Source organism: Pelodiscus sinensis, chromosome 22 (assembly GCF_052426305.1).
Source record: "Pelodiscus sinensis isolate ZL-2025 chromosome 22, ASM5242630v1, whole genome shotgun sequence".
NCBI classification, from domain to species: domain Eukaryota; kingdom Metazoa; phylum Chordata; order Testudines; family Trionychidae; genus Pelodiscus; species Pelodiscus sinensis.
The window spans coordinates 14,117,234-14,243,508 of record NC_143073.1 but is presented as its reverse complement, the minus strand read 5'-3'; the positions used below and the strand labels follow the sequence as shown (position 1 = coordinate 14,243,508).

General features: G+C 49.4%; 3 protein-coding genes and 3 non-coding genes across 13 annotated transcripts; 3 read left to right on the top strand and 3 right to left on the bottom strand.

Moving 5' to 3' along the window:
* The first annotated feature begins 5,146 nt into the window (after positions 1-5,146).
* On the top strand, positions 5,147-22,627 carry LOC102454250 (uncharacterized). The gene is made up of 12 exons (XM_089772477.1): positions 5,147-5,310; positions 5,978-6,064; positions 8,919-9,140; positions 9,710-9,732; positions 10,468-10,583; positions 10,881-10,913; positions 11,565-11,591; positions 14,026-14,114; positions 15,124-15,171; positions 15,524-15,650; positions 18,152-18,265; positions 19,863-22,627. Exons 1-12 carry the CDS (start codon positions 5,248-5,250, stop codon positions 20,612-20,614), a joined length of 1,701 nt encoding a protein of 566 aa, XP_089628603.1. The 5' UTR covers positions 5,147-5,247; the 3' UTR covers positions 20,615-22,627.
* A 13,871-nt stretch (positions 22,628-36,498) lies between these two features.
* Positions 36,499-47,917, bottom strand: LOC102455175 (uncharacterized). 2 transcript variants are annotated; one of them, XM_089772487.1, is made up of 5 exons: positions 47,783-47,917; positions 47,115-47,210; positions 46,107-46,233; positions 41,092-41,235; positions 36,499-40,807 (listed from the first exon to the last, which is right to left on the bottom strand). In XM_089772487.1, the coding sequence occupies exons 2-5, from the start codon at positions 47,136-47,138 to the stop codon at positions 39,759-39,761; spliced, it is 1,344 nt and encodes a 447-aa protein (XP_089628613.1). In that variant the 5' UTR covers positions 47,139-47,210; positions 47,783-47,917; the 3' UTR covers positions 36,499-39,758. The 2 variants fall into 2 exon arrangements, with proteins under 2 accessions (XP_089628613.1, XP_089628614.1); XM_089772488.1 differs by having other exon boundaries at positions 41,122-41,235.
* Positions 47,918-53,133: 5,216 nt separating this feature from the next.
* Positions 53,134-88,616, bottom strand: LOC102455421 (uncharacterized). Of its 7 annotated transcripts, none has more exons than XR_012897424.2 (17): positions 88,494-88,616; positions 86,673-86,759; positions 85,651-85,872; positions 84,989-85,011; positions 83,597-83,718; positions 83,291-83,323; positions 78,409-78,491; positions 77,432-77,558; positions 72,792-72,899; positions 70,815-70,919; positions 68,181-68,876; positions 65,674-66,291; positions 63,974-64,585; positions 57,724-58,092; positions 54,570-56,852; positions 54,266-54,382; positions 53,135-53,668 (listed from the first exon to the last, which is right to left on the bottom strand). XR_012897424.2 is itself a non-coding variant. In XM_075907132.2 (15 exons), exons 1-15 carry the CDS (start codon positions 88,554-88,556, stop codon positions 56,833-56,835), a joined length of 3,288 nt encoding a protein of 1,095 aa, XP_075763247.2. In that variant the 5' UTR covers positions 88,557-88,616; the 3' UTR covers positions 53,134-56,832. The 7 variants fall into 7 exon arrangements, 1 of the variants encoding a protein (XP_075763247.2); XR_012897426.2 differs by having other exon boundaries at positions 54,317-54,382; XR_012897422.2 differs by having other exon boundaries at positions 53,134-53,668; positions 54,266-56,852.
* Positions 88,617-97,245: 8,629 nt separating this feature from the next.
* TRNAM-CAU (transfer RNA methionine (anticodon CAU)) lies at positions 97,246-97,317 on the top strand. Its single transcript has one exon. It is a non-coding gene; the product is annotated as a tRNA-Met (tRNA).
* A 13,703-nt stretch (positions 97,318-111,020) lies between these two features.
* TRNAM-CAU (transfer RNA methionine (anticodon CAU)) lies at positions 111,021-111,093 on the bottom strand. The gene has a single exon. It is a non-coding gene; the product is annotated as a tRNA-Met (tRNA).
* A 12,260-nt stretch (positions 111,094-123,353) lies between these two features.
* TRNAI-UAU (transfer RNA isoleucine (anticodon UAU)) lies at positions 123,354-123,425 on the top strand. Its single transcript has one exon. It is a non-coding gene; the product is annotated as a tRNA-Ile (tRNA).
* The last annotated feature ends 2,850 nt before the right edge of the window (positions 123,426-126,275 follow it).

The following is a 126,275-nucleotide window of genomic DNA, read 5'->3' as shown; positions in this document are numbered from 1 at the left end:
TTGCCAGGAGTGAAGGTGGGTAGGAAGAAATGTTCCCTGTAAGCTGGGAGCTCCTAACTGCCCACCCTGGTTCACTTCCTCAACTCCTCCTCACTCGCCTGCCCTTCCTCCCAAAGGTAAAAAAGGGGCTTTCTGGGCACAGTTACTGGACAGCACTCCCCGTCCCTCTTCAGGGTTACCTTCTTGCTCCTGCTCCTTCCTCCTCTCGTCTTCTCCCCACCTCATCAGGAGGGCTCATCTTATAGTCCTTTCCCTCCTGCTCACGCCCTTCCATTTCCCCAGCTGCCCTCGTCCCACCCCCTTCCCATTGGGCCATTGCTAGGTGCAGCAGTGTAGACGCCAGCAACAGTCTCGCCCTTTAGGAGGTGCATGCGCCAGCGTCCTCCAGACTCCTCTCCCCTCCCTTTCCTGGCCCCTGGCTGGTAGGTGCTCCTGCGCATCCTGCCGGGGCACCAGCCTCGGTAAGAGCCTTTCGGGAGCTTATGGCGGTTTCCCCTGCCTCCATCTCGGGAGGGTGCCCGATGCTCGGTCCTCCTCCCCCGTACTCTGGGGACTTTTGTCTAGTGCGGTGTTGCTTCACACTGTCACAGACACAAAAAGCATGAAAGCACTGCCTGATGGCAAATCCCTGCTCCTGACGCTAATGACCCCTTGCCTACCTGCACCCAGATCTCTAAGTAGCAGGCCAATTCTAGGAAAAATCCTATAACTATGGTTTTCCAAAATACTGAACATGGCTAATTGAATTATAAGGTCCCTCTAAGGCAGGGATTGAGAAACAATTGCCTGTAGACTGTGATGCTTTGGACTCCCTCCTTTCCCCTGTAACAAGGCAACTCATCACTGGTGCTCTAGTCATGTAGTGGAGTGTCTCCAAGGCTTCTTGCCCCCTCTTCTACACATCGCTGGAGCACCAGCCCATTTTGTCCTGCTGCAGGAGGCAGGGGACCCTGACTGGCCTGGGCTGCATCCTGCGCTGTGTGCTCTGTGGCATAAAGTTCATCTGCATAGCCCGCAGTGGACCCAGTATCAGTTGCAGCGCCCACATTGATGAGCCAGTGTGCACTTATAGGGCACTCCTAGCGCTCACCAGCTTGCAGCTCCTGAACCCTGCTCCAGGGCAGGCAGATGTGCAGAGGGCTCTTCAGTATAAAGCTGCACAGTTTGCAAAGCATGTAGGTGTCTAACCAGTAGGCTTTTTTACAGTTACATGCTTACAGTTTAACCACCGCTTACATCTCTAATATATATTCTTTGGCATAATTCTGGGAAGTGTCCCAGGTAATCAGACCCCTGTCCCATCCTGCACAGACCCTGCACACCAACACCATCTTAGACCCTGAACCTCCACCCCCTTCCCACTCATCTGTAAACCTGTCTGCCTTCCTTAGCTCCCCAAGTTCAGCCACCATCTTCTCCAAAGCCCATGGAAGGAGCTCCTTGCACCTGCACGAAGGCCAGGCAATAAGACAGTTGGTGCAATGAATAGCACAGCCTCCATTCTTGTTGATGGGCTTAGCCACACATTCTCTTTTTTTTCATTCATAGGGCTGTTACAGGAACACTGGACTACCACTCTGAAACATACAAATTATTCACAAGCTTTGGGTGTGGGTGTGCCTGTCTCATGGTCGAGTGAAAAAGGTGCCACATTCCTCCTCTCTGAGTAGTTTCTGTTGTTTGTTGTGAAGAAACTAACTTTGGAATCCTTCATTGAATATGTAGTCATTGGAAATTTTCACCAATGCACAGTTGGGATACTGTGTATGGGAACTTGTAATGCCAGGTCTTTAGTGCTCAATCAGACGCCTGTCTGCTAAACACAAGGTGTGATGGATTTCTTTATTGTAAGTAGTGAAAAAGCATTGTGAATATGGACTCCTTTAGAATCATCAATTAACACCTTTCCATTCTAAAAGATCTTTCACAGTCTGGACTTGTCCTCTGTGTATCCATATCTTTTTTTATAAAGCCAGCTCATTAATTTCCCAAGACATTTTTTACAAATCATGAACAGTCCCTGGTTTCAGATCTCAGTCACCTGCCCCTGTTTATTGTTTCGTAAAATCTTCTTTGAAAAATCTGTAGGTGCAGGTGAACTGGAGGCCTGGCTGGGGATGGGCCACCGTATGTTTGAGGCATGGGGGTCCAAGTTCAGCCTCCTACAATGACTGTGTGGCATTATAGCATCCCCACCATCTGTGGATAAAACTGCTGTGTTTTGAAAAAGGACATCATTCACTAAGAATACCAAGTTCATGTATTCCATGGCTAAGTTATCCAAAATTCAAAACTTGTGCGTATCATATCTGTGGTGGGGAAAAAAAAAGTTGGTTCACTATCTGTGCAGAAGGAAAAATGCTTGTTTTGGAAAACATCTTGAAACTACCACCAAAAAAAATGTTTGTTTTTAGAGATCAGTTTATACTAATAAAGCTTTTCAAATGAGATCAATACTTCTGTTTGTTTGTATCCATGTCACAGCCCCCGACTCAGTGTGTGTTAGCCCAGGGGTGGCCAACCTGCGGCTCGCGAGCCGCATGCGGCTCTTCAAAGAAAGAATTGCAGCTCCTGCACCCACACCTGCAGCTTGCAGCTCGCCGACCCTCCCCTTTTTCAAAAGAACCCATACGCCTCATTTTTTCAGGAATACGGGTTCTTTGAAAAAAGTGGGTTTTTTAAAAAAAAACATGGTCTAGACTGCGGTTTCACTTTAGAAAACCCCTTTTTCAAAACACTGATGGGATGCAAATATGCAAATGAAGCGTAGGATATTTAAATCACCACTTCATTTGCACTTTCAGTCAGGCATTCCTCTTTCGGAAGCGGAATGTAGTTTAGACATAGTGTTAGAGGACAATTTATGACCATGTATATTGGGGTGGACATCTCTGAGTATCATATATATAGTAGCCCAGTGTCTGTGAGTCTGTAACGCTGACGTACATGGTCATGCCCCCTGGCCGTGTATGTCAGCGCCCCAACCCGCTTCCCCTCCCTTCGTGGCTTGCTCCCCCGCTGCGGCCCAGCTGAGTGGCGCAGCGCTCAGCCGAGCCACCAAGGAGAGAGGGGAAGTGGGGCGGGGCGCTGACATACATTGCCAGGGGGCGGGGCTGTGTATGTCACTGCCCCCCTTTCCCTCCTGCTGTGGCGCTCTGCTGAGTGCTGCGTGCTCAGCTGGGTGCCACGGCGGGAGGGGAAGAAGAGGTGGGGCGGTGACATACACTCCCTGCCCCCTTCTCCTCCCCTGTGGCGGCCCCCTTCATTGCACCAATTAGACAATCCACGGCCAAAAGGAGCAAGCCCCTGTTTCCTGGACAGAGGCCATTAAATTACCCACCAGGTAAGGGCGTTTTTTTATCCGCTTGCACAATCTAGTGTTCAGTTATCTAAAACACAATAATATAATAAAATCCACTTGCACGATCTAGTGTTCAGTTATCTAAAACACAATAACAATAAAATCCCACCACTTTACATGGATTCATTAATCATGATGATGGTACTGAGTATGTAAGGTATACATCTTCATGTAAATGCGGCTGTAACCCTATGACCCCGAAACCACCGACAAATAATTGCTACAAGTATCACATATAGTGCAGAAAAAGCTGTCTTTTTCATTTTAAAGTGTTTTAATGGCTGTTAATATAATGAAACATAAATGTATGGGTAATATGTCTTTGTGTATTTCAGATTATTTAAAAGACCTTGACTAGCAAAGGAACTCACTGTCACAAACATGAGCATGGCAGATAACAAAGGTAAGAAGAGGGTTTCCATATATGTTTTCTATGTATTACTCAATATATGCACTATTGTCTTTATGCCAGGTGTTGTGTTTTTCTTCCCAACTAGAATTCTTCTTATACTGTTTTCTATCCTCACTTACTAGGATTGTATAATTTTTAAATATAACAGGTGATGTCACTCATTCAAAAGATGTGTTTACCTTACATACACATGGTCTCTTATCTATTCTCAGTGAAAATTGAGGAAAAGATTGCCCGGGCTTTGGCCTACCTAAGGAGTAACACATATTGGCTGTGTCTAGACTGGCAAGATGATTTTGCGGAAAAACTTGCCAGCTGTCTACACTGGACGCTTGAATTTCCGCAAGAAAACTGATGATCTCATGTAAGATTGTCAGTGTTCTTGCGGAAATACTGTGCTGCTCCCGTTCGGGCAAAAGCCCTCTTGCGCAAATCATTTGCGCAAGAGGGCCAGTGTAAACAGCACAGTTCTGTTTTGCGCAAAAAAGCCCCGGATGGCTAAAATGGCGATCAGGGCTTTTTTTTGCGCAAAACCGCATCTAGATTGGCCACGGATGCTTTTCCACAAAAAAGTGCTTTTGCAGAAAAGCATACGTGCCAATCTAGACACTCTTTTCCGCAAAAAGTGCTTTTGCAGAAAAGCATACATGCCAATCTAAACACTCTTTTCCACAAATGCTTTTAACGGAAAAACTTTTCCGTTAAAAGCATTTGCGGAAAATCATGCCAGTCTAGACATAGCCCTCCTGTGAGCTGCACCACTGCCTAGTACTTAGTGAATCAACCTGTAGCAGAGCACCAGGAGCCGGGCAGAGAATCTCTTATTAAAGGTAGGATGAGCTAGTCAGTATTCAGATTTGTTGCACATACATACGCCTTCTGATGATTTCTAAACCTTGGAAATAGCTGCTCCATGTGGCTCCACACTGAGCATAAGAGGCAGGGGAGGGGGACGAGAAGGCTTCCTACACTGCCCCTACTCCCAGCAAAAATTCTTGGCTCCTATTGGCCGGAAACTGAGAGATTGGTCAATAGCAACTAAGAGATTTTGCTGGGAGGCGGGAACAGCAGGAGACGTCTCCCCCCTCCCTCCCCAGGCAGCTGAGAGCGGAGAACAGCTGGCTTTCTAAAACGTGAACTGATCCCTGCCTGAGGATTCCGGCGAGGGGGTTGCGCCCGGATCTGGTGGCTTGGCGGCCGGATCCGGTCCGCTGGCAGCCTTTTGCTCACCTCTGTTTTAAGGGCTGTCGGTGACTGCCTGGATTTCTCTGAGGGACAGTTTTACGCTGCTACATTAGCTTTCACTGCCCCCCCCCCAGCTTGTCCCGCAGTCTGCCCGGCTTTGGGGGGGGGGGTTGGATCCTCCGCCTGCCCCCCCCCCCCCGGCTTAGGAGGGGCAGGGCCAGGCCCGGGGAGGAGCCGCCTCTTCCTGCCCCCCCGCAGCCCGGCAGCCCTTTGTGCGCGCCGCGGAGCCATGGCTGGGACCGGGATCCCCGCGCGGGGGCGGCTCCAGCCCTGCAGCCCGCGACGCAGCGCGGTGGGTCCGGGGGCAGCGCGCGGCGGGCAGGGGTCGGGGGGCGCAGACACGCGTGGGGCGGAGACGCTCTTGCCGGGCCCAGCTGCTCCCTGCCCGGCTCCCCGCGGCTGGAGAGGGGCTGCCCGGCCCGGCTGCGGAGCTCGGAGCTCGGAGCCCAGGCTGGGGATGGGGCAGCTGGGGGCGAGTCAGAGCCTGGCTGCAGGGCGAGGGAGCGGGAATCGGACGGCTGGGGGTCAGAGGTGGGCTGGGAGCCTGGGGCTGCTGGGAGTTGTGGGGTGAGAGGTGGGAGGTGGGGATATTTGATATAGTGGGGTCCATGTTCATATCTGCTCTTGGGGCATAGGGGAGGTGGAGCTGGAGAAACTGAGGCGAGGGGCATGTCTGAGGCTTGCTGCTTGGGATGGGCAGAGCTAGATGTGGGTAGGTCGGTCGGGGGCTGCATCCCTATCATTCAGCCAGGAGGGTCCCATATTGCTTCTGGAAAACCTGGTCCCCCTTTCACCAGCTTCCCTTCCTCCTTCCTGGCTGAGGTTGAACATGATCTGGGATAAAAGTCTAAGCCCCAGGGATTTTTCAGGAGCGTCTACAGGGCAGGATGAGCCCTGAAAACCAGCAGCGGGGAGGCTGTTTGCAGCAGCTTGTAACCCCCACCCCCTGCTTCTTCCAGGAGCCCCCACGAGAGCATCTGGCCCCTCTGAGAAAAGAGAGAGAAGCAGCCAACGCTGAGGTGCAGCAGCAAAGCGAGGAGCTGCTGGTAGGTGCCTGAAGTCCCCTTTGGCCTCCTCCCGTCACTTAGGCTGAGGTCACCCTGCCAAGTGCCCTGGTAAATGCAGAGTCCAGTCTGCCTGCCTCAGCCAGGAAACTATCCCCACTGATGCCTAGAGAGAGGGCAGTGCCACCAGGTGGTCCTGTGGGCAGTATACAGCTCAACCCTGCCCCGATCCCTCCATTCTTCCTGGCTTAAATGCATGTCCTTTCATCAGAGTCCCTGTGCTCTGGTAAGTTACTTCCCCATCTGCTGGGAGGTACATTTTTGATCCACCAAAGGCTCTTAAGCAAAATAAGCTATTATGGCAGGGGTTCTCAAACTGTGGGTCCTGACCCTCCCGGGGGGTCATGAGTAACTTAGAATGGGGTCACGGTATCACAAAGTTTGAGAACCCCTGTATTATGGGATAAGAGGGAAGATCCTCCCGTGGATTATTAACTAGTTAAAAAGATGACAAACCAAAGGTAGTTGAAGCAAAATGCAGGACAATGTAGCACTTTAAAGACTAACAAGATGGTTTATTAGATGATGGGCCAGACCCACTTCCTCAGATCAAATAGTGGAAGAAAGTAGTCACAACCATATATACCAAAGGATACAATTTAAAAAAATGAACAAATATGAAAAGGACAAATCACATTGCAGACAAATCACAAACCAAAGGTAGGAATAAATGGTGGTGGTTCAAAATGAAGAGCAGTAAATAATGGTTTCTCCCAGGGGTCGGTACTCGTGTTGTGCTTAAAAGAAGCACCCAGGATCTTTTTCAGGGGGATAAGGCAACACGCCACATTTATTGAACATACATAGATCAATCAATATTTACCGCATGCATAGGATACATTACGCTCATGCACTCTCTCTCACACACAAGCACACTCCATCTTGTTGTTACCAAAAGTTGCTCCCCGTAACTGCACTGGCCAGGTGAGTTAGATGGCAGGGGTGGAGCCGGGCTTCTGCAGATCCAGATGGATGCTCCCATGCTGACAAGACAAAAATCCCTCTGCAAGATGCCTCCTATTTATCCCTCTCATGCAGCCAATTAGTCATCACCTTGCCTTTCTTAATGCTGCTTCAAAGAGAGTTCTTCCAAGGGCAGGCACTTGCTGCTTGACTCCCAAAGTGTCTGTATGTCCAGTCTTCTTAATGAGCTCACTTTACAGGTATTGTCTTGGATCTGGCTCCCAGATCTTCTCTACCCTGCAACTGCTGCTGGGGGTGCTCACCTTTCATTCTCCATTCACACCTCATTCATTTCAACAGGACAATCAAGGAAAGGGGAGAGCTAAAAAGACATTTTTTTCTCTTACAAGATCTATATATATAAAAAAGAAAGTTTCTTTTAATACACAGTTATAGGAGAAATGTTACAGAAATTGTATGAGAACACTTAACAAAGATATCTAAAAGGACAAAATCTTAATACAAAGTTATATGAGAATGATAATATTACAGGGGTTTATCCACACTGGGACCAGCATTGTTCTATACAAGATCTGGAAAAAGGGTAAACTGTTAGGTGGAAAAGTTGCAGATGATACAAAACTATTCCAAATAAATGCAAGTTGAAAGCAAACTGGGAAGAGTTACAAAGGGATCTCACAAAATTAGGTGACTGGGCAACAAAATAGCAGATGAAATTCACTGCTGATAAATGCAAAATCATGCACATTTGAACATGTAATCCCTGCTCTACACACAAAATGATGGGGGTCTAAATTAGCAGGTTCCCCTCAAGAAGATCTTTGGAGTCATTATGGACAGTTGTCTGAAAACATCCACTTAATGTACAATGGCAATCAAAAAAGCAAACAGAATATTCAGAATCGTTTGGAAAGGGATAGAGAAAAAGACAGAAAATACCATATTGCCTCTGCATAAAACTAAGGTATGCCTCTATCTTGAAAACCGTGTGCAGATGTAGTCGCCCATCTGGAAAAAATATAAAGGGATTTGAAAAAGATACACCAAAAGACAACAAAAATGATTAGGGGAATGGAACAGCTTCCATATGAGAGATTAAGAGGACGGGGACATTTCAGCTTGGAAAAGAGACGACTAAGGGGGCATATGATAAAGATCTATACAGTCATGACTGGTGTTGAGAAAGTAAATAAGGATGTGTTATTTACTCCTCATAGCACAAGTACTAGGGATCACCAAATGAAGTTAATACAGGTTGAACCTCTCTAGTCTGGAACTCTGTGGTCCGGCAACATCCATGGTTCGGCATGATTTAAATTAGCCGGATGCCCACTTATCATAGGTGTGGCCAAGTTTCTTGCTGTCCCATAAAGTGTGTTTACAGCCATCAGTTCTGTCCTATAAGAGTCCAGTAAGCAGTGGAAGCATTGGTAATGCTGCTAGACAATATTGACCTCCCGTGGTCCAGCAAATTCTCTGGTTTGGCACCATTCAGGTCCCAAGGGTGCCAGACTAGAGAGGTTCAACCTGAAGTCGGCAGGTTTAAACCAAATAAAAGGAAATATTTCTTTACAAAATGCCCAGTCATCTTGTGGAACTCCCTGCCAGAGGGTGTTGTGAAGGCCAAGACTATAACAGGGTTCAAAGAAGAGCTAGATAAATTCATGGAGAATAGGTCCATCGATGGCTATTAGCCAGGGAGGGTTTTCTTAATTCTGTTTGTCAGGAGCTGGGAATGACAGGGGGAGGGATCACTTGATGATTCCCTCCTCTGTTCATTCCCTCTGAGACACACCTGGCATTGGCCACTGTCAGAAGAGAGGATACTGAGTTTGGATAGAATTTTGGTCTGACCCAGTTCTCATGTTCCATGTTCCCCTGTTACTGATTCTCCCTCTCCCTGTGGTGGCAGAAACAGACGGAAGCTGAGCGGCAGAAGCTGGTCGGGGAGTGGAAGGCCCTGCGAAGGTTTCTGGAGGAGCAGGAGCAGCTGCTGCTGTCCCGACTGGAAGAGCTAGAGCGAGCCATTGTCCAGAGGCGGGATGAGGGTGTCTGCAGACTGACTGGGGCGATTTCCCTGTTCGGGGAGAGGGGAGGAGAGAAGGGGCGGCAGCTGCTGAGCCAGTCCCTGCAGGTCAGGCTGTTGTTGCAATGATCACACGTAGAGTTTCTATGGGGGGTTCTCATCCCTAGGCCCCACAGCATTTTGCAGAACAGGGCTGGGGGAATTATCCCTGCAGGATAATGTGGGACAAGGGGGGAGTGAGGCAGGGGGAGGGGCAGAGCCCTGTAGGAGGTCTGTAGATGTCTGGCTGCATTTGCACTTGGAGGGTGAAATCCCCTCCCACCCATGGAGAGGTCCTGAGCCAGGCCTAAGGCCCCGCTCACCCGGGTTTATGGGTTTGGTGGGACTTGTGGGTCTCTCAGTCCCAAGGGAAACTTGATTCTCACTGCAGAAAAACCTATTCTGCCTGTCAAGTGCCTGGGAAGAAGATTTGCACAGTTGCCACCTGCTAGCAGGGATTCCTGGGCTGCAGAGAGCAAAAGCCCCTGCTGGGGGAGATGGCAGCTGCTCTCAGAACAAGACCCCCAGTGTCGGAAATTCCCCAAGTACCAGAGGCTCCGGTGGGGATTCCCCTGTGGGGCAGGAGGTTCCCAGCCTGGGACAAGGCCTCTGACTGCCTCTTCTGTCTCCCTCTCTAGGGCGCTGGCAGCGCTGGGGGCAGGTAAGTCCTGGTCTCTTTTCACTCCCCCTCATGGTGTGTTAGGTCTGGTAACTGCCCTGAATGTGCAGCTGCCCCCTGCCCGAGCCTGGGATCTGTCTCCCCTAGCGGCTGCCTCAGCACGGGGCAGGGCCTGGCCCTGTCTGACAGCTAATGAGGTCCCACCAGGGCGGTCAGACACATGGGCCTTGGGCCGGACTCAGCCTGTCTGGTGTATTTATGTGGCAACGTCACGTATTCAGAACCTTCAATTTTTTAAAGTAAGTTTCTAGCCTTCCTGGTTACAGAGCAGCCTTCCCTGGTGGCCAGGGAGACTGTTGCTTCCAGAGCCTGCCCACGCTGTGGCTCAGAGAGGGGTAAACTCCCCAGTCTCTCTGTTTATCGTCATTGCAGCCAAAACTGTACAGTGGTCACGTGAGCAGGTGGCACAGGGAGGGGGGCAGGGGCAGGAGTGAAGCCCTGAAGGGGTGGGGATGGGGCAGTGCTGTAGGGAGGGAAGAGCAGAGGAGAGACACAAGGACAGTGAGGGGAGAGTGAAATGGGGAAAGGTGGGTGGGATAGGGAGGGAAACAAAAAGGTAAAAATAGCAGGAGCCCTAATCGTGGGGGAGGGGGAGAGGGGAGAGCGGCGCTTTCCCACTGAGCGAGACTGACTGTGACAATAAAGGACACAAGAAATAACAGGAACTCGTTGGCGAGGGGGTCCGGGCCTGTTTCTCATCCCTCCTCTTTTCCCCAGCAGGGAGGACGGGACGTTTCGGGAGCCGGAGCCGGAGTTTGTGGAGCTGGAGCAGAGACTCAGCGATTTCTCTCTGACAAGCGCCCGCCTGCAGGAGGTGCTGTTGGGATTCAGAGGTGAATGGGAGTCTTGGGGCGGCGTCTCTTCTGGCGAGAGCGACCCTGGCCCTGGGGTGGAGTCAGGGACTTTAGTGATGTCACTGACCCTCTGCTCCATCTCACCTCCCCTGCTCAGTGAGTCGCCCTACCACATGGGGAGCCCCCTGGGGCTGGGGCTGGCTGCAGCAGCTGTGCTATAGGCCTTGGGCTGCATCACATCTCATAGCTAATGGCCGTTACGTTAATACACTGGGGGAGCCTCCCCATGAATGCAAGGCCTGAATTCTCACCTCTCCCGTCCTCTCCTTCCCCTAGAGATGCTGCGCCTGGAGCTGGGGAGTGACACAGGTACGTGTCTGGCTCTGACGGGCCCTGGGGAGAGTTCAGACCAGTCACCATGTTAGCAACAGGGCATCACGGCCTCCAGCCCCCATGTGCACCTGGAAGCTGGGAACCAATGCAAAGCAGGGTGAGCTCCAGGACATCAGACAGGGATTCAGAATGAATCGGGATCTCATGGGTGTGATTCCCTTTGGGAAATAGGGGAACACCCTAAATGAGAAGTGAACATAAGAACAGCCATACCTTGTCAGACCAAATTCCCTCTAGCCCAGGATCCTGAGTGGTTTTTTTTTTCTTCATTGTGCTTTTTTAAAAAGTGTAGAAGTAATTTTTTGTTTGATTTTAAAAAAAAATTTATTAATAATATATGCACATTTTTGCTTACAGTTTTAGCACACTAACTCTTGCATTAGTTGATTTTTTGCCCTTTACATTAATAAAACAGTTATTAGCAGCTAATTTTTAAAACATAAATTAGATGTTTTTCTGTTTTTGCGTAACCTATTCTTTTTTAAGTAGGTATAGGTTTTTTAAAATATATTTTCCTCTTAATTTTTTTTATGCTTTAATTATGTCTTAAAAGAATTTAAATTTTTTTGGAATGATTTTGTACATTTAATAACTTCCTATTAATCTATTATAATTGTTAATTTATAGGAAACAGCTTTGGCAGATCTAAAGATGGTAGGATTATTTAAACACATTGCATTGGAGCGTAAAAGCATAGATACAGTGGCTTCTGGGGTAATGGGATAAGTTTCATTACTAGCATTGCTTTTGGGGGGGACTGTTTAGAAAATAGTAGAGCTATTAACTCGTGATTTACTCAAAAATTAGTTGCAATTGCAATTTTAACCACACTGTTGAATAATCGAACACCAATAGGAATTTATTAAACATTTTTGGACATTATTCTAATTTTTCAAATACAGGAAACCCTTATGTTACGACAGCCTGAGTTGCAACCCTCCCCTCCCACTTACAACCATTTTTGTAAGTGTGGAAGGGGCCGAAAACCCCCAATTTACCTCCTAGGCTCACATTTACAATGTCACACGGCGCCTGTCATAAATGCGGGTTCGAGTTATGATGCCCCTGACTTGCGATGCTTCCCCATGAACCAATCGCATCACAAGTCGGGGGCTGCATGTATGTGGATTTCAGTTGCAACACAGATTACAAAGTGTTCAGTGCTCACTTAATATTACTTTTGATTAGAAATATTTGCACTGTAAAAAAAAAGCAAACAAAATATGTCAGTTCACCTCATTCAAATAATGTAGTGTAATCTCTTTATCGTGAAAGTACAACTTTGAAATGTAGATTTTTTTTTCATTACATAACTGCACTCAAAAACAAAACAGTGTCAGACTTTAGAGCCTACAAGTCCTCTCAGTCCTACTTCTTGTTCAGGCAATCACTAAGGCTACATCTAGACTGCATTGCTTTTTGGCAACGCCAAGTCCAAGGAATGCGTCTGCTTTTTTGAAATTTTTTTCGAAAGAACAGATGCGCTCTTTCACCGTCCTTGTAAACCTCATTCTATGAGGAATGAGGGATGGCTTGAAAGAGCACTTTCTTTCACAATTTGGTACCGTGTAGACGCGCCAAATTTCGAAAGAGCCTCTTTTGAAAGTAAATTGAAAAAATATATGCAATTTAAGTACTGCAAATTGTGTATCTTTTTCCGATTTATCAGTGCAGTCTAGACGTTGCCTAAGAGAAACAAGATTGTTTACATTTACGGGAAATAATTCTGTCCGCTTCTCATTGACAGTGTCACCAAAAAATGACTACAGCATTTGTATTAGGTGAATTGAAGAATACTATTTTGGGGGGGGGGGGGGGTTTCACAGGCAATTATTTGTGGTAAAAAATAAAGCAAGCACTGTACACTTTGTATTTTGTGTTGTAATTGAAATCAATGTATTTGAATTTTTTTTTAAATATCCAAATATTTAAATAAATAGCATTTTGCTGTTGCTTAACAGTGTGATTAACCATGATTAATTTTAATTGCTTGACTGCCCTAGAAAATAGTGTAATTTACAAGCACTTACCTGTGCCTAGTATATGTGCCATTAATACCACTCTGCCTGTAGTGGAAATCCCTCACCTGTTACATGCTAGGATCTCACTCACTTTTTTCATTGTGTTGGTGGCTTATCGTCACTCTGTGTCCAACCCATGCACCCAGGTCTCCCTCCTCCCCTGAGGAGCCTCCAGGGTGAAGCAGAAATGTTGTAGGATGGGACCATATGTGCAAGACCTAGAATTTGGTACTTTGAACTTCTGGGGGGCCCTCCCAGTTATGTGTGATGTTCCAATCCTCTGCGGACTCCCAACTTTAGCATCGTTGCCAAATTTCATTTCATTTACTGCCCCAGCACTGGGCAGCGTCCTAGGGCTGCAGGGCAGCTTGAGAGGGCATATGACCCAGTCCCCTGTGCTCCTGGGGCTGGCCAAAGTGGCCATCCAGGAGGAGGACATCAGATGGGGACACGCTCTGCGACTATGGGACCTACCTATGGTCCTGTCTTGGCTCACATCTGCAGGCAGAGCTCCTCTAGGTGGTGTCCTCCAGCTCCATAGACATCTTTGAGGAGCAGTGGGTGTTTCCAAGTTTCTCTGCTTGGTGTCTCCCCCTTTGTAGTTGTGACCCTCGCGCCTCACCCTTTGGTGGTTAGTCTCCCGTAATTATTTGAACCCTGAGTCTAGTACCTTCTCCCGCAAGCTGGGAGAGAGGCTTGCCGCCTGCCTGCCTCCTGAATTTCAATAGGTGCACAAACTAGGTAGAGCAGCTGTGCCCAGACCAAAGTTAGCAGCCTTGCTCTTCATTCCTGCCCAGCTGGGCTGAATATTGAGCCTCCCTCTCTGATGCCAAGCCTTCACCATGGTCCCCCAAAGAATACAGCTGGGCAGCAGGTCAACCAATGGGGCTGCCTGCAACTCCATGGAATCGTAGGGTCCTCTAATCCAATTGTCCTGCTCATGGCAGGACTAAGTGTTATTTAGACCACCCCTGACAGGCATTGCTCTAACTTGATCTTAAACATCTAATTGTGATGTGAAATGCACTAAAGCCCTTTCTGAAATCTCCCCCTTCTCCTTTTGACAGGTGACAGAATAACACCCATCTTTGGTTCCAGACTGGCTGGTCCTCGCAGGAGACGAGAGAGAACGATGGCTGTGGTGGGTCCAGACCGGGTAGGGTTTCTGAGGGAGTGGCTAGTGGTTTCCTGATGGAGAGATGGGAAGAGATGGGGTTTGTTTGGGAGTTTGGTCAAGAGGCATCAGGATCTGCCCGGGTGGAAAAAGGGGAGGATGACAGAGTGTGACAAACCTTCTGGGGCTTGTTCAGCCTGGATTTTAGGAACAGACTTCTGGCAGCTTGGGGGTGGAAATCCCCCTATTAGTGAAACAGGAAACAAACCATTTGGCCAGAGCTGGTAAAATTTACCAGATTTTTAATGGTGGAGTCTACAGCCAGAGGCTACTGAGTGACACAAAGGGGGTATCCACCAGAGAGCCTTAGGAGAGCAAAGGAATAGCCTGACTGGTTCATCAGAGCAAAAGTTCATCTAGCCCAGTATCCTGTCTTCTGGCAGCGGCCAATGCCAGGTGCTTCAGAGGGAATCATCAGGTGATCCCTCCCTTGTCACCCATTCCCAACTTCTAACAAACAGAGGCTAGGGATAGCATTCCTACCCATCCTGGCTAATAGCCATTAGTGGACCTAACCTCCATGTATTTATCTAGCTCTTCTTTGAAACCTGCTTGGACTTCACAACATTCTCTGGCAGGGAGTTCCACAGATTGACTGTGTGTTATTTGTCTCTTTTAAACCCGATGCCTATTAATTTCATTTGGTGACCCTTAGTCTTATGTTATAGGAAGGAGTAAATAACTCTTCTTTCTTTATTTTTTCCACACCCGTCATGATTTTAAATACCTCTGTCATATCCCACCTTAGTCATCTTTTTTCCAAGCTGAACATTCCCAATCTTACTAATCTCTTCTCATATGGCAGTCGTGCCATATCCCTAATAATTTTTGTTGCCCTTTTTTTGTACTTTTCCCAATGCCAAGCTATTTTTTGAGATGAGACGACCACATTTGCACACGGTATTGGAAGTGTGAGCATACTATGAAACTCTGTCTTATTTCCTTAACAATTGCCAACATGCTGTTTACTTTTCTGACTGCTGCTGCATAGGGTGGATGTTTTCAGAGAACTGTCCACAGTGACTCCAAGATCTCTCTCGTGAGTGACAACAGCTAATTTAGTCCCCATTCTCTGACATCCATCCCCTGGCAGTGGGCAGGAGGTTGGGATTCCTGTCAAGGGGTCTGAAGCCTGCTAGAGACTTCATCTCTTGTATCGGCGTCTGGCAAGAAGGTGTGGGATGGTTGTGAAGACCCTGCCGCCTTCTGTCTGCTGGGAGGCACAAGATGTTCTTTCCTTGCTCTGAGGCCTCCTGGCTCTCTGAGTGGAGGGAGGGACCTGATGACTGTGAGCCTCCCAGAGCTTCCATGAGATTGGCTCCTCTCCTGCATGACCAGTGGGGCTGTGAGTGGGGCAGCAGGTGCTGAGTGTTGGGCTCTTGCTCTTTCAGGGACCGGTGACCTTCGAGGAGGTGGCTGTGTATTTCACCAGGGCAGAATGGGCTTTGCTGCACCCGGCTCAGAGAGCCCTCTACAGAGTCGTCATGCAGGAGAACTACGAGAACGTGACCTCGCTGAGTAAGGACTCCTGTCTCCGCGGTTATGAGATGGGGAAATGCAGAGTTAAGGTTCATGTCATCCCCACACAATTTAACCTTAACTCTGCCCTGTCTCAGCATCACCCCAACACGCCCATGACACACACAGTACCGCTCTGCCTGCCCTGCCACAGAACGCTCTGGGAACAGGGCACAGGAGCAGCTCAGCACAAAGTCTAAAAACTTGTCTGTGCTAAGACTGAACTGGGGTTTAGGTCCAGTGACGTCATGAGAAGCTGCCTGCCACTGGCTGGCACTCAACCTCCGCATAAAGTAGTTCAGACTAGCAAAGTGATCACAGCAGGGGAAGTTTAGATTGGACATCAGAAAAAATTTCTTGTCAGGGTGGTTAAACACTGGAATAAATTGCCCAGGGAGGTTGTAGAGTCTCCATCATTGGAGATTTTAAGGAGCAGGTTGGATAGACAGACACCTGCCAGGGATGGTCTAGATCTGGGGTCGGCAACCAATGGCTCACGAGCCAAATATGGCTCTTCTGAAGCACTCGTGCTATCGCCTCGCGGTCCCCTGCAAGACTGGAGCACCAGCGCCGGCTTCCTGTGAGGGAAGGTTGGGAAAGCCCAGAGGTAACCAGAAACTGAGTGCAGAAACGGCTGCGCGCTGCTGCTCCCCTCCCCCCGGCCGGGGGAACAGCAGCGTGCTGGCGCATTTCCTGGAGGCTTTCCCACGCTGCTCCAAAGCCTTCAGTGCCTGGGAGCGGTACGCAGCACGAAAACAAGTAAGTGCCACCCTGGATTCCCAGCCCCCTCACACACTCCTCTCACATCCCTAGCCTGCTCCTGAACCATCCTCCTCCCTGGCCAGACATCTTATCCCTAGACCACTCCTGCCCCCTACCACCCACCCAGATCCTGCACCCCCATCCCTATCCCACTTACTGGCAGCCCTGTCTCTCACACTGGAACCCCTCATTTTTGGTCCCATTCAAGAGCCTGGGGAGGGGGCCCACAAATTCCATCAGCCCTGGAACCCCACAAGAATAAAACTTGCCTGAGGCCTTGAACCTCAGTGCCCCCTGCCCCTCTCCCCGCCCAGGGGCTGGAGCACCAGGGGAGTGAGGTGTTTCAGTTGGGGGCCACATCAGTGAGGGTTGGGGAGTTTTTGGAGGTTTTTTTAAAATTGCTTCTCACTTGTGTGGGTCCCCAACTGATTTTTTTCTGTGGGTCAGTGGCCCCCACCCCTGCCATAAATAAAGACAATGTTGAAACCTTTTGTATTGGATATAATATTTTACTTCATATAAAACTGAAGCCTGGCCAGCAAGCCCCCTGTTGGGGCCCAGCCTCCATCTGGCTGCAACATTATGAACCCCCCACACCCCAACCCTGAGCCCATCATACACCTGAACCCCCTGCCCTGAGCTCCTCATATCCCACACACCCACATTCCCAGCAACATTCCTGCCCCCCCCACACCCCAACCTTGTGTGCTTAGTCCATCATACACCCAAACCCTCTGCCCTGAGCCCCTCATAAACCCCAGCCCAGACTCCTGCACCCTCACATCTCTAGCGCCCTGCCATAAGATTGACAGAAGACAGCCTGAATGCCTGCATGAAGCTGGATTTAACCAGTTATGATGTAAACTTCAAAGAAATGTGCAAAAAGACGCAGCAGCAGAAGTCCCATTAAATAAACTCTGCAATGTTTTATTTATGCTATTATTAATCATTATGTCAATTATCAATAATGTGACATACATTTTCAGTCATGCAAATGGGCATTCTTATATGGCTCTTTATTGACCACGTGTTCTGAAGTTTGTTTGGCTCTTTGATTTGAAAAGGTTGCTGACCCCTGGTCTAGACGGTGCTTGGTTCTGCTGTCTGGGCAGGTGACTGGACTTAATTGGCCTCTCAAGGTTCTTTCCAGTCCTACAATTCTATGATTCCCATTCCCCCAGTGATTTGCACAATAGTGGCTTTTCCATTGTTTTGGTTCCACACCAGTTACTTTACATTATTGGTAGGGGCTGGCTTTCCCTTGGCTGGTCCTGGTCCTGCAAACAGAAAGCAGAAGACGGGAAGTGCAGGCAACGTGAGGGTTATTGAGGTGAATCAAGCAAGCATACATGCATGGCAATAAGTGTTCCCTTGAAGCTGAGTGAACTACAAGTGGGTCTCCGCATTACATAGCGTTCTCCTACGACCTTGTCGAAGTCTCTGGATCTCTCTCTGTCATTGAGCTCCCCTCTGACTGGAGTCTTCCCGTTCTGGGACATGGAGTTGCCTTCTCTGTGTTTTCAAGAGCCTTTCACGAGGAATGTCTGGTTGTGTGGGTGTTCCCAGCAGAGATGTGGATAGTTAAATCCCTCCTACACACAATATTCCATACCTTGGAGCATCTGGGGAGCTGCGCTATAATGTGCAATTAAAATAGTAGGGGGTGGTTTTTTTTTGTTTTGGCTACAAATGTCCTGTTGAATTCCACCAATCTCCCTTCTTTTCCTTCCCTGGAGCAGGGTTTCCTATATTTACATCTGATGCGATCTCCCAGGCAAAACCAACGGAGGAGCCAGGGGTCCCAGTTCTCCAGGGCTTAGAGGAAAGAGAGTTGCTGATGGCCACCCATTCAGGTGAGGAATCATTAAATCCCCTCAAAAGCTGTCGGAGCCGTAAGGAAACAGGGATTCCCTGCAAAAATGGGGTGAGTTCTGCAAGCTGAGGATTGTCCCCGGCATGTGTCAGATGCTCAGGACAGGTATCACTCTTGACTTCCTATGTATCCTGACCAACACCTGGCACTAGCTCCCTCTCCAGCGTCCCTTCCCCTGAATCTTTGGATGGGATGGAGCAAGGTTTGATCCTCTTCTCTTTCACCTATGGGGAAGAGTTTGGGGGAATTCATGTCCCGATATTATTTCTGTCTCTCCAGTTTATTTTGGTTTGCTCTCCCCTTTTCCAACCCTGTTTCTGAGCCCTGGTCCACACAGAGTTGGGTCGACATGAGGGAGCTTACACCAATCTAATTCTGTAAGTGTCAACACTGAAATGTACCTGTCACCCACTATGCCAATTTAAATGTCTTAAATAATCCCAACTGTACATATAAAATGATGGTGTCTAAATTTGCTGTTGCCACTCAACAGAGAGATTTTGAGATTGTGGACAATTCTCTGAAAACATCCACTCAATGTGCAGCAGAAGTCAAAAAAGCAAACAGAATGTTGGGAATTGTTAGGATAATGATAGATTACAATACAGAAAATTGCCACTATATAGAACCACAACTTGAATACTGCGTGCAGCTGTGGTTGCTCCATCTGAAAAAAATATATATTGGAGTTGGAAAAGGTTCAGAAAATGGCATAAAAATGATAAGGGGTTTGGAACAGCTTCCATATGAGGAGAGATTAAAAGATGGATTTTTCAGCTTGGAAAAGAGATGACTAAGGTGGCGGGATATGATTGTCTATAAAATCATGCCTAGTGTGGAGAAGGTAAATGAGGATGTGTTATTTACTCCTTGTTATAGCACAAGAATTAGGGATCACCCCATGAAATGAATAGGTAGCAGGTTTAAAACAAACAAAAGGAGGTATTTCTTTGTACAACACATAGTCAACCTGTGAAACTCTTTGCCAAAGGATGTTGTGAAGACCAAGACTATTACAGGTTTCAAAAAAACAAAACAAAACAAAAAAAAACCCCCTAGATATATATTCATGGAGGGGTAGGTCCATCAATGGCTATTAGCCGTGATGGGCTGGAATGGAGTCCATAGCCACTTGTTTGCCAGAAGCTGAGAATGAGTGATGGAATGGATCAAATAATTCCCTGTTCTTTACATTCCCTCTGGGGCATCTGGCATTGGCCACTGTCTGAAGACAGAATACTGGGCTAGATGGACCTTTGGTCTGACCCAGTACGGCCATTCTTATGTTCGATTAAGTCCCCCTCTGTGAGAAATGTGTCACTTAATTTGATTTAATTAGGTTGATCCACTGCCAGCGTAGACCCTGCCTTGTTGTTGCCATTCAGAGGCTGTCCCACAATGCCCCACACAGGCAGTTAAATCAGTGCAATGCTTCCCATGAGGATGCGCACTGTCGGTACAAAGAACACAGATGTGCAAAAGCAATTTAATTGCAGCTGTGGCTGTGCACCATGGTCACTAGAGCCAATTTAATTGTATAGCATAGATTTGCCCTGAGGTTTCTCTCTCTATCCCAGCAGATGGTGGGATGCTGTGTGTGAATTTGGAGCTGAACCCTCAGCAGGAAGGTACTGAGCGAGTAGAACCACATGGGGGATTAGCGCGAGGCTCCAAAGGGAATGTGTCCAGGCATCGTGCACAGGGGGCAGCTTGTGAGAGTCTGCACAGGCCAGAGAGGGAGCATGAAAGCCAGCCAGGGGAGAATGTGGGTAAATCTATTGATTGTCAGGAAACTCACAACAGCCTCAAGGAAACCACATGCCAGCCAAATATCCCCATGGGACAAAGACCCTATAAATGTGCCGAGTGCGGGAAGACCTTCAGTTTGAGTTCGAACCTTATTAAACATCAGAGGATTCACACAGGTGAGCGCCCCTATGAATGCGGAGAGTGTGGGAAAACCTTCAGCCACAGCTCACACCTAACAAGACATCAGAGAATGCACACAGGTGAGAGACCCTACGAATGCTGTGAGTGTGGGAAAACCTTCAGGTACCGCTCAGACCTTATCACGCATCAGAGAATCCACACAGGGGAGAGACCTTACGAATGTTGCGAGTGTGGGAAAAACTTTAGTCAGAGCTCGAATCTGATTAAACATCAAAGGATCCACACAGGGGAGAGGCCCTATGAATGCTGTGAGTGCAGGAAAACCTTCACGCGGCGATCAAACCTGAACGCACATCAGAGAATCCACAAAGATGCAAGACGCTATGAATGCTTTGTGTGGGAAAACCTTCATGCTGAGCTCACACCATATTACACATGAGACAGACTGCTGTGGAGAGAAACACCTTAAAAACTTTTCAAAAGTTTGCAGGGTTTTGGATTGTCTTTTTTGCGTTAACGTTTTTGTTAATTCCCACTAATGATCTTTAACAATATTTGCAGAATGTTCATTACTGTGATCTCTCACCTCCTCAGATGAGCTGCCCAGTTTTGTGTTTTGCTTTTCACCCTTCCTTAGGGTGAACACTATGGTATTCTCTGTCAACTCCTATGAGTCATGAGAAAGTGCGTCCCTCTTACTGGGAATGTCCCTTAGCCAAAGTGGAGGAGTTAAGGATAAGCTTGATTAGCTACACTGAGGCACAGTCTACATGGACTTCCTCTCCACTAGGTTTTTCCATGGAGTTAGCTACCCAACGTTAGCTATCCTGGTGCAAAAAAACAGCTACTCTTACAGGTAAGACATGGCCCATGTATAGTGGGTGTGGTTAGCTATCTTGTTTCTTAATCTTTTATCACCTTTCATGGTCTAAAAAAAGCCTAGAACAGGGCTACTCAACTTTGGAAGCCCCAGGGGCCACAATGATACTCACAGCACATGCCGAAGGCTGCAACTTAAATGTGGTTGCATGTACATGCAAATATATATGCAAATAGCTTATTTCACACTGATGGGCATGAATACAAAGATTAAGCAAGACTATACAACACACAGGCCCCATTTGTCAGTTCTGCTGATGTTAATGAAATGCAATATTTTACCTGATTTCCACCAATATGACAGCACTGTTAATGAGCAATGACAGTCCAAGAATGTAACATCTAAAACTCATATCAACAGAAGGCCATTATATTGACTCGCTGTTGTAGAGTGTGTTCCTAGTGGAGGCCATGTTCAAAGGATCCCACCTGCAGGCCGCATGTTGAGCCCCGTGTAAACCCAAACTGCACTGCGGGCTGCAAACAAACAGGCTGTATGTTGAGTAGCCCTGGCCTAGAGCTTCATATGTATATTGTTCATACCATTGCACATCAATGGGTTACCTAGGCAGGTGGTGGAATCTCCTTCCCTAGAGGTGTTTAAGTCTCGGCTTGACAAAGCCTTGGCTGGGATGATTTGGTTGGGATTGGTCCTGCTTTGGGCAGGGGGCTGGACTCGATGACTCCTGAGGTCTCTTCCAGCCCTGGGATTCTGTGATTCTAAAGCAATGATTAGTCGCTACATTTCCCTTTAGGGTTGAATTCTACTTCCCAGTTGTTCTCATATTGCTCTAGGGTGTGTGAAGAGCAGGTGAGGGAATGAAGGAAGGGGGTGGTACAATTTTTCTCATTGATAAAATATACTTGAACCTCTTTAATCCAGCAACCCTGGGAATCAGGGTTTGCCAGATTAAGGGTTTTGCCGGGCCAGGGAAGAAGTGAGGGATGATGGGGACAGGGTGCTTACCTAGCATTCTTCATCCTCCACTGTTCCAAGGCACCGTCCCCCACCGCTGTTGTGGGTGGCAGGAAAAAGCCTCTGGCAGCGCATGTCATTGCATTGCCATTTCCCCAGCTGGGGGTAGGAGGAATAGTAGCATGCAGAGCCACTTACACCTCCACCTGCCAGGGTCCCTATTGTGAGTGTTCTCGAAATAGGAACATGCAGAGTATGGTGGTTATAGTGTATTTAACTATGATAGAAAGCAGGAACTGGGGCAGATAAAAGTGTTTGCTGCCGCTATGACAGCCAAAGAAGATGGGGTTAGTCAAAGGGATCCCCTCCATCCCCTGCAGTGTTAACCTGTGCATGACTAAGATAGAAAGTATCTTCTATCCCTCCATATCCTAGCGAGTCACATGATGCGATTGTCCTCCGTTTTCTGTAATGGTGCTTTGGTTTCTGTGATTCTAAATAAGACTCCTTGGGGATGCAGATGAAAGCATCACAGGCATGGAAGGGGAATTCAAAGGGACCCTAAACACAATGTGATAACTCTGGGTATGTCTACACTACCCCGCTAGTTCGAACTAGGAGGGTAATGTAGGCATACCGCACTTGCAAATGAAGCCCGGGATTTGAATTTCCCGGGCTTCATTTGCATAAGCGGGGAGCCGCCATTTTTTAAACCCCGCTGGTTCGAACCCCGTGCAGCGCGGCTACACGGGGCACGAACTAGGTAGTTCGAACTAGGAACTAGCCTAGTTCGAACTACCTAGTTCGTGCCCCGTGTAGCCGCGCTGCACGGGGTTCGAACCAGCGGGGTTTTAAAAATGGCGGCTCCCCGCTTATGCAAATGAAGCCCGGGAAATTCAAATCCCGGGCTTCATTTGCAAGTGCGGTATGCCTACATTACCCTCCTAGTTCGAACTAGGAGGGTAGTGTAGACATACCCTCTGAGTTTATATCTCCATTTTCATCAATTGGCAAAGGCTCTTCAGACGGGAAGGTTGCTGTATTTCCTCCTCACTATTCTGATGATTCAGAGACTTCAGTAAATAACAGAACTCAATACTAATGAGACTGCGTTGAGTGAAGGACATTTGAATGGCTCCGAGAATATGACAGGAGACTATGTGATTCTGGTTCTAAGTTATTAGATGTACCCTGCTCTGAAATGTCACTTGGTACGATAATGTGTTTCATCACCTCTCTTCTATTATGGGATTTTCTCTAATGAGTGAAGGCCCTTTAGTATAATAATTGGACATTTTAATTTTGTTTCAGTCCCCCATATTTATTGGGGACTTCAAGACAAATGATCATTTGCTAAAATAGGAAAAAAAATAAGACTGAGAAATTACTTTCTCCTCACCTCTCCCATTAGGATAGAGGAAGTTCAACCGCAGTTCTGTCAACAGGGGAGACTTTCCCAAGCTATTTTGCATGCTATCAAAGAAATCGTGCTTTTCAGTCTCCCATCTAAAATGGCAACCAGCAGTAAACTGTGCAGCAGCTGCCTGTGATCAGTGTCATTTGGTTCCTTTAGGTCAATATTATCTCAAATGACCCAGGCAGGGCCAGATTAAGACCGTTAGAGGCCCTACGCACTGAAATGATTATGGTGCCCCCCACATATAATTCAAAATAAAAACAATACTATACCATAAAATCTTTTTTTTTTTTTTTTTTTTTTTTTGGTGCCCCTGCTTTGCTGGTGCCCTAAGCACGTGCTTAGTCTGCCCATTGGGTAATCCAGCCCTGGATCCAGGCAATAAATGTCATAATATGTGACTTGCTCATGCATTTTTTCCCCTAAAGCATCTGTGACCCAGGTACTAAGGAGGTTATCCCTTGAAGATCTCACCTAGCTCACTAATCCTGTGCTTTGCAGAATGATGTCCCTCACTATGCCGATGTGGAGAAACAGATGTTGTGTTTTAGCAGTGCTCACCCTTTGTACGTGATGTGAACATGTAATAAAATCAATTAAGTGTTGAATGTGATGGATCTGCAGGAGAAACAACTGTTTCCAACTAAAGCAATGAGGAGTCCAGTGGCATCTTGAAGACTAAGCAGTTTATTAAGGCATGAGCTTTTGTGGGCTGACGCCCGCTTTGTCAAACACATGAAGCAGTAACTTCAGTCTGGCAGGGATATATACACACATGCAAAAAGGGGAGTGTTAGTATTAGGGGGAGGACTGGTGCTAATGAGGCCAATTCATTCAGAGTGGACATGGCAAGTTCCCACCAGTTTTTGAAAAGGAGTGAACACCGAAGGGGGAAAATTACTTTTTGACCGTGAGCCAGCTGCTCCCAGTCTCTGTTCAGACCTATTCTGACAGTGTCAAGTTTGCATATGAGTTTCAGCTCTGCAGTTTCACGCTGCCACCAGGTTTTGAAGATCAGTGGTACCCCTACTACTTGAATACTGTATGCAGATGTGGTCACCTTATCTCAAAAAAGATTTCCTAGCACTGACTGCTGCGGCTTTTTCTCCATGCCCTGCCCAGTGGCTCTGAACCTTTCTAGACCTCGGATTGGTCTTGCGTAGCCCCAAGTGTCACCTCTCTTAAAGCCCCCTCGCTTACAGAATCAGAAAGATACAGAAGGTCATGACCAATGTTCCCTCTCATCTATCCCGTCCATGTGTGGATTTTTCCCATACGTGTGTAGAATAAATTTTATGTGCACTGAGGAAGGTGCGGATGTACACCACAAGTAGAAACACAAAGCTAGCGGTGGGCACTCTGCTGGGCAGCATTGGACTCTGCTGAGCGGCTGCATGAACATCCAGCTTCCTGGGAGTGCTGGTCCCAGTGTGCTAGGACAGAAATGGCTGCTTTCTCACTGTGGCCCCATGATTATAAAAGAAATTGATTGGAAGCTAAATGTTGGGCTTACTGCTCAGAGCAAAACCTCCAGAGCAGTCTACTCAATTTGAGTTTGCACTGACTTTGCTAGCACTTACTATGTAGCCTGACAGTAGTGACTGGGGAGGGGGGACTTGGGTCACCACCAGCCATGTGACTCACCCCCCACCCTGGGGAAAGGCAGGACAACCCACCCCTGGCTCTCCCTGATCTCGCTCCACCTTGTCCCCCAATTGAGGCAGACCCTGGGAGTTGCGTTGCTCCTCTTCCTACTGGGGAGTATGGTCCCACCCCTGCTTGAATGAGGCATCAAGAGAGCAAAGCAAGCTGGGGCCACCTTGCTCTGCTTCCCCCCGCCACTGCAAGTGAATGCGCGGTGGTAGGGCTGGGCCACCTCTGTGGTGCCAGGCCTCCCCTCTCCACTTGTCCCCCTGCAGGCTTCTGGCTGGCCCCTCCCGCCTATGGCATTTGGGGGCTGTGATGCCTTGTGCAAGGCCACCAACTCAGTGTGCAGCCCCCGTTCACCAGGCAGAGGCCAGCAGCCCTCGCGGGCTGGAGGACGGAGCAGGGGGCAGCCAAGCAGTGGAAGACTGGAGAGAAGTGTCACTTTCCACTTAAAAGTGCCACTGGCTGGCTGCACAGTGACCTGCTCCTCCTCCAGTCTGCACCTCCCTCCTGGCCTTGCTCCCAGTTGCCAGCTGTCCCGGACCAGACATCTCTACAGTACATTTTTCTGAGGGATAGCGGTGTTAGTATGTAATAGAAAAAACTTCAAAAACAATTAATAGTCCTGCAGCACCTTGCAGACTAACAACCCACTTCTTCAGATGAATGGGCTACGTCTACATTGGCATCCCTTTCCGGAAAAGGGATGCTAATGTGACGAGTCGGAATTGCAAATCCGCGGGGGATTTAAATATCCCCCGCGGGATTTGCGTTTACATGGCTGCCGCTTTTTTCCGGCTCGGGGATAAGCCGGAGAAAAGCGCCAGTCTAGACGCGATTCTCCGGAAAATAAACCCTTTTCTGGAGGATTTCTTATTCCTACTTGCAAGTAGGAGTGGGGGAGTGCGCAAAGTCTCCTGTCGTCCATGCTCCTGGGATGGTAGAGAAACGTTGTGCAGCTCCCCTCCTCCTCCCAGGCCTGGGGGCAGGGGAGTGGCAGGGCCACCATGGGCTGGGTCCACCCACTTGGCAGGCCAGATCCAGCCCGTGGAGGCCCTTTTGCCCACCCCTGCATTAGGATGTGGAATGTAGCTGGTAATCCGCTTAAGGTCTTTGTTTAAACTTCTATCGTAGGTATCAAAGTTGTAAATGAAATTAAGCTCTGAAGCTTCCCTTTCAAGCTGGTTTTTGAAATTGGCTTGTAATAATATGGAAACTTGGAGGTCTATTGATGAGTGTCCTGACAAGTTAAAATGTTCCCCAACAGGTTCTGTGTATTACCTTTTTGAATATCTGATTTGTGTCCATTAATCCTTTGTCATCCAGCCTATATACCTTTCTATATACTTCACCTTTTCACTATATTTTAGCAGTAATGCAAGGGTCTGCAGGGATTTTACCCCATCAGAGGTTAGCTTTAGCAGTAGTGATGGATCCGAACACATGTAATGTCCAGACTGGGTTATAAAAGGAGGGTCAGTGTCTTGTGAGATCTAAAAGGGTCTAAATTGTAATGGCCCAGCCAAAATGACAACCTGATCGAGGAACCAGAAGGCACTGGTGCCTGACTGCAACTTCCCATTTTTCCCATGTCAGGAAATGTGTCCTAATGGGCATCAGGTGATCTTTTCATGCATATTCAAAAAGATGCCCCAATTTAACCATCCAATCAAATATGCGTACCCACAAAAATGTCAGGGTGCAGAAACCAGTTTTTGGCCTGAAGGGTTGGCTATTTCAAAATAACAGACGCTGTTAAGATACAGTTATTTCAAGAGAAAACCCTTCTCTTGAAATAACCCTTATTCCTCATACAATGAGGTTTACCAGTTATTTCGAGAGAAGGGTTTTCTCTCGGAATAACCGTGTCTTGACAGCGTCTGTTATTTCAAAATAGTGCTATTTCGAAATAGTGCCATAATGCAATTATGCAAATGAAGCACAGGATATTTAAATCCTGGCTTCATTTGCAATTTTGAATGTCTTCATTTGCATCCCTCTATCGAAAGAGGGTGCAAGTGTAGACATACCCGTAGATGGTATCATGAGCTTTCGTGGGCCCAATCCACTTCTTCAAATCTCTGGTCATCTGAAGAAGTGGGTTGTGCCCATGAAAGCTCATGATACCATCTACATGTTTTGTCAGTCTTTAAAGTGCTACCAGATCATTTTAAAGATTTTCCTGTTACAGACTAACTTGGCTACCCCTAAAGAACTTTCTGTTAGAGGATTGTCTACCTCAAACCCCTTTCCTTTCCTTGTTCTTTCTAAGGGTATGTCTACACTTGCACCCTCTTTCGAGAGAGGGATGCAAATGCAGCTGAGCGAAATTGCAGATGAAGTGTGGATTTGAATTTCCTGTGCTTCATTTGCATAATCGCGGACCGCCGCTATTTCGAAATACCCTATTTTGAAATAACAAACGCTGTGTAGACGTGGTTACTTTGAAAAAAAAAAAACCCTTCTTTAAAAATAAACGTTAAACCTAATTTTTTGAGGAATAAGGGTTATTTTAAAGAAGGGGTTCTACACAGCATTTGTTATTTCGAAATAGGGTATTTTGAAATAGCGGCGGTCCGCGATTATGCAAATGAAGCGTGGATAATTCAAACCCACACTTCATCTGCAATTTTGCTCAACTGCATTTGCATCCCTCTCTTGAAAGAGAATGCAAGTGTAGACATACCCTAAGTCTTCTGCTATTGTACTCTGCTACCATACTTTCACCTTTCACCAAGATCCTCGTCTCACCAACAGAGAGAGGCTGTTCCTCCACGCCCAGGTTCTACAGGGCTGTGTGTGTGAGTATGGTAATTGTAACTGTATACTTAGACTTAAGTGTATGCTTAGGCTTCATTTATGCTACCCTCCAGGGTGATTGACTCCATTTGTGATCTTGGCCGTGTGTTTTGTATTGTTTGCAATTTTAATACCAATCATAATAAAAATTGTTTTATTTTGGCACTGCCCTCAGTGTAAGTGCAACTGCTGAGGTTCTCCAGATCTGCTTCCAGAAATAGAGCCCCATCGCACGCCACCTCTGTGACTGGGATGGAGGACAAACCTAGAGCTTTATCTAGTCAGATTAGGCGAGCCGGATCCATATCAATCACTTGTTCTTAACCCTGGGTTATGGTGGGAAACAGGCTCATGAACCCTGATAATCTCAGGGATTTGTAGGCTAGGAAGGGACCTCAAGAGGTCACATAGTCCAGATCCCTGTACCCATGGCAGGGTTAAGTCTTAACTAGCCCAAGTGGATGGGAACTTATAGCCCACAGCTGGACCTAGCTCCCCAGCAGAAGCACTGGGCATTTTCTGATTTGCTCCCTGGAAGGAGCACCAGGTGGGTGGAGTGGGGCAAGACCCTGTTCCAGGGCCCTGTTCCCCAGCAGGAGGGGGTAACTGCAGGCAGCAGTGGGGAGGGGACCCCACAGAGCCGTACTCCCCCTCTGTCCAACCACCTGAAAGTTGGGCCCCCACCCAGTTTTCCTGCCTTTCTTTTTACTTGTGTGCGGCCTCCATGGATTTTTTTCTGTGGGTTAATGGCCCCTGATAGAAAAAAGGCCCCTGATCTAGCCCAGCCCTGGTAAGTGTTGGTCTAACTCTAACCTGTCCTGAAACATCTCCAATGATGGAGATTCCACAGCTTCCTTGGGCAATGTCAGGGTCATATGAGAAGAAAGATTGTCTCGTGGATGCCCCCAGGGGTAGTGTGTAATTGTCCCTGATTATTGGGTGGGGGTGCAAACAGATTCTGTCTTGCATTGTCAAAGGGCTCCCTGGGATACTGAACCCAGCCTTTGTGGCTGCTAGCTGTGCCTGGCAGAAAGGTTACACATTGACGGTATAACACTGATGCAGTTAACCTTTGGAACTCCTCGTCACAGAGTGAGTGTGAGTGTGAGTGTGACTTTGCTTTGCAAATAGGAGTACATGCATATCCTACCATTAGACATAATCACAGTTTCAGGTGTGAGAGCAGTACTTACAATTTAAATAAAACAATCAACAACAACAAATTCTTGTGACTGTAGAGTGGGAAGCAATAAAAGTAAATGTTTTTGCTTCAAAAGCAGATGACGAACTATCTGACGCACAGACTGGTGTGGCATGTCTGTGGATGCGTCAAATCGTGGACATGTAAAAATGCTTCCTGCCTTGGTTTGCTGTTCAAGGCTTATGAAGGCAGCTTGTGTGTGCTCACAGAACGTGTGGCTCTTGTTGAATGTAAAAGAGAGATCATCAATGTTATGAATGAATATGAAAGCAAAAATAAGCTAGTGGCATTCTGACCATACAGTGTACCCTGTAAGCTGAGTGCTTGGGAGGCCACACAGGAGAGACTCAAATGCTGCCCAGCTGAGTGCCCACAGCCGGCAGCATGTGTTTCTACAGGTGGTGCACATCCACACATGCGTTGGTGTACACAACAAAATGTATTCCACCCATGGATAGAAAAAAGAGGGACCATTACTGCATGGCACCTGACTCTCTTCTGGGTGGCTGCCCAAGGGCTCAGCTTACAGGGAATGCTGACTGGAAGGGGCTCTCAAGGACCAAGTCTTGAAACTAATTGTTATCAATGAACTGGAAGCCAATATAAAATCCCCCATATCTCAGCAGGGGTGATTGGTCTGGTCCCTTTTGGGGGTGGGTTTCCTGGGTGTTGCGTCCTTAAGCTACATCTACACAGCGGAGCTATTTTGGGATATTTTCGGTATCCTGAAATAGCTATTCTGAGTCATAAGAGAAAGCCCCTTATATCGAAATATAATGGGCTCGCTATTCCGACAGCCCTGTAAACCTCGTTGCATGAGGGATAAGGGACGTTTCAGAACAGCACCTTATTTTGAAATTAATTTTGAAATAACATTGAAATAAGCTGCGCAATTTGCATAATGCAAATAGTGTAGCTTATTTCACGCTAAGTGTGCTGAGCTGTGCTGCTCTGCAGGGGGCAGTAACTCCAACTCTGTGCCTTGGCTGAGGGGACAGTGTTCCCTCTAATTTTTTCTATCCATGTGCAGAATAAATGTTGTTATGTGCACCAAGGCACGTGCAGATGTGCGCCACGAGGAGAAACATGCTGCTGGCTGTGGGCGCTGAGCTAATCAGTTGGGTGGCACTTGACTCTCCTGGAAGGCTGCCCAAGTGTACAGCTTCCAGAGAACACTGCTCTGGGGGAGGCCAGAACTTCTGGCCCAGCAGGCCAAGGTGGTGGGGGCCAGGAAGGCAGGTGTCAGTGGCATGATCATCACACTGAGGAGCAACCCCCAAGGGATTTCTGTGATTCAGCCCATCAAACCCAGAATTAGGGGCCACCAGCTGCCAGCAAAAGGGAGTTTTTTCTGTGCCAGCTGGATGTGAAGCAGCCTGTCAGCCATTCAGACACCTTCCTCTGGGCTTCACTGACTGACAATAGCTGGGGTTGAATCCCCTCAATGTGTCCAGTCTTGACCATCGGATATTTAGAGACGTCCCAGAGCCTCTGTTCCCAGGTCATCCATGTTATCATGGCTCCGTTGCTACACATGACGCCTGAGAAGAGTTATCAAACAAAAGGGAATTTAAGAAGGGATGGAGATTGAAGCAAACAAATGGGAGTGATGGACACAAATGGTTCCAGAGAATACAAAAAATATCACAAAATGCGAGCTCCCCTCATGGCCTTTCCTAGCTAAACAGTCTCACCTCACACCCCAGTTGACTGCAGCAGTGGCTTGTGCCCATGAGCACAGGTCCTGTCCTTCATAAAGCACGGATGCTTCTCAGAGATCTCCTTAGTGACTGGTCCTAGAGTGTTTTTCGCTCCCTGTGAGATACTAAATCAGTCTCTTGTCTTTATTCACCGAAAGGGTGAACCCTTCTCTTCCACAGGGTCTATACTGTGTCTTTGATGGTTTCCCATTGGCTTTTCTGGGTTGATGGCAAGGTTGACAATTGAGCAACACATCACAGAATTGGCTTGCAAGGGAGGGGTGACAATCCCCTCCCACTTGAATGGGCCATCTACACACCACAACCTATGCTGGGGTGACTCACTTTCAATCCAAGACCGTACGGGCATAATTTTCCATATAGTTGTATTATTCCTTAGCTATTACTTGTCCTGAGATCCCCACGATCACGAGTATCAAAATTCCCAAGCATTCTGCAGTGGCCTTGCCTGCTATCCATCCTGGCTAAAGATCAGGAAAGCAATTCATTAGGTGTGGCGAGTGTGTCAGGTCAGACAGTTGATTGCGAAAACCAGCGATTCCCTTGCTAGTTGGCACCAGTGGGCTGCCATCACAGACGCACCGAGCGACACCGTCACACCCTCATATAACAGAAAGGCCAGGGCAGCTCCAGGTGTACAACAAATATATAAGGGTATGTCTACACTACAAAGTTAATTCGAATTAACAGACGTTTGTTCGAATTAACTTTGATAGGCGCTACACAGGCAAACCGCTAGTTCGAACTTAATTCAAACTAGCGGAGCGCTTAATTCTAACTAGGTAAACCTCATTCTACGAGGACTAATGCCTAGTTCGAATTAAGTGGTTCGAATTAAGGGCTGTGTAGCCACTTAATTCGAACTAGTGGGAGGCTAGCCCTCCCCAGCTTTCCCTGGTGGCCACTCTGGGCACCACCAGGGAAACTCTTCTGCCCCCCTCCCGGCCCCAGAGCCCTTAAAGGGGCACGGGCTGGCTACGGTGCCCGTGCCAGGTGCAAGCCTGCCAGCACCCAGCAGCAGACCCTGCACCTGGCATGGCACGAGCCAGCCACCCGCTGCCACCCAGCCCTCCGCCTCTTCCCGGGACCAGGCTGGCAGCTCCCAGGAGCCTGCCCGGGGTCGCAAGAGGTGGGCGCCCTCCTGGTCTAGTGTGGACATCATGGGCCTCATCCACGACCTCCACACTAGGCACAGGAAAGTGGCCGTCTAGGGCAGGATAGGTGCCAGCCTGGCCACCCAGGAGCAGGTTTGCCTGAAAATCAATGTGGTCCAGTGAGACCCCCAACTCTGATCCCTGAGATTAGAACGGCCATACTGGGTCAGACCAAAGGTCCATCTAGCCCAGTAGCCTGTCTGCCGACAGCGGCCAACACCAGCTACCCCGGAAGGGTTGGACCGAAGACAATGACCAAGCCATTTGTCTCGTGCCATCCATCTCTAGCCTTCCAAAACAGAGGCCAGGGACACAATTTCTATCCCCTGGCTAATACCACTCCATGGACCCAGCCTCCATGAATTTATCTAACTTCTCTTTAAACTCTGTTCTAGTTCTAGCCTTCACAGCCTCCTGCAGCAAGGAGTTCCACAGGTTGACTATTTGTGAAGAAGAACTTTCTGTTATTAGTTTGAAGCCTGCTACCCATTAATTTCATTTGGTGACCTCTAGTCCTTCTATTATGGGAACTAATGAAGAACTTTACTTTATGCACCCTCTCCACACCACTCGTGCTTTTATAGACCAATCATATCCCCCCTCAGTCTCCTCTTTTCTAAGCTGAAAAGTCCCAGTCTCTTTAGCCTCTCTTCATATGGGACCTGTTCCAAACCCCTGATCATTTTAGTTGCCCTCCCCTCTCCCACCCTCTCTCTTTCCCTCTCCCACCTCCTTTTCCCAGTCTCCCCGAGTTTTGTTCAATAAAGAGAGTTTCTATTTTTGAACACAAGCGTCCTTTATTTTGTACATGAGGAAGGGGGGCTAGGGAGGGGTAAGTGGAAGGAGGTGAGGGATATATGGGGTACGAGCCCCCGATGGGGAGGACTGGGGTGGCTCTGCAGGCTCCTCGGGGTGGAAGCTCTCCTGCAGCCCCCTGATTGACCCCTCCCCAGATGGCAGCCTGCGGCAAGTGCAGCCGGGCTGATGGCTGAGTTCTGTGATGTGCCAAGTGTGGGCATTCAGTGCACTCCAAGCCAGGACTGCTTTGTTGTCCCTCATCAAGTTAGACAAGCGAGTGGGGAACCCCTGAGAACTGTCTGTCCAGGGTGGGGGTCAGGACCCTTTAAGCACAGCCCTCGGCTAGCCGGAGACTGCAGCTCCACGCTCTAAGTCCTAATCTGATGCCCTGCCGGGACTGCTTCCGGCCAGCCTTAATCTCGGTTCAGGGTCCACTCAATGTGGACATACTAGTTCGAATTAGCAAAACACTAATTCGAACTAGTTTTTTTAGGTCTAGATGCACTAGTTCGAATTAGCTTAGTTCGAATTAACTAATTCGAATTAAGTTAGTTTGAATTAGTGCTGTAGTGTAGACGTACCCTAAAGGCCTAGTAAGATGCTAAAATGACAAACGGTCGGAACTCTCCATTTCTCTCAGTTTTGGATTCGTGGGTACTAAAGCTGTAGCTGCAGTTAACAAACCAAGCCATTGAATAGCTGGCCCAGGCCTCTCCCCTAATAGCTTGCTTACATGTTGGGTTATGGGCCAAAGTCCCTCTAAAGCAGCAGTTCCCAACCTTTGCCAGATGGGAATCCATTTTGACAATTCAGGAAGACTTGATGACCCAAGGCAATTCAAGAACCAGGGGCAGAGCCACCTGGGGAGACACATGGCGACCCTTTTGAAATGTAACGGTGACCCATAGGTTGGGAAACCCTGCTCTAAAGCCATGTCCCTACTTGAAACACTGGAAACTTTCTTCCTCCAATGTAGCACTGTCTACACTAGGGCTTAAGTCATCTAAGTGACTTCTCTCAGGGAGGGTGGGGAGGGGGGATTTTTCACCCCCATGAGAAATGTGACTTTGCTGTTACAGCTTTCCAGAGTAGACCAGCCCTTAGATCAAGGGTGGGCAAACGCCACTCAGTGGGCTGAATCTGGCCCACCTAGGGCTTTGATCCGGCCCGTGCGGCTGTTCCGGGAACGCACTGGGAACACACGAGCCCTTTAAATAGAAGCAGTTGAAAGGGCTCACAGGTTCCCGCAACATCCTGGCAGCGAGCCCAGGAGCAGCGAGCCCCTTAAATAGCAGGACTCGAAAGGGCTCGCAGCTCCCATCTCTGGCTAACGCGATGCCTGGGAGCCGCAGGGGAGGCACGAGCCCTTTCAGCTCCTGCTATTGAAAGGCTCCGCCCCGTCCGTTCGAGGCTCTGCCCGCGGCTCACGACCACTTCAGAAATGTTGGAAGTGGCCCCCGCTCAAAAGTTATTCCCCGCCGCTGGCCTTAGATGGCTTGTTGACCTGAAAGGCGATAGACATCAAGTTTTTTTTTTTGACACTGATGAGTGACAATTCCAGCTGACCTGCTTTATGGTGCTTCCCTTGAGCTCTCTGAGCAAACCTTGTGTGAAGTACAGCTGTGGTCCCATAGCTTGGCTTGAAGGCTACATGGCCGCACTCCCTCAGCTGGCCTTCTCAAAAGGGTCTCAGCAGCTGAACAATAACTGGCTGCAGAAGCTGTGACAGAAAACCTGCATCACACCTCCATCACCAGGCTTAAAAATAAATGGAGGCATCTCATGATGGACTTTCCCCCACTTCTCATTTGCAAGGGAATCTCAGTGACCCTTATGGTCCAGCTGGACAAAAGGTTGCACAACTTTATGCTTCTCAAGTAGTTTTCCTCAGAGCAGGGGAGTGGACAGATTTGTTGGGCACCTGGGCAAGCTTTGTGTATGGGGGAGGGGGACTGGTTCTGTGGTCCTGGAAGGGGCGGGGCTGAGGGCAGCTAACCCCCAGTGCTACCTGGAGCGCGCTGTGCTGTACCCTCCCCCCAGCAGCCCTGAGTGATGTCTGGAATGCACTCAGAGGCACTTTAGCAGTGATTTAAAGGGCCCAAGGATCTGACCATGGCTTGACTCACCAGGCCCCAGGACAACTGCCGCCTTTATTCCCCCATCTGCCCGTCAGTGAGCTTGCCTCTGAATAGAAGTTGATTTTGAAGCTAATCAAAATAAGTTCTATTTGAAACACAAATAATTAAAATCTACACTGGCTCAGTATTCTCCTAGGCTGTGTCTAGACTGGCAAGTTTTTTCGCAAAAGCAAGTGCTTTTGCGGAAAAAGTTGCCAGCTGTCTACACTGGCCGCTTGAATTTCTGCAAGAACACTGACGATCTCATGTAAGAAATCAGTGCTTCTTGTGGAAATACTATGCTGCTCCCGTTTGGGCAAAAGTCCTTTTGCGCAAAAGTTTTTGCACAAAAGGGCCAGTGTAGACAGCTGAGATTTGTTTTGCGCAAAAAAGCCCCGGTCGCGAAAATGGCGATCGGGGCTTTTTTGTGCAAAAGTGTGTCTAGATTGGCACAGACGCTTTTCCGCAAAAAGTGCTTTTGCAGAAAAGCGTTCGTGCCAATCTAGACGCTCTTTTCCGCAAATGCTTTTAACGGAAAACTTTTCTGTTAAAAGCATTTGTGGAATATAATGCCAGTCTAGACGTAGCCCTAGGGTACATCTAGACTGCGGCGATACTTCTGCATACTGGAAATATCCTGAAATAGCAACGCCACGTCTTTAAACGCACCCTCTATTTCCCAAAATAGTGGGTTCATTATTCCAGCGTCCCTGTAACCCTCGTTCCCGGAGGGATTTGTCAGAATAGTGCCTCATTTTGAAATTAAATGTTAAAATAAGCTCTTTTGATCCAGACTCGCAATAAGCTACGCAATTTGTGTAGCGCAGCCCTGCACAATATATGGCCCGCGGGACACACATGGCCCGCAGGGGCTCACTGTGTGGCCTGTGAACAGTTGTGATGGGGCGAGCCCGTCCCCTCACCCATGCCTGCAGATGCCGGTGGCTGCAGCGTCAGAAGCTGTGCTGCCCGGCATGCTCTGGCGCTGCTGCACATGCTCCGGCGGCCCCATGGGCATTTCAAAGGCCGGAGCTGTGCAGCCGGGAAGGGAGGCAGAGTGCGGCTTCGGGAGGCCGGTGGAGGATGCTGGAAGCCGGAGACAGCCAGGCCTCCAGCCGAATGGGGGAACAGAGGCACCCCATGGGGGACCAGCCGGCAAGAGGGCAGTTCAAAAGCCCAGTGGGGCATCCCTCCGGGGAGGAAGCCGCCAAACCGGCTGTAAACCCCGAGGATCAGGCGAAGCGCTCCTGGGAGGTCCCGAAGGACGGCCCCAGGGGAAGAGGGTGCTGGACCAGCTGTGAGACAGGCAGAGGCACCCCGGATTGGGTCAGATGGACCCCCCTTTACCCCAGAGGACCTTGCAGCTCCAGAGGGCAGGCGGCATGTCGGGGGAGAAGAGGAATAGACGCCGCAGGAGCTTTTAATAGTAGTACTAATATTATGAAAATATCCACTTAAAATATGACCCCCAAATACAACAAGCTTGTTGCCGAAAAGAGATGTAATATTTCTCATTAAGCTTGCAAGGTAATTAGGAAAAGTACAAACGTTTTCTTTCAACGGAACAGATGTTTTTCATTTTTCCATGATTCATAAATAAAAATTAAAATAATTATGTTTGATTTAATTGAAAAATTATTAATAAAGTATCCTCCCCCCCCAAACCTACCCTTGCGGCCCACAGCTGTTTTCTTTGGAGTAATATGACCCTCGCTTTTTCCGAGTTGTGCAGGCCTGGTAGCACAAATTGTGTAGCTTATTCTGACAGAAGGGTGCTGTCCATGATAGAGGTGTATGAAATCATGAGTGGCGTGGAGAGGGTGAATAAAGAAAAGTTATTTATTAGTTCCCATAATAGAAGAACTAGAGGACACCAAATGAAGTTAATGGGTAGCAGGTTTAAAACTAATAAAAGAAAGTTCTTCACACAGCGTGTAGTCAACCTGTGGAACTCCTTGCCAGAGGAGGCTGTGAAGGCTAGGACTATAATAGAGTTTAAAAAGAAGGTAGATAATTTCATGGAGGTTAGGTCCATAAAAGGCTATTAGCCAGAGGATAGAAATGGTGTTTCTGGCCTCTGTTTGTCAGAGGCTGGAGAAGGATGGCAGGAGACAAATCGCTTGATCATTGACTTCGGTCCACCCCCTTTGGGGCACCTGGTGCTGGCCACTGTCGGCAGACAGGCTACTCAGCTAGATAGACCTTTGGTCTGACCCAGTATGGCCATTCTTATGTCTAGATGCAGCTTTACACACTGTTTCTCACACTCATTCCCCTACACCCCAGTCTTTGGCGTGAAGTTTTACATCAATTCGGACAGCTTAGGGCAAAAAGGGTAAATTGCATCAAATAAGCTTTTCATGATTAGCCATTTTCCTACATCACTAACTCAAAGAGAAAAAAAAAATACACATTCCATTTTTCCAGTATCAGTCAGTTGATCACATCATGAAGTCTTTTATTGGTTAAAGAGTAACTGCATGGTGAATTTTTTTTTCATGGGTAACAATAATAGGATCAAAGATTATAGAATCTTTTTACAGATGTTAGTTTTCTTTTCATTCCCTTTTCCAGGTGAAGCATGCCTAGGAAAGGTGAGGAGGTGTGGCCTGTCAGTACACTTAACCCTTGCTGGCCAGTACAGTGCCCATCACAGACAGCATTTCCCAAATGTTGAGATTAGCTAGATCTCTTCCAAAATAACCTCCCAAAGGGACTAAATCAAATAACTGGGCATTTTGCTTTGTTCTAAGTCACTTGCTGTGGAATTCTCTCCTTGGCTCATCTGAGACAGTATCGACTCAAACAACAGAACTGCAGTTTGATCATGTGCACTTATTTCCGTTAGTCGCACCATTTGGAGTTTGCTGCTGTTCACGTTATCCAAGTGGAGATTTAAAACCACCACTTTGGTAATCTGTCCAATAGCTTGGCAAACTCTCTCCTGTTGATTGAGGTGCAGGGATGGGGGGGGGGGGGAGAGAAAACAAAATGACAGTAAAGAAATGATGGACATTTGGCTGAAATTTCCCAATAAATCTGAGCTATATTCTGTCAAACAAACCTAATATCCAGTTATATGACCAAATAGCCTTCATGAAAGAGAAGAATCACAGAGGTAGAAGACACTTTACATGCAAAATGAATGTAAAATTCCAGAGCTGGTTATAATTGGTGATTCATAATAAGGATGACTGATTCTCCCATTGCAGTCTCTGCTGATCTATTCAAACCTGCTTCACTAAGCGCTGTTTCATTAGTGTTATTTACAAAAATTTTAAAATATTCAGAACAGGAGAGGGGGGCCTGAGGAGAGACAACCAACCTTCCCTAAAATGGCTTTAAACTCTGAATGACTACACTGTGGTCGGGATCCATCTGAAATCCTCTTCCAAGTCTAGTAATAGAAATGTAGCCATGTTAGTCTGGTCTTGCTGAAACAAAAGACAGGACTATGAAGCACTTTAAAGACTTACAAGATGGTTTAGTAGGTGATGGATGAGCTTTCGTGGGCCAGACCCACTTCCTCAGATCAAATTGTGGAAGAAAAATGCCAATTTTCTTCCACAATTTGATCTGAGGAAGTGGGTCTGGCCCACGAAAGCTCATCCATCACCTAATAAACAATCATGTTAGTTTTTAAAGTGATGCATAGTCCTTTCTTTTCTTCTTCCAAGTCTGTAACCCTTTCATCTCCCACCCTAATGAGTCTGATTTAGGAACAAAGATATCTAAGCACCATTTCCAAGCATAGACAGCCAAGAACACTACCTCACTGAACACTCTGGGAAGTGAAGGACTATGAAGGAGGTAATTTCTGCATGTCTCAGACACAATGTAACAGTTCTGGGGTAAGAGGGAAAGAGAGAATTCCCCCATCTCCTTCCAGCATCACAGAACCTGAAACATAACAATGTTCTTGTTCTTCGTTATATTTAAACATATTTTAAATGAGAAAAATAAATAATCAACAAAATAACTGTTCAGTGCAATTCCAGGGCAACATGAAAACAAGTGGGAGCTAGACACTATGTCCTCTGAGAGGAACTTGATGACCAACATATATTTTGCAGTGGGAGCATCTGTATAAATGTGGATTTGTTTAGATAAGGAAATTTGATGATGGCTAGGTTGGGTCAGGAGCAGCGTTTCCTGTAAACTGTGCACTTTGTGACTGCTTAGGAGAGATTAAAATGTTACCCACATGATAAGCAGAATGTTCACAGCTAAGTTTTTTTCTACTGGTGGTGCACATTTGCACGTGCCTGAGTGCATGTAAAATTTATTCCTCACATGGATGGAAAAAAATTCACACATGGATGGAAAAGACTACAGGGAACATTGTTCAGGAAAATATATACTAGATCATCCCAGCCACTATACATGGCCCATGTCTTTGCTGCAAAAATAGTTGTCTCTTTACATCAAGAAAAATACACAAACTATTCAATGCCTTGAAAACCCCAGTGAGGAGGACTCTTGATGTAGCTAGCTGAAGACACCATTGTCTTCTCCATCTGGGGATGATGTACATTCCTGGTAGAAAGGACATGCACACCCATGTCTCACAGGACAATGCAATCGATCAAAAGGACCAAAGGATCCACCTAAAAAAAAAGGGTAAGTTTCAAAAGGCAAAAAGTGGGCAACTCGCATGGGGGAGCCAAGTGACTACAGTGTGTAAAAGACACAAACAGATAGCTTACAGGGAACGCTGGTAGCAGTGTGCTTTTGCAGCCACTCAGGAGAGAGTCAAATGCTGCCCAGCTGATTAGGAGAGCACCCACAACTAATTTTTTTGTTTCTACTAGTGGTGCACATTTGCACATGCCTCGATGCACATAAAAATTATTCTGCACATGGATGGAAAAGATCAGAGGGAACATTGGTCGCTACCTGGGAATTACCAGAAGAATTAAGATCTTCTGCCAGATCTACACAAGGTTTTTATGGAGTTTATCTCCTTTACGGATTCTCTGATGATAGATAAGCCCTGAGCTCTGAGTAAAGCTTTTCCCACACTCACAACATTCATAAGGTCTCTGTCCTGTGTGGATTCTGTGATGTGTAATGAGGGTTGAGCTCTGAGAGAAGGTTTTCCCGCACTCACAGCATTCATAGGGTTTCTCTCCCGTGTGGACTCTCTGATGAGAGATAAGGGAGGAGATGTCAGTGAAACTTTTCCCACAGGCACCACATTCATAGGGGCGCTCTCCTGTGTGGATTCTCTGATGTGTAGTAAGATTGGAGCTTCGAGTGAAGCTTTTCCCACACTCACTACATTCATAGGGTCGCTCTCCCGTGTGGATTCTCTGATGAGAGATCAGGGCTGATCTCTGAGCAAAGCTTTTCCCGCACTCACAGCATTCATAGGGCCTCTCTCCAGTGTGGATCCTCTGATGCGAGATCAGGGCTGAACTGTGATTGAAGCTTTTCCCGCACTCGCCGCATTTGTAGGGTCTCTCTCCAGTGTGGATCCTTTGATGCGTAGAAAGGTCTGAGCTCTGTGTGAAAGTTTTCCTGCACTCATAGCATTCGTAGGGTCTCTCCCCTCTGTGTATTCGCTGATGTCTAATAAGGGCTGAGGTATGATTGAAGCTTTTCCCACACTCGCAACACTTGTAGGGTCTGTCTTTTGTGTGGATTATCTCATGTCGAAGCAGGGCTGAGCGGTAACTGAAGTTTTTCCCACACTCACTGCATGTATTCTCTCTCTTTTCCCTGAGGACTTTCTCCTGGGACGAGGGCTCTTTGAGATCCTGATGAGTTTCCTGACAAGTAATGGATTTATCCACTTTCTCCCAGGGCTGGATTCCCTGCACTCTCTCTGGCCTGTGCTGATTCTCACAGGCTGCACCCTGCACACCATGTTTGGATACATTCCCTTGGGAGCCTTGCACTAATCCCCTGGATGGTTCCACTCGCTCAGCATCTTCCTGCTGAAGATTCAGCTCCTGGTTCTCACTCCCCATCTTAGCACCTGCTGGGATAGAGAGAGAAACCTCAGAATTAAGGCAGAAAGCAAATCCAAAGAAGTGCAGGAGAGACAGAAATTAAAAAGCAGGGACTGAACTCCTCCAAACTCATTCCCAGAGGGAAGAGGATTAATTGTGCCTCCATATCCCATCCAAACACACACTAGGAAGAGAGGGAGCTACTGCAAGATGTCAATTGCAGTCTGTAGGAAGCCACGCAGGGCTATCTTGAATTCAGAAAGCTCACAAAGGTCTTTCAGGAAATCCCAGCTGTCTACCCTAGGGCACTTACTGATTCTGAGTAAGTTTACTGTTTCTTCACCTATGCAAGGACTTCTCTGGATCTCTCTTTTCACTGAACCCTGGAGCTCTGGGACCCACGGCTCTTCCCCTCCTTCCAGCTGGGAGATCACATCAGGTTTGGAAACAGGAAACCCTGGCAAGGGGAAACAAAACAAGGGAGATCAGATGACACCTACGCCATCTGTCATAAAAACACCTCAGTCCATTTTAAATCAATAAAAAAAATCACAAGACCCAGCTCCCCAGGTGCTCCAAATTACAGTACACTCAGCTTATGAGATTTAATACCCACATCTCTGCTGGGAAACACACAGCTGGACACTCATTACCAAAGAGAGCCCTAAAACACAGAGATGGAACTGCATGTCCCAGAGAGTGAAGACTCTAGATAGGAGACCAAGTCTTCCTGGAACTGCCCAGTTGACAAAGAGGTTCAGAGATAATGCAAGTCTTGGGGAAGCTGGAAGCAACTAGCATTGGCCTGTGGCAGTTTAGTGGAGGGGATGCCATATGAGGAGAGATCAATAAAACTGGGACTTTTCAGCTTAGAAAATAGGAGACACAGGAGGATAGGGAAATATGACAGAGGTCTAATGTGGAGAAGGTGAATAAGAAAGTTATTTACTTCTTCCATAACACAAGAACTAGGAGATACTACATGAAATTAATAGATAGCAAATTTAAAACAAACAAAAGGAAGTATTTCTTCACACAATGCACAATCAACCTGTGGAACTCCTTGCCAGAGGATGTTGTGAAGTCCAAGACTGTAACAGGGTTCAGAAAAAAAAAAAAAGCTAGATGAATTCATGGAGGATAGGTCCATCAAAGGTTATTAGCCAAGATGGCATGTTGAGTAGCCCTGGTCTAGACAAAGCGTTCTAGCTATGTGGATAGATAGGCAATACCAGATGCTAGGAAAGTTACACAAAAAGAAAATGCAAAGTGTAGGCACAGCATAGATAGGAGGCTCTAGGGCAGAAACTTACAACTTGCAGGCTGGATATGGCCCATGGACTGCCTTGATCCACCCCATGATGCTCAGGATTTCTCCCCACCCTGCAGTAGCACAGTGAGCCAGTACTGAGAAAAGAGCCATACTCCTCATGAGCCCAATCAAGGCAAGCCACAGGCCAGATTCAGCTTGCAGGCTGGGAGAAAGCAGTGATAGCTCCCATGGGCTGGGAAACCCAGCCAATGCAAGTGGTAGGAGCGGTGTCTGTCAGTGCAGGGCCACGTGGAGCCACCTGCACCCCTCACAATTTTTTTGAGGCACATAAAACATTTATTCCACATATGGATGGAAAAAATTCACACACAGATGGAAAAGATTCAAGGAAACATTGCACCCAACCCCATACTCCTGCAGCTGGCAAGAGCCCCAGGGAATGGTTCTGCATGGATGGTGCAAACTGCCACAGGTAGTCAGCTCAATACAGCAGTTTTGAGGGCTAACTCATCAGTGGTTTGAGCAGTGGCCTGTTAAACCCAGGATTGTAAATTCAATCCTTGAGGGAGCCATATGGGGCAAATCTGTCAGGGATGGTACTTGGCCTTGCTGTGAAGGCAGGGGACTGGACTCAAGGTCCCCTCCAGCTCTAAGAGATTGGTATATCTCCAATATTTACTTAAATTAATGGGATGAAGTTCTGTGACCTTTGTTATACAGGACCTCAGAGTCAATGATCTGTGAAGCCAGGGAATGGGTTACTTAGGTGCTAAGGCAATGCAGGGCCCAGGACAACTCCACCCCCCTCCTGCCACAGCTACACTCTGCCTCTTCCTCCACCCCATCCCTTCTTCCAAGCCCCTGCCCTCTCCTCTCCCAAGCGATGCCAGGAGCTGGCAACATGGGGCAGAACAAAGTCCCATGTTGCCCAGACCCTGTTGCGTCTGAAAACTGTCCAATGGAGGGATGAATCTCCCTCTTTATAGGTTTTTTGGGGGGGATAATAAAAGAAAAATATACACGCTTCATTTAAATGATTGTATTTTTCAAGAATACAGAGTTATTTTTACAAAGTTAGTTTTTATTTCAGATTTCTTTAAAAAAGGGATTGTTAAAATTTGCCCATTTAATATATATATATATTTTTTTACAAGGGAACTCTGTCAAGTGTATTTTTTTCATCCTTATAAACTTTTATCATTCGCTATGTTTTAACAAAAAAGGGCTACAGTCAATTTGGTTTCCAATAACATTATCTTCTAGATTTCAAACCTTAAGCATTGATTTAGCTGTGCCAAACAGCCCTATTCCAAATTTATCTGTTTTATGTGTTCTGTAAGATTTATTAAGAAGCAATCCTGTTCCCGGTTCATCTGTGTGTTTCTGTCTCATCCAGGTGCAGTTTCTTTCAACAATCACTCAGTTATGTGAATTGGACTTATTTTGAGGATTCTGTCTTATTTCTGTTTGTTGTAATGAGAAGCAATCCCATTTTCCTGGCACATCCCATTTTCCTGGCACAACCAAACCCTGACCTAGCTTTAAATTAAGATCGGAGGAAGCTGCGGATCGACTTTTGGTGGTCCTAGCTCTTACTGTTTAGGATGAATTCTTGAACAGACAACCTTACTCTCTACAATATACAGTAGATCGGGGTGGACAACAGGTTAGAGACAAAGAGCCAAATTAGCAGTGGATAAAGTTCAAAGAGCCACGTATTATATATTTATTTTTATATATCTATCTATAGAAAGATAGATATAGTACGCAAAATGTAGTGATAAAAAAACAACATTACAGGACATTTTGGACAAAAACCAATAAAAAAGTCTCTAGTCACTTAAAAAATTCATGGTGAGTCCATAGATCTTCAGAGAATTTGATAAAGAACAAACATCAAATTAAAAAAACCCAAAAACTTTAAAAATACAGTAATATTCGCACACTTTAAAATAAAAAAAAAAAAAGCATCCCCACCATGTATTTTGAATTTAACACTACTGCCCTATTATGTCCTGTGAGTTTTTTTAAATTAAACTGAACTGAGAAGTAAATTAGCACAATTTGAAATGCCTGTTTCACTCCAGCTTGTTGATGTCTGGTATGGTTTCCTAATTTTTTTTTAAACTTATGAAGATTATGGCTTTTTGTTGGTTCTAAAAGTTCAGGTCTGTCCCAGACTGCAAATATAAGAGGTTCAAAAACAATAAGGGAGAGACTCATATCTCAGAATAATTGGTTCAGCCTGGCAAACAATAGCCTTTGAATTTTCTTTAAAGAAACACAGTTAAACCAGGTACATGCAGATTCTTTTCTTTTTTTGCCCTGGAATTTAAATATGACAGCTAACTTATTCTTCATCCATGAGGACTTTGAGTTTAGGGGATTTCAGCCCCCTTGCCCCCCAAGCCAGGCATTCCCAGCCTCCTGCTCTAACCCAATTCCCTCCCCCACCCCAGAGCCAGCCTCCCCCAACCTAATACTTGGTTCCTGGAGCTGCAGCTGCAGCTGCTGCCATGTGCTTCTCCCTCCAAGTGCTGGGGTGCCATGAGCAGAGTGGCTGGCTGCGGGCAGCCCTGCAATGGTCAGAGCAGGGGGTCTCCACATGCTGTCTTTGCCTGTAGCCACCAGTCCTGCAGCTCCCATTGATCAATGATGGAGAACTGTGGCCCATGGGGGCTTTGGGGCTGGTTCATATGGATGGGGGACAGCATAGGGAGCTGCTGCTTTTGGGGGTGGTTGTGGGGTGGGTCAGGGGAGGAGATGGGCTTGCCTTGGCTCTGCTGCTCCATCCCTGGGGTGGTTGTCTGGTGGCTCCTAGGGTGGGTGGAGGACTTGAACCCATGATGCTGTCCTCCCCAGGTAAATCCCCTATCCCTAGGCCACTCAAGAACCTACCCCATGGCCCTACCTTCAGCAGGTCCACTTATCCTGCCTTCCTAATACAGCAGCCAGCTTCATCCCTGGGACAGCCAGTGTTGGCTGTCCGGCTACTCCCAGGGTGGGACTCAAGCCCCCCCACCCTGCACTCCCCAGGCAAATGCCATATCCCATGGCCACTCAAGAACCCACCTCACCTCCCTACCTTCAGCGGGTCCCTTAGCCTGTGTTGGCTGTCTGGTCACTCCCAGGATGTGTGCGGGGAGGGGGACAGACAGACTTGAACCCAGGTAAATGCCCTATCCCCTAAGCCACTCCAGAACCTAGCCCACCTCCCTACCTTCAGTGGGTCCCTTATCCTGCCTTCCTAATATGTCAACTGACTCCATCTCTGGGGTAGCCTGTGTTGGCTGTCCAGCCACTCCCAGGATGGGCGGGGGGGGGCTTGCATCCCCAACTCTGTGCTCCCCACATCCCCTAGCCCACTCCAGAACCTACCCAACCTCCCTACCTTCAGGGGGTCCCCTCCCATACTCCAAACCTGTTGGTCCAAGACCAGAGTCTTCACCCCAACCCCCTACCCCAGCCTGGTGAAAGTGAATGAGATTCGGGGAGGAAGGGGGATGCAGTGAGTAGAGCGAGGTCTTGGAGAAGGGGTAGAGCAGCGGCGGGGCTTCAGAGAAGTGGGGGAAGGAAGCCAGGCAAGGATATTTGGGTTTGAGGTAGGTCATCTTACATTGCACTTCAATTGAAAAAGCGATCTTGTGATGAAAAAGGTTGGAGACCACTGGGCTTAAGGGGTAACAGAAATCAATGGCTCAGAAGAAAAACTCAGGTTGAAGGCAAAAGGGTGGTAACAAGGTTCAGACAGTTTGTGTGCTGGAGGATCAGTACTGGAGCAAAGGTTGGAGTAGACAGCTTCTCTTTGCTATGGCAGAGATAAACCCACTCATTATCTTAGCACAGAGAAAGTTGTTAGACTTTGTACCATGCCGCTCCCGAACCCTGTTCCCAGAGCGTTCTGTAGTGGGGTGGGCAGAGCGCTAGCGTGTGTGTCACAGGCACGTTGGGGTGATGCTGAGACAGGGCAGAGTTAAGGTTACATTGTGTGGTGATGACTTGAACCTTAACTCTGCATTTTCCCTTCTGAGAACCACAGGGACAGGACTCCTTACCCAGCGAGATCACATTCTCATAGTTCTCCTGCATGACGGCTCTGTAGAGGGCTCTCTGAGCTGGGTCCAGCAGAGCCCACTCAGCCCTCGTGAAATACATAGCCACGTCCTCAAATGTCACCGGCCCCTGAAAGAGCAAGAGCCCAACACTCAGCACCTGCTGCCCCACTCACAGCCCCCAACCAGTCATGTGGGAGAAGAGCCAATAACATGGAAGCTCTGGGTGGCTCATAGTCACCAGCGTCCCACCCCCACCCTGCTCAGAGCATCCAGGAAACACTGGGCATGGGGAGTGAAAGGGACAAAGAGATCCCCCTGGCCTGTCCCAGCAGATCCATCCCAGCCCTACAAGCCAGAGACTGATATAGGAGATGGATCCTCCAGTAGGGTCCCGGCACGGAGCCGTGGTAGGAAACCCAACACCCCTCTCATCGTCAGCAGCTGCATGTTGGTGGCTGGGGCATCTACCCTACACGCCCCTGGTGAGTGTCCCCTTGACATGTCACCCCAGCTTTTGGGGAGGATTGAGCACTGGGCTGTGGTCAGTTTTCCCTGCCTTGCTCGGAGGGCTTGTTTCTTTATTTCCCGCTTCACGCATTAGGGCGTTTTCTCCCCCACTACCCAGAGATTTGTTCTGAGGATCTAAGCTCGGGATGTGAACGGGTAACCGGTTACACAGTAATTGTCACCCTTACCAGGTGATGCTTACTGGTAACCAGTTAACCGGCACCTGTGCGGTGCCCGCAAGTGGGGGCTGGAGCAGCCTCCTGTATGCATGATCCTGCTTAATCAGTCAACTGGTTAAACATTTACTCAATTAAGTTATGAAATGGGATTTTACATCCCTAATCTAGGCCCAAGTTAACGAGCCCCTACAACTTTGTGACCCTTCCCTTTCCTCACTCAGTTTCCTAACACCCCAGGACTGGCCACCTCTTCAGTGTTTTCTGCCCCTCTCCCTGCAGCTGGAAAGCCTCCCGTCCCCAGCAACTCCCTGACTGTCCCTACCTGTAGTGGCTCCGTGGCAGCCATGTCCCTGCCCTGTCCCGTGGGAGGACGGGCTGAGTCGGAGCGAAGCGCGGACGTCCGGCGTCGGTCTGCAGCCTGGCAGGGAGAGAGGGGCGATGGGGCAGGTGTCAGAGCAGGTTTGAGTTGATTTCACACCAGGGTCCCCTGGCCAGGTTCCTTCCCCACAGACAGGGAGGGCCAGGGCAGCCAGGCTGGGAACATGCCCCATCCCCTGTCACAGCGCAGACCTGGCCCCTCCTGCCCAGACAGCTCCAAGCCCCCCTGGGAACCGAGTGTGAATCCAACCCGGGCAAAGAGCAGACCCAGAGAACCGGGGGGGGGGGGGGATGTCCCCAGGCCAGCGCCCTTCTGCGGGGGGGGGAACAGAGTCCGGGGCTGCCCCCCGCGGCTTCTCACCTGGCTCACAGGACAGTGGCACCGGGCTGGGACCCCCACGTCTCCTAACGCCTCTTCCCTCGTGTCTGGCCCGGCCGAGAAGCGGGGCGTCCCCCTCCCCCACCGCTTGGGGCTTCCCGGGGGCGAGACGCGCTTTCCCCGGACAAGCCGGTGGCCGAAGGACCCTTCTGGCCCGAACCTCCCCGCGGGGCCGAGACGGGGGAGGCGGCGCAGAGTCACTTTCCTGCCCCGCCCCAGGGCCCCTCACTCACCGGCCGCCTCCGGCTCCAGCGGAGTCCGGGCCGGTTTCTGGCCGGGGACAGGCCCGGGCGGGCGGGCAGGGAAGGGTCAGTCCCCACCCGGACCCCGCTGGGGGGGGGGCAGCAGCGGCCTCTGGCCGGTCCCAGCCTCGGAGCTGCCGCTCTCGGCTCTTTGTTCTCCCCCCGCCGGCTCCTGCCGCCTCCTCCCAGCGCCGCCCGCCCCCAGCGCCAGCCCCTTCCTGTGCCCTGCAAACCCCGCCCGGGCTGCAGCGCCTGGAACCGGCTCCTGGGGGGGGGGGAGCAGGGAATTGACTACAAGAGACCCCTCCCCCCGCGCCTGCTGCCCTCCCCCCCGACAGCCCTGGCTCTGGCTCACAGGACAAGGGGCCCGATCCGGCTTCGGGCGAGCACGCGCCGCCTGGGAACGGGCCGGGGGTCAAGTCTCCCACAGCCAGAGGGGGAAGGGCTAGACCCGGAGAGAGACGCTGGAAAGGCACCGCTGGGAACTCCCGGCCGAGACAGGCTCCAGCTGGACTTCGATCTGCAGCGCCGAGCATCAGCTGGGCCACACAGGTCAGACCAAAGGTCCATCTAGCCCCGTGACCTGTCTGCCCATTGGCACTGACCATTTGTGTTCCGAAAAGAGATATTGACGGAGTTGCTTCTAACACATCTACTGTTAAACAGTCGCTCTAAAAAACCATCCTTGTTTATACATTTATTCAATAAAATATGTTTGAGCTTAATTTAAAAGTGGCAGAAAAAGGTAGATTCATTTTGAAGAAAAGGGTTTTATAAACAGACCCCTGTCCTTTCACAGCCTGCACCACTCCTTGTTTCTCCTAACCTCCCCACCACGTGCACCCCACAGCAGTCATCCCCCTTCCCCACCCATTTCCAGAAAGCCTGTAGGGGGGAAGCTCATTTTCCCATGCCATGCCATGCCCCTGGCTCCTCCAAGGGCAGTCGGAGCCGAGCTGGGACCGGCGCTCCCTTTGGCTGCTCCCCTACAAGAGAGGCCCAAAGGGGATGTTTAGATGGCATGCTTTCTATGGTTCCAGTCCACGTTGCTTTGTTAGCACCACGTGGCCGGAAACCTACAGGCTCTTTACCTCCCCGAACGACTCTTCACACAAGACTCCGGACATGGGCTTGGTCCAAGAAGGTGCAGCCAGCCGGCCAGGCTGAGCCACAAACCGGGCCTAGCCCTGACAGAGATGGCAGAGCAAGCCACGCTCAGCGGCCGCTACTCACAGACACTCCTGTGGCAGTCATCCTGCTTCCCCACCTGCAATGGTGAGCAAAAGCTATGGCATGGGACTCCTGTTCCAGATGGAGACAAATGAGGTGCTCCAAAGGGCAGAGCAGCCTCCTGCTGGGTCCATGAAGAGGCAGCCGCAGTCAGTGTGGTTTGAAGGCACCATGGCAGAGGTGCCCTTTTGGCCCCCCACTGCTTTGTGGCCAACCAGGCATTTGCTCAAGGTCTCAGCAGCCCTTGCTCCTGCAGAGGCCAGTGGGCAAGTCAGGAAGTTGCCTATTGAGTGGCATGCAGCAAAGGGCCTTGGGGAGAAGAAAGCTACTTCACCTGACCAGGGACTTGAACCCTAAGATTAAAAGTCTGATGCTGTACCCACTGAGCTAGCCAGGCTCACAAGGAGACTGCTTCCCCCTTGGAGTGTGTCTATACAGCAAAAAAGCAATCTGCTTTTTCGAAAGATAAGGTCCACACTGAATGGATGTTATCTCCCATTTAAGTTGTGATTAATATGGATGGAGTGACCACCAGAGCACCTGTGCTTTTTCCTCTTTCCTCTTCTTTCGAAAGAACTCCCTTTTCCCCGCCTTTTTCCGAAAGAGCTATTTTAGAAAAAGGCTTCTTCCTCATAGAAAGTGGTTTACCAATGTCAGAAAAACACCTCTGTTCTTTCAATTTTTTTTCTGAAAGAACTCAATTGCAGTTTGGATGTAAGTGAAGTTTTTTTTTTTAAAAGAAATGGCTGTTTTCTCCAAAAAACTCTGTCGTGTAGACATACCCTGAGTTACAAGAGGTGGGGTTTCTATTAGAAAATAGGTAAGAATATAAGAACATAAGAACGGCCAGGCTCAATCAGACCAAAGGTTCATCTAGGATCTTGTCTTCCAACAGTGGCCAATGCCAGGTGCCAAGAGGGAAGGACAGGGAATCATCAAGGATGTGTCTATAGTGCAGGGCTTAGCTTAAAATAAGCTACGCAAACTGAGCTACGTCAATGGCGTAGCTTATTTCGAAATAGCTTATTTCAAAATTGGGAGCTTCTACACAGCACTTATTTCAAAATAGAGCACTCTTCCCCCGACTTCCCTTACTCCTCATACAATGAAGGTTACAGGAATTGGAGTAAGACGTCCTCCAGCTTGACAGTATTTCAACATTATTTTGAAATAACTGCCTGCTGTATAGATGCGGACTAAGTTATTTAGAAATAACACTAGGTATTTCGAAATAATGTTGCTGTGTAGACACAGCCCTGTTGCCCATTTCCTGCTTCAGACAGAGGCTATGGATATCATTCCTGCGCATTCTAGCTAATAGCCATTCATGGACCTACCCTCCATGAATTTACCGAGGTTTTTTTGAACACTGCTAAAGTTCTGGTCTTCAATGACATCCTCTGGCAAGGAGCTTCTGAGGTTGACTGTGTGTTGTGTGAGGAAATAATTCCCTTTTTTTTTTTTGAAACCTGCTAGCCATTAATTTAATTTGGTGACCCCTAGTTCTTGTTTCATGGGAACAAATAAATAACTTTTTCTTATGTATTTTCTCCATACCAGTCATGAGTTTGTAGTCTTATATCTTCCTTAGAAGTCTGAGTCTTATTAATCGTTCCTCATATAGCAACCACTCCATACCCCTTATCATTTTTATTATTTTTTCTGTAGCCATCCCACGTTCTAATACTTAGTCCTGACTCGAGTGCAGGGGACTGGATTAGATAACTTGTCGAGGTCCCGTCCCATGATTCAACACTGATTTCATTTTACACACAATTGCAGCACCTACAGAGGGTGACTTCAGCAAAGCACAACCATTCTTTCCTCCATATCTGCATAGTAGGGCCACATTTAATAATTCAAAAGATTAGTCAGGTGGTATCTTCTGCAGTAACCTCATGTAGGGTCTGGGACACAATAGTTTGAGAACCAAATACAAGGACATTTGGCAGAGTTCTAAAATCATTTCTTTTGGAATTCTCTCCTTGGATTGGCAGAGACAATATTGACCGAGGCAACTGAATACCACTGTGATCATCTGCACTTACTTCAGTTGGTGACACAGTCAGTGAGTCTGCTGCAGATCACAATTTCTTTGTTAGTGTGTCCAATAGCTTGGTATATTCTTTCCTGTTCGCTGAACTATGCATCGTCATGGATAGGTGGAGAAACAGCACTCACAACAAAATAGAAAGTCTACTTTACTAAGTGGACACTTGGCTCAAAGTCCAGATAAAATCGGTTATGCTCAGTTAAGCAAAACCAATATCCATTTATTTAACCAACCGAAAGAAAAATTCACAGAGGTGTAAAGCCTTTCTGGTTTCTCAGGGCACGTCTACACTACAAAATAAGGTTGAATCAAATATGGTTGATTTCTGGGCACTTGATTTTGTAACAGCGAAGGTCAGTGTCCTCACTGTGGGGAAGAATCAAATGTAGTTGGAAATAGTGCATCCCATTAGGGAGCCTGCAATCAACTCAGAGAGTGATGCACCATGGGTAGCTTTGCATTTTGGGCTATACTCTTGGTGCTCACTGGTAGTTATGGACTCATGTCCTCAGTGTCCCATAAGAGGCACAACTAGACCCTCCCCCCTTACATGGGATCCCTGTGAGGCAGTGTGCTACGTTTTTTTGTACCCTGGTTGCTCATGCAGACACTATAGCAGCACGAGCATGGAGCCCAGTTTGCAGCAGACCACTGTGATGCTGATGTGTGTCCTGGTGTGCCTAATGGCGCAATACTTGGAAAGCGTATGGCTGTCGCTCTCCCAGGAAGAGGACAAGGACAAATCTCAGCCTGGCATGGAATCACTGCTCATACAAGCCCTGCCAGTCCTGTGGACAAAGTGTAACACTGGTTCTGGTGCCGTGAGACAAGCTGAGACTTGTGGTGCAGAGATGGGGCGATCAGCAGTGGCTGCAGAACTTCCAAATGCACAAGATCACATTCTTGGAACCTTGTGGATGGCTTTCCCCTGCACCGAGGGGTGAGAATACCCAAATGGGACCTCCTATGACTGTAGAGAAGTGCTCAGCAATAATCCTATGGATGCTTGCAATGCCAGACAGCTACCGCTCAGTGGGGAATCAGTTGAGTGGGGAAATCTACAATGGGGGTTGCTGTCATAGAAGTAGCCAAAGCAATCAGCACCATTCCTCTACGGAGGGTTGTGACTCTGAGAAGCATGGATATCAAAGTGGAGGGCTGTGCTGTGATGGAGATCCTTGATTGCGGTGGGGCGACAGATGGAACACACATCGCCATCTTGGCCCCCAACCACCTTGCCTCACAGTACATTAACTGCCAGGGGTACTTCTCCATGGTGCTGCAGCTGCTGGAGGATCACAAGGGCCATTTCATCAGCATCAACATGGGGTGGTTGGGAAAGATGCATGATGTGCACATCTTTAGGAACGCCTGTCTCTGCCGAAAGACGCAGAGTGGAACTCCCCGTCCCCCCCCAGATAGGAAAATCATAATAAAGGTGGAAATGCCCTGTTGCAATCCTTGGCAACCAAGCCTACCCCTTGCACCCATGGCTCCTGAAGCTGTATGTGAGCAGCCTGGACCCCAGTAAGCAGGAGTTCAGCAATAGGCTGAGCAGGTGTAGAATGGTGATTGCATGTGGATGTTTAAAGGGAAGGGTTAGGAGTCTCCGGAATGAGCTGGACCTCAGTGATTGCAACATTCCCTTTATGGTGGCAGTCGGCATTATCTTGGCAACACAGCTTCACAGGTGATTGCTCAGCCCTGCCCAGTCTGTCAGCTCCCTGCATGGAGCCCTGAGTCTCTGACTGGGTGGGGCTGAGTCAAGCTGGGCTGCCCGGCAGCTTAGAGGGAACACTGGAGGCAGCCTGTTGTGTGTTCTATAATCTGTGCGAGAGTCAGGGGGAAACTTATCTAGCAGGGTGGGTTCTGAGGCAGAGCGCCTAGCCAGCGTGACAAGGAGTGTGCAGCAAGGGGCAGCACAAATCAGAAGAGCCTTGAAGGACAGTTTTATGCCTGTCCAATTTTGAGACTGTTGCATGCAGCAAGTTGCCCCTGCATTCCCTGTGTTTGCCTTTAACTCCCCTCTCCTCCCCCCATGCAGTACAAGCAATAAAGCGATGTTGTTCAAAGAACATGAGTTTTTATTAGGGGAAAATAGCAGGGAAATGAAAGAAATGGGAACCTAAATGGGGAAGGAAGGCTCAGGAACACCCATGGAACTGCCTTTTGCCTCCTGAGGTTCTGGAGTGTATGGCAGCCCTTGAGTCCCCCCCTCTCCACCCATATCCTGGGGCCCCAGTAGCCTCTAGGGACCAAGGGAGTGAAAGAAATAGGGCTGGGGGAGGAGGGACTGGGGTTGTCGACGGGGTGGATGGGGTTCTGGGAGGAGGCCCTCTTCAGACATGAAGGCAAGTGCTCCATCACAGCATCCAGGGAGGCAAACATGGTCTCCTGCTGCTCCCTGGCGGCTCTTCTCTCCTGGCATTCAGCAATCCAGTGCAGGTGCTTTGCCCGCTTCTCCACTAGGGAGTTCATGCAGTTCACATGCTCTCTGAACATGTCCTCTCTTATCCACTTTTGCCTGCAGAGCTGAGCCAGGCAGGCAGATGCTGTAAGACGGGGAGTATGCTCTGAGCTGGCTGCTGTCCCAGCTGCAATGAAAAGTTACACGGGCAGACATTACAGGACATACATTATGTTAAGCCTAACCCTAATCTGTTAGCCTACACCAAAGGTCTCTGTAAAGACAATGGAGATGTGTTCCATGCAAGGCCAAATGTTTGCTTTAAAGTGGGCACTTTACAGCAGGTGCACAGAGTTCTTAGGGAAGCATTAGAACACACTTGGTTCGGAGGCAGGCAGGCATAGTAAGGGGCCTGCCAGAGGAGGAGCCTGCAGGCGGAGGGGGCCAGGAGAGGGTGGCTTACTTCTGTGTCTGGCATATGTTGGGTCCGGCACATGTGGCTTCCCAGTACAGTGCTACTTTCCCAGCCAGGACAGGAGCCTGCAGGTGGGAGGAGGGAGGATGGAGGCAGGGGGCAGATTCCCACTGTGTACAACACACACAACAGTACTTCTTTTCCAGCCCGGGAGGGGGGAGGGAGGAAATATGTGTCTGGCACACGCAGCTTCCCAGCAAGAGTGCTAATAGGGTCCCCTCCTCCTTCATCCAGGTTGCCATGAGAGATATCAGTCTTCTCCGAATCACAGAGTGATCAGGAGCGGGTGCTAACAATGTGGTCACAAACCTGGGCCTTATGCTTCAGGGCTTTCTGGTGCAATGACATCAGACCACTTACTGGTGGCTCAGCATGGGAAGGTGTCCTACTGCAGAGGATGGAATAAGACTGGCCTCCCCAAAAAACCTTGTGAGAAGGATCAAAGAGTGCCTATCTGAGAGCTTCATGGAGATGTGCAGGCAAGACTCCCACTCCATCTGCAGACACATTGACAAGCTGTTCCCACCCCCCGCATTGTGTAGGCAGAGAGCATGCTGCACATCATACCCAACTGCCTTCGCCCACTTTAGTAAGAAAAGGTTTGTGAACTCACTGGAAGTGCCCTCCCTGGGGTCGGTGCTCAATTGGGAGACATCCTGGGAGTAGGGAACTGGCTCCAGCATCATGAACAGCTCTTGGCTCTCTGGGATCACTGGCTGGCCATGTTCCTCCTTCCACTTCACCACCATGCTGTCTTCCACACTGCTGCCAGGTGTATCATGACTGGACATCACAATCATGCTGGGGAAGCTGGCTGGGCCTCCCCTGCAAATCACATCCAGCTGCTCATAGTAGCAGCATTTGTGAGGTGCTCCATCAGACCATCCACTCACCCCCTTTGCCTTGTGGTAGGACTGCCTCAGAGCCTTGATTTGACTCTGCACTGCTGGTCATCACTGGAATAGCCGTTCGCCACCAGGCATCTGGCAATCTTCCCATAAATGCCTGTGTTCCCCTTGCTGGTTAGGAGCTCAGATTCATCGCCCCATGACTCAAAGAGGTCCACAAGGTTCTAGTGCTCTTCTGTGCTCCTGGAAACTAGAGCCCATAGAACCATAGAGCTGGAAGAGACCTCAGAAGGTCATCAAGTCCAGCTCCCTGCCCTAGGCAGGACCAATCCCAACTAAATCAACCCAGCCAGGGCTTTGTCAAGACAAGACTTAAAAATCTCTACGGATGGAGACTCCACTACTTCCCATTCCAGTGCTTCACCACCCTCCTAGTGAAATAGTTTTTCCTAATATCCAACCTGGACCTCTCCCACCGCGACTTGAGACCATTGTTCTTTGTTCTGCCATCCATCACTACTGAGAACAGCCTTTCTCCAGCCTCTTTGGAACCTCCCTTCAGGAAGTTGAAGGCTGCTATCAAGGCTCCCATGGGAGCAGAAGTATTTGAACTCATTGTAGTGTTACCATAATTGGTTGAAGTCATGTTCATATGTGGTGTGGTGTGCTGCTCTCTCTGAGTTGTGTTCCCAACACTGGCCATACAGGAAAAGCAATTCAACTTTTCCTGGGGCTTTTTCTGCTCACCTGGAGCGAAGCAGAGGCACAAGTTCTGGCCAGAGGGGTCAGAGCAGGAAACTGCAGGAGGCCTCCCAGAGGCCAATAACCTCAACTGCCAACGCTGCATCTACACTACCGTAAACTCAACCATGCAAAGTTGGAAATAAAGTTACTCCTCATGAAAAGCAGGAGTACTGAAATCGACCTCAGTGGCCCTTAAAGTCAACGTGACAGGCTTGGTAGTGTGGACACATCATTTAGAAAATCAACCATATGCAGCTAAATTTGATGTAAAGTCCTAGTGTAGACAATGCCTCAGAAAATTAAATTCCAGAGCAGGTTAAACGGAATCATAGAATACTAGAACTGGAAGGAACCTTGAGAAGTACTCAAATCCAGTCCCTGCACTCACAGCAGGACTATGCACCATCTAAACCATCCCTGACAGGTTGTTTGTCTAACTGACTCTTAAAAATATCCTATTGATGGAGATCCTACAACCTCCCTATGTAAATTATTCCAGTGTTTAACTTTCCTGCCAGTTAGGAAGTTTTTCCTAATGTCCAACCTAGACCTCCCTTGCTGCATTGCTACTTGCCCTAATCTGATGATTCAAAAACAGGACAGATTTTCCCATCATCTTCTCCTACCATCCCTTGAAACCGGTTTCACGCAATGCTGTCTCACAATTTCAGTCATGTTCTTTAGAAAAGTTTTAGCATCTCCATAATCATAGAATCATAAAACTGGAAGGGGCCTTGAGAGGTCGAGTCCAGTCCCCTGCACTCCCGGCAGGACCAAGTACCATCTAGACCATCCCTGCTGGGATGCTGGGAAAGGAAGGAATCCCTCCAAAACATCACATTGTCTTTGGATACCATAGAATTTGCTACAATTCAATATATTTTAAGTTGAGAAAATGGTACAAAACTTCCTGGCTGTTCAGCACAAAGTACGGCAATATGAGAACAGGAACTTGATGACTCCACCAATTACTTTGTAGGGGGAGAAACAGTAGAAATGACATGTTCCAGTTTTGTTCAGACAATTAAAACTGATGGAGTGGTTGGGCGGTTAAAAGTAAATGAACTAGATCCTAGACATGGCCTATGTCTTCATTGCAAGTACAGTTGCAGTTTTCCATCAAGTTACTTAAGGCCATAGAAAATCCAAACGGTGACGAGGCCCAGGAAATTTTATCTGAGTGCAGCTAGTTTGGATCACCCCGTCTCCTGGAGCTCATGGCGGGAGGGTCACATGCTTCCATAACTCAGAAAATAAAGGAATTGATAGAAGGGAGCTCCGCGTTCATTCCAAAGAAGGGCAGGCTACAAAAGAGAAAAGCAGGAAGCCTACCGTGAGACCACATGGCGCAAATAGTTCAAAGAGATTTTAAGAGGAAATTACCAAAACTATTAATACAAAAAAAAAAAAAGTGCTGCCGGCCCTAGACAAACTTCCTAGAGTGTTTATTTCCCTTGCAAATACTCTGATGATAAATAAGGGCTGAGTTCTGATAGAAGTTCTTCCCACCCTCAGAGCATCTATTATCTCTCTACACCCTGTGGATCCTTCAATGTCTCATAAGGTCTGAGCTCTGAGCGAAGCTTTTGCTGTGTTCACAGCACTCATAGCTTCTCTCTCTGGTGTGGATCCTTTCACATGCAATGGGGTCTGCATTCTGAGTGAAGTTTTCTCCGCACTCACAGTAGGGATGTGAAAGTGTAACCATGTGATGAGCCTGGGCTCATCCGCTATCTTTCATGGTTACACGCAGACACCAGCTACGCATGGGGAACCAGCATAAAAGCTGGCTTGGGTTGCACACCGACTTTGGAGGCGCTGCCTGCACTTGCTGACCTCCTCTCCACACTCCTGCCTCTATATCAGAGGTAGCAACGATCGGAGCGGAAGGGGGGAAGGGAGGAAAGGAGGGAGGCAGGAGCTGACTGCCACCCCACATGTAACGGCTGAAATTCTCAGTGGCTACTTAGTTATTTAATTAAATGCATTTTAACATCCCTAACTCGCAGCATTCGTAATGTTTGTCACCCTGGTGGATTTGCAGATGTTTCCTAAGCCTTGAGCTCTCAATGAATATTTTCCCACATTCAAAGCACCCATAGGGTCTCTCGCCTGTGTGGATTTTCTCATGCGTAATAAGTTTTGAGCGCCAACTGAAGCTCTTCCCACACTCACAGCACTCATAGGGTCTTTCTCCTGTGTGGATCCGCTGATGTTTATTAAGGTTTGAGCGTTTACTGAAGTTTTTTCCACACTCATTGCACGTGTTGTTTCTCTTTCCTGTGTGACTTCTCTGCTGGGCTGTGGTTTCCTCAAGGTAGTTATGAGGTTCCCAACAATGAATGGAGCTATTCGGTATCTCCCCTGGCTTGTTTTGCTGCCTCTTCTGAGGTCTGTGTGGACTCCCACAGCCTTTTCCCAGTGCGTGACTGCTGCAGACATCGTCTTGGCACATTTGCAATAAAGCCCTACGTGGTTCCACATACTCATCATCTTCCCGGGGAGGTTTCCTCTCTTCGGTCTCATTCATCGCTCCATCACCTGCTGGGACAGAGAGAGAGAAACCTCAGAAACAGGCTTGGAAAAAGGAAAAACAAAACAAAGTTAGATCTGGAGAGATGGAAAATAATCAGGAACTGACTGAATTTCCCCAAACACTTTCCCACAGGGGTAAAGGAATCAGTTCTGCCTGGATATCCCATCCACTCAGGGAGAAGGGAAGTCAAGGAGGAGCTGCTGCCAGGTGTCGGGAGGGTAGAAAGTCATGAGCGACTTCCCTGAGGATACGAACCTGGGGACAATCCTGAACTCAGAGAACCCACAGGGTCTTGGGATTCCAAGCTGTTTTCTTCAGAGTCTGACAGGTTTGAATTTACGACCGGATCTTTGGGACTGTGGAACCTCTGTGCCCCTTAAAATTCCAGCCAGGGCTGACTCTCACAAAGCTAGTGATAAGTAGCCCCACACTTTGCTAGAGTGCATGACGAGCCATTCACAAATCACACAGGGAATAGGCATCAGCCAAATCCCTCCCAACTCCCAGCCTAGTAAAAACAAAAACCTAGCTGTGGATATGCTACTAATAGGGGGTATGTCTACACTACCCCGCTAGTTCGAACTAGCGGGGTAATGTATGCATACCGCACTTGCTAATGAATTTCCCGGGCTTCATTAGCATAAGCGGGGAGCCGCCATTTTTAAATCCCCGCTGCTTCGAACCCCGTGTAGCGCGGCTACACGGGGCTCGAACTAGGTAGTTCGGACTAGGGTCCTATTCCGAACTACCGGTACTCCTCGTGAAACGAGGTGTACCGGCAGTTCGGAATAGGCACCCTAGTCCGAACTACCTAGTTCGAGCCCCGTGTAGCCGCGCTACACGGGGTTCGAAGCAGCGGGGATTTAAAAATGGCGGCTCCCCGCTTATGCTAATGAAGCCCGGGAAATTCAAATCCCGGGCTTCATTAGCAAGTGCGGTATGCATACATTACCCTCCTAGTTCGAACTAGGAGGGTAGTGTAGACATACCCAGACAGACTAAGCATGTGCTTAGGGCACCAGTAAAGCAGAGGCACCACAAAAAACAAAAAACAAACAAACAAAAAAAGAGAGATATTTTACGGTATAGTATTGTTTTTATTTTGAATTTCATATGGGGGGCACCATAATCTTTTCATTGCTTAGGGCCTCTAAAAATCTTAATCCGGCCCTGCTAGTACCGCAAGAAGATACTGACTTGCAATGCTCAAGATGAGTAGTGCAAATTTATTAATTAGTCTGCAACTTTATCAGTGGAAAACAATTATACACCAGCCTTTGTAAACCTGGGCAGATAGCTAACACTTCAGGCAAACGTGCTGGTAAAGATAAATAGTACAACAAGCGTAATGACTACAAAAGATAGATTTTAAATTATTATAATTGATAAGCAAAAAGTCAGAGTGGTTACCCAAAGAAAAGAAAAGAAAAGAAAAGAAAAGAAAAGAAAAGAAAAGAAAAGAAAAGAAAAGAAAAGAAAAGCATATAGTCTAAACTCTCAACTAATGTTCACTTTAATATTTTCCATCCATATGCAGATTTTTTTCATCCATTTGCAGAATAAATTTTATATGTGCACCAAGGCATGTGAAAATGTGCACCAGTAGTAGAAACAAAAACCTAGCTGTGGATACGCTACTAATCAGCTGGGCAGTATTTGAATCTCTCCTGAGAGGCCGCACAAACGCCCAGCTTACAGGAACACTGTACTTAACCCTATTTAAAATGTTACTCTATCCCTGCTGGATACTGCAGTTCATAATACACAAGTTCAAGGCTTGAAACCTGGACAAGTCTCCACTGCTGGAGTCTTTAGTCTTTGGAGAGTCCTTGTTGCTTTCTTGCAGCATAGGTGGGGACAAGAGAAAGGCCAAGCATGAGTGTTTTCTTTTATACTCTTAGACGGTGTGCTTGGAGAGCATGTGTCCAGGCATGCTTAGACTGGACAATGCTGAGTCGCAAGGTGTAGCAATACCCGGTCTACACGACCAAGTTTTGTCACCAAAAATGGCCTTTTGATGATGTAACAGTGAGAGCAGACATACTGCACTATGATTTTTATTAGGAAAAATGCCCAGTTTCAGTGACAAAGAACAGCCAGCACTACAAGAGACTTTTTTATTTTCTTCTCCCTTCATTGTCAATAAACACCCAGTGCGGACAGAACTGGATTGCGCCAGTATCCCACCATGCCTTCCTTGATGGCTCTCCTCAATATTTTGATCTCTGCGCCACTGCAGGCATGCACCCTTCCTCTTTCAAAGCTCTGGGAAGCATCTGACAGCTGACTGAACTGCTTCCTTTGAAGAACAAACAAAGAGCAAATCATTGGAGTGCTCTTGTTCTGCCCTGCACTAGGAACACGGTGGCAGGCAGAAGGCTGCTGCAGGGGAGGGTACAAACTGCTGTGCTACTCTGACATTCTTCAGCACAGAAAGCCCACAGATCTACTCATGGTGCCACTCTTGGAAACTGGAGGCTGTGAAAGAACTCAGAGGCTATCCCAAGATGTGTAGGTCTAAGAACGTAAGAACAGCCATACTGGGTGAAGCCACAGATCCATCTAGCCCAGGATTCTGTCTTCTCATAGTGGCCAATGCCAGGGGCTATCCCAGGTTACAGTGATCCATCCCCAGTTACACCTTGCCAGGTTCTGACAAACAGAGGCCAGGGATACCATTCCTGCCCATGCTGACTAAAAGCCAGTGATGGACTGATCCGCTATTAATTTATAATAGCGCTTTTTTTGAAGCCTGTTATGGTCTTGGCTTTCACAACATCCTCTGACAAGAAGTTACACAATGCAAAGTTAACCTGTGGAAGGAGTAACTTTCTTCACTTTCTTCACACCAGTCATGATTTTATAGACCTCTTATCATATCCCCACTTAGTTATCTCTTTTCCAAGCTGAAAAGTCAGTCTTATTAGATCAGAACACTGCACTGCGAACATACCCACAGTGCATTGCTCATACTGTCCATGATGGTGGGCCCCATGTGAATGTGATCTGTTGATAGAGGGAACAAGTCTGAACACTCTTGGGTGAGATTTGTTTTGTCGACTTTTGGGTGTTGACCTAAGGTTTCTTGACAAAACTTGGTAGTGTCCTTAGCCTGACTCTTCTGTGAGTGGTTCTTTTAACTGTAACTCCTTTGCTGGAGAAAGGTTAATGATACCACTTCAGCACTCACCCATGTGTTGGTTACCTCCCTTGTCATTGTCTCTGGAGAGCTTTCTAAACTCACAGCATATTTAGTGACAACCCTACAACACAATCTCATGATATCATATGTATCAATGATAGACATATTGGGATGGCATGGTGGGTTCCATAGAATCATAGAATACTAGAAGTGGGAGGGACCTTTGGAGGTCATAAAGTCCAGTCCTCTGCACTCACCAACAGATCAAACTCCATCTAGACCATTTCTCAAACTGACTCTTGATGGAGATTCCACCACCTCCCTAGACAAATTATTCCAGTGTTTAGCCACCCTGACAGTTAGGAATTTTTTCCTGATGTCCAACATAAGCTTCCCTTGCTGCAATTTAAGCCCATTGCTTCTTGTCCTAGCATCAGAGGTCAAGGAGGATAATTTTTCTACCTCTTCCTTGTAACACGCCTTTAGATACTTGAAAGCTGCTATTATGTTCCCTCTTAGCTTGTCTTTTCCAAACTAACCAAACCCAATTCTCTCAGTCTTCCTGCATAGCTCATGTTTTCTAGACCTTTAATCATTTTTGTTGCTCTTCTCTGGACCGTCTCCAATTTCTTCACATCTTTTCCAGAATTGGACACAGTACTCCAGCTGAGGCCTAATCAGCGCACAGAAGAGTGGAACAATTACCTCTCCTTTCCTTTTTGCAACAACGTCACACTGTTGACTCATATTTAGCTTGTGCTCCACTATGACCTCTACTGCCCTTTCTGCAGTACTCCTTTCTAGACAGTCACTTCCCATTTTGTGTGCGTGAAACTGATTTTTCCTTCCTTAGTAGTTTACTTTGCATATATCCTTGGTGAATTTCATTCTATCTACCTCAGGCTATTTCTCCAGTGTGTGCAGATCATTCTGAATTATAATCCTATCCTCCAAAACACTGCAACCCCTCCCATCTTGGTATAATCTGCAGACTTTATAAGCATATTCTCTATTCCATTATCTAAATAGTTGATGAAGATATTGAACAGAACCGTTCTGTAAACTGATCCCTGCAAGACCCCACTTGTGAAGCCCTTCCAGCGTGACTGTGATCCATTGATAACAACACTATGTGAATGGTTTTATCCAGCCAGTAGTTGGGAAAAAACAGTCTGCCTTTCCATCCACAAGCAACCCCCACTCAGAAGAAAAAGGACAAGAAGTGGCTTTGCCTATGGATGAAAAAGGGGGTTTAAACGAAGGATGACCACTTTTACCTCCAACTCTAATGAGTTTAATGATCTAAGATCAAAGAATTCAAACCATGAATCCCAAACACAGAGAGCTCAGAACACTGTGTCATGAGAAACTATAGAAGATAGAGGATAGAAGGTGAAGAGGATAAACTCTACACAGCTCAGACAGATGGACAGCTTCAGACACTGCTGGGATGCCGGGAAAGGAAGGAATCCCTCCCAAAACATCACACTGTCTTTGGATGCCACAGAATTTGCTACAATTAAATATATTTTAAGTGAGAAAATGGTACAAACCCCCGCCGCTGTTCAGCACAAAGCGCGGCAATGTGAGAACAAATGGAAATGAGGGAATTTGTGTCCAGAGGGGGGAACTTGATGACTCCACCAATCACTTTGTAGTGGGAGAAACAGTAGAAACAAAATGTTCCACATTTCAGGTGTGTCTAGACTACAGGTTTTTTTTTAAAAAAGTGGCCTTTTTTCGAAAAAACTTCTCCTGCATCTAGATTGCTGCCATGTTCTTTCAAAAGTAAATTGAAAGAATGCGGCAGTTTTTTCAACTGCAGAAAACCTCATTTTACGAGGAAGAACGCCTTTTTTCGAAAGTGCTCTTTTGAAAAAAGGTACTATGTAATGCAAACTGTGCTTTTTCGAAAGAGAGCATCCAGACTGCTTGGGTGCTCTCTTTTGAAAAAGCAGCTTGCTTTTTCAAAAGTACTGATTGTAGTCTAGATGCTCTTTTTCAAAAGAGGCTTTTTCAAAAGTATCTTTTGAAAAAGAGCATCTAGACTACAACAAGTATCTTTTGAAAAAGCCTCTTTCGAAAGAAGCTTGCATTCTAGACGTAGCTTTTCTTAGACAATTAAAACTGATTCAATGCTTGGGATGTTAAGAGTAAATGTGCTGACACTAATAATGGCCTATGTCTTTATTGCAAGTACAGCTGAAGTTCTCCATCAAACTGCCTAAGGCCATAGAAAATCCAAGTGAAGACGTGGCCCAGGAAATTTTCATCTCAGTGCAGCTAGTCTGGATCACCCTGTCTCCTGGAGCTCATAAAGGGAGGGACACATGCTCCCATGACTCAGAAAGTAAAGGAATTGATAGAAAGTAGCTCCGGATTCATTCTAAAGAAGGACAGCCTACAAAAGAGAAAAGCAGGAAGCTGTTCAAAGAGATGCAAGAGGGAATTAGCAAAAAAAATTAATGATAAACATTTTTGTCAGCCCTAGATAAAGTTCCTAGGGTGTTTATTTCCCTCACAAATACTCTAATGATAAATAAGGGCTGAGTTCTGACAGAAGCTCTTCCCACACTCAGAACATCTATTGGCACGCTATGCTGTGTGGATCTTCTGGTGTCTAGTCAGGTTTGAGCTCCGACCAAAGTTTTTCCCACACTCACAGCACTCATAAGGTCTGGTTCCCGAGTGGATCCTCAGATGTCTCATAAAGTCTGAGCTCCGAGCAATGGTTTTCCCACACTCACCACACTCATAGGTTCTCTCTCCAGTGTGGATTCTCTCATGTGCAACGAGGTCTGCATTCTGAGTGAAGTTTTTCCCACACTCGCAGCATTCATAACGTCTGTCTTCCTGGTGGACTCGCAGATGTTTCCTAAGCGTTGAGCTCTCAACAAATTTTTTCCCGCACTCATAGCACTCATAGGGTTTCTCTCCTGTGTGGATTCTCTCATGTGTAATAAGTTTTGAGCGCCAACTGAAGCTTTTCCCACACTCACAGCACTCATAGGGTCTTTCTCCTGTGTGGATCTTCCAATGTTTATTAAGGTTTGAGCGTTTACTAAAGTTTTTCCCACACTCACTGCATATGTTGTTTCTCCTTACTGTGTGACTTTTCTGTTGGGGTGTAGTTTCATCAAGGTACTTATGAGGTCCCCAACAATGAATGGCGCTATTAGATATCTCTCCAGGCTTGTTTCCCTGCCTCCTCTGTGGGCTCTCACAGACTTTTCCTGGCATGTGACCACTGGAGACATCCTCTTGGCATATTTGCAATAAAGTCCCACATGTTTCCAAAAACTCATCATCTTCCTGGAGAGATTTCTTCTCTTCGATCTCATTCATCACCCCATCACCTGCTGGAACAGAGAAAGAAACCTCAGAAACAGACATGGAAGAAGGAAAAACAAAGCAAAGTTAGAGCTGGAGAGATGGAAAATAATCAGGGACTGACTGAATTTCCCAAACTCTTTTCCGCAGGGATAAAGGGATTAATTCTGCCTGGATATCCCATCCAAACACTCGGGGAGAAGGGAAGTCAAGGAGGAGCTGCAGCTAGGTGTAGTGTTGGGTAGGAAGTCATGAGCAACTTTTCTAAGAATATGAACCTGCTGGGGAGAGCCCTGATCTCAAAGAACCATAAGGTCTTTGTTGGGAATCACAGCTGCTTTCTTCAGACTCTGAAAGGTTTGAATTTATGACAGGATCTCCAGGACTGTGAAACCACTGTGCCCCTTAAAACTCCAGCCAGGGCTGTCTCTCACAACGCTTTGCTAGTGACAAGCAGCAAACCCCTCCGGGCACTGTTATGGAGTGCTCAGGTGGTTATAAGAAAATGTGCTAGACACTATACATGGCCTATGTCTTGACTGCAAGTACAGATGAAGTTCTCCATCAAGCTACCTATGGTCACAGAAAATCCAAGTGGAGATGTGGCCCAGGAAATTTTATCTCAGTGCAGCTAGTTTGGATCACCCCTGTCTTCTAGAGCTCAGGGAGGAAGGGACACATGCTTCCATAACTCAGAAAGCAAAGAAATTGATAGAAAGGAGCTCTGGATTCATTCCAGAGCAGGACAGGCTACAAAAGAGAAAAGCAGGAAGCCTACTGAGAGACCACATGATGCAAATAATTCAAAGAGCTGTAAGTGGGAATTAGCAAAAAACAAAAATGATAAAAAGTTTTGTTAGCCCTAGATAAAGTTCCTAGTTTATGGCCCTCACAAATACTCTAATGATAAATAAGGGCTGAGTTCTGACAGAAGCTCTTCCCACACTCAGAACATCTATTGTCTCTGCACTGTGTGGAACCTCTGGTATTTAGTAAGGTTTGAGCTTCAAGCAGAGATTTTCCCCAAACTCATAGTACTTATAAGCTCTCGCTCCCAAGTGGCTCCTCAGATGTCTCATAAGGTCTGAACTCTGAGCAATGCTTTTCCCGAACTCACCAAACTCATAGGTTCTCTCTCCAGTATGGATCCTCTCATGTGCTATGAGGTCTTCATTCTGAGTGAAGTTTTTCCCACACTCACAGCATTCATAACATCTGTCTTCTTGGTGGACTCTCAGGTGTTTCCTAAGCGTTGTGCTCTCAACAAATTTTTTCCCGCACTCATAGCACTCATAGGGTTTCTCTCCTGTGTGGATTCTCTCATGCGTAATAAGTTTTGAGTGCCAACTGAAGCTTTTCCCACACTCACAGCACTCATAGGGTCTTTCTCTTGTGTGGAGCTTCCGATGTTTATTAAGGTTTGAGCGCCTACTGAAGTTTTTCCCACACTCACTACATATGTAGTTTCTCCTTACTGTGTGACTTTTCTGCTGGGGTGTGGTTTTCTCAAGGTACTTGTGAGGTCCCCAACAATGAATGGAGCTATTCAGTATCTCCCCTGGCCTCTTTCCCTGCTTCCTCTGTGGGCTCTGTGGACTCCCACAGCCTTTTCCCAGTGCATGACTGCTGGAGACATCCTCTTGGCATATTTGCAATAAAGTCCCACGTGGTTCCAAAAACTTATTTTCCTGGGGAGGTTTCTTCTCTTCAGTCTCATTCATCACCCCATCACCTGCTGGGACACAGAGAGAAACCTCAGAAAGAGACATAGAAAAAAGAAAAACAAAACAAAGTTAGAGCTGGAAAGATGAAAAATAATCTGGGACTGACTGAATTTCCCCACAGTCTTTCCTGGGGTAAACAGATCAGTTTGGCCTAGATATCCCATCCAAACACTCAGGGAGAAGGGAAGTCAAGGAGGAGCTGCTTCCAGGTGTAGGGATGGGCAGGAAGTCATGAGCGACTTCCCAGAGGATACGAACCCTGATCTCAAAGAACCCATGAGGTCTTTGCTGGGAATCCCAGCTGTTTTCCTCTGACTCTGACAGGCTTGAATTTATGACTGGGTCTCTAGGGCCGTGTCCACACTCAGGGGTTCTTTCGAAAAAAGTACCCTTTTTTCGAAAGAACTTCCCCTGCATCCAGACTCAAGCCGCGTTCTTTCGAAATTATTTCGAAAGAACGCGGCTTTTCTTTCGATGGCGGTAAACCTCGTTTCACGAGGAAGAACGCCTTCCTTCGAAAGTTCCTCTTTCGAAGGAAGGCGTTCTTCAATGTAAAGAGGCCGTCTTCGAAAGAGAGCATCCAGACTCGCTGGGTGCTCTCTTTCGAAAAAGCGGATTTCCTCTATCAAAAGATCCGCCTGCAGTCTAGACGCGATCTTTCGAAAGAGCCTCTTTCGAAAGATGCTTTCGAAAGAGCCTCTTTCGAAAGAAGCCTGCAGTCTAGACACAGCCTAGGACTGTGGCACCTCTGTGCCCCTTAAAACTCCAGCCAGGGCTGACTCTCACAAAGCTTTGCTAGTGACAAGTAGCAAACCCCGCTGGGAAGTGTGAACACTCAGTACACCACATATGGAGCCCCACACCTGGCTAGATTGCACGAATGCTCCCAGAACAATTCATGAACCACACCGAGAAAAGGCACCAGCCAAATCTCAGCTCCCAGCCTAGTACTGCAAGAATATCCTGTCTTCCGCTGCACAAGATGAGAGATGCCGGGAAAGGAAGGAATCCCCCCAAAAAACATCACATTGTCTTTGGATGCCACAGAATTTACTACAATTAAATATATTTTCAGTGAGAAAATGGTACCAAAAAATCTTGATGTTCAGCACAAACCACAGCACTCTGAGAACAAATGGGAAGGAGGGAATTTGTGCCCAGAGCAGAGAGCTTGGTGACTTCACCAATCACTTTATAGTGGGTGAAACAGTAGACATGAGGTGCTCCCGTTTTGTTTAGACAATTAAAACTGATTCAGCACTTCAGTTGTTATGAGTAAATGTGCTAGACATTATATATTGCCTATGTCTTTAAGGCAAATAAAGTTTAAGTTCTCCATCAAGCTATCTAAGGCCATAGAAAATCCAAGTGGAGATGTGGCCCAGGAAACTTTATCTCAGTGCAGCTAGTTTGGATCACCCCTGTCTCCTGGAGCTCATGGAGGGAGGGTCTCACACTACCATGTCTAAAAAAATAGTCTCAGAGGTGTAGCCATGTTAGACCATAACTTAAAAGAACAACGATTAGTCCTGTAGCACCTTAGAGACTAATATATATATAATAAAGGAGTTGATAAAAAGGAGCTCTGGATTCATTCCAAAGGAGGACAGGCTATAAAAGAGAAAAGCAGAAAGCCTACCAAGAGACCACACGATGCAAATAGTTCAAAAAGCTTTTGAGAGATAATAAAGAAAAATTATTAATGAAAAAAAGTGCTGCCAGCCCTAGATAAAATTCTTAGAGTGTTTATTTCTTTCACGAATATTTTGATGATAAATAAGCACTGAGTTCTGATAGAAGCTCTTCCCACACTAGGAGCATCCATAGCCTCTCTAATCTGTGTGGATCCTCTGGTGTCTAGTAAGGTGTGAGCTCTGAGCAAAGATTTTCCCACACTTACAGGTTCTCTCTCCTGCGTGAATCCTCTGATGTGCAAAAAGGTCTGAACTCTGAGTGAAGATTTTCCCGCACTCGCAGCATTCGTAACGTCGGTTTCCCTGGTGGATTCTCATATGTTTCTTAAGCTTTGAGCTATCAATAAATTTTTTCCCACACTCACGGCACCCATAGGGTCTCTCCCCTGTATGGATCCTCTCATGTGCAAGAAGGTGCGAGCTCCGTGCAAAGGTTTTCCCACACTCACAACACTCGTAAGGTCTCTCGCCAGTGTGAACCCTCTGATGTGTATTGAGGTTGGAGCTGCGAGTGAAGCTTTTCCCACACTCACAGCACTCAAAGGGTTTTTCCCCAGTGTGGATCCTCTGATGTTTAATAAGGTCTGAGCGTCTACTGAAGTTTTTCCCACAGTCATTGCATATGTTGTTTCTCTCTCCTGTGTGACTTTTCTGCTGGGCTGTGGTTTCCTCAAGGTTCATGTGAGGTTCCCAACAATGAATGGAGCTATTCGGTATCTCCCCTGGCTTGTTTCCCTGGCTCCTCTCTGGCCTGTGCGGACTCTCACAGCCTTTTCCTGATGCGTGACTGCTGAAGACATCCTCTTGGCACATTCGCAATAAAGTCCCACATGGTTCCACATACTCATCATCTTCCCGGGGAGGTTTTTTCTCTTCGGTCTCATTCGTTGTCCCATTACCTGCTGGGACAGAGAGAAAAACCTCAGACACAGGCTTGGAAAAGGGAAAAGCAAACAAAGTTACAGTTGGAGAGATGGAAAATAATCAATGATTGAATTTCCCCACATTCTTTCCCACAGGAAAAAGGGATCAATTCTGCTTGGATATCCCGGAGAAAAGGCACCTACCATTTCCCCCCCCCCCTTCAATTCCTGGCCTTGTACTGCAGAATATATCGTATTGCACTCCTCTGAATCATGGATCTGTGGAGTCCATGTCTCATTCTCTTGCTTCAAGATGAGCAGCGCAAATGTATTAACTGATTTGTAACTTCATAAATTGAAAACAAATATACAATATCCTTTGTAAACCTGGGCATACCGAAAACACTTCTGGCAAATGTGCTGGTAAAGATAAATGGACAACAAGTGTGACTATCAAAGGTAGATTTTGAGTGGTTATAAGTGATTATAAACAACTTATAAGTGATTATAAACAATAGGCAAAAAGTTTAAACTTTCAACCAATGTTCACTTTAAATTCATCCATCCACATGAGGAAGAATTCTATTTTTGTGCAGAATACATTTTATGTGCACCAACATGTGAAATGTGCATCACCAGTAGAAACAAAAACCTAGCTGGAACATTCTGCTAACCAGCTGGTCAGCATATCAATCTCTGAGGAGAGATTCATCCCTGAAAGGTCTTTGTCTAACCTGCTCTCAAATATCTCCAAAGATGGAGATTCCACAACCCCCTTAGACAATTTAGTGTTTGATTACCCTGAAAGTCTGAAAGCTTTTCCTACTGTCCAACCTAAACCTCCCTTGCTGTAATTTAAGCCCATTGCTTCTTGTCCTATTATCTGAGATTAAGGAGAACAATTTTTCTCTATCTTCCTTGTGACATGCTATTAGGTACTTGACTTTGACTTTCAGCACAATGCCTCGCATGGCCTGCTCTGTAGGAATTATTACAAACAAACTAGCAGATTTACCCGGTTTTCCTCAGGTCCATAATTCAGGAATTCTATCAAGTGTATTTTGTTTCTTCATCCTTATAAAATTTTATTGTTTGCTACATTTTAACAAATATGGCAATAATCAATTTAGTTTTCAATAACATTTACTTCTAGGTTTCAAATCTTAAGCATTGATTTAGCTGTACCAAAACAGAGCATTGCTCCAAATTTCTCAGTGTTTTCTCTTTTCTGGAAGGTTTATTGAGAAGCAATCCTATTCCTGGTTCATCCTATGTTTCTGGGTCATCTTGGTTTAGTCTCTTTCAACATTTGCCCAATGATGTACTTGATTTGGTCTGTTTTCAGTTTGGTTTTATGAGAAGCAGTCCTATTCCAGGCACATCCCATTTTCCTGGCACAACCAAACCATTACTTAGCTTTAAGCTATGATCAGAGGAAGCTGGATACCTAGCTCTTACTGTTTAGGACAAGTTGTTGTACAGACAGACAGACAAACTCTAACATATAGGCTACGTCTAGACTGGCATGAGTTTTCCGTTAAAAGCATTTTCGGAAAAGCGCGTCTAGATTGACAGGACGCTTTTCCGCAAAAGCACTTTTTGTGGAAAAGCATCCGTGGCCAGTCTAGACACGCTTTTCTGCAAAAAAGCCCCGATCGCCATTTTTGCGATCGGGGCTTTTTTGCAGAAAACAAATCTCTGCTGTCTACACTGGCCCTTTTGTGCAAAAGTTTTTTGGAAAAAGACTTTTGCCCGAATGGGAGCAGAATAGTATTTCCACAAAAACACTGACAATCGTACATGAGATCGTCAGTGCTTCTGCGGAAATTCAAGCGGCCAGTGTAGACAGCTGGCAAGTTTTTCCGGAAAAGCAAAGTGGCCAGTCTAGACACAGCCATATAGTAAAGAAGGAATGTGGGGGTTATAGGGCACCCCAGAAGTACAGAATGTTACACAATTAATTTCATGATACCTCACCTGCGCAGGCACCTTTGAACCATTCTCCTTCCTCTGACTCATGGATCTCTGGAGCCCATGTTTCATTCTCTGGCTTCAAAAGGGCGATCACATCAGTCTTGAAAACTGGGAAAGGAAATCAGGTGGAGATTTGTCACAGAAAAAAATCTCTTCTTTTCACCCAGGCCTATTTTCAAGTTGCGGTAAGTGAGCTCAAACATGATTCTCAAACATGAAGAAAGAGGGATGTAATGAACCCCATCTCCACTGGGAAAACACACCACCCAACAATCATCTTCAAAGGATGGGGGGGCCAAAACACAGCAACGACAGAAAGGGAAGATGGCAGCTAGCAAGGAAACCACCCGCTTCTTTCTGAGAGAGTGTTACAGGGAAGCTAGGAACTCTGAACAGAGTTAGAGTAGGGGGGGCTGCATTGTAGCAAGGGATTCTAGGTGGCTGGAAGCAGGACTCATGCTTCCCAGCTCTCCAGGTCTGGGTGCACTGAGGGTGGCACAGTCTGCCCACCAGGCGCTGGGGTCATCCTGCCCACCTAGCACCTTGGGTGATCTACAACGTGGCTGGCGGGGCCAAGAGCCGTGGATTTTCTGCAGTGTTCCCTGTAAGCTGAGTGCTTGTGCAGCTATCCTGGAGAGATTCCAGTGCCACCCAGCTGATGAGCAGAGCACCCACAGCTGGGTATGTGTGTCTACAGGTGGTGCACATTCACAAGTGCCTTGGTGCACATAAACATTTATTCTGCACATGGAAGGAAAAGATTAGAGGGAACATTAGTCCTCAGGGCTCTGGTGGGGGAGGGGAATGCAATCTCAGACAGAAGGAGCGGTTTGGGCCAAAGGCGAGCCTCCCAAAGCTGATGGCTCACATGACACCCATGGAATCAGGGTCGCTAGCAAGTCAGGCAGGAGCGTGAAAATCCCCCAGGAGCATGGAGGAGGTTGGGGTATTAGATTGTGTAATTCATAGAACCATAGAACTGGAAGGGATCTTGAGAAGGCATCAAGTCCAGTCCCCTGCCCTCATGAAAGGATCAAGTGCTATCTAGACCATCCCTGACACGTGTGTCTCTAAGCTGCTCTTCAATATCTCCAATAATGGAGATTCATTCCACAGCCCTCCGAGGCAATTTATTCCAGTGTTTAACCACCCTGACAGGCAGGAAGTTTTTCCTAGTGTCCAACCTAAACCTCCTTTGCTGCAATTTAAGCCCATTGCTTCTCGTCCTATTATTTGAGATTAAGGAGAATAATTTCTCTCTCTCCTCTTTGTATCACCCTTTCAGGTACTTGACTCTGATATCTAGCATATCACAATCTTTCCCACAATAACTCACATGGCCTGCTCTATGAGCAATATCACAATTAAATACAATCTAGCTGATTTACCTGGCTTTCTCAGGTCTGTAATTCAGGAATTCCATCAAGTGTATTTTGTTTCTTCATCCCTATAAACTCTTATAATTTGCCAAGTTTTAAGAAATATGGCTATAGTTAATTTGGTTACCAATAACATTTTCTTCTAAGTTTCAAACCTTAAGCACTGATGTAACTGTGTCAAAACAGCACTGCTCCAGTTCTCTCTGGTTTATCACTTTTCTAGAAGGTTTATTGAGAAACAATTTTATTCCACATTCATCCCATGTTTTGGGCTCATCTTAAGTCAGTCTCTTTCAATGTTTCATCAGTGATGTCAGTTTTCAGGACTGTACTTGGTCTGTTTTCTGTTTGGTTTTATGAGGCGCAATCTCATTCCAGGCACATCCCATTTTCCTGGCACAAACCAAACCCGATCTACCTTTAAGTTATGATTATAGGAAGCTGTATACCGAATTTGGTGGCCCTAGCTTTTACCATTTAGAACAAATTCTTGAGCAAACAGACATACAAACTCTAACATATATAGCAAATAAGGAACGTGGGAGATACAGGGTACCCCAGAAGTACAGAATGTAACAGAGCTGACTTCATGATACCGCACCTTTGCAGGGGTCTGTAAACCTTTCATCTGAATCATGGATCTCTGGGGCCCATTTCTCACTCTCTTGCTTCAAATGGGCAACCACGTCAGCCTTGAAAACTGGAAACTCTGCACAGGGGAAAGGAAATCAGATGGAGATTTATCACCAAAAAAACAAACAAAAAAAAATCTATTCTTTTCACCCAAGCCTAGTTTGAAGTCGCAGAAAGCAAGCTCCCCATAGGCTCAAACATGGGAAAAGATGGATATCATGAACCTAGGGATATCACTGTGTAGATGACTACATAATTAACTGATAAGCCTGGGTTTATTGGTTAATCCTGTTGACTACTCACATTCCCTCCCCCCCTTGTTTCTGAGCACCGGATCCTCCTACCCCCCCACCTCCATGCTGCTATCTCTCACAGAAAGGCAGCAGCATCAAGGGCAGGGAGCAGGTGGGAGCCAATACGCACGGGGAGCTGGAGTTGAAGCTGACTCCACAGCCTCTCCAGTCCTTCCTCTTGTTGTCTCCTACAGAGGCAGTGGGGAGGTGAAGTGGGGGCAGACAGGAGCCAGTTGTCCCCCGCACTGCTGCCTGTTTCAGAGCAAGGCCGGGGGCAGACAGGCTGCCACCAAGTAGCCCCTATCAATGGGATCTGAGCTCCCTGCAGACAGGGGCTGCTGCCACCCCGCATTGTTGCCTCTCTATCAGAGACAGCAACAGGGAGCAGTAGGCAGAAATCTGTCTGCATGGGGGGCTGGTTTTTAAAATGGCTCTCCCAGTGCACTGGCTCCTGCCTACCACGCTGCACCTCTGTCCCTGATACAGAGGCAACCGTGCAGGGTGGCAGGGGCCTCCCCAGAAGTGGGGCCAGGAACGCAATGGCTGCCGGCCCTGCCCCTGGGGACAACTGAATAGTTGTGTAACTGCTAAAATTGATGCAGTCACACAATTATTCAATTACACGCTACCTAACATCCCTAAACGAACCCCATCTCCACTGGGAAAACACGCTGCCTGACAATAGTCTTCAAAGGGGGGCGCTAAAACACGATGACGGCAGAAAGGGAAGATGGCAGCCAGCAAGGAAACCTCCCGCTTCTTTCTGAGAGAGAGTTACAGCGAAGCTAGTAGCTGTGAGCAGAGTTAGAGTGGGGGGAGGGGGGGCTGCATTGTAGCCAGGGATTCAAGGTGGCTGAAGGCAGGGCTCATGCTTCCCAGCACTCCAGGTCTGGGTGCACTGAGAGCGGCACAGCCTGCCCACCGAGCATCTTGAATGATCCACAGTGAGGAGGGAAGCAAGGGCCGTGGATCCTCTGCCGTGTTCCCTGTAAGCTGGGTGCTTATGCAGCTGCTCCAGAGAGATTCAGTGCCACCCAGCTGATGAGCAGAGCACCCACAGCTGGGTATGTGTGTCTACAGGTGGTGCACATTCACACGTGCCTTGGTGCACATAAACATTTATTCTGCACATGGAGGGAAAAGATTAGAGGGAACATTAGTCCTCAGGGCTCTGGTGGGGGAGGGGAATGCAATCTCAGACAGAAGGAGCAGTCTGGGCCAAGGGCGAGCCTCCCCAAGCTGATGGCTCACATGCCACCCATGGAATCAGGGATGCAAGCAAGTCAGGAAGGAGAGTGAAAATCCCCCAGGAGCATGAAGAAAGTTGGGGAATTAGAAGCTGTAATTCATAGAACCATAGAATTGGAAGGGACCTTGAGAGACCATCAAGTCCAGTCCCCTGCCCTCATGACAGGATCAAGTGCTACCTAGACCATCCCTGACAGGTGTGTCTCTAAGCTGCTCTTCAAGATCTCCAATAATGGAGCTTCCACAACCCCCCTTGGCAATTTATTCCAGTGTTTAGCTGCCCTGTCAGTTAGGAAGTTTTCCTGATGTCCACCCTAAACCTCCCTGGCTGCAATATAAGCCCGTTGTTTCTGGGGGCAACTTACTCTAGCTCCTCTGAAAAAAAGAGAATATGAAAAATAGGAATGGAGCCCTGTGATCACAGGCAGGACTGACTCAAAGAGCCTGGAGAGACTGAGGCTGCTGCAGATAGGGTGGGGGAAGGGCCATCTTCTAAGCCCCCAGAATCACTCCCAACCTAAGATATTGCCAAGAACACTCGCTTGTTGCCAGAGAAGGGGCCATCTGGCAGATGGGGGGGATGGGAGGCCTGAGAAGCGGTGGCTGGAGCCACAGTAGGCCGAGAAGAAGCCAGTGTGGTGGAAGGGTGGGCACTGCGCACTGGAGAAAACAGAGTGAAAATGATCATGTGTGAAAATGCAGATAAAGTGAAAGGGACAGTAATATGAGTGGGGCGTAGCCTCTACACCAGCGACGGCTCTGTAGGGACTTGGTAATAATAGTCTAGGATCCTTGGCAACGCCAGTTCCCTCTGAGCCTCCCCTCTGTCCCACCCGGTGACACACACTCCCCCCTTCCCCAAGAGTCTCTTAGTCCTGTATCTAGGGCCCTACCACTTCACAGTTCATGTTGGTAAATTTCACAGCCACCATATTTCATAGCCATGTCATCTTAAAAACCTTGAATTGTTCACTCCGGTATCGAAACCTTGAATTTCATGGTTGTGGAAGCGTGAGGGCCCCGACCCAAAAGCTGCTCATAGGGTGGGTTGAAAAACTACTGTAGGGAGGCTGTGGTATCGCTACCCTTATTCCTGCATTGCCTTCAGAGCTGGATAGCCCGAGAGTGACATCTGCTAGCCCAGAATCCAGGTTGAAGGCAGCGCCACCACCAACAGCAGCACAGATGTAAGGTTGGCAATACCATACCTCACCACAGTGAAAGTATCCATCACTGCTGCAAAACAACCGTAACTCTACCCCCTAATGCTTGGAGCTGGCATTGGCTACTAACTGTGGTTCAGTAAGGGTGATGGAAGGGGTTGCAAGCTACCAAGGGAAGGGGGTGCATCTCCTTCACTTGGAGTCTTCAAGTCAAGCTTAGATGCCCTCCTGGAAGATGATTTAGTCCATCACAAGGTGTCCAGCTCAGTACAAGAGTAACTGGAGGAAATTCTTAGGTCTTATATCAATGGTGGGCAACCTGCAGCTTTGTGTACCGTTGCTCATGCATTGGGTTGCCAGATCCCGCTGCTTTCTGACCATGTCGTTTTTTTCATACCGGTCTCATTAAAGTGACATGCACACAAAGCGAGGGCACATGAAGTGAGGTGCCTGCTGACTGCACACACACTGACTGTGAGAACCGTGTGCTGCCTCTACATCCAATCCCAGCACTGCTACGGTTCCATCGACACCCTCTTCCCTCCCCCGGAAAATTCTAGGTACGCAAGCGCAGTGAGCAAATCTGCCCTCTCCTGGGAGACTATCCTGGTTACGACAGTCTTGCATTCCACTCACTAGCCTAGGCTGCCCACTGCTGTCTTACGCAGATCAGAACAGATGACCGGATAGTCCTGTTGGGTCACAAAATCAATGAATCTATAACAGATAGGAAGAAGAGACAAGAGAATGCTCAGGGCCACCCTTAGGATTTATGGGGCTCTATGCATTACTATTAAACTGGTGCCCCTCTGCCTAACAGCAGCCCGGGAGAGGGGAGAGGGGGCAATTTTCTAGAGATGGGATTTTATGATCTTCAGCAACACACTAATGAAATATTTTTAATGCAAATTTTAAACTAAGATCCTGTCAACTAACATAATGAATTCATCAGTCTCGGAGGGGTAACCTAACAGAACTTAAAAAACGAGTGGTTCTGTAGCACCTAACACAAAAGATGTATATACAACTGACAGGCTCTACCTGGGGTTGGCCACTGCCCGTAAATGGCTTCATTCCCACTGGAATGGCTCTTTCACGGGTTCTGCTCGTAGCTCCGGCCGGCTTTGGCACTTCCACTTTAACTAGACCCTCCCTGGAGGAAGCAGAGCCACGCAACAAGGACAGGAAGAGGCGGGTGGGTTCACATTAAGAACCAGCAGTGCCCCAAAATTTCGGATGCCCTCCGCAGCTGTGTGTGTGTAAGGACAGCCTGGAAAGTGTGCTGTTGTTTGTGCGCCACTGTTCCACAGCTGGGCAGACCAGCATTGATCAGCAGGCCCTCCAGCTGTGCGCACTGGTTCAGCTGCAGTGTCACTAGATGGGGGAGCAGCGTGGCAGAGCTGTGACTGTACTTTGAAGGGAGGGGCATGTGAAGCTTGAAGGCCCATGTATGTTTCAGTCCGGCACTGAGTGCTATAGGCTGCCTCAGAGCACCGTCGGCCTGCTGGGGGCACACACGCTAGCCGCCTCCAGGGCTTGGAAAGGGGCACGTGAACGCAATGACGCCGAAGGAATCCTTGGGGAAGGGCAAAGCCCTGGTAATACTGAGATGGTCAGAGCGGGGTAGCCAGGCGCAGGCCAGGCGTTTGAAGCTCTGATCGCAACACTCGACCCAAACCCAAGTTCTGCCTTAGCACAGAGATGTTGTCAGACTTTGTGCTATGCTGCTCCTGTCCCCTGTTCCCAGAGTGTTCTGTAGCGGGGTGGGCAGAGCGCTATTGTGTGTGCCATGGACACGTTGGGGTGATGCTGAGACAGGGCAGAGTTAAGGGTACATTGTGGGCATGACATGAACCTGATCGCTTCATTTCCCCTTCTAATGCCCGAGAGACAGGAATACTCACCCAGCGAGGTCACGTTCTCGTAGTTCTCCTGCATGACGGCTCTGTAGAGGGCTCTCTGAGCGGGGTCCAGCAGAGCCCACTCGGCCCTGGTGAAATGCACAGCCACCTCCTCAAAGGTCACCAGCCCCTGAAAGGGCAAGAGCCCAACACTCAGCACCTGCTGCCAGGCCCAGCCTTTGGGCTAGGCGAGCGAGGCGGTCTCCTTGGGCCCCGCATATTCAGGGCCTCGCAGCTCCACGCATTCAGGGCCCCGCGCTGCCCACCTCTCGGCCCTGCCAACTCGGCTGGGAGCCACCCGACTGTGCAGCTCAGCCTCGTGGAACAGGTGTACAGATAGTTCGGATTAGGCTTCCTAATCCGAACTATCTAGTCCGTGCCGCGTGTAGCTGCGCGGCACGGGGTTCGCACTAGCTGGCTTTTAAAAATGGCTGCGCCGGCTTTATGCTAATGAAGCCCGGGAAATTCAAATCCCGGGCTTCATTAGCAAGTTCGGTATGCATACATTACCCCCCTAGTTCGAACTAGGGGGTAGTGTAGACATACCCTTTTTCTGTAGGAACAGGCACTGTCACTAGAGCCCCAGCCACAACCTGCTCAGCACATCCAGGAAGCACCAGCGTGAGGGGAGACAGAGAGATCCCATTTCACTCCCATTACACACTGATTTGCCAGAGGCAGATGGAGCCCCCAACAGGGTCCAGGGAGAGCCCCCTTGTGGGAAATCCAACACCCTCCCCCTTGCCAGCAGCTGGATGTCAGGGGATGAGGCCTCCACTTAACCTCCAAGGGTCTAGTCCTAACCTCTGGGCCCCAGACATACCATGACCCAGCAGGTTCATCACACCTTGTCCCCCTCATCCCCTCCTTCCTGCACCCTCCCAGCCTCCGACCACCCTCCCCAGTCGCTCCACTCCCTGTGTGTTCACTGTCCCGCTCGCTTCTGCAGGAACCCACCAGCATTTCCTCAGCACCCCTACCTGAGCCAGCTCGGCTGCCGCCATCTCCCTTCCCTGGCCAGGCTGGGAGAAGAGGGAGGGACACATGGATGTAATTCTGCAGCCTGTCAGGAAGAGAAGGTGACAGGAGATGAGTTCAGAACAGACTTTAGGCCATTTCCCATCACGAGTCTCACCGGTGCTTTCTCCACCGAGCCAGGCCAGACTCCCACGCCCGTGCTCAGCCACAGTAGTGCACACCCAGCCCCTGCCACCAGGACTAAGCCCACGGAGACCCCTGAAACCTGACGTGGTTCCCCAGCACAGCACCCTCCCCTAGCAGAGGGGGAATGACACAGAAGTAGGGACCAGGCCAAACCCGTCCTGTGCTGCTACCGGAACTGGGTCCTCTCTCCCCTCCTACTTCTCCTCTGTTTCTCTGTCCCCTCCTGGCTCAGACTTGGTTATTGTCTATTCCTGCAGGCCTCCACTAGACTTTCTTTTCTGAAAGATTGAGGAGCAACAATCTCACGTTGCAGTGGGGGAGGTCTACGTTGGCTATTAGAAAAAACTATTTCCCGAGGACTGGGCCGGCCCGAGCCCTTTTGGTGCCCTGGGCCCAGCGTGCGGCGCCGCCCCCGGGTGCAGGGCGCATGCGCGCGCCGGCCGAGGTCTCGGGCGCGCAGCCCAGGGCCTGCCCCCGGGGCGCACAGCGCATGCACTGCCCAACCCAGCCAGCGCTGCTGGCACGTGCGCGGGGCCATGCAGGGCCCCACAGTCGTGGGGGCAAGGGCGCTGCTGTCCAGTGCCATGGGGCTGGCGCTGCTGCATCCGGGCACGCAGCTCCTGATGGCAGCTGTAAGGGACACCACGCGACCCTTACAGCTGCTATCAGGCGCTCCCCGTGGGTTGGCACCCTGGGCAGCTGCCCGGCTCGCCTCCGTCCGGCCCTGCCCGAGGATGGGGGTGAAGCACTGGAATGGGCTGCCCAGGGAGGTGGTGGAATCTCCATCCCTACAGGATTTTAAGGCCAGGTTTGACACAGCCCTGGCTGGGATGATTTAGTCAGGGTTGGTCCTGCTTTGAGCACGGGACTGGACTACGGGCACGTCCACACAGCCAGGCTGAAGCCAAACTAACCTACACAACCTGAGCTACGTCAATTGCGTAGCTGAAGTCGAAAGAGCTTATTTTGGCTTTTGGCACTGCCTACACAGCAGGAAGTCCAAGGAAGTGCACTCGTCCCCCAACTTCCCTTGTTCCTCGTAAAACAAGGGTTCCAGGAGTTGGAGTAAGCAGTCCTCCAGCTCGACATTATTTCAACGTTATGTTGAAATAACTGCATGTAGTGTAGACATAGACGATGTTATTTCAGGATTCTCAAATAACGCTGGTGTGTAGACCTACCCTAGATGACCTCCTGAGGTCTTTTCCAACCCTAATCTTCTGTGATTCTCTGCTAACCATGGATCGGGTGTCAGTCTTCCGGGCGGTGATATAAACACTGTGAACAGTTCCAGGCTGCCGAATAGCTATGTCCCTTCATTTTCAGTTTAAACCAGTATTGACTGAAACATTTCTCAGCTTTTTACAAAGAGTATTATTCTTTTTTTTTTCACCTTACTCTTGTATCATTCAGATTAAGGCTGTTAAAATGCAATGATCTGGCTAATCGTACCGTCAATACAACTTGTATCGATACGCGCTGCTGTGCAGAGCTGCGGCGGAGGTAGCTCCAGGCGCAGGCTCTGGAGCCGCCTGCACTGCTGCTCTGCATTTTAAATGTATTAAGCACTGCTGGGCTCTTGCTACATTGAAAATGCAGAGACGCAGCGATCAGCGCGAGTCAGGACTGCTCGGTCCCAACTCGCACTGAGTCCCACAGCCTCTGTCCACACTTGAGTCCCCGCTCACCCCAAGAGTCTCGGAGGGCTCTTGTACGTTTCAAAAGCAGAAGCGCCAGCAGTGGGAACCGGCCGCAGGGACTGAAGCAGTCTCCACTCGCACCGTTTCCCTGCTGTGCCTCTGTTTGCCCTGCCCCCTCGCGGAGACGGTGCTGGGGGAACTGGCTTAAAGCTGATTCCCCCCAGCACCGGCTCCTGCTCCTCCCCCGCCTCACTGCCTCTCTCTGAAAGAGGCAGCAAGTGCAGGGCAGGAAAGTGACTAGTCAAGTGGCTACTTGACTATCCAATATGCATTTGCTTATCAGATAGTAGACTAGTCACTAACAACCCTAATTCAAATAACAACAATAACTTGACTTATTAAGAGAATACAACACGTTGCATGAGAGACATGTATTACAACCATACATGAGTCAGTGGGTATATGCAAAACTGCCTGGTGAAGTAAGACTGTGTGTTAGTCTAGAGGATACACACAATTAACAAACAGGGACACGTGTGCAAGCTCTGAAGTGCATGCGCCTCTGAACATTTCAAGCTCTTAGCCAAAGACTGTTCGAAGATCTGACACCCTCAAATGGGAAGAAACGGAAATGTGTATCAGAGTATGTTTCAGAACTCTAGGGAGTATTGCAAAGTTTTAAAAAAGCAAAATTAAGAACATAAGAACGGCCAGACTGGGTCAGACCAAAGGTCCATCTAGCCCAGTAGCTGGTCTTCTGACAGTGGCCAATGCCAGGTGCCCCAAAGGGTTAGGGTTCCCAAAGGGAAGGAACAGAACAGGGAGTCATCGAGCGAGCCATCCCCTGTCATCCATTTCCAGCATCTGGCAAAGAGATGCTCAGGACACCATCCCTGCCAATTCTGGCTAATAGGAAAAAAGTACAAAATTGCACAAGTGGGCTGCAAATGGTGAGGCTCAGTTATTAAATGCAAATATGTATGGGCTACTTGTTCTACATCTGCAACCGTTTATTCAAGTGATAAGTTTTATTTGGGAATTAGGTTTTGTAGCATTGTGTTTCGAGTTTTGTTTGAGTTCTGCTGCAAACTACAAAAAGACTTGGACTTTTCAGCTTAGAAAAGAGGAGATTAAGGGGGGATATGACAGAGGTCTATAAAATCATGACTGGTGTGGAAAAAGTGAGTAAGGAAAAGTTATTTACTTATTCCTACAATATAAGAATTAGGGGTCACCAAATGAAATTAATAGGCAGCAGTTTGTTTATAACAAACATAAGGAAGTTTTTCTTCACTTAGCGCACAGTCAACCTGTGGAACCCCTTGCCAGAGGATGGGGTAAAGACTAGAACTGTAACAGGATTCAAAAAAGAGCTAGATAGATTCATGGGCGTTAGGTCCATCAATGACTATTAGCCAGGATGGGTTGGACTGGTGTCCCTGGCCTCTGTTTCTCTGGAAGTGGGAGACAGGGGAAGGATCACGTGAGGATTACCTGTTGTGATCCCTCCCTCTGGAGCATCTGGTATTGGCCACTGTTGGCAGACAGGATACTGGGCTAGATGGACCTTTGGTCTGACCCAGTATGGCCATTCTTACGTTCTTAACGAATGAAATTCAAATCCTTCATCTGCTATTTTTCCCCCCATCCCCAAAATAAACCCTGATATTTACCCAGAACAATTAATAGTTCTTTGCACTGATTTCCACCTGAATCTTTGTTGTTGGAGCAATAAATACTGGTGAATTCCCCAGAAAAAATTAAATAAAATAAAAACTGGAAAGCAAAGGGCCCTATCACAGCTGGGATGCCAAAAAACAGTCAAGTTTATTAAGGTGGATTGCAATGAAATTAATATTTCTTAAGGCTGGTCCACATATGCGCTGGCAGCTAGCTGCTCAGTTCAGACTTGGTCCACATACTATATAACCCTCTCTTCCAGTGCTCCCTCTAATTTTTTCCATCCATGTGTGGAATAAATTGCATGATGTGTACCAAGCTATGTGTGGATGTGCACCACCAGTAGAAACACATGCTGCTAGCTGAGGGCACGCTGCTAATCAGCTGAGCAGCATTTGAATCTCCTCTGGGTGGCTGCCCAAGCACTCAGCTTACAGGGAACACTGCTTATACCAATGTGAGGAGTGTGAGAACACTGTGAGGAGTGTGAGAATCATGAACATGCACTACAACAGCTTCCTCTTATGCAAAATGTGCATTCATAGCCAGCCTGTCTGTGGTACACCAGCCTGTCCCAGGGGCTTGGGTGGGCGGGTGGTCTAGTGGCTAGATCAGTGAGAGAGAATGGTAGGGGGGCCTGAGCCCTCGCTTCTCCACCAAGTCCCAGCCCCAGGCCTTGTGCAGTCCAACCCCTGAACGGGGGAGATGGGCTGTGTTCCCTGTAAGCTGTTGCCAGCGCCAGACCTCCCGCTAGTCCCCCAGGCCATGTCACTCAGGAAAGGGGGCTTGGGAGAAGAAATGACGTGCGGGCAGAGCAGGAGTGGAGGGTAGGGGTGGAACAGGAGCAGGAGCAGGAAGAGACAGGGGCAGGATGGAGGAGGGGTCCCAGGTCCTGCATTCCCCTAGGGACCAGCCTGGTCACAGGTATAACTGGGCAGGATTAGCTGAACCCACAGGTTTTCTTTAACCCCTGCTGTGCCAGGCAGCAATTTCACACAGACCCCTCACTCAGCCAGTCAGTCTACACACAGCACAGCTGGGATCCACCCATGAGCCTCTTATGTCTCCACCTGGCCATTTTCAGTCCCTTGCTGAAGCTTTCAGAGACGACAGGGTACGTTTACTACGTCCTTGCCTCGCCCTATTCCCCACCGCTCAGGCGCCGTTCCTCTCCCCAAAGGGACACACTCCCCTGGGATCTGGATTCACTGGGAATCCCTGTCAGACGTGGCAGCAGGAATCAGCCGCGGGGCTCACGCTGCTGCACGTCGTTCCACAGCCTCCGGGTGCACATGGGGGCTGGAGGCCGTGATGCCCCGTCACTAACACGGCGACTGGTCTGGAATCTCCCCAGGGCCCATCAGAGCCAGACACGTACCTGTGTCACTCCCCAGCTCCAGGTGCAGGGTCTCTAGGGGAAGGAGAGGATGGGAGAGGTGAGAATTTAGGCCTCGCACTCACGGGGAGGCTCCCCTGGCTTATTAATGTCACTGCTGTTAGCTACAATGTGACACAGCCCAAAGCTGATAGTGCAGCCGCTGCAGCCAGCCCCAGCCCCACAGGGCTACTCAATGGGGAAGTGTGAGATGGAGCCAGGGTCAGTGACATCACTAGAGTCCCTGACTCCACCCAGGGCCAGGGCCACTCTCGCCAGAAGACACACCGCCCCCAGACTCCCATTCACCTCTGAATCCCAGCAGCACCTCCTGCAGGCGGGCACTTGTCAGAGAGAAATCGCTGAATCTCTGCTCCAGCTCCGCAAAGCCCGGCTCCGGCTCTGCCTCCCAAAGCGTCCCATCCTCCCTGCTGCGGAAAGGAGGGGTTAGAAATGGGCCTGGTCCCTGAGCCCAGTAACCCCCAAACTCCAGCAAACATGGATCTAAGGTGTGTAGCCTGAGAGGGTCTCTATTCTGGTGGGCCAGCTGCCTCCATGGGCCCAGAGAGACGGGACATGGGGGAAACACTGGGGCAAGGAATGGAAATGGGTTCAGGAGCTTTCTCTGGGATGCTCTGGTTCTGTGGGGAGCTGAGCCATCTCCCACGCTGGGGTGTTCCAGTAGCAAGAGGCACCAAGTACCTGGAAAGGGAAGGGACACAGCCCAAAGAGTGGGTGTGTCCCAAAATGCTGTAGGTGGACACAGACAGAGACCAAGTCTTCAGCAGGGAATGAACGTGAGCCCGTGAACACCAAAACCCTGCGACCTTCAGCTCATGCAGTAACCCAGGGGTGTCTGACTCATTTGGGAGAGGACGCCGGATTGCACCATCCGCTACAGTCACTGGCCCAGGGCATCGACTTAGGGTTCAGTGCCCTGCTTCATTCCCAGTGCAGACTCACTGCTTGCTGTGGGACACCCATGAATGGAGACTCCGCCCTTTGTACGGGAAATAAAATGTTATTTGTTAAGTCCTTTACTGTCGCAGTATCTCTGCGTGGGAAAACAGCCCCCTCCCCCCCAACTTGTGGCTCCTCCTATTTCCTTTCCCATTTTGCTTTCTTGCTTCCTTGTCCTTTAGACTCTCCTCTTCCCTTCCCCCCTTACAATCCCTCATTCGCAGCCCTCCAGGGCTTCACTCCCACCCCCTCTCACTCCACGCCAGGGACTCCCCATGGGATACTGAATGTTGATACTGAAATGTTGTCATTTCAGTTCAGAGAAGAGAGGCCTTCGCGCCACTCTGAGCTGCCGTTCCAGGCTGCTGGCAGACTCAGGAAGGCAATGTTGTCTCTGTGTCTATTTGGGAGGGTTGCTCTGTAAGCAGGAGAGCTAGAAACCTACTTTTAAAACGATGTGAATCGAGAGCCTGCAGGCTCTGAACACGGGATGGGGCCACATAAATACACCAGGCAGGCTGGGTCTGGCTTGTGGCCCATGTGCCTGACCGCCCTGGTGGGACCTCATTAGCTGTCCGATAAGGCCAGGCCCTGCCCTGTGCTGAGGCAGCCGCTAGGGGAGACAGATCCCAGGCTCCGAGCCAGCGTGTCACACTGCACGGGCAGGGGGCAGCTGCACATTCAGGGCAGTTACCAGACCTAACACAGCATGAGGGGGAGTGAAAAGAGACCAGGACTTACCTGCCCCCAGCACTGCCAGTGCCCTAGAGAGGGAGACAGAAGAGGCAGTCAGAGGCCTTGTCCCAGGCTGGGACCCTCCTGCCCCGCAGGGGAATCCCCACTGGAGCCTCTGGCACTTGGGGAATTTCCAACACTGGGGGTCTTGTTCTGAGAGCGGCTGCCATCTCCCCCTCCCCTCCATGGGGACAGCTGCTCTCCACAGCCCCAGCCAGCCCTGTGGGGAGGTGGCCACAGGGGGAAGTTTCTCCCCAGGCACATCAAAGGAAAACAACGTTTCTCTGCCTTGACAGTCGAATTCCCTCCAGTGCTGAGACCCCACAAGGCCCCCGACTGCAGTAACCCATTAACCCAGGGTGAGCGGGGCCTTAGGCCTGACTCGGGGCTTCTGTATGGTGGGGGAGGGGATTTCACCCTCCAAGTGCAAATGCAGCCGGAGATTTGCAGAGCAGGGGAGAAAGTCTTGGCCTTGCAGCACCCACGTCCCATCCTAGGCTCTGCCACAGACTCATTGTGTAATCTCGGGGAGGGCTCTGCCCCTACCTCTGCCTCACTCCTCTCTTGTCCCACGGGGCCCCAGCCCAGTTCTGCAAAGTGCTGTGGGGCCTGGAGCTGAGAACCCCCCATAGAAACATTGCGTGTGATCATTGCAACAACAGCCTGACCTGCAGGGGCTGGCTCAGCGGCTGCTGCCCCTTCTCTCCTCCCCTCTCTCTGAGCAGGGAAGTTTCCCAGAACAGTCTGCAGAACCTCTCATCCCGCCTCTGGACAATGGCTCGCTCCAGCTCTTCCAGCCCGGACAGCAGCAGCTGCACTTGCTCCTCCAGAAACCCTTGCAGGGCCTTCCATGCCCCGACCAGCTTCTGCCGCTCGGCTTCCGTCCGGTTCTGCCACCACAGGGAGAGGGCGAGTCAGTAACCGGGGAGAGCCATAAATGCACCGCCCACAGCAATGTTCCCGCTAATCCCATGCATCATGAACTTTGTGGGTTGTGCCCATGAAAGCTCATGAGACTACATTTCTTGTGAGTCTCTAAGGCGTTGCAGGACTATTCGCTGCTTCTGAATTTCTTTTATGTGCACCAAAGCACGTGCAAATGTGCAGCACCAAGAGAAACACAAAACCTGGGCACAGGCTCTCTGCAAATCCATGGGGCGGCATTGGCATCTCTCCTGCGCAGCCACACAGCTTACAGAGAACACCGCCCCCTGGCAGTCGTGGGTGGGGGGTCATTTGCCAGAGCACAGGATCACTTGCGTTGGGGAATGGGACATATATTTAGGCCTGGAAGGGTGAAGGGATCGAGGCAGAGGTGAGCGGTTCATTGCTAACTAGAGAGACTGATCTCCCCAAATTCTCACCAGCTTGCCCCAAGGCAAGCCCTCCAGCTTTGCAGCCCACACATTTTCTCCTTCCTCCCCTCTCCAGGTGCTAGAAACGCTCCCTGTCCCTGTGACATCCAAACAGCCCATAGGCAAGGGCTCTAGGCTCACACAGACTGACCCTCTCCTGCCCAGCCACCTCCCGCACCTGAAGGGCACCACGTGACTAGCCCTGCCCTCTCCTTGGGTCCCAGTGGGGACAGGTCCCTGGCTGAGGCCAGCAGGCTGGGCCCTGCATTCACCAGACACTCAGGGCACTGTGACCCCAGGCTAACCTGAGGGGCAGGAGGGCTCCAGGCACCTACCAGCAGCTCCTCGCTTTGCCACTGCACCTCAGCTTTGGCTGCTTCTCTCTCTTTTCTCAGAGGGGCCAGATGTTCTTGTAGGGGCTCCTGGAAGAAGCAGGGGATGGGGGCGAGGGGTTTACAAGTTGCTGCAAACAACCTCCCAGCTGCTGGATTTCAGGGCCCATCCTGCACCACAAATACCTGCACAGTCCCTGGAATTCAGATGATTTGCAATCAACCCTCCTGCATCTGTCCCCCCACTAGACTGGGTTGGGTGAACTCTGCAGCACCGGCTATGGAAGCCACACCCACCATGTCCTACTGGGCATGCTCCAAAAGTAGCAGGCATATAAAAGGCAGCAGCTTAACTCAGTCTGGGCTGACAGCTGAAGAGAAAGAATGTTCTCTGCAGGCTCTAGCACCAGAGCCCTTGACAGCAGGTGCCAGGACCACATGCAGACCCAGACCATAACTACAAGGGACATGACAGAAAGGCTGTGTCTACACTGGGCCACTTATTCCGGAAAAGCAGCCGCTTTTCCGGAATAAGCTGCGAGCTGTCTACACTGGCCGCTTGCTTTTCTGGAAAAGAAATGACGATCTACTGTAAAATTGTCAGTGTTTTTCCGGAAAAACTATGCTGCTCCTGTTCGGGTAAAAGTCCTTTTCCGGAAAAACTGTTCCGGAAAAGGGCCAGTGTAGACAGCACAGTAGTCTTTTCCACAAAAAAGCCCCGATCGCGAAAATGACGATTGGGGCTTTTTTCCGGAAAAGCGCGTCTACATTGGCCATGGACACTTTTCCGGAAAAGCATCCTGCCAATGTAGACGTGCTTTTTCCGGAAATACTTATAACGGAAAACTGGTGCCAGTGTAGACGTAGCCAAAGTGACTGAGACTTTCACCACTCACAGGACCTTGGACTGGAACTTAGAACAGTGGGGAGAACCTGGGTACCCTGTCCAGGCTGCCTTCCACCCCTAGGTGGCAATGGGTTGTCCTTGGCTATGGCTGTTGGGCCTTACTGCCCCATGCATAAGGGAGACCCTATGGACTCTAGTTTCTAGGCCCTGATAGCTCTGGGACCATAATAGTGCCATGAATCTCCTCAAGGATTGAGAATTCCTTGAATTCAAGGAGGACGGGGTGGTCACACCCTGGTCTAGTTCAGCATCACCCAGGATAATGCAGGAGGAGCTGGTGAAAGGGGGACTAGGTTTTCCAGGGGAAATGCAGGGCCTTGTGGGGAAGTGGCTGGGTGCTGCCAGCCCCCCAGCTCCAAACAGGCCCTGGCTTGCCCCCAGCAGCGAAAGTAACTTACAAATTCGCCTAGGTACAGTACTGTCCTATTGCCACCTGGGTCTTCGCCAGCCCTTTAACTAGCTCCCTGCTGGCTTCTGCCGCAGCACTGGCTGGAGCCCTGCACAAAAGTCTCCGCTGTCACCTCCGCTGCCCACATCCCAAGCAGCCAACCTCGCCCCCAAAGGGCCAGATCTGAACCGAGACCCCCCACTGGCTATGTCCCAACCCCCGGCTCTGCCCCCACCAACCCCGCCGTTCCCTGCACCCCTCAGCCCGGCTCTGACACGCCACCCCCGCTGTCCCAGCGCCAGCCTGGGCTCCGAGTTCCGCAGCCGAACCGGCCCCTCCTGCAGCCCCCGGCCCCGCCGCAGGGGCTACCCCAGCCGTGACCCTCGCCCCACGCAGCCCCAGCCGGGCAGCCCCTCTCCGGCCGCGGGGAGCCGGACCGGGGGCAGCCGGGCCCGGCGGGAGCGTGTCCGCCCCCACGCGTGTCTGCGCCCCCCGGGCCCTGCCCGCCCCGCGCTGCCCCCGGGCCCACCGCGCTGCGCCGCGGGCTGCGGGGCTGGAGCCGCCCCCGCGCGGGGATCCCGGTCCCGGCCATGGCTCCGCTGCGCGCACAAAGAGCTGCCGGGTTGGGGCGGCAGGAAGGGGCGGTCCCTTCCTGGGCCTGGCCCTGCCCCTCGTGGGGGGCTGGGACACGCGAGGGATCCAGCCCCGGCCAGGGAACCCCCATAGCCCCGAGGAGACTCGGGCTCTGGCAGCGAAGGGGGCAGGAGCTTCCCGTGGGGTGGGCGAAAGGGGGGAGCACATGCGAATCTGGTGCAATGTGTCGCTTTGCAGGCACCGGATTTCCCTGCCAACTATGGCTCGGGCGTACGAGGGAGCTGTCACTGACTGAACTGCCTGCGGTCAGTTTGTCAGAAAGGAGGCTGATAAATACAGTCCTGGACGGCCAGGACCCGTGCAGCATGTGCTGTAAACCCTGCAGATTTCCCTGGCTACCTACAGTCACACCTTTGCATACATCCCAGCTATGCTATAGGAGCTATGAGGGAAGACTGAAAGAACTGGGCTTGTTTAGTTTAGAAAAGAGAAGACTGAGAGGGGACATGATAGTGGTTTTCAAGTATCTAAAAGGGTGCTATAAAGAGGAGGGAGAAAATTTGTTCTCCTTGGCCTCTGGGGCTAGGACAAGAAGCAATGGGCTTAAACTGCAGCAAGGAAGGTTTAGGTTAGACATGTCAGGGTGGTGAAACACTGGAATAAATTACTTAAGGGGGGTTGTGGAATCTCCATCACTGGAGATATTTCAGAGCAGGCTGGACAGACACCTGTCAGGGATGATCTAGACAGTCCTTGGTCCTGTCGTTAGGGCGGGGGACTGGACTCGATGACCTCTCAAGGTCCCTTCCAGTTCTAGTGTACAAGGATTCTATGATTCTATCCCAGAGAGCCCTGGTTTGTCCCCAAACTATTCATAGTGTTAACATCTTCCACCTGCCAATAAGACAATAAGCAGTGAGCTCCATTCCCTGGTTGGTTTAAGAGACTCCGGGTTTGCATTTCACTTGGCAAAACTGGCTTTGGAAATTATATTGTGTACCTGTAGGATGCTCACTTCTCTGTTGCTGGGACAGAGGTCTTGAATTGACACATAGCAGGGCCAAGCAGGAACAAACCCCTGGGTCACCAGCTGAGTTGTGGTGGGCATGGCTGGGCTCTGGGACCAAGTCCCCTGGGCTATGTCTATACCGGCAGCTTCTTGTGCAAGAACATATTGCGCAAGGCTTCTTGTGCAAGAAGTCTTGTGCAAGAAAACGTCCACACTGCCATGTGCGAGCTGTGCTTTTGCGCAAGAGCGCCCATGGCAGTGTGGATGCTCTCTTGCGCAAGAAAGTTCTGATGGCCATTTTAGCCGTAGGGGTTTCTTGCACAAGAAATCCCTGCCAAGCATTCACACTGCCTTCTTGTGCAAGAGCTCCTGTGCAAGAGAGCTTACACCTGATCAAAAAGAGCATAGCGCTTGTGGAAGAAGCCCTCTCTTACCATGCCGTACTGTACATTTCCTTGCGCAAGAGCGGGCGGGCAGTGTGGACGCGCTGCGGATTCTTGCACAAGAACGGCCGTACTTGAGCAAGAAGCTGCGACTATAGTCATAGCCCTAGTGGGGAGAGGATTTTCATGGGTAGTTTAGACTCTGTGTTCAGGGATCAGAACTGGAACATTGCTTGCTTGTTTTCCATTTCCAATGTCATTTCTGATTTTGTGCTTGTTTACAATGGAGTTTCGGTTTTTGTATTGTTCTCTACCATGCTTAGATTCAATCTTTAATAAACACAAACACAAGCACCATTTAAACCATCCTTGACAGGTGTGTGTCTAGCCTGCTCTTAAAAACTCCAGTAACAGAGATTTCACAACCTCCTTGGACAATTTATTCCAGCACTTAACCACCCTGGCACCTAGGACACCTAAGAATGTCTAACCTAAACTTCCCTTGCTGCAGTTTAAGCCCATTGTTTCTTGTCCTATCCTTAGAGGTTAAGGAGAATAATTATTCTCCTTCTTCCTTGTCACAACCTTTTAGGCACTTGGAAGCTGTTATCGTGTTCCCTCTCAGTCTTCTCTTTTCCTGAACAAACTCAAGACACACCCTCAGTTCTTTCAATCTTCCCTGGCAGGTCTTGTTTTCTAGACTTTTCATCATTGTTGTTGCTCTTCTCTGGACCTTCTCCAATTTGTTCACATCTTCCCTAAAGAAAGAGTTCATTCTAACACACAGGAGAGGAAAAAGAGCTTTGAAATGTTTCCTGTTGATGAAGTGTGCAAAAACCACTTCTCAGCAGTTTTGTTCATCTCAAGGAGGCTGGCTGTATCTTACTGAGAGAAAAGTCACCCAGCACCATGCAGCCAGTAGTCTGTGTTCTCCTCTGCCGTGCCGGTCACTCCACATTTTTTGACATAATTGGCAGAATTTTAAAACATTGTGTGCAGAACAGTAGGCCCAGCTGGTGGCTGGAAACCTGGGTAGGAGGGGCAGGTGGCTGGGATGCCCAGATCTTGAGGGTGCTGCAGCATCCCTCACCTCCTACAGCCCTACTTCCTGCTTCTATGTCTGAAGTTAAATGAAGAGGTCAGAGCCCCCCACCAGGAAATGTGGGATGGATGGGGAAGGGCAGGGATAGTGTGGAGGTGGGGATTAGTCACATGGGAGGGTTATGTTTCCCCCAACACTGGTTGTCCCCTTTGTGTCTCTCCACAACTCATTACCTAATTTGTTACTAGCAACCCCATGAGAAGGACCTGAATTAGTGATGTTAAATATCGGTTAACTGAATAGTCGCGTAACCTCATGAATTTTTATCGGTTTGTCGACCATTCTATTGTCCAAGGGTGGGGCTGGCAGGCACTGCATCAGAGACAGCAGTGCAGGGTGCCAGGTGGGAGCTGGTCCACGAGGGGAGCCAGATCCCCTTGTGGACAGGCTGCCTGTTGCCCAGTGCTGCTGCTTCTGATAAAGAGGCAGCAGCGTGGGGTGGCAGCAGCCCCTGTCTAAGTGGGGGTCTGAGCTCCTGGACCGAGTGAGCCAGAACTGAGCCAGGCTGCTAAAAAATTTACTGCCAAGGGCGGGGAGAGGGAAATGTGTGTAGTCTATAGCATTAACCTATAAGCTTTTGCTTATCAGTTAATCAACTACACTATTACATCCCTACATTGTACAGGGCACCGGCAACATGTCATCTGGGAAACTGTGTGCAGCTCTGGTCACCCATGGTCCAGAAAGAGAACTGTAAACTGGAAGAGCTGCAGAGAAGAGCCACTAGGTAATGGAAGGTCTGTTCTACAAGAGGAGACTGGCAGAGTGTGGCTTGTTTGGGGTAGCAAAAAAAAAATGTTGCTTGGGGGAGGGGTATATATTCAGGAGGCTGAAAAGCTATTGAAGCAAAAGGGCCAGACTGGCCCAAGAACAAGTGTCTGTAAAGTTGCCCTGAACAACTTCAGGCTGGAAATTAGGTTTCTAACCATCAGAGGGGTGAGGTTCTGGAGGTTGTGAGGGGGCAAATAACTGCATTTAAGAGCAAGCTGGACAAATGTATGAGTGTCACTGTGTGAAGATGGTTGGTGATGGTGGGGGGAAGGGCTCAGCCACCCTGGGGCACACTTCCATTCCATGTAGAACATTCCTCACCCTCATGCTTTAGGGTTTCAGCCACAACTGGCAGGGGACAGGAAGGGACTCCTGCCAGTGTATTTTGAGATTTTTAAAAATCTCCTTCAGCTGTGACCATTCCTAAGCTTCAGAAGAAGACAACACTGGATGGGGTAAAGCAGTCCTGTGACATACAACTGATTGCTGTCTCTCTGTCAGTGGCTATGTCTAGGCTACAGGGTTTTTCCGGGAGAGGTATCCTAGAAAAACTCCACCACATTCATGGTACACATCTGCTCTTCTGGTGTTGTGTTTTTTGTTTTTTGTTTTTTTTTTTGGCGGAAAAGCAGACGCACTCTTTCGGAAGCCCTGTCTTCCCCCTCCCACGAGGAAGAAGGGCTCTTCCAAAAGAGGTTTTTTTTTCCAAAATTCAGCCCAATGTAGATGGGCCAAATTTCAGAAAAACCTCTTCCGAAAAAACTATCGGAAAAAGGTATGCAAATTGCAGAGCACAATTTGCGTACCTTTTTCCAATAAAGCCCTGTAATGTAGACATAGCCAGGAGCTTGGCTGGCTGGTTCTTGCTCCCATATTCAGAGTCTAATTGATCATCACAAGTGAAATGTGGAAGTAATTTTCCCCTGGGCAAGACTGGCAGCAACCTACGGGAAGTGGGTTTCCATCTTCCTCTGCAGCATGGGGTATGGGCAGGGGTAACTGTTGAGGAGGATAATGGGAGGGCACCAGCCATGTGATGCTAACACACGGATTGGTTTGAAATCTCCCTAGACTCCTAAGAGCCATACACGTAACTGTGTTGCTCCCCAGCTCCAGGTGCAGCATCTCTAGAGGAAAGGGAGGATAGGAGAGGTGAGAATTCAGGCTCTCACGATTGTGGGGAGGTTCTCCCGGGTTATTAATCTAACTCAGGGGTCAGCGACCTTTCAGAAGTGGCGTGCCAAAATTTAACTTATTCACTTCTATTTATGGGTCTGCGTGCCGTTGATACTTTTAAAAGTCAATAATAGTCTCTCTCCCACCTACCCCTGTGCAATCTGCCCCCCTCAGCCCAGGTGGATGCTGGGATAAAATCCTGCTTCTCAAAGTAGCAGGCACCAGTAGTCTGTCCTGTCCAACTCCCAGCTAAAAGACAAATTATCCACACCTCCCCCACCTCACAGCACAAACTACTTCCCTACTTCCACCCAATGCCAACACCCATCCACCCCATCTTTCCCCCACCTTCCCCATGCAGTCAGCCCATTACCTCCCCCTTCCCAGGAAGCTTGAGAGTGCTGAGTTTCTGCCTCTCTCTCCAACGCACAAGGGATTCTCCTAACCCCCATCCCCTCTGACTCTACCTCCCAATTACCCATTGCCCCACTCCCCCACTCCTCCTCCCCCTGCTTAGCCACTTATTCTCTCCTTATCTTGCTTTTTATTACTTGCTCTGGGAGCTGCTTCATTTCAAGAGTGGAGCAGCTTCCTTTACCTGCCCCCTGACAATCAGCTGAGCTCCCTGCCTGTGCAGGAGCTTTGAACTTCTGAGCAGAGCTTAAAAAACAGGTGTGCGGTCTTGCAGCTGTGCAGCTTAGAGCGAACTATGATCCCCTGCCACTGACCTCCTCAGCCTGCCGACCCCTGCCTGCTGCCGGCACCTTCAGCCCCGCTGCTGGCTGGGCAACACAGCTGCCCTGGTCTTGCTGCCGTAACTGCTGCTCCAGCCCTGGCCCTGCTGCTGGGGCATCAGCCCTGAAGGCCAGCTCACAGCCCCTATTGGGGCCACTAGTGGAGGAGTAGCCATGTGGCCGAAATCCCAGCCACTGAAGGAGGTTGCCTGGCTGATCCCCACTCACCCACCAGCAGCAGCAGCTCATCTGCTTCCCCCAGATCACTGCTACAATGGAGTTGGGTAGGCCGAGAAGGGAGAGAGCACCAGCCGCTGGTGCACAGCCCCATCAGCAGTCTTTCTGCCTGTCCCCAGAGCTGGTGCTGCCCCGCTGCATGGGGGAGGAGGGGTGGAGCAGAGCTCCCACCCTGCGTGCCACTGAAAATAGACTCATGTGCCACTTAAGGCACATGTGCCGCAGGTTGCCAACCCCTGATCTAACTGCTGTGACACAAACAGGCCACCAGTGCATCTGCTGCAGCCAGCCCCAACCCCACAGGGCTACTCCATGGGGAAGGGCAACCCAATGAGCTGGGGGCTGAGAGGGAGCCCGGGATCAGTGACATCACTAGAGTCCCTGACTGTGCTCCAGGGCCAGCATTGCCCTTGCCAGAGGAGACTCACCCCCCAGACTCCCAAAGCACAAGGCTTGGGTCAGCTGTACTGAACGGTCCTATGGATGGGATGATTCTGCTCCCATTCACCTCTGAATCCCAGCAGCACATCCTGTAGGTGGGCTCTTGTCAGAAAGAAATTGCTGAGTCTCTGCTCCAGCTCCACAAAGCCCAGCTCCAGTTCCCGAAACAACCTGTCCGCCCTGCTGCAGAAAGGGGTGTGTGTGTGAGAGAGAAATGGACCTGATCCCCAATCCTGGAAACCTCCAAACTCCAGGAATCCTGGTTCTGAGGCTTGTAGCCTGAGGCAATGATGGTCCTGGAGATAGGTTTGTGGTTCTACTGGTGGTGCACATTCACACATGTCTTGGCGCACATACAATTATTCCACACATGGACAGAAAATTCTGCACGTGAATGGCCAGAATTAGAGGGAACATCACCTGCTGGGAGGACACCACTGAGAGCACCAGAAAAACACAAAATATTTTTCTGCAAGGACAGTCAAATTCCGCCAGTGTTAAGAGACCCACAAGCCCTAATGGGGAGAGGATTTTCATGGGTGAATAGGATCTTAAGCCTGACTCGGGGCCTCTGCATGGTGGGAGAGATGATTTCACACTCCAAGTGCAAATGCAGCAAGACATTAACAGGGCAGGGGAAAAGGTCTTGGCCTCCCAAGAACCTGCCACAGACTCAGTGTGTGACATCAGGAAGGGCTCTGCCCCACCCTCTGCCTCACTGCCCCACAGGGATAATGCCCCCGGCCCAGTTCTGCAAAGTATTGTGGGGCCTAGGACTGAGAACCCCCCATAGAATCACTGTGCGTGATCATTGCAACAACAGCCTGACCTGCAGGCCTGGCTCGGTGGCTGCTGCCCCTTCTCTCCTCCCCTCTCCCCAAGCAGAGAAATCTCCCCAGTCAGTCTGCAGACACCCTCATCCCGCCTCTGGACAATGGCTCACTCCAGCTCTTCCAGCCGGGACAACAGCAGCTGCTCCTGCTCCTCCAGAAACCCTCGCAGGGCCTTCCACTCCCCGACCAGCTTCTGCGGCTCGGCTTCCGTCCGGTTCTGCCACTGCAGGGAGAGGGCAAGTCGGTGACAGGGGAGGGCCATAAATGCACCGCCCAGCTCTTGGGATGGGGGATGGGACATGTATTTGGGCCAGGAAGAGTGAAGGGATCGGGTAGGGGTGAGCTGTACACTGCCCACAGGAGGGATTGGTCCCCCCAAATCCTCACCAACTTGCCCTGAGCCAAACCTTCCAGCTCTGCAGCCCACATTCCCTCCCCTTCCACCCCAGGTGCCCCAGGAGTTAGAAAGGCTCCCCCATCACTGGGGCACCCAGACAGCCGGTGGGCTGGGACTCTGGGCTCACACAGACTGACCCTCTCCTGCCCAGCTGCCTCCTGCACCCTAAGGGCTCCATGTGAGGCTGGCCCTGCTCTCTCCCTGGCAGTGGTGCTGAAACAATCTTTGGCATGGGGGTGCTGAGTTGCACCCCCCTTACCACTGTCCATGCCCCTCAGAGGTGGGGTCAACAGCTGGAATCCCCAGGCCAATGGTGGAGACCCAGGGCTGGCAGCTGAACAGGCACCCCTGCCCCAGCCCCCGGGCGCAAGGCTGGTGGCTAAGCAGAGCCCGCAGGACCCTTGCTTGGAGCCTGCAGCAGTGACCTTGGGGCCAGCAACAGAAGCCCTGGGACCAGCAGCTGAGAGGGATCCAGGGCCAGCACCAGAGCCTGCACAGCAGCCGGCCTGGTGGCCAGGACACCAGGCGGTGGGGTGGGACACTAGATGCAAAACCTGGGGTGCTGCAAACCAGCCCCCCAGCCCTACTACTTCTCAGACCTAAGCTCCCTGGGCCCCAGTGGGGCAGTTTCCTGGTTGAGGCCAACAGGACCTGCATTCACCACCACACTCAGGCACTGTGACCCCAGGCTAACCTGGGGGGCAGAGGGCCCTGGCACCTACCAGCAGCTCCTCGCTTTGCCGCTGCACTGCGGCTTTGGCCGCTTTTTGCAGAGAAGAGGTCCCATGATCTCGTGGGGGCCCCTGGAAGAAGTCGGGGGGAGGGGGAGTTACAAGCTGCTGCAAACAACCTCCCAGCTGACAGATTTCTGGGCCCATCTGGAGCTGCAAACTCCCCGGCAGGCTCTGTGGGGCTGAGCCCTGGAGGGGGTGGTGAAAGGGGGACCAGCTTTTCCAGAGACAACCCAAGATCCCAGGATGAAGTGATGGGGCGAGTCGAGGCCAGGCCCCAGCTCCCCACATTTCTGGGATTCACCCTGCTCCCAAGCAACCCACTTCAGACTGCCCCTCCTCCATTTCGACCCCCTCCTGCAGCCCACGGCCGAGCAGCCAGTCTCCGGCCGCGGGGAGCCGACAGGGGGCAGCCCAGGCAGCCTGGACCCCTTCCACCAGGAGCGTGTCCGCCCCACGCGTGTCTGCGCCCCCCAGGCGCGCTGCGGGCTGCAGGGCTGGAATCGACCAGCGCAGGGCTCCCGGCCGCGGCTCCGCTGCGCTCATAAAAGGGCTGCCGGGCGGCTCAGTCTCCAGCCTTAGCCCTGCCCCTGGGGGAGGGAGGCGGCTGTTGGGATACGTGGGGGAGCCAGCCCGGAGAGGGGGCAGGGGCAGGGGCGGGGTGGGTCCTAGCAAGTGGAAAGCCCAGGGCACGGGCCGGTTCTGTCGAGGGAGAAGGCAGCGAAGAGCGCAGGGAGCAGATTCCTGTTCAGATCCAGGGACACGCGGACAATCGCCTCCCTGTAGAGCTCTGAAAATCCCCTGGCGGCAGCTCTCTGCATGACACTGAGCAAGCACTCCCTGTGAACTGGTCATGCTGCTTTCTAGCCTGTCAGCAGAGTGGCGCAGCGGAAGCGTGCTGGGCCCATAACCCAGAGGTCGATGGATCGAAACCATCCTCTGCTAGTTTGTCTTTTTCAATACTGTAATTCCTCATTTAACCCTGTAGATATGTTTCAGAAAATGATCCTGGTAAGTGAAAACGTGTTATGCGGGGGTCAATTTTCCCATTGAAAAGAATGGAAAAGGTGGGGGTTGCGTTTTAAGCGGTGGTGTCTGTTGAGACTGGGACATAAGGTTAGGGGAGAAAGGGGACTGGGTTACAGCAGGGAGGGGAGGTGTTTGGCTCTGGGGAGGAGAGGAGAGGGGAAGGGGAGTGGGTTGGGAGTATGCCCCTGTGACAGGTCTGCTGGGACCCACACTGAATCCAGCGAGGAGGGGTCACTGGGGAACAGCACAGCAAGCAGCGAACCCTCTGCTGCTTTGAAGGGAGGCGGGGAAGCCCCACGCAGCTGCCAGCAATGGGCCGGCTGGGGAAATCGTGTTATTCCGGGGAGGGTTGTGTAATTCAAAAAATGTTCCCTTAAAAAAAAATGGTGCTATTGCGAACACATGTTAAGTGAGCACGTGTTAAATGAGGAATTACTGTACTTTACCAGCCCTGTAAACAATGTATCCTGCCTTGATTTGTTCCACATAGAGCAAATTCTGTCGACTATTAACCTGCCACAGTGAGGAAAGGAAGGACTTCAGAGCATCTTCAACAACACACATGATCCCCATGATAAGGGCTAACTTGATTTCTGTGGCTTTTAAGTTGCTGACCACGGTGGGGCAAAATGGTGGTCACCTGGTCAGTGGTAGCAAACTTAGCCTGGGCTCTGTGACCAAGATGGACTTTTAAGACCATCAAGCTCGTCGTTGTCCCCTGGTGGGTGAAGGATTTATGTGGGTGGCTACGGGTACGTCTAGACTACCGCGTTTTGTCGACGGAAGTTTTGTCGACAGATACTGTCGACAAAACTTCCGTCGACAATTTGCGTCCAGACACATGGAGTTCTGTCGACAAAGCAAGCCGCTTTGTCGACAGAACTCCGTAGTCTGGATGCAGTGTTACAGGCAATAACACCTTCTGTCGACAGAGTTCTGTCAACAGAAAGTGTTATGCCTCGTAAAATGAGGTATACCAGCGTCGACAAAACCGCGGAGTTCTGTCGACGTTATGTCGACAGAACTCCACCGTAGTGTAGACGCTGGTATTGTTTTGTCGACAAAAGTCCACTTTTGTCGACAAAACTAGGTAGTCTAGACACACCCTTAGAGACATTGGACTATGTTCTGAAATAGGTATCGTTTGCGTTTGCATTTCTTATTTGCGGAAATACTTTTAACGGAAAAACTTACTTCTACCTCCTGCTGTGTAGACAGCACCAAAAGCTGAATTAAGCAACTTCGACTTAAGCTAAGCAATTGATGTAGCTGAAGTTGCATACCTTAGGGACTTTAGCCCTGCTGTGAAGACGTGCCTTTGGGGTGTGTCTACACAACACCATAACTCAAAATAAGAAGCACAATTTAAGCAATGAAATTGTGTATCTTATTTTGATGCTATTTTGAAAGAGCTTATTTTGTCATTTGAAAAAAGTGCTCTTCCGAAACGTCCCTTACTCTTCATAGAATGAGTCTTACAGGGACATCAGAATAGTGAGCTGGAAATAATGGGCTTTCTGTGAAGACACAGGATAGCTATTTTGGAATGCTCAGGTAGCATTGCAGTGTAGATGTAGCCCATCCCATATTACACATAGGGAAATATGGTCACCCTATCTATTTAACCCAGTATCCTGTCTTTTAGCAGTGGCTTGTGTCAGGTGCCCCAGAGAGAATGAACAAAGCAAGAAATCATCAGGTGATTCATCCTTTTTCACCCATTGCCAGCTTCTGACAAACAGAGGCTAAGGATTCCATTCCTACCCATCCTGGTTAGTACTTATTGATGGACCCAAACTCCATGAAGGTATCTAATACTTTTTTGAAGCCTTTTATTGCCCTGGCCTTCACAACATCCTCTGGCAAGGAGTTCCACCGGTTGATTGTGCATTGTGTGAAGAAATACTTCCTTGTGTTTGTTTTTTAAAACCCTGCACCTTTTAATTTCACTGAGTGCCCCCTAGTTCTTGTGTAATGAGAAAAAGTAAAGTGCACTTCTTTGGTCATTTAAAATATATTAGCTCATTCTCTTGTCTCTCTCATGTGCTGGGATGAAAAGGGGAAAAAAGAAGCACTGCACACAACAAGGTGCACAATCACTGCACTTAGAAGAAGAATCTTGGGTTATATATTCCCTAAACTAGAACGTCATCACACATGCCAGTAGGAGGGTCTTAAATGCCCTGGGGCACACTTGAGCCAAAGTCTTCTTAGTCCAGCTAGCAGCCTGTCAGTCTCATACTCTGAAGGTCCTGCGTTCAAGCCTCAGAGAAAAGAGGTGGTTTTGCCCCCCTACTTCAGATTGCTTCTCCCACCTCCCACCCCATCAGAAGCTTTGGTATTTTGCACCAAAGCATTCTTTCTCCACAGAGTGGGAGGAAAAAAAGGTGGGTTACTAGATGAGTGGTGATAGACCAAGACAGACCTTTGAGTCCTTCTGGCTTGTTTTTGTCCCCTGGTGGGGAAGGGATTTTCATGGGTAGCTGAGAGATATCGGGCTCTGTGTTTAGGGCTTGGAAATGGAGCATTGCTTGTGTTTGCATTTCTCACTTGTTTTTCATTTTCCAATGGCAAGACTGTCAATGATTGTGTGTCCTTTTTCACAGTAGAGGTTTTATTCGTGATTTTGTATTGCTCTCTATTGGCTCCTGGCTGACAAAAGGTTCCTCACCCCCTAATTTCTGCTCTTTGTGTTCACTTTCTTTCTCCTCCCCCCGTCTGTTTTTGTGGTTTATTAAAAGATTGGATCCAAGATAAAAAGGCATGTCACAGAGCAAAATCAAAATCAGAAACTCTGTTGCAAACAAAGGCACAGAATCAATCAGAAATGCCTTTAGAACCCTAAAGTAAGTAAGAAATGCAAACACAAGCAATGCCCGTTTCTGAGCCCCAAAACAAAGAGTCCATCTCTCAGGCTATGTCTAGACTGCAGGCTTCTTTCAGAAGAAGCTTTTCCAGAAGAAATCTTTCAGAAAAACTTCTTCCAAAAGAGAGCATCTACATTACCTAAGCACGTTGAAAAAGGGACACTATCTCACATTTAAGCTGTGATTCCTATGGACAGAGTGGCCACCAGGGCACCTGTGCTTTTTCCTCTTTCCTCTTCTTTCGAAAGAACTCCCTCTTTCCCATCCACACACACCTTTTTCTGAAAGCTCTTTCGGAAAAAGGCTTCTTCCTCGTAGGAAGAGGTTTACCAATCTCAGAAAAACCCCTCTGTTTTTTTTAATTGTTTTCAAAAGAACATGATTGCAGTGTGGATGTAAGTGAAGTTTTTTTGGAAAAATGGCCATTAGCCATGGAAGGACCTACCCTCTATGAATTTATCTAGCTTTTTAAAAAGTCTATTATTGTTTCGGCATTCACAACATCCTGGGGCAAGGAGTTCCACAGGTTGATCGTGTGCAGAAATACTTCCTTTGGTGTGTTTGAACCCTACTATCTTTTTTTCACACTTCCTTGGTCATTTAAAAGACATTAGCTCACTCCCTTGTCTCTCTCATGTCCTGGGATGAAAAAAGGTGAAAAAACCCACAACACTGCACACAACTAAGTTTACAATCAGTGCATTTAGAAGAAGAACCTTGGCTTTCATTCCATTACACTGCATCCCACAAATCATGCACATGAAGTATGGTCACAAATGGGGTCCCAAATGTCATGTGGTTCAACCCATAGCAAGCCTTCTTAGCACAGTTGTGTGTCAGTTTCATAGTCTGAAGGTCCTGAGCTCAAGCCTCAGAGAGGGCATGTAGTTTTGCTCCCTGCTTCAGATTTTCTAAGGGAAATGCTGGAGAAAAGAGACTGGAGCACACTGATGTCTGGACACCCTCATGCCATCTAAAAGGGGCACACACGCAATCCTAAAACATTATTAACTCTCCCTTCTCTTTTATGACTCTTGAATGCAGCTGGACATGCTGAGTTCTAGAAGCCAGTTGTTTGCAAAACAGTGAGCCAGTTGTTTGCAAAATAGGTATCCCAAAATAGTGCTGCAATGTAGATGTATCCTAAGGGTACGTCTACACTGCACGACTATTTTGAAATAAGCTAGTCCAGAATAGTTATTCTGAAATAGCTTTTTTTGAAATAGCACGTCTACGCTGCAGGGAAGTGAGGCTTCCCTAATGTAGACCTGCTACCTCGATTTAGAGCCCCAGGAGGCATTGGAGAGGAATAACTTAGAATGGCCCTGGTGAGGGGCTATTTTGAAATAGCAGCAGTGGAGTGTCTACACATGCTTTATTTCAAAATAGCTCTTTTGGAATTGGCATTATTCATCGTAGAATGAAGTTTACAAATTTTGGAATAAGCCGTCTGTTATTTCGAAATAACAGAATGGTTATGTAGACACTTGCATTGTTATTAGAAATAACACTAGTTATCTCGAAATGGCGGTGCTGTGTAGATGCACCCTTACAGCCAGGCTGTGGTTGCTTTCCACTCACTGGACCTCACTTTGGACTTGACATGTGCAGGTTAAGTGTCACCTCTCTGGCTCTATCCATGGGGCTTCTGGCAAAATTTGCTTTTCACAGCAGCTGGTAGGGCTGCCAAGGACGCAAGCAAATTCTCTGTGTTCTGGGCTGCAGATTCAAATGCAGTGGCAGGAAGTCTCCACTAGGTGGTAGCATTAGTGTAAGAAGTGGTCACAGCATACCTCATACCCAGGTAGTCCTGGGACAACAGTCCCCTGTGGGAGTGGCTAACTGGGTTTCTGCAACTGTTAGGCTGCTGGCCATGGTGGAAAAAAACACGGGTCACCAGCTGGGTGGCAGCAGCTCTGGGACCAAGAAGGACCTTGAATCCCTCTGTAGAGCCCTGAAAAAATGTGGACAATCCCCTTTATATCGGTGAGTATCCACATCTGCAGATGTCAGTGCCGATTCCATAGCTCATTTGTGCGGATACAGATGCAGATACTAATTTTGTATCCATGCAGGGCTCTATCCAGCTGACTCGTCTTTGTCCCTTAGTGGGGAAGGGATTTTCATGGGTAGCTGTAAAACATTGGACTTGAGAAAGCCCTGCCGAAGATGGTTTAGTTAGGGTTGGTCCGGCTTCAGACAGAGGGCTGATGACTCCTGAGGTCCCTTCCAGCTAGGATTCTATGACGCTGTGGTTAGGGTTCAGTAGGATTGTTTGTGTTTGTATTTCTTGTTGATTTTACATTTCCAAGGGCATTTCTGACTGTGATTTTATGCCTTTTTCATTTTGCAGTGGAGTTTCTGGTTTTGTGTTGCTTTGTACCATGCTGTTTTCTATTGGATCCAATTTTTTAATAAACACAAACACATAATTAAACCCTTGGGCTACGTCTAGACTGGCATGATTTTCCAGAAATGCTTTTAACATTATCATTTTAACATTTATCAGGGATTGGGTAGGGTGTGTGTGGGTTGGATAGGAAGCAGGGGACAGACCATCACTGGCTGTTTGGTAGGGTTGCCAGGTGTCCGGTTTTGAACCGGACAGTCTGGTATTTGAGCTTTCTGTGCGGGAAACAAATTGAGAAAATATAAATGTCCGGTATTTTCTAATGAAGTACGTTTTATTATTATCATGAGTATCAGTACGTAGTTGCATACTGCCTGGCTGGTAGACATGCTCACACTGCATGAGTGTGTCTACCAGCCAGGCAGGATGCAACTACGCAGTAGAAAGGAGGAGGGGCAGGACTGGGGCGGGATGGAATCACTAGAGCAGGACTCACCCGTGCGCCCCACCGGGACCATGTGTGGGATCCCGGGATCTGCATGCGCCTGGGCCAGCCCCCACCCCAGCCAGCCCTGCTCCCTCGACCCTCTCCTGGCCAGCCCTACTTCCCGCCGATCGGTTCCCCCCGGTCAGCTCTGCTCCCTGCAACCCTGCTTCCCACTGGCTGTTCCCCCGCCATCTTCCCCGGCCAGCTCTGCTCCCCCCGACTTCCTCCTGGCCAGCCCCGCTCCTCTCCCGGCCAGTCCACCCCTCCATCCGAGATCAAGTGTGTCCGGTATCTTTTTGAAATCATCTGGTAACCCTACTGTCTGGGGAGGCACAGACTTCCCCTCTCTTCCCTAATCAGCCCTCCATGAAATTTCTCTACCCATTGTGGCCCTCAGGCCAAAAAGTTTGCCCAGCCCTAGTCTAGAGAATACTTAGTCCTGCCATGACTCCAGGGTACTGGACTAGTGGACCTCTTGAGTTCCCTTCCAGTCCTGTGAATCTATGTCATGGGAGTCATAGTACCTCTCTCTCCTTACAGGAGGGGACTCTTTGGGATATGGGCTCTGCTGTGGACCAATGTGGCTTTATTCCACCTTTTTGTCATTGTGAAGGAGTAAATAGCAAGAGATTTCCCCCCCCCCCCCCATTTGTAAGTCAGTAAAGCAAAGTCAGGGTCAATTCTTTCCGGTGCTGCAAGGAAGAAAACACAAGCTAGTAGAGGATGGTTTCAATTCATCAACCTCTGGGCCCAACATGCTTCTGCTGCACCACTCTGCTACACAGATAGCTTGGCTTGCTGCTGTGTTCAGAAGGCTGCTTTGTGTGCTGCTGCACATGTGAGCTGTGCACTGGCAAGAATTGCTGCCAGCATAAGAAGCAAGGCCTGCAGACTCTTGGTGCCTGCACACCAGGGCTATTCCTGGCCTGGTAGCCCTTCTCCAGCAGAGTTCAGGGCTGGGTCTCTGCCCCACCTCTGAGAACTCCTCCCTGAGGGTGTGTCTACACAGCCGCATTATTTTGAAATAATGGGGTGAGGGTCTACACAGCAAGCCCATCATTTTGAAATAACGGGCTTCTTATTCCCAAATCAGTAACCCCCCTTTCATGAAGAATAAGGCCTATTTTGAAATAGGGTGTGTGTGGACGGGGCAGCCATGGTTATTTCGAAATAAGTGGTCTCCAGGGCTTCTCACAGTTGCCCTGGAGGCCACCCTGTCCACACCCATCAGACCTCTATAGTTCCCCTTCCCCTGCAGGCTTTAAAGCTGCAGCCAGAGGGGAAAGGGCTTGTGGCAGAAGGAAGGCCCTGCCAGCTCTGTGCCACATGGCACAACCATTTGTGCAGCAATGACTGACCCCTGTGCTCCCACTGAGCCTCCCAGGGAAGCTAGCAAGCTGGCAGCCAGCTCCCAAACCCCTGCCTGGGGACAGAAGAGAAGGGCAACATCCTGGTCTGGTGTGGAGATCCTGGATCTTATGGAGGTCTGGGGCGAGGAGGCAAACCTCCAGGAACTCTGCACCAGATGCAGGAATGTGGACATCCATGGCCAGATGGCTGACAGCCTGGGCCAGAAGGGCCACATGCACAGCCAGGAGCAGGAGTGCATGAAAATGAAAGAACTAAGGTACTTAGTAAGTACTGCACGATGGCCAGAGAGCAGAGCTCCCGCTGCGGAGCAGCACCCCACTCATGCCAGTATTATGAACAGCTCCACCGCATCCCTTCCCCCTCTTCTTATTGTGGACTCTGGGTGGGAGATGCCCATTCTCAGCCTCCCGGAGGGTGGACCCGTGGATGAGGAGGAGGAGAAGGCCAGCACCAACACCATGCCCACCAGCCAGGAGTTCTCCCTGTCCCTGGAGCCAGTACCCCTCTCCCAGGATGTCACCCAGGGCTTGGACGAGTCCAGGGAAGGCCAATCAGGTGAGTTCCATTATTTTCCCTAGACACAGGCGGGGGAAGGCGGTGAGCTGCGCATGCCTTGCTCGGCCCTCTCAGCCTGGGGATTGCACAGCACTCTGTGCACATTGAGCGCCAGGCAAGAGCACACAGCCGCAGGAGGCTGCCACAAAGGAACCTTGCGCTCCTGCTCACAGGGTTTCTGGAGAGGCCTGTGTTACTCTCAACTCCGAGGTGGGCACCTTCCCGTCATAAGCCACCACTAAGGAGGCTGGGGTCATAGACATACACGTAGCATTGCCGCACACGGCACAGGCTCATGCCCTCACTTCCCAGGAAAGTGTGATGAGGTAGAGAACACCGAGCCCCTGCATGGGAACCTGCAGGGGGGGGGGGGGGAGTAGGAGGGGACCGTAGAACTCTCTCCGGCAAGTGGCATCTGCTGCTCATACACACGTCCCCCAACTCCCTCCTCGACTTTCTCCAGCAGGCAGGGATACAAGTCCTCTCCCTGTGGGGTGCTGCCACTGCCAGACCCAGCGTGTGCACAGCATGGAGGGAAGGAAACCCGCTCTGTCGCCCCCCTCCTGCCTGCAGGCTCCCATCCTGGTTGGCACCTTTCCATGCCTGCTTGTCCCCAGGGCATGGAGGTAGCAAGACTCCCCTGGGACATCTGTGCCGCTGCAGGAAAGTGCCCGCTGCCTAGGCCACTGATGGCCTTGCTCAAAACACTTTGCCATTGTCTGAACTGAGACCTTTCAGCATTGGCTCAGAGATGAGGGCTGGCTTCAGGCCAGTGTCTCGTGGGGTGTCTGGCCTTCTCGCTGTCCTTCGCAGCCGGGCCAGCTGTGAGTGGGGAATGAGTCACACCTCCCGCACCAGCTTCCTGACCTCGCGAGACCCGCAGGCACCGGCGACTCCAGGAAGACCTCGAGCGGGAGCCCATTGCCTGCCTGCATGCCCTGCTGCGGTCTCTGGAGTGGCAGGACCAGAGGTTGGGGACCAACCTGGAGCTGTGCTACACCACCTAGCAGGAGCTGTCTCAGTAGGCCTGGAGCACGCGCCTAGCATACACCACCGCCATCAACTGCCTGGTGGCCACCATTGAGCGGTCCAGCAGTTCCCCCTCCCCCACTCCTGCTGCTGCTCCTGCTCCTCCAGCTTTCTCCCCGGCTGCTGATGGCCCCACACACAAGGCAATGGGACCACCCCAGGCAGCTGCCAGTCTCAGCCCCATCCCTGAGCACTACCTCCCCCCTCCTCTCCCATCCCAGCGTCTTTTCCCAGTCTCCCCCCAGTTATATTTACCCCAAATAAAAACACAGTTTAGTCTTTCAGAACAAAACCCATGGTTTATTGTGTCTGCAGGGGAAGGGAGGGGGGAGGGAGGAAAGGCACAGAGGAGCAATGCAGAGTCCCCTTGTGGGGAGGCCCAGGAGAGAGTGTCACAGATGTACCTGTCTGAAACGTTCCCGCGGGGCCTCTTGGATGTGCACAGCTCCCGGATGGGCCTGCTGGATGGCAACGGTGTGCAGCTGCTCAAAGGCCCTTGCGAGCTGCTCAGCCTCTGCCCCCTGCCCTGGCAGGAATGGCTCCCCCTTGTTCTCGCGCAGGTTGTGCAGGACACAGCAGGCCAACACCTGGGGGATGTTCTGCTCGCTGAGGTCCAGGTGGGTGAGGAGGCAGCAGGACCTCCCCTTCAAATGGCCGAAGGCACTCGCTACCATGATGCAGGCCCTGCTCGGCCTGCTGTTGAAATGTTCCTTCATGGGGTCCTGATGTCCCGTGTAGGCTTCATTATCCGGGGGAGTAAAAGGTAGGCGGATGGGCACACGGGGGTCAAATGGTCCCATAAGCATATGTAGTTACTGAACTCCCCAGTCTAAGCATTGGTATCTGTCCACTGGAAAAAATGAGGAAGAACGGCTCTTGCGCAAGCGGGGTTTTTTGTGCAAAAAGGAGCCGTCTATACAGCTCCTTTTTGTGCAAAAGCCTCTTGCACAAAAACAGCTGCTAATTAATTATGCAAACAAAGCACGGTGAAATTCTACTCAGCGCTTCATTTGCATAAGCTTTTGCAGAAGAAGGCTGCAGTCTACACATAGACTCATAGACTTTAAGGTCAGAAGGGACCATTATGATCATCTAGTCTGACCACCTGCAGGCCACAGAATCTCACCTACCCACTACTCACCTATATCTCAGATACTGAAATCCTCAAACGATGGTTTAAAGACCCCAAGATGCAGAGAATCCTCCCGCAAGTGACCCGTGCCCCATGCTACCGAGGAAGGCAAAAACCCTCCAGGGTCTCTGCCAATCTACCCTGGAGGAAAATTCCTTCCCGACCCCAAATATAGCAATCAGCTGAACCCTGAGCATGTGGGCAAGACTCACCAACCAGACACCCAGAAAAAAGTTCTCTATAGTAACTCCTATCTTCCCACCATTGGCCTATTTACCACAGATAGTGAAAGATCAATTAATTGCCAAGATCATGTTATCTCATCAAACCATCCCCTTCATAAACCCATCTTGCTTAATCTTGAAGCCAGATAGGTCTTTTGCCCCCACTATTTTGCTTTGAAGTCTGTTCCAGAACCTCACTCCTCTGATGGTTAGAAACCTTCGCCTAACTTCGAGGCTAAACTTCCTAATAGCTAGCTTATATCCATTTGTTCTTGTGTCCACATTGGTATTGAGCTTAAATAATTCCTCTCCCTCCCTGGCATTTATCCCTCTAATATATTTAAAGAGAGCAATCATATCCCCCCTCAGCCTTCTTTTGGTTAAGGTAAACAAGCCAAGTTCCTTGAGTCTCCTTTCATAAGACAGGTTTTCCATTCTAAGACATAGCCTTAGAAAATTGAAGGCAGGGAGTAAAAACATCTGTCTTTTCTGAAGCTTGAACCCACAACCTTCAGATTTTGAGACTGACACACTGCTAACTACACTAAGAAGGCTGTATGTAGAATAACCACCAGTATGTTTTAGGACATTCCTACAGGTAATGATGTGGAATGAAAATCCATGGAATGAAACCCAAGATTCTTCTTCCAAGTGCACTGATTGTAAACCTGGCTGTGTGCACTGTTGGGTTTTTTTCCTTTTTAATCCCAAGATATGAGAGAGCCAAGGGAATGAGTAGTATTGGCTCAGAGGGCAGGACATGTGCTTCCCCATGCTGCTTTTAGGCCACTGGATGCTCTGGGAACAGAAGGATTCTGAGTGTAACACAGCAGGGCTTGACCCGTGTGGGCTGTAGCTCAGTAGAAGAATAAGCGCTGAGCCTGTAAGAGGTCGTGGGTTTAACCTGTGGGCTCTCCATGTTTATTTGCCTGGGGCCTAACAATTTCCTTGCACAAATTTCAATCCTGAGCAGTGAGGGGCAAGTAGAGATGACAGGGGAGAGGGGAGGGCTTTGTGCTACTGAACTTTCAAAATGCCACCAGCTGTGCAGCTTGAGGATGAAGGGGAACCCTCCCAGATGGGTGGGAAAGGTCCCAGCTCCACAGGCTGAGGGGCAAGGAAACAGAGGGGCTGTCAGAGCAGGCGGCTGGCTCGGGGTGGTGCTGATGGAGGAAGAAAGAGCTGGAGTCAATAAAATATGAAGCCATATAAGGGAGGGGTGGGAAACTTACAGCCTGCAGGATGGATTGGGCCCCCTGCTTGCTTTGATCAACCCCAAGAGGAAGCTCAGGGCTCTTCTCCTGGTGGATCCAGTGTAAGCGCTGGCTCCCTGCTCTGCCTGGCAGGGGGAAGTGCAAGGAAAGCTAAAGCAAGGAAGCTCTGTCCCTTTGCTCACATGCAGGCTGCAGCCCTGTCACTCCCATTGGCTGGGAATTGTGGGCAATGGGAGCAGCAGGGGGTGGTGCCTACAGCTGCAGGGTGCTGTGGAGCCATGTGCAGCCGCCCAGCAAAGAGCTCCAATTCCCTGCCCAAACTATACATCCCATCCCAATCTGCTCCTGCCACCTACCTCCCACACAGAATCCCCAGCCTGCTCCTGGACCCTCCCTCCCACCTAACGCCCCCAGATCTACACCCACCCGCAGCCTGCTTCTGTACCCTACCTTCTGCTCAGACTACTGCTCAGACTACTCACTCCCGAACCATTCCTGCACCCAAAGCAAGCCCTGGGTGGTGGGGAGACAGGCAATAATCAAGTGATCTATCTATAGTCACCTATTCCCAGCTTGTGGCAAACAGAGATTAGGGACATCATCCCTGCCCTGACTTGCTAACAACCAGCAACTTGCTTAGTTTTTTTTAACCCTATTATAATCTTGGCCTTCACAACATCCTCTGGCAAGGAGTTCCACAGGTTGACTGTGTCTTGTGTAAAGAAATACTTCCTTTTGTTTGTTTCAAACTTGCTGCCTCATCATTTTGTTGAGTAACTTTAGTTCTTGTGCTATGGGAAGGCACAAATAACAGTTCCTTATTCCTCTTCTTCACCCCTGTCATGATTTTATACACATGTCTTGTATCTCCCATGTCATCTCTTTTCCAAGCTGAAAAATCCCAGGATTATTAATCTGTCCTCATATGAAAGCTGTTCCATACCCCTATGTTTGTTGCCCTTTCCTGTACTTTTCCTATTTCAATACATATTTTTGAGTTGGGGCAACTACATCTGTATGCAGCATTCATGATGTGGGCAGGTCATGGACTGACTGGGATCCTTGCCTGACCTAGATAGATAGAAAAGAGAAACAGGGACCTGGCTCCATGCACTGATCATATGGAGAAGAACCTAGCTGGGCATAGGGTCAAGGTTCCCTCTGGGCCAAGGAGAGCTGCAATCCCGGGTGTCAAGGGAATTAAGCAGAGCCCAGCACTCTGCATGGCTGGGGCACTAGAGCAGCTGGATAGGATGATGGAACCTGGGGTATGTCTACACTACAACGTTAATTCGAACTAACTTAGTTCGATTAGTTAATTCGAGCTAAGCTAATTCGAACTAACGCATCCAAACTAAAAAACTAGTTCGAATTAGCGTTTTGCTAATTCGAACTAGCATGTCCACATTAAGTGGACCTTGAACCGGGGTTAAGGCTGGCTGGAAGCAGTACTGGCAGGGCATCAGAGGAGGACTTAGAGTGTGGAGATGCTATCTCAGGCTAGCCGAGGGCTGTGCTTAAAGGGTCCCGACCCCCACCACGGACAGACAGTTCTCAGGGGTGCCCCGCTTGCAAAGCAGTCCTGGCTTGGAGTGCCCGGACTACCCACACTGGGCACATCACACCACTCAGCCATCAGCCCGGCTGCACTTGCCGCAGGCTGCTATCTGGGGAGAGGGGGCAATTGGGGGCTGCAGGAGAGCTTCCACCCCCAGAAGCCCGCAGAGCCAGCCCAGTCCTCCCCATCGGGGGCTCGTGCCCCATTCCTCCCTCACCTCCTTCCACTTACCCTTCCCTAGCCCCTCTTCTTGATGTACAAAATAAAGATAACGTGTCTTCCAAAATGGAATCTGTCTTTATTGAACAAAACTGGGGGAGACTGGGAAAAGGAGGTGGGAGAGGTGAAAAGAGAGGGTGCGAGAGGGGAGGGCAACTAAAATGATCAGGGGTTTGGAACAGGTCCCATATGAAGAGAGGCTAAAGAGACTGGGACTTTTCAGCTTAGAAAAGAGGAGACGGAGGGGACATGCCCTCTTCTACCCCTGAAAATCCCCTCCTTTGTCAGGAGACAAAAAGATGAATCAGTTGGATTCAAAGGACTAAGTCTTGCTCCCAGAGCCCAGCCCATACCCGCTACCCCTCAGCTGCTAACCCAGGGTTTTTCTCCCCCACTCTGCCAAGGAAAGAATGCTTCGGTGCAAACAACTGGCTTGTAGAGCTCAGCATGTCCAGCTGCGTTCAAGAGTCATAAAAGAGAAGGAAGAGCTAATGTCTCAGGAAAGCCTGTGTGCCTGGTTTAGACGGCATGAGGGTGTCCAGACGACAGGGTGCTCCAGTCTCTTTTCTCCAGTATCTCCCTTAGAAAATCCAAAGCAGGGAGCAAAATCACATGCCCTCTCTGAGGCTTGAACTCAGGACCTTCAGATTATGAGACTGACGCGCTGCCAACTGCGCTAAGAAGGCTCTGCATAAAATGACCACCAGTATATTTTAGGACCCTTCTACAGGCAATGGTTTGTGGGCTGAAGATTTATGTAACAACACCCAAGAGCCTTCTTCTAAGAGCACTGACACTGCACATTATTGTGTGTAGCAAGGGTTGTTTTTTTTTTCATCCCAGCATATGAGAGAGAAAAAGGAGTGAGCTAATGTCTTTTAAATAGCCAAGGAAGTGTGATTTACACTTTCTCATAACACAAGAAATAGGGGTCACCCAAAGAAATTAAAAGGTGGCAGGTTTAAGAAAACACAAGGAAGTATTTATTCATTCAGTGCCCAGTCAATCTGTGGAACTCCTTACCAGAGGATGTTTTGAAGGCCAAGACAATAACAGGCTTCAAAAAGGTATTAGATAAGTTCATGGAAGATAGGTCCATCAATAGCTTCTAGCCAGGATGGGTAAGAACGGCATCCCTAGCCTCTATTTGTCAGAAGCTGGATATAGGCAAAAGAGGCCCATCACTTGATTTCCTGCTTTGCTCATTCTCTCTGGAACACCTGATATTGACCACTGCCAGAAGACAGGATACTGGGCTAAACAGATCTTTGATCTGACTCAGTATGGGCCTTCTAATCTTCTAACTTCTGTCTCTGGAAGAGGCAAGCTTTTGAGCTCCAATACCAGAAAGGTTCTGGTTCAGCCCTAAAGCTTGTCTCTTTCAGCAACACAAGAGGAAGCAGGCAGGCAAAAGAAAAGGCCTGTAAAGCTTTCTTCTTTTTCTCCACAGCCACTGCCTATCAGCAGGATTCCTCCTCAGCCTCATTCTTGCGCCACAAGGCCATTAAGCCTGCACACCTCCCCAATTACCGTGTTCACAAAACCCCAATCCCTCGTGCTTGAACCTCCCTGCCAAACTGTTACGGTCCTCAGTAACACATTTTGCCAGCAACTCTGCTTCTTGTGTCCATAGAGATAGTGTTGATTCAAATAACAGATCCAAGATAAAACAGAGCAACACAAAACATCTCTTGGGGTGCGTCTGCACAGCACCCTCAACTCGAAATAAGACACGCAATTTGCTTTATGCAAATTTGTATCTTATTTTGATTGTATTTCGAAATAGCTTATTTTGAAATTTGGCGCGTCTACACAGCACCAAATTTCAAAATAATGCACTATTTTGAGACATCCCTTATCCCTTGTGGAATGAAGGTTACAGAGATGCCAGAATAGCACAGCAGTTATTTAAAAAAAATATTTTGAAATAACGGGCATATTTAAAAGACACGGGGTAGCTACTTCGGGATACCTCTGGTATTCTAAAATAGCCCTGCAGTCTAGACGTACCTTTAGCTACCCACATAAATCCTTACCCCACCAGGGAACAAAGATGAACTGGATCTGTTTGTGTCCCGGAATTCAGGCCACTCCTGCCATCACTCAGCCGGTGACGACCCATTTTTCCACCATGGCTGGCATCTTAAGACACAGAAATCTGGTTAGCCACTGGCTACATCTAGACTGCAGGCTTCTTTCCGAAGAAACTTTTCCAGAAGAGATCTTCTGAAGAAATTTCTTCCAAAAGAGAGCATCCACACACAAAAGCACATGGAAAAAGTGATCTGCTTTTTCGAAAGATAGCGTCCAGACTGAGTGGACACTCTCTCGCATGTAAGCTGAAACAAAATACAGGACTATGTAGCACTTTAAAGACTAACAAGATAGTTTATTAGATGATGAGCTTTCGTGGGCCAGACCCACTTCCTCAGATCAAATAGTGGAAGCTATTGGGGCTACATAGTCCTGTATTTTGTTTCAGCCACACCAGACTAACACAGCTACATTTCTATCACTATTTCACATGTAAGCTGTGATTGCTATGGATGGAATGACCACCAGGGCACCTGTGCTTTTTCCTTTTTCCTCTTCTTCTGAAAGAACTCCCTCTTCCCTGTCCACACATGCCTTTTTCCAAAAGAGCTCTTTCGCAAAAAGGCTTCTTCCTCGTAGAATGAGGATTACCAATGCTAAAAAAAACCCTCTGTTCTTTCCATTTTCTTGCAGAAGAACTGAATTGCTGCATACTCTGTAGGATAGACATACCCACTACGATGGGGATCGTGCATGACTTCTGGTGATGCTCTAGAGTCTAGACACCTTGGCTGTGCTCTAGAACCTCAGGATGGTGGAAAGAGAGAACTCAAAGATAAACATCTGTCTATCTAGGAAGAGCTTTGTTGAAATAACTCCAGGGCATATAAAGGATTTCATGTAAAATAGGTATATCACCTGACCAGGGACTTGAACCCTGGACCCTCAGATTAAAAGTCTGATGCTCTACCAACTGAGCTAGCCAGGCCCATAAGAAAGGATCTGGTTTGGTGCCAGAAGAGATACTGAAGACAAAAAGGCAAGCAGTAATTCAATCTTGCTTTCTTTTCACAGGCCCTAGGCCTGGCCTGCTTCTCCTTCCCAGCAGCTCCCTAAGGCACAGGACACTTTCTTTCACCCCAGGTTCACATTTGTGCTACAAGTCCATGATGCGCTATGCAGCCATTCTCACTTGAAGCTGCAGCTCCACCTGCTACTGATTTGCAATAACTCTCACCCTACAGCCTGCCTGCGCTCTACCTCTTGGGGATGGTTCAGTTGCTGACCTAACTGAGACCCATTTGTGTCTGTCTTCTCACAGGAGGAGGTCAGCCTCAATGCTGACTTGGGTCCCAGGCTTAGTACACTACCTCTCCCACAGATTGGCAAGCTCAGATCAGGCCACTGTAGCTGGGCCCTTGTGTAGGGTTGCCAGCTGGTTTCCACACTACCAGACACACATTACATTACATCTTATTAAGAAAATACCAGACATTTATATTTTCTCAATTTGTTTCCCAAACAGAAAGCTCAAATACTGGACTGTCTGGTTCAAAACCGGACACCTGGCAACCCTACCCCTGCGGGCTGGTCTTGCCAGCCTACCCAGCAAAGCTGCCACGCCCTTGTGGTGTCACATGGGGGAGCTTTTGCAGCCCTGCTTGACTTTCCTTGGAGGAGGGGCCCAGGAAAACCAATGGCCAGCCGCATCTTCTAGGCCTGCCCTTCCTTGTACCGACACTCGGCCACGCTCGTCTTAGCCATGGAGCTCGGCACTAGGGAATCCCTGCAGAGGGACAGCGGAAAAGCGGACGGAGCGGGGACGCACGCGCTGCAAGGTGGCAAGGGAACGTGTCTGACTCCGGGTGAAGGGGCAGTGAAATGGCCTTTGCTCATCAATGCTCATCAAGGCGCAGCGAGAGTTTCTTACCGGAACAAGTTCAGACCAAAGGGAAGGATTTCACCAAAGGGTTTACGTACAAAACGATCTTTTCTTTCTGGGGCCTGGGAAAGGGAAGAAATCAGCTAGCTTCCTCCTACTGCTTCCATTGGCTTTTCTTCTTCTGCTTCTCCTCCTTTCTAGGAAAGGCACCCAGCATGGAGGAACGAGCCCTCTCTTCTCACAGACCCTTATTGCTAAAGCACGGATGGCAGGAACTGGAGCTGCATGAGCAACCTGCATGAAGCCACCCAGCTCTGCTCCCAGCAGTCCCTGCTCTGGAGGTAAAATCAGGTGTGCCTAACATGCCTGTCAATGTGAGGAGGAAGGGGCGTGTGCATTTGCATTATGGGCTGATACCCACAGCAGTATTTAAATTCCATGGCTGGTCGAACATTCCCGTTGGGTATTTTCCATGATAAAGGTGAATACCTGGCAAGGTGCATTACTAACTGTGACGCAGCGGGGGCAATAAACTCTCTTAACAAAATCAATGCCTTTATTTCTATTACTAAAGTGCTTCCAGCCCTCACTCTGCAGAGTCCAGTCTCCACTGGCGGCCCATGAAGGGGTGTCAAGGGGCCACGTGCCCCCTCAAATGCCATAGGTGGGAGGGGCAAGGTGCCAAAGCCTCTGTGTGGACCAGGGTACTAGCCAGGGGTAGGTGGGGCTGGCACTTGCTGCAGAGGCTGCACTCACTAGCACCAGTGCGGGGAAGTGGGGCAATGCAGCTCCACTCCCCCCAGCTGGGGGTTGCGTGATGCAAGGTGCTGTGGTGGTGATTTAAAGGGCCCTTTTGAATAGCCAGGCCCCAGGGCAACTCTCCCTTTCCCCCCCATCAGCAGGCCTGTATCCAAGTGTTCTTATGCCAGATGACACTCCAGAGAGAGGAGCAGCTGACTGGCAGTCCCTGCTGGGCCGCACGGTCCCCATTTACATTCGGGAGGTGCTGAGGTCTAGCAACATTAAAAAGAATGTGAAAGCTGAGATGCTGTGCCTTTTGAATGCGGGATGCGGCCATCTCGGTCCATGAGACAGGCCGGGTCTGTCCCGTTGGCCCTGGATCTAACAGCCCTGCTGTTTCTTCATCAGCAATCAGCAGGGCCCTGCCAAATTCATGACCATGAAAAAGGCATCATGGATGGTGAAATCTGGTCTCCCCCGATTGTGTGCTTTTACCCTACACTATACAGATTTCACAGGGGAGGCCGCTCTTTTTGACATTGGGGGTCCTGACCCAAATGGGACCTAAAAGGGAGATTCAGGTTGGTAGAGGTGACAAGGTTGTTAGCGAGGGTTGTGGTATTGCCACCCTAAGCTGCCTTCCGAGCTGGGCGGCCAAAAAGCAGCGGCTGTTGGCTGGGCTCCCAGGCAGTGCAGAAGTAAAGGTGGCCATATCAGATCATGCCACCCTTACTCCTGCATTGGCTGCCTTATATTTTTTCCATATGTGTGTGGAATACATTTTATTATGTGTACTAGGGCATGTGCAGATGTGCACCACCAAGAGAGGGCTGGTCAGTAACAGGGGAACATGGAACATAAGAATAGCTAAGCTGGGTCAGACCAGACATCCATCTAGCTCAGGAGCCTGTCTTCCAACAGTGAACAAGGGCCACGTGCACCAGAGGGAATGAACATAAGAACGGCCGTACTGGGTCACACCAAGGGTCCATCTAGCCCAGTAGCCTGTCTGCCGACAGTGGCCAGCACCAGGTGCCCCAGAGAGGGTGGACCAAAGACAATGATCAAGCGATTTGTCTCCTGCTGTCCTTCTCCAGCCTCTGACAAACAGAGGCCAAGGACACCATTTCTATCTCCTGGCTAATAGCCTTTTATGGACCTAACCTCCATGAAATTATCTAGCTTCTCTTTAAACTCTGTTATAGTCCTAGCCTTCACAGCCTCCTCTGGCAAGGAGTTCCACAGGTTGACTACACGCTGTGTGAAGAACAACTTTATTTTATTAGTTTTAAACCTGCTACCCATTAACTTCATTTGGTGTCCTCTAGTTCTTCTATTATGGGAACTAATTAATAATTTTTCTTTATTTGCCCTCTCTACACCACTCATGATTTTATAGACCTGTATCATATCCCCCCTCAGTATCCTCTTTTCTAAACTGAAAAGTCCCAGTTTTAATCGTTTTAATCTCTCTTCATATGGGACCCGTTCCAAACCCCTAATAATTTTAGTTGCCCTTTTCTGAACCCTTTCCAAGGCCAAAATGTCTTTTTTGAGGTGAGGCGACCACATCTGTACACAGTATTCAAGATGTGGGCAGACCATAGTTTTATACAGCGGCAGTAAGATATTCTGGGTCTTATTTTCTATCCCTTTCTTAATTCCTAGCATCCTATTTGCCTTTTTGACCGCCGCTGCACACTGTGTGGAAGTTTTCAGGGAACTGTCCATGATAACTCCAAGATCTCTTTCCTGATTTGTCGTAGCCAAATTAGCCCCCATCATACTGTACGTATAGTTGGGGTTATTTTTCCCGATGTGCATTACTTTACACTTATCCACATTACATTTCATTTGCCATTTTGTTGCCCAATCACTCAGTTTAGTGAGATCTTTTTGGAGTCCCTCATAGTCTGCTTCTGTCTTGACTATCCTAAACAGTTTGGTATCATCCGCAAACTTTACCACCTCGCTGCTTACCCCTTTCTTCAGATCATTTATGAATAAGTTGAACAGGATTGGTCCCAGGACTAACCCTTGGGGGACACCACTAGTTACCCCTCTCCATTCTGAAAATGTACCATTTATTCCTACCCCTTGTTTCCTGTCTTTTAACCAGTTCTCAATCCATGAAAGGACCTTCCCTCTTATCCCATGGCCGTGTAATTTACACAGGAGTCTTTGGTGAGGGACCTTATCAAAGACTTTCTGAAAATCTAAGTATACTATATCTACTGGATCCCCCTTGTCTGCATGTTTGTTAACCCCTTCAAAGAACTCTAATAGATCAGTAAGACAGGATTTCCCTTTACAGAGACCATGTTAACTTTTGTCCAACAAGTTATGTTCTTCTACGTGCCTCACAATTTTATTCTTTACTATTGTTTCGACTAATTTGCCCGGTACTGAAGTTAGACTTACCGGTCTGTAATTGCCAGGATCGCCTCTAGAGCCCTTTTTAAATATTGGTGTCACATTAGCTACCTTCCAGTCATTAGGTATGGAAGCCGATTTAAAGGACTGGTTACAAACCACAGATAATAGTTGATAACAGAACAGGGTTTCATCAAGTGAGCCATCCCCTGTCATCCAGTGCAAGCCTCTGACAAACAGAGGCTAGGGACACCATTTCTTCCTATCCTGGCTAATAGCTATTGATGGACATATCCTCCATGAATTCATATAGCTCTTTTTTGAACTTGTTATAGCCTTGGCCTTCACAACATCCTCTGGCAAGGAGTTCTACAGGTTGACTGTGTGCTTTGTGAAGAAATATTTCCTTTTGTTTGTTTTAAACATTGTGCCTCTTAATGTCATTTGGTGACCACTGGCTTATTTACTTTCTCCACACCAGTCATGCTTTTATAGGCTTCAATCCTAGTCATCTCTTTTTCAAGCTGAAAAGTCCCAGTCTTATTAATCTCACCTCAAACGGCAGCTGCTCCATACCCCTAATAGGTTGCCCTTTTCTGAACTTTTTACAATTCCAATATATCATTTCTGAGATGGGACAACCACATTGCACACAGTATTTGAGACATGGATATACCATGGATTATATAGACGCAATGATATTTTTACTGTCTCATTATCTGTCCCTTTCCGAATGATTCCCAGTATGCTATTTGCTTGACTGCTGCTACACACTGAGGGGATATTGTCAGAAAACTGTCTACAATGACTTGAAAAATCTCCTTCTTCAGTGGTAACAGCCAATTTAGACCCCATTAATTTGTATGTAGAGCTGAGATTATGTTTTCCAATGTGCATTACTTTGCATTGATAAGGCACAGGGAAGAACCATAAATGCACCCAAGGAAAGATGGTCAGTTACCAGAACAGATCTCTTGTGGTAGGTGATGGGAAATTTCTTTAGGTCAGGAAGGGTGAAAGGATCAGAGCAGGGGTGGACTCTTGGAACTCTTCTCCCCAAAACCTCATCAAATTGCACTGAGACAAACCCTCCTGCCCACATTTCCTTCCCCCCACATTTGATAGAAGGCTCCCTGGTCACTGTGACATCCAGGCAGCCTGTTGACCAGGGCTCTGGCCTCACACAGACCGACCTGCTCCAGCCCAGCCACCACCTACACCCTAAGGGCATCCAGTGACCCACAAGGCTGGCCCTGCCCTCCCCCAGTGGGCAACATTCCCTGGCTGAGGCCAGTGGTTTGTATGGAGCTGCTACCTTGTACATTCTCCCTAAATTGTCCTATAGTAGGGAGCAGCTCTGTACAAACCACTGGCAGCCCAGGCCTTGTATTCACCACATCACTCAAGCACAGTGACCCCAGGCTAACCTGGGGGGCAGGGAGCTCCAGGCACCTACCAGCAGCTCCTCTCTTTACCCGGAGGGGCCAGATGCTCTTATGGGGGCTCCAGGCAGAAAGGGGAGGGGCAGTTACACACTGTTGCTTGCAAACAACCTCCCAGCTGCCAGATTTCAGGGCCCATCCTGCCCTGCAGGCTCCCTGGGGCTCAGACACACAGGAGATGGTGAAAGAGGGACCAGGTTTTCCAGAGAAAACACAAGACCCCAGGCTGCCGTGACAGAGGGGAACAGGCCTCACCCAGCCAGCCGCCAAGCAACCACTTCAGACAGCTCCCCCATTTCCTCAGATCTACCCTCCATACTCCTGCAGGGTCCCCCCAATATCCCGTAACCCCCTCTGACTCTGCATAAACTGACTCCCCCCCCACCTCAGATCTGCCTCAGCTCCAAATAGTCCAATGTTCCTCCTCCTCCTCCTAGCTCAGTGTGACGGCGCGTTGGGGGTCCCCCGTCTCCTGCACCCCGAAATGGCACAAACAGACCGCACCAGCCGGTGGAATAGAGGAAGTTTATTGCCTCTCCAGGATACAGCACAGCACAGATGTAGTCTGGTCACAGATCTGGGCTAGGATGCCTCAGGCCCCCTTGAGTTGGGGAGAGACTGGGCCCCTAAACTCCAGCCCCTTTCCCTAGGCTGACTCCTCCATGCTCACAGACAGCAACTAACTCCCTCTCTTCCAGCCCTGCCCCCAGCCAGGGCAGCATTCCACCTTCCTTTGTTCCTCTCCATGGGGGGTGTCTGGCCACTGGTTCAACAAGTTTGGCATTACCTTTGCATAGTGAGGCTTTCCCTGCTGGGTCTTGCTCCAGACAGCAGGGGTCACCACAGCCCAGCAAGTACCCCTACTACGTCACAGTTCTCCCCCCTCCGAGAGCGAACTGAGCAGGGTCACTCTGCTCGTGACCTAAGGAAGTTCGGGTCCTCTGCGTGGGAACCCGCCCTGGGGACATGGGTGTTCCCCTTGACTCGGGCTGGCCGTGGCGAGGACCCACATGAGTTGGCTTTCCTCCGTCCACTAGCCACCCCACTCCAGGGCGACTGGCACAGGCCTGTCCTCGGGGGTCACACCCACCCTTCCACTGGCCTTGATCCCTGGCCAGGGTCTCTCGGGCCGGGGCCATGAGCCCAGTGAGCCTTCTCTGGACAGCCAGGGCGGCTTCCACCCCCGATGCTCCCTCCAGGGAGGTCTTCCCCTCCCATAACTCTCTTAGCAAGCCCAGAGGGTCCTCTATCTGGGGTAGAGACCCCCAAGCCGCTTTCCTACTGTCTTGGGCCTTCCCGCCCCTCTGGCAGAAGTCACAGGACCGGCAGTACCGCTGCACGGATCCCCTGGTGGCCCCCAACGGGAACGTCGTGGGCCAAATACAGCAGCTTGAGGCGATACTTTCGGGGGACGACCAGCTGCCGCTGGACCCCCCATGCCCTCACCTCCCTGGGGGGAAGCCATTCACGGAACAGGAGTCCACGCTCCCGCAGGAATCTCTCCTGGCCACCTCTCCCCCGGGGCTGAGCTGCACGGAGGCCAGCCTGATCCCTCAGCCTCTGCAAGGAGGGGTCTGCCTGCACCTCAGCCTGGAATTCAGCTGCTGAGGCAGGAATCGGGACCTGTTCCCCACCTTTACCTAGGTCCGGAGTCCCAGCCTGGCTGGACCCCGTGTCCACTGTGATGGGACCCTGAGGACGTTGCCGGGAGTCCTTCCCTGGACCCACGTTGTCAGCCCCCCGCTGGCTCTGGCTCCGGGTAGTGACTAGAGCCCGCTAGGATTCATGGGGGCACTCCTCTAGGTCATTCCCCATCAGCACCTCGGTGGGCAAGTGCGGGTGCACCCCCACTTCCTTGAGGCCTTCCTTCGCCCCCCATTTCAGATGCACCCGGGCTACAGGCACCTTAAACGGGGACCCGTCTATGCCCTTCAGGGTCAGCTGCGTGTGGGGTAGTATCCGCTCTGGGGCCACTATATCGGATCGGGCCAGAGTCACCTCCGCCCCCGTGTCCCAGAAGCCCGTCACCTTCCTACCATCCACCTCCAGGGGTATGAGGCACTCGCTCTGCAGGGGCCGTCCTGCCCCCACCCGGTACACGGAGAAATCCGCCTCCTGAGAATCAGACCTCCCAGGGGAGGTGCACTGAGCATCCTTCCCCCCACTCTGAGCTGAGGTTTGCCGGCCAGCCCTTGCCTCTGGGGCAGCCTGCCCTTCCTCCCGCCCCAGCCAGTTAACCCTGGAAAGTCCCCGGTCCTGGGACCTGGTGCACTGAGCCCTCTTGTGGCCTTTTTGCCCACAGCGATGGCAAGTTAGGCTTTGGGCTGTCTCTGTCCAGGCCCTGGCTGGTTCTCTGGGGCGCAGACGACCTGTTCCTTGGTCTCGCCCCGTAGTTGACTCCCTCCGTCGCTCAGCCGAGATCCGGTCTCTGCGCGGTTCCCTTTCTCTCCAGGACTCCCGTTCACACCTGGACCGGCTCTCCGTGAACTCATCCGCCAGCCTCCCGGCCTCCTGGGGGTTCTCCCGGCCTCCTGGGGGTTCTCTGGTCCTTGAGCCACAGCCTCAGTTTGGGTGGGTACGCTTCATAGAACTGCTCCATCATGACCAGCTTGAGCAGCTCCTCTGCAGTCTGGGCTCCGACTCCAGAGACCCACTTGCGGCAGTATTGCGCCAGGCGGGAGGCCAGATCCACATAGGTCTCCCGTGGCCCTTTCTGTACCCCCCGGAACTTCTTCCTGTACATCTCGGGGGTCAGCCCGAACTTGTGCAGCAGGGCCTCCTTGACTCGGTTGTAATCCCCTGGCTGTAGGTCCTCCAGCTGACTGAGCACTCCGGCCGCCTCCTGGTTCAGTGCGGGGATGAGTTCCTGCAGCCAGTCAGCTGGGGGAACCTGTTGCAATCCACAGGCCCTCTCAAAGGAGCTGAGGAACCCGTCTATGTCGCCCATGTCCTTCAATTGGGCCACCATGAGCCTCTCCAAGCGTCTGGCAGTCCCAGGACCCTGGGGCCCATCTGCACTTGGCGCAGCCGGTGCCCCGCCGGTTCTCCACTCTGCCATGGCCAGCTCATGCTGTCACTGCCTCTCTCGGTCCTCTACTTCCAATTCCTTGATCCGCAGCTGGATTTCCAGCCGCCGTAGCTCCGCTGGGCTGGCCCCTGCCCTAGATGGGCTATGGCTTGCAGGCCTCCCGGGAGACGCTGTCTCATCTCCCCGGTGGGTTCCAGCGCTCCTCCCCCTCTCTGAGCCTGACACACTCTCAGGGGGGATCTGGCTGCTTCCCCTGGGGACAAGATCCTGGCCCTGTGGCTGGTCATTCTCTTCTAGCTGGGCAATCAGCTGGGCCTTGGTTGCTTTCCGCACAGGCAAGCCCCTCTCTCTGCACAGCCCCACCAGCTCTGCCTTCAAGAGTCGGGCGTAGGCCATCTGCCCGCTGGTCCCCTCGGTGCAGACTCACCAGTCTAGTGCCGCAGCGCCCCACGATTCCCAGGAACCGCTTCGCTCTGTCTCCAGGGCTCTTGCTTCTCCGGCGCCTTGTCGCTTGCCGCTGGGAGCTTCATCCACGGGGTGCAGTGCATCCCACTTCTGACACCAGTGTGACGGCGCGTTGGGGGTCCCCCGTCTCCTGCACCCCGAAATGGCACAAACAGACCGCACCAGCCGGTGGAATAGAGGAAGTTTATTGCCTCTCCAGGATACAGCACAGCACAGATGTAGTCTGGTCACAGAGCTGGGCTAGGATGCCTCAGGCCCCCTTGAGTTGGGGAGAGACTGGGCCCCTAAACTCCAGCCCCTTTCCCTAGGCTGACTCCTCCATGCTCACAGACAGCAACTAACTCCCTCTCTTCCAGCCCTGCCCCCCAGCCAGGGCAGCATTCACCTTCCTTTGTTCCTCTCCATGGGGGGTGTCTGGCCACTGGTTCAACAAGTTTGGCATTACCTTTGCATAGTGAGGCTTTCCCTGCTGGGTCTTGCTCCAGACAGCAGGGGTCACCACAGCCCAGCAAGTACCCCCACTACGTCACACTCAGCTCCCCCAGCTGCCCCTCGACAGCCTGGGCTCTGAGCTCCGTCTCTGAGCTGCACTCCAGGGCCCCCAGGCAGCCGGCCCCAGGGCCCCTCCCATCAGGACCGTGTCTACACCCCCCAAACTCTTCCCACCCTGGTCTCAGCCTTGGCTCCGCTGTGCACCCAAAGCAGTTGTTGGGACACATGCTAGGGGAAAATCCCCAGCTCGGAGAGGCAGGGGCAGGCTGGGTCCTAGCAAGAGGAAGGTCCGGGGCACGGGCTGGTTCTGCTGGGTTATGACCCAATGGGGAAGGCAGTGAAAAGTGCAATGAACAGATTCCGATTTAGCTCCAAGGACACATGGACAATCGCCTTCCTGCAAACCTTCAAAAATCACAGGATGAAATTTTTCTCCATAGCACTCAGTGGTGTTAACTGTGGTTAGGTCACCAGCTTTCTTTTTAGTGCAGCAGAGTGGCGCAGCGGAAGCGTGCTGGGCCTATAACCCAGAGGTCGATGGATCGAAACCATCCTCTGCTAATTTGTCTTTCATTATATTAAATTAACAGCCCTGGAAATAATTTATCCTTCCTTAATTTATGTTCTACATAGATCAAATACTTTCTTTGCTTAAACTGACACAATAATGGAAGGACTCAAACCCCAGCAGAGCCCTGTTCTCCGTGCTACCGCTATAAACGTTTACTTTCTGGGGCTGTGTTCTTGTGCATGCCTGGATAAGACAGGTTTTCCCTGTCTGGAATGATGTATGGAGTTTCTAAAGGAGATTTGATTCAGGGAAACACTTGTTATGTGTCACACACCCCCTCCACCAAAAGAAGAGAGAGCGATGTCATACATGTTTCTGGTTTTTGCATCCCTAATCAATCTATATGTTTGCATAAAGTTTCATAGCAATGACAAATTTGTCTCATTTCCTTTCTTGTAATCCATTCTCCGTATATTTTTGCTCCTTTTAATTGTGTATTTTAAAAAAACTGTTTTAATAATGTAAGAAAAATTATTTTAGCATTCAGAACAATCTTGAGAAACTGGAGAAATGGTTGAAAGTCAATAGGATGAAATTCACTATGGACTAGCGCAAAGTACTCCTCTTAAGCTATGCCTACACTACAATATTCTATCGGAAAAAGGTATGCAAATTGTGCTCCACAATTTGCGTACCTTTTTCTGATAGTTTTTTCAGAAGAGGCTTTTCCAAAATTTGGCCCGTCTACACTGGTTTCTTAATCTTTAAGGTGCTACTAGACTATTTGTTGATTTTTAAGTTTAACTTCATGAGTGGAAGAAAGTGAATAAGGAAAAGTTATTTACTTGTTCCCATAATATAAAAACTAGGGGTCAACATATGAAATTAATGGACAGTAGGTATAAAATAAATAAAAGGATGTTCTTCACCCAGCACACAGTCAACCTGTGGAACTCATTGCCTGAGGAGGTTGTGAAGGCTAGGACTATAACAGGGTTTAAAAGAAAACGAGATAAATTCATGGAGTTTAAGTCCATTAATGGCAATTAGCCAGGATGGGTAAGGAATGGTGTCCCTAGCCTGTCAGAGGGTGGAGATGGATGGCAGGAGAGATTTCGCTTGATCATTACCTATTCAGTTCACTCCCTCTGGGGCACCTGTTATTGGCCACTGTCGGCAAAAAGGATACTGGGCTGGATGGACCTTTAGTCTGACCCAGTATGGACATTCTTATGTTCTCATGTTCAGCTGTGTTATTCTTGTAGCTGAAGTTGTGTGACTTAGCTCAATGGCCAGTGGTAATGCAAACCACACCTTGCATTTGGACAGCAATAGTTCTTGGGTGTAATATCTGCAAAGATGTGAAGTCACATTCAGAGAGGCTGCAAGAAAGATGTTTGCAGGCAACTTTTAACCATGTGATACTGTGTCTCTGCACATGTACAGAGGGTGGGGCTATCCATGGTGCAGAAATATTCAGAACCATATAGGCATGGGAAACAGAGGTATAGGGGTGCAGTAGCATCTCTAGATTTTGCACCCGGTGTCTCCACTACTGGCCCCATTCCGGGAGCCCTACTGCCATCAGAGGACCCTGCTGCTGGCCCTAGGGTCCCAGTCACTGGTCTTAGGTGCTCTGCTGCTGGCCTTAGAGTCCTGGCCATGAGCCCTGGGGCTCTGCAGATGTCCCCAGCTGTGTCCCAGCCTGACAGGGGAGAGGGAACAGAGGTAAGGGGGGCACAGCTCACTCTTACCCTAAAAATTGCTCCAGTATCATTGTAGAACCAGGTTCCTAGGCACGCTCTCTGTTTGATTCTGATGCTGGGAGAGACTGTTCATTGTGGGTAATTCACCTGGTGGGCCACTTCCTCTTTCCTCACTGATATCTAGGCCAATAAGGTGGCATGTCAGGCAGACACTACTCCAAAGCCCTCCCTCGCCCAGAGGCTGGCAGGCTCAGGCCAGGCCACTGCAGCTGGGCCCCTGCGGGCTGGCCCTGCCAGCCCACCCGGCAAAGCCACCACACCCTTGAGATGTCACACTGGGGAGCTTTCGCAGCCCGGCTCCACTGCCCTTGGGGGATGGCCGCGGGAAGACCAACGTCCAGCCGCATATTCTAGTCCTGCCCTCCCTTGTACCGGCACTCAGCCAGGCTCATCTTAGCCATGGAGCTGGGCGCTAGGGAATCCCTGCAGAGGGAGAGTGGAAAAAGGGACGGAGCGGGGACAAGTTCAGACCAACAGGGAGGATTTCAAGGGTTTACGTGCAAAACGATCTTCCCTCTCTGGGGCCTGGCAAAGGGAAGAAAGCAGCTGGCTTCCTCCTACCGCTTCCATTGCCTTTTCTTCTTCTTCACTTTTCTAGGAAAGGCACCCGGCACGGAGGAAGGAGACCGCTCCCTCAGAGAAGGGCTTTAGCTTGCTTCCTTTTGCTTCTCCCTGCATTTCGCGGGCAGGTAGAAGGGATGTATCTGCCGAGGGGGGTTTCCACCGGTTTCTTTCAAACTCGCGAGCCCTGCGCTCAGCTGCAAGTGCTGGTTCCTACGCACTGGGCGCACGAGGCCTCCCCTGCTTCTATTCCTTAAAGGGGCGGGACAGAGAGGGAATTAGTTTGCTTGGTGAGACGTTGTGCCTTTCACAACCTCAGCCTGAGGCATGTTCCGACCTTGGGGGCACATCAGGAAACACACAGTTAAGGCCACCCACATTACCTTAACTCTGCCCTTCTTTCAGCAAAGCCCCACAAAGCCCCGTGACACACGGCTGGCCGTGCATTTGCTTTGCTAGCACCACCTCGCTGGAAACCTACAGGCTCTTTACCTCCCCGAACGACCCTTCACACAAGACTCCGGACATGGGCTGGGTCCGAGCAGTTGCTAGCAGCTAGTCTAGGGCTGCCCC

Coding starts and splice junctions, on each gene's coding strand:
- LOC102454250 (XM_089772477.1), top strand. CDS start 5,248: ATGGCTGGGACCGGGATCCCCGCGCGGGGGCGGCTCCAGCCCTGCAGC. Junction 6,065..8,918: donor AGCAAAGCGAGGAGCTGCTG/GTAGGTGCCTGA, acceptor CTGTGGTGGCAG/AAACAGACGGAAGCTGAGCG. Junction 9,141..9,709: donor TGCTGAGCCAGTCCCTGCAG/GTCAGGCTGTTG, acceptor CTCCCTCTCTAG/GGCGCTGGCAGCGCTGGGGG.
- LOC102455175 (XM_089772487.1), bottom strand. CDS start 47,138: ATGGCTGCCACGGAGCCACTACAG. Junction 46,234..47,114: donor CTGCCACGGAGCCACTACAG/GTAGGGACAGTC, acceptor TTGCTCTTTCAG/GGGCCGGTGACATTTGAGGA. Junction 41,236..46,106: donor TGAGAATGTGATCTCGCTGG/GTAAGGAGTCCT, acceptor TCCCCTTGCCAG/GGTTTCCTGTTTCCAAACCT.
- LOC102455421 (XM_075907132.2), bottom strand. CDS start 88,556: ATGGCCGGGACCGGGATCCCCGCGCGGGGGCGGCTCCAGCCCCGCAGC. Junction 70,920..72,791: donor GTTTACAGACCCCTGCAAAG/GTGCGGTATCAT, acceptor TTCCTTTCCCAG/TTTTCAAGACTGATGTGATC. Junction 68,877..70,814: donor GTTCAAAGGTGCCTGCGCAG/GTGAGGTATCAT, acceptor TCTCTGTCCCAG/CAGGTAATGGGACAACGAAT.